Consider the following 136,825-nt stretch of genomic DNA (forward strand, 5'->3'; position numbering starts at 1 on the left):
GGGTTGGATGGGGTGGTGGGGGGCAGTCAAGGGACAGAGAGAAGGGCAGATGGATGGGGCAGGGATCCGGGGGTGGGGGGTGGGGGGCTGTCAGGGAACAGTGGGGGTTGGATGGGGCAGGAGTCCCGGGGGGGCTGTCTGGGGGCGAGACATGGGGGAGGGGGGTTTGGATGGGGGTGGGGGCCAGGCCACGCCTGCCTGTTTCGGGAGGCACAGCCTCCCCTAACTGGCCCTCCATACAGTTTCTGAAATCCGATGCCACCCTCAGGCCAAAAAGCTTGCCCGCCCCTGCTCTACAGAGTTGGTTGCATTTCAGAGATCAGTAAGGTGAGGGTTTTTTGTTGGTTGGTTTGTACATAGTTTGTAAAGTACTCTGGAAACACTTGAGATATTAATGTTCTAGTAATACCTCGACAATTGTGCTTCCGTCTTAATTCTTTACTACTTAATTTAGGGGGGGGAAAGCAACCATCCACTGCAGTAAGCCCAGGCTGAATACAAAACTAGGACCAATGTCCAACAAATAGCTCTTCTTGTCACTTTATCAAACTGATACAAGTGCTTTCCAGTTAGGAAGAGATTGTGTCAAACTTTTTAGAAATCTGAAATGAGATATTACTGCTGTTCTGATGGGATCTTTTCCACCATTTTAGTGATGATCTGGGATGATCTGAAAAAGAAGACAGTTATTGAAATAGAATTTTCAACAGAAGTCAAAGCAGTTAAATTGCGAAGAGATAGGTAGGTATAAGTAAAAATTTATCATGTGCAAGGCGTTATTTGTCTGTTATGTGTAAAGGTGTTTTTGAGATATTCTCAGTTTATGAAAGGAAATTCTTTAAAGCATATGTCTGCAACTAGAAATCTATTTAAAATGGGGCTTTTGGACAAGCTTTTAAAAGGGTGAGTGGATCAGAGTTCAAGTAGATTGGTGTATAGCTTACCACTGAAACTTTCTGCTTTGCCAGGTACAGAAGAGTGTTACAGGGGTTCCTGTTGGTCTGTAGCAGGAACCCCTGCTTGAATTTGTGAACAGCTGGCACCTATCTGCTTTCTGTCTTGTTAATTAACCTTCAGCCATGACAAAGTGGTTTTTCAGGAACTGCAGTTCCTGTTGGTTGGGAGGGTAAAAGTGTAAGAATCAAATTAAAGTATGTTGAAGGCCTTGTACAATTGAAATAATTATGCATTAGTAGTTCTGTGTGTATCTCTCTGTCACCTTTCCCTGCTCTTGATTGAAAAGACATAAGTGCTTCCCTTTTTATCTGTTTCAGAATTGTGGTAGTTTTGGACTCGATGATTAAAGTTTTCACATTCACACACAATCCCCACCAGTTGCATGTCTTTGAAACCTGCTACAACCCTAAAGGTTAGTAGTGTACTTAAAATGGGGGAAGGTAGGTGTTGTGTTTTTTTTTTTTTTTTTTTGCACATAACTATTTACTAATGATCAAGGATAGTTCCTACTAAAGCTCACATCATGGAACAGGCCACCCAAATACCAAGAGAACCTGTTCCAATATGGAAATAATCCCCTCCCGACTGCACAGTCCCAGTTGTCACCTACCACCCCACAGTGGAACCCATATGGGTATCATTAAGCACTTACAAACCATACTCGATGGGGACCACAATCTGAAATAAATACCCCTCCCTCTTCTGGCCTTCAAACAGCCCCCCAACTTCTTCAAGCTCCTCAACAGCAAGCTCCTCACAGACCAGGACACGCCAACTCAAAGCAGCACCAGACCCTGCCAGAACAAGACACACAACCTGCAGACAAATCTCCTCCACCGTTATGATAATCAATGCCCCCCTACCCCCTCCCCCAAAAAACCACCTTTCAAGATCCATGGGTCCTACACACTCCTATCCCAACAAGTGGTGTACCTCATCCAGTGCTCTAAATGCCCAAGAACAACTATGTGGATGAAACGAGACAATCACTGTGCTCAAATGAACTTGCACAGAAAAATAAGACACCCTATCACTTGGGTTTTTTTTTTTTTCTCCTCCACAAAGTGATTCCTCTATCTGACCTCTCAATCTTCATCCTCAAAGAAAATCTGCACAACACCTTCAAAAGATGACCCTGGGTGCTTAAATTCATATGCTAGACATTTAAAAATCCTGGATTGCCTAGAGCTACTGAATTTATGGCTTATTACAACAATCTATAACCCACTACAACCCTCCAGCCTTCCCCCCCACCCCCACCCCCCCATCCTTTCCGCCCTATGGCTGGGAAGGTGTTAATGGGCCACTTAACACACACATTAATCTAAGAGACCATTCAAGGTGAACTAATTACACTAAAGCAGGGGTTCTCAGGACAAATTATTTGGTGGCCTCAGAGTGCAGCCACCAACTCTTGCTAGTGGCCGCTTTAACACTTTTTTCCTACAATACTTAACTAGCTTTAGGAAAAACAAATATGCACACATACACGTCCTAATCATTGTAATTTATTTATTGCTAGCTTGTAAGTCTTTTTTGAAAAGTGATATTAACAAACATACACGTATCACTTTTCACGGCAGATTTACTCAGCCCTGGCAAGTTTGAGGACAAATTAAGCCCTGGATGGGGGGAGGGGGGGTTGGAGGAGGCAGTGTGGGCCAGGGAGGCAGCGGTGAGCCAGAGCCTGAAGCTCCGTGGCCAGAGGACAGAGCCCGAAGCCTGGGGCCTCCCACCATGCAGCCAGAGCCCAGGGCTGGAGCCTGAAGCCCCGCAGCTACTGCCTGCTACCCCACCACCCCAGGACTGAAGCCCAAAGCCTGAGTCCCACTGCCCCTCGGAAGGTAGGGAACTCACTAGCTGCTCCTCCAGTGTTGTGCCCCACCTGTCTTCGGAGGGGGGCAGGGCCCAACCCCTGTTGGTGGCCCCAGCAATCAAGACCAAGGCAGTGTATCCAGGTGCACCAGGGAGGGGGAGGGGCCAGTCATCCCGTGGGGGCCCCCCCCCACCCCTATAACCGTTGAGGAGGCCATGGCCACAAGAAAAGCCCCTGGTGGTCACATATGGCCAATGGCCGCATTTGAGAAATGCTGCACTAAACAATCTCTTCCACCTTGGATTTAGCTGTGATACTCTGAGTACATTTCCCAGACCTGAAGAAGAGCTCTAAAACACTTATCTCTCACCAAGAGAAGTTGGTTCAATAAAATATATTACCTCACCCTCCTTGTCTCTACTAAGAAGACTGCACTTAATTATCAGTCCTTTCAGTCTTTATAACACTGGTATTGTCTGTAATAGTCTCTCTCCACATACTCCTCACTGTCTTGGAGAACTAAGTGCTCTTAAATCACTGCTGAGCTTTTCAGATTAAGTATCCAAGTGTGGTGCATGCTACAGAAATTCTACTTGGATCAGGGTCTCATTAAACTAGGCAGTGTGTGTGTGTACACATGTGCGTGTGTACGGAGGCATAGCCCTGTCCAAAAGTACTTAAAATCTATGCTACCATTAATAAGCTCAGATAGGGATTTTCAAAAGGCTGCCATGGCTGCTAATAATGTCACTGGCATTTCTGGGTCAGACTTGGAGGTGATGTGTGCATGGTGGTGTAATTTGCACATAAATTAAATTTGTGCAAAGGCCAAGGAGCCAGAAGGTCTAATTTAGAGAATCTCCTATTTTAACTTGATCCTTGTTACACCTTCCTCTTTTTTTTTTTTCTCCCCCCCCCCCCCTGCCCCCAGAATGCACTTCTGCCCCACTGGTGTGACTTGCACCAACTTACCACTTAGACTTAACGGGCCAAATTCAGAAGAGACATGTAAACACCATTTCAGTAAATAGGTACTAGCTTGAAGTCTGAGGGGGCCAGAAGAAGATGGGGCATCTTAGTCTGGCTTTGGATTTTTTATTTATTGGCTTTCTGAGTTAATACGTAGTTGAAACTAATTTTGCCCCTCCAACTTCAATTTTATTCTAAAAATATATTTTTTTTTGTTTTTTTTGTTTTGTGTTGTTTTTTAAATTTTGGCAAGGTGATATTTTCTTCAGACTTCTATAGGCTTTGGTCCACCTTACGGTAGCTAGTACATCAAACCTGTAAAGCTACTTGCTGAAAATGTCCAGATTCTTAGACCTAGCATGGGCTGTCCTGGTTGTACTGTAGGATGAACTGCAGTCCCAGAGATCACTCTGTTAATTTGCAATGCTCCTTTTCTAACCCTCTGCCCCCCGCCCATTCGTTTGTACATGCACTGCACTTACTGCTGGATTATATTTGGAGATACTAGAAGCTTGTTTAACCTTATGTCTTCACTTTTTGTAGTAAACTTCAAAACTGTATTTCTAAATTTAAGATGTGACATTAGGATTTCCTTTTGTTAAAATTATTGTAGTGTATTGTAAGAACTAGTGTGTGGGATGTGGTTTATTTTCAAAGCCTTTAAAAAAAAATTGCTCCTTTTTTTTTGTCTATTTTGTTTTTAGGTCTCTGTGTCCTTTGTCCAAATAGTAATAATTCCCTTCTTGCATTCCCTGGAACACATACTGGGCATGTGCAGATAGTGGATCTGGCTAATACAGAAAAGCCTCCTGTAGACATACCAGCTCATGAAGGAGTCTTGAGCTGTATAGCTTTAAACCTGCAGGGAACAAGAATTGCAACAGCATCAGAAAAAGTAAGCAAATAATCAAATGTTCTGTTATCAGTGGCTATATTTATGAATACACTATATGGTCCTAATATTAATGGCACAAATGCTTTGTTACACTGCAACTACTGGAAAACTAAGTCTTAAGGAACCTAGTGCGCACAGAATTTTTCCCATTGATCTTTACTGCTCCCTCAGCAAAACTGGATACTTCCCTAGAGATCTGGCATGACTCTCTAGCAGCTCTCAGCTGAGACATTACTCCATTCAGTAACCCAATGGACTTATTCAAATTGAGTCCAGGTATCTTGAGCCAAGAACAGGCTTTGTTTACTAGACTGGACTCATGGGCGGCAGGTGAACCACAGGCTTGGGGAGGCTATCCCACCGCCCGACCCCTTCCCCCACTGGAGCCCAGGGGACTCCACCCTCCAGAGCGCCCGGCGGGCAGACAGCGCAGAGTCCCTGGCTGCAGGCCAGCCCCCAGTACCTCCAGCCCTCCCAAAAGTGGGAGAGGCTGGGGCCCCCTACCTGAGGTGGAGGCAAAAGCAGCCCCCTGCCCATGTCCTAGGCCCCCCCGTCCAGGGCAGCTGGAGGGACCCAGGCTCCCCCCAGCTGCCCACGCAGCTCTTCCCAACCTGGCTCGGCCCAGGGTGGGCCGCAGAGCTGCAGCCCGGCCCTGATAAGAGCTGGGCAGCTGTGGGAGCCACGGTGGACCCTCCACTTGCCCACAGTGCGGGGGGCCCAAGCAGCCCCCGACCCATGTCCCTGCTTCCTGGGCAGGTGGAGGGTCTGCAGCTCCTCACAGCTGCCTGCAAGGCTCTTACCGTGGCCGGGCTGCGGCTCTGAGGCCCCTGGATCTCCCCCGTCCAGAGTTGAGTCAGAGAGCCGTGTGGGCAGCTGTGGGGAGCCACCATGGAGTCACAGACCTTCCTCCTGCCCTGGGTGGCTGGGGAGCCCTGGTGGCGGGGACACGGGCTAGGGGCTGCTCTCAGTCCCCCCCACTCTGGACAGATGGAGGGCTGCTGCGGTTCCCCACAGCTGCCTGGGCTCCCTGGCTGGGCTCCACCATGGGAAGGAAGAGCTGCAGCAGAGCACAGTGGGAAGCAGGAGGTGGTCTGGGGGTGGAGTGTGGGCAGGGCCGTGAAGGCAGTTGGGGTAGGCTTAGCCTTCCCCTGCGTTTGATACCTGCCACCCATGACTGGAGTCTTAATTTGCTTCTAAGGAATCCATGGAGTTACTGAAAGACAACATCCTTGAGCCTAAATTTTCAGAAAATTGTCATCTTCCACTATCCCTGACTGTTTTGTACATGGACATACAAATGTGTAACTGGTCAAACTATTAACTAAAAAGCTCACTTCTGGAAGGGAGGGCATTCTACAAGTCTGTCAGGTGCTATACTAGCTAGTCTACTATCTAGGCTTCAGTTCAGCTTGAACTTGATTTTTAGCTTCAGATCCAGGAACATATTTGATCACTATGTTGGAGAATTGTTTTCCAAGCTTTATATATTCCTAGAAAATATTTTGTTGCTCTACCAGACCCTTTTGAACTGCATAATTTAGAAGTTACTACTATATGGATACCAATGGATTTTCATTTTTGGCATGATGCCAGGATCTCTGCTCTTGAGGACCGTCATTTCATTGTAAAACCTTTTTAACTTCTAGGACTGGAGGACTGTAAACCTGTTTGGCCATCCTGTTTTAATATAAGTATCACAATCAGAATAACTTTACTAGATAACAACTAATCACTTCTTTTACATAATTTTTGGATGTAGGTTTCCAAAACCACCCAAGTGACTCAGAACCGTTGTCACTGAAAGTAGGATTTGTACTCCTAAATCAGTTTAAGCTTCAAAAGCTCTCTAAAGTCAGCCAGTACATGAGGAGCATGGAAGCAGATTTCCACTGGACACTTTTCATGCTGCTATGTCAAGGGATGTCTCTTTCAGAAGATGGTCGTGTATCGCTCTAACTTTGCAGGGACAACACTTTTTCAAAAACAGGAGCCTAGAGCCACAGTGAGGCATCTCAGGGATGAGATTTAAAAAAAAAAAAAAAGTTGAATTCACTGTTCCAGATTCACTTAAACACTCAAATCTCACCTGTGAGCTCCTAAATACAGACCTAGAATCCTAACCTTAAGCTTCTTCTGTTTTTGAATACTTTGGCTGCACATTTCCTGTCATATCTCTGCCTTTGATCCCATTTGTGGATTGTGCTGCTGTTTACCTATATCTCCTCTACCGTTTTGAAGAGCAGAGTGGAAAGAATGCAAGGCAGAGTGCTTCACAAGAGGCCCCATGTATATGGAGACACCTGGAAGACTAAATACAGTCTGAACTCCACTTTAGAGAAACTGGAGGAATGAAAAGCCAAATCCTAGCTATACTCTTTGCTACCTTTCCTCCTATCCTTCAACTGAAATAAGCTCTCAAGCCACTGTCTTTTTAGAATCTTGGCTGTATTAATATACATTCCAGTAGCGCCAAATGCTAAAAAAAACTGACAGTCTTTCCTAAATTAAGATTAAACTTTTAAAAATTATTAAAAATCCAATCCTGTCCCTAAAGGGAAGGAGAATGACAGAGATGAAAAGCCAGAAGGACAAAGAGTGAGATGAAAGTTAGTGATTGAATGTAGACCGGGGAGACTACTGTTCTCCTCCAGGCTGACAGCATAGCTCCTGATAACTTTAAGTGGTTAATCCATATGTGTAAACTGAGGTAAGAGCATGCGTAAGGGACCGTCAATAATGATCGATGAGGTAGGCAACCATTTCAAACTACACTGCTTATTGAATGTTCTATAAGCATTGTCTAATAGTTGGTATTACTTACAAAGTTAAATTAACTTGATAAAAGGAGGCTACCCTTTACTGATGTGGGCTATGAGAAATAAATGCATGCAGTAATTTTGGCTGTAACTCCCATTTTCAAGGGACCGTATTTTGTACTAGACTTCCCTCAGATTAAAGTGGTACAGTACTTCAAAACAAAGTAACTAGCACTATTTATTCTCTTTTAAAAGCAGTCTTATTGTACATGTTTGAATTGGTCTTCTATTTAAGACTAAATACATGTTTACATAGAATCATAGGACTGGAAGGGATCTCGAGAGGTCATCTAGTCCAGTCCCCTGCACTCTTGACAGGACTGAATATTATCTAGACCATCCCTGACAGGTGTTTGTCTTACCTGCTCTTAAAAATCTCCAATGATGGAGATTTCACCAGCTCCCTCGGCAATTTAGTTCAGTGCTTAATCACCCTGACAGTAAGATTTTCCTTATGTCCATCCTAAATCACCCTTGCTGCAATTTAAGCCCATTGCTTCTTGTCCTATCCTCAGTGGATAAAGAGAACAATTTTTCTCCCTCTTACTTGTAACAACCTTTTATGTACTTGAAAACTGTTATCATGTCCCCCCTGTCTTCTCTTCTTCAGACTAGACAAACCCAATATTTTCAATCTTCCCTCATAGGTCATGTTTTCTAGACCTTTAATCATTTTTGTTGCTCTTCTCTGGACTTTCTCCAATTTGAGCACATCTTTCCTGAAACGTGGTGCCTAGAACTGGACATGTACTCCAGTTGAGGCCTAATCAGCACAGAGTAGAGTGGAAGAATTTTTTTTCTCATGTCTTGCTTACAACATTCCTGCTAATACAGGATGATGGTGGTGTGTTTTGTGTTTTTTTTTTTTTTTTTTTTTTTTTTTTTTTTGTATAACAGTGTTACACTGACTCATATTTAGCTTGTGATCCACATGACCCCCACATCCCTTTCTGTAGTTCTCCTTCCTAGGCAGTCATTTCCCATTTTGTATGTGTGCAACTGATTGTTCCTTCCTAAATGGAGTACTTTGCGCTTGTCCTTAATGAATTTCATTCTATTTCCTTCAGACCATTTCTACAGTTTGTCCAGATCATTTTGAATTTTAATCCTATCCTCCAAAGCACTTGCAACCCCTTCCAACTTGGTATTATCCACAAAACTTTAAGTGTACTCTCTATGCCATTATCTAAATCACTGATGATGATATTGAAAAGCACCAGATCCACAACTGATCCCTGTAGGACCCCACTTGATATGCCCTTCCAGCTTGACTGTGAACCATTGGTAACTACTCTCTGGGAACAGTTTTCCAACTAGATATGCACCCACCTTATAGTAGCTCCATCTAGGTTGTATTTTCCTAGTTTATAAGGTCATGTGAGACAGTATCAAAAGCTTTACTAAATTCAAAATATAGCACATCTACTGCTTTTCCCACCCATCCATAAGGCTTGTTACACTGTCAAAGAAAGCTATGAGGTTGGTTTGACATGAATGTGGTATTCTGAGGGAGTGCAGTTTGACTTTCTTATTGGGTCTCTTGAATGGCTTGGTTTACTGAAATGGGACAATGCTTTGTAATGGGGATTGCCTGATGCCAGGTGGTGAGAGAAATATTCGCTTGGAGAAGAGTATTTAGGGAATCCGTCCAGAAGATTCCAACACAATAAACTAAACTTGTGGATTTTCCTGCTTTATGCTGTCTGGTCTTGGTTTAATTGAGAAATATGCAGAGTAGTGACTGAGGAGGATGATTTCTAAATGTGAGAAATGGATGATTGGAATGTTTGCCCAGTTTATTGGAAATCTGTTCCAATAAACCAATATCAAGACTCCAGTAACATTTCAGAATGTTACAACTGGTCATCTGTACATTACTAAATAGTTTTGCTGACATTGGTTAAACAAGGCACCATGCCATAAAATAGACCCGTGGTGTGAACAAAAGACTCCAGTACTTTCAAATCTTAAGCATGACCTTTAATGAGGGATCCTCCTGGTTCATAATGGGATAAAAGTAATCCACACACAAGTCAATTAGGATTTGATATTCTTAGCAAGATACTAGTGTTTCAGGATTGTTGGATTGCATGGGATGCGCTTGCAATACTTTATTAATACAGGATAGTTAAAAACTTCTTCCTCCTTTACTAATAAAGTGTTTCATTATTTTTCCAGGGGACTCTCATAAGAATATTTGATACTTCATCAGGGCATTTAATCCAGGAGTTACGAAGAGGTTCCCAAGCAGCTAATATCTACTGGTAAGCTTAAATTTTTTTTCTCCCTTCTGAATGTACTTTCTCCATCTTTTGATGTGTCTGGTATCTTTTTGTGCTGAGATTACACACAGCACCACAGGGAAGATTTTTCAAAGGCACAAGGTGTCTAGCCTAACTACATTTTGTTCCTTTTTAAATTCAGGTTGTGTGCAGGCCTAATCAGTGTTTGTGAAGTGCTAAGTGTTTCCTTTTCTAACTCTAGGTTAAATGCAATACATACACACTTTACAAATCAAGCTACTATGGTATATGAAGGCTAATAAAAATCTGTTGCAATTATTTGTGTCTACAGCATTAACTTCAATCAGGATGCTTCCCTAATTTGTGTATCAAGTGACCATGGCACGGTGCATATTTTTGCTGCAGAAGACCCCAAAAGGAACAAGCAGTCTAGGTAGGCTTTCATCCATTCTCTAGCCTATTGGTTTGAGATCGTTTGGGGTTTTAATGGTCAGTATTAAACACATGCTAGCAAGACTGTTTCTCCCTCTCTCCCTCCCCCAAGTTGTTTAAGAATGAAGCTTTTTTTCCCCCATAGAAGCATTTAATGAGGCAAAAACTCAATTCACTGACATTGAAGATTAATCATTGCTATGTTGCATGAATAAAAGAGGAAGATAAGAAACCCAAGATATCTATGTATTGTATGCTTTTATACTGCCACCTAACAAACACAAATATGTGAGTGCCTCCCAAAGCATCTATATAGCACTAGTGGAGTCCCTAGTGGACCTCATGGTGTTTCTGATATTCCTTTTTATGGGACACAGACTCCGCTGGGGGTATAGGTCTTTATTTGGATCTGTACCATAACAATCAACGAAGTGGCATCAGAATAATTGTGGTGGATCTTTTATGTACATTTTTTTTCTCTTTCCAGTTTGGCCTCAGCCAGCTTCCTCCCCAAATACTTCAGTTCCAAATGGAGCTTTTCCAAATTCCAGGTTCCCTCAGGCTCTCCATGCATTTGTGCCTTTGGAACAGAGCCAAATGCTGTCATAGGTAAGTTATCTGAACTTCCCCCAAGGGTTCTGTTTGAAACGCAAGCCCTGGCAAGCTCTTCCACAAGTGACTAGCTTTTTAATCTATCTAATACTGTAAAGGATGACTGGCTAAGACACTGGAGCCTGTCAGTCTGAGGGAGGGATCACAGTAACAACTTTGACAGTGCTGTCTGGAAAAGTGAGCAAGCAAACCTTCATCGTGGGCCAGGCCCTCAGGCTCGCATAGGATCTGTGCCAATGAGAACTAGGACAGGGGTGGACAAACTTTTTGGCCTGAGGGTCACATCTGGGTATAGAAATTGTATAGCAGGCCATGGATGCTCACAAAATTGGGGTTGGGGTGCAGGCTCTGGGGTTGGGCCAGAAATGAGGAGTTCAGGAGGGGGCTCTAGGCTGGGACAACAGCGTTGGAGGGTAGAAGGGGGATCAGGGCTGGGGCACGGAGGGGTAGCTAAGTGGTGCCCAAAGCCTGCACCCCTGACCTCAAGCAGCTCTTGGAAGCAGCAACATGTCCACCCTCTGGCTCCTGTGTGGAGGCATGGCCAGGGGCCTCTGCTGTACATGCCCTGTCGGCAAGTGCTGCCCCTGCAGCTCCCGTTGGCCATGGTTCCTGGCCAATGGGAGCTGTGGGGGCAGTGTGTGGAAGCCCCCTGGCTGCCCCTACATGTAGGAGACTGGGGGGACATGCTGCTGCTTCTGGGAGTCACACGGAGTAGCCCTTTCCCCTGCTCCCCAGCTGAAGCACCAGAGTGGGGCAAGCCCCAGACCCTGGTGCCTATAGGGAGCTTGAGGGCTGGATTAAAATAGCTGGTGGGCTGTCGTTTGCCCACCTCTGAAGTAGGGTGTGTGACCAATAATGTGGGCTTTGAGCAAACAGCAAAAGATTCCTTGCACTGATTGCTGTTTAGGACAAACATCTTATAGACAGTAACTTTCTCCAGGCTGCCAGCCAAACTAATGCTGAACAAGGTGTGTCTTATTGGGTTGAGAACAGCGAGTTTCCAAAAAGGTGCACTCGGAAGTAATGTGCTAGAGCTACTAGTGCTTTATAGGCTGTAAAACAAGTCTTTTTTGTTTTGTTTCAGCAATATGTGCAGATGGTAGCTACTACAAATTCTTATTCAACCAAAAAGGGGAATGCTCAAGGGATGTCTATGCTCAGTTTCTAGAAATGACTGATGACAAGCTTTGACTAAATTGAGGAAGAAAGTGTTTTGGTCAAAGTACTGCCTTGGTTATTCTGCTTCTTTAGAAGGACTGGGTACGTATGTCCAATACTGATCAAGATGTGTAACAGACCTCATTGAGAAGCTTGGCCCATCGTGAGCAGAACAAGCGCTGATGTAGAGGACTTCTGCCTATGTTAAACTCGTATGCTGTTTTTTTCAGTATCAGAAAAAAATTGGGTTTCTGTCAAATCTTCAAGAAGTGGCTTTCAACAGCTTGTGCCTACAGGGTCTCTTTTTAGTTAAACTGTGAAATTAGAGTGCAGATGAGTGCCTGCCACATGTCTGAGGTGTTTTGTACAAACTTCAGGCAAGGATGTGAACATTTTATTTCAGGCATCATATGGCATCATATTACATCACTTACACTGAACCTCGCTGTGGGGGCAGGAAATAACTGTAAATACTAGGTAACTAGAATAGTTATACCAGCAGCTTGCCTTAGAACAGGAGGGATTTATTTCCCCTTTCACACACCTTAACATGCAGAAGGAAAGAGAGGACACAGGTAGCTATAATAAACCCAATCTGAACTGCACTTGCCCTCTGGCCTGGAGTGTGTTGCAGTTGTCTTGTGGCCATAGATTGTCAGTCCTGTACACACTGACACTCTTGGTTAAGTTGAATTAACTATCAGCACTAATGTAATTTTCAGTGGTGCCAAACTGTATATATTAGAGACACAGGCACATTTAGGTACTGCTGATGTGGTTAACCACTACTCAGCACATGAAGTAAATTGCATAGGATACTGTGGCAAACTAAGTTCATGTTTGAAGGGGAGGCTGCTGCTTCTATAATGAAACACATCCATTCCAACTAAAAATTTTAAGTTGGTATTTTAGAAGCAATCCAATGCATCTGTTAAACCAACTCTCTGGGCTTCAACCAGAAGACTTTACAGGCCACTTAACACATAGTTTAAAGTAGGTGATGTGAAGTACACCTTGTGATGACTCTAAATCTGCAAAGCATTTTTGAAGTGTTTGCATACTGAATGGTATTTGCCTAGGTGCAGTTAGGTCAAATCAAACAGCTATCACCCGACTTGCATCCATTTCTCTCCCCCCCCCGCCCCCGTTGATTTTTTTTTTTTTGGAAATAGGGCATATGCCATTTTCTTGAAAAACATGAAATAGAACATACGTTCTCAATTCCTAGCACTAATTAGCTGAGGCATATTCATACAGTGCCTCAGCTTTAACTTCACAAATGCTTCAAAGTTGAAGTCCTAGTTCACTCTTAAGATTATTTAGCTGAAAATTATCTAAATTTGGCAAGTTTTTTTAGTATCTGGTAATAAAATGGACCAAGGACTAGCTTTTATGCAGATTGTGTGGTCAAGTTTTGCATGTTGCTTTTACATGTATTTAATCATTTGGGTTGCACACTTATTTGTAATGTTTCTTTTAAATAAATGACTAATTTTGCTGTATTCATTTAAGGTAAGCACTGGATTAACTTTTTTTTTTAACACACACACGCTGTTTGAGTTCAGAAAAACTTATGCAGATTAATAGCATGTTAGGCAGCAGTTTTATACTATCCATCCCAAAGTCAAGAATGGCTAAGGTCCCTTTTAATAAAAGGTCTAGGGCTAAAAAATGGTTAACTTTTTGGCTAAGTTTCAGGTCTTACACAAACTCAAGTACTTCATATTAAAACAAAACTGAGGAATAGGCTCTAATGTTCTCTCCTCATAGGATTGTTGAGGCTTATCTGGCCCTCTGAGGGCAATATATTAGTGCCCCCATGGATGAGTAAAGTATGACCCTGAGCAGGACTCTGGGAGTAAGGGTGAAGGAGCTAGGGATACAGGTGGTGGTCTCTTCAGTCCTTCTGGGCAAAGGTAAGAGCCCATGCAGAAACAGATGCATCATGGAGGTGAATGTCTAGGTGTGAGGGTGGCTTTGGCTTCCTTGACCAAGGGATGCTGTTCCAGAAAGGAGGACTGCTAAGCAGAGATGGGGTCCACCTTTCAAAGAGGGGGAAGAGCATATTTGGATACAGACTGGCTAACCAAGCGAGGGGGGCCTTAAGTTAGGGGTGAGGGCAGGAGATAACTGTGGTCTTAAGTTAAAAATATGCAGACCTGGAAGAAGGGTCAGAATCATAGCAGGGATAAGAGAGACTGTAGGGTAGAATGGGGAGGGGGGAATCAAATCAGTATCTTAGGCAAGAAGTATGGGGAAGAAGCAAGAACTTGAAATGCTAGTTAATAAACATAACTATTTACAGTTGGCATCAGACTTGGTGTGATAATATACATGATTGGCATATTGGTAGAAAAGGGTACAGCTTGCTCAGGAAGGCTAGGCAGGGAAAAAAGGTGTTGCTTTATAGATCAAAAGATGTATACACTTGAACTTGCAGAAAGTCTCTGGATAAGGTAAAAAGGATAAAAAAACAAGGGTGATGTCACGGTAGGGGTCTACTACAGACCATCTAACCAAGAAGAGGTGGATGAGGCTTTTTTTAAATAAATAATAATCATCCAAAGCACAGGACTTGGTCATGATGGGAGATTTCAACTACCTGGACATCTGTTGGGAAAACAACACAGTAGGGCACAGATTATCCAACAAGTTCTTGAAATGTAGTGGGGAGAAAGCTACTAGAGGAGAGGCTGTTCTAGATTTGATTTGGACAAATAGGGAGGAACTGGTTGAGAATTTGAAAGTGATCATGAAATGACAGAATTCATGATTCCAAGGAATGATAAGAGGGAAAACTGCACACAATGAATTTCAAAAAGGCTTAACAAATGCAGGGAGTTGATAGGTAAGATCCCATTGGAAATAAGTCTAAGGGGAAAAACTTTCAAGAGCGTTGACAGTTTTCAGAGAGACATAAGGGCATGCTATCACACTGCATAGGAAAGATAGGAAGTATGGCAGACCACTTTGGTTTAGCTAGGAGATTTTCAATGATCTGAAACTCAAAGCCCTATAAAAAGTGGGAACTAGATCAAATTACAAAGGATGACTATAAACTATATATATATATATAGGGATAAAATTAGGATGGCAAAGGCATGAAATGAGATTAAACTAGCTAGAGAAAAAAGTGCTTTTTGTTTCAGTTCTCACCAAAAAGTTTAGTAGCAATTGGACATCTAACTTAGGCCTTGGCTACACTTGTGAGTTACAAGCACTGTAACTCACTCCCTGTCCACACTGGCAAGGCATTTGCAGCGCTGCATGTACTCCACCTCCCCGAGAGGAATAATGAGTATTGCGCTGCCGCGCCAGTGTGGCCACCCAATGCGCTGTGAATGGCCTCCAGAATTATTCAGCAGTATCCCACAATGCCTGTTCTAGCCACTGGTCATCAGTTCAAACTCTACTGCCCTGGCCTCAGGTAACCAACCATGTGACCCACCCTTTACATTCCCCAGGAATTTTAAAAATCCCCTTCCTGTTTGCTCAGCCCGGCATGGCATGCTATCAGTGAATCTTTCCGGGTGACCATGCCGCCACGCACCAAGCGAGCCCCAGCATGGAGCAAAGGCGAGTTGCTGGACCTCATCAGTGTTTGGGGGGGAAGGAAGCTGTACAGTCTCAGCTGCACTCCAGCCATAGAAGTTACAATACCTTCAGGAAGGTATCAAAGGACATGATGGAAAGGGGCCATGACCGGGACTCCCTGCAGTGCAGGATTAAAGTGAAGGAGCTGCGAAGTGCCTACAGCAAAGTTCCCCCCACAACGCAAACGGCTGCTCGGATGCTCCCCCCACGACTTGCCGATTCTACAAAGAGCTGGATGCGATACTTGGGGTTAACCCCACCTCCACTCCAAGCACCACCATGGACACTTCAGAGCCTGTGGGGTGGGGAGGAAAACAGGAGTGATGGTGGTGGGCTGGATAGGAGATACCCCAGAATCCCTGGAGCCATGCAGCCAGGAGCTCTTGAGCCAGGAGGAAGGTAGCCAGTTGCAGTGGCCTGTACTTAGTGGAGAACAAACAGAAGAGCAGGTTCCTGGTAAGTGGTGTTTTTTTTTTTGGGGATTTTTTCAGTGCAGGCTCTTTGGGAGAGGAGGGTTAGGCATGCATACCTAGATGCAGAATAGGGCATTGATGTGGTTTATCACATCGCGGTAATCTCCTCAAATGTCTCATCCAGAATGTGTGCAATGCGCTTGCACAGGTTTATCGGGAGAGCCACCATGGTCCTTGTCCCAGCTAGGCTAATGTGTCCACGCCACTGTGCTGCGAGGGGTGGGAGGACCATTGCTGTACATGGGCCAGGGTGGAAGCCACATTGCAGTAGAAGACCCTCTCTTGCTTCCCAGGTCACCCTCAGCAGCGAGATACTGTCCAAGATGAACTCCTGTGGAAAATGTTGGGACACTGTTCAGTGTAGGTAGCCCCTGAAGCTGGTGGCTCTCCCCAAGGCACAGAAACCCAGAGGACAATGCAGCCCTGAAACAATCAGTCCCCCTTATCATTTTGAGGCTCCCGTGGGATGTATGTGGTCTGTTTCGGACAGGAAAATTATGCTGTTGTGTAGACCCTGTGTGTTTTCTACTCAAGTGCAGGGGGAATCATTACTCTGGCTGGTATAAACAATGCTGCCTGTTAAATGTTGCATTGTGTCTATACAGCTGCATCAACCTTGAGACCTCAGCTGTCCCTCTTATCGACTGCTCAGAGACTGCAAAGACTTAGGAAGAGACCGTGAAAAAGCAAAGACGACATGCTGCAAGAAGTGATATGGCAATCTATTAAAGAGAATGAGAAAGCACAGAACTGGAGGGAGGGAGAAAGCAAGCAGGATTTGCCGGGAAAATGCAGCGCACCGGCAGCAAAGCACCGATCGGCCCATAAGCATCCTGAGCGCTAAGTAGATGCAATCCAGGAGCTCGTAGCCATGCAGAAAGAGGAGCAGTACCCCAAACGCCACCCCCCCCTTACAGCCCTTGTCCCAAAACTCTTTCCGTTGTGCCCCACTGTCACCTCCAACCCACTTTCCCCAACTTCCATGTTCTTCATGCCACCCGCTGCCTCCAACACCAGTATCTTCACCACCCAGCCCTGAAAACCATGACCCTTACCCTCTGCACTCAATCCCTCTCACCATGCAAAATAGCTATCCTGAAGTGCAGCACTCACTACACACCACACCAGACAGGACATACGTGAATCTGTGATTGTACCATTCCCCACTCCACTCCCTTGTTTCTTTTCAATAAATGGATTTTTGGCTTTGAAAACATTCTTTATTATTGCATAAAGTAAAAGACTCCTTAGCCCAGGAAATAAACAGGTACTGCAAGTCTGCTTCGCAAACACTGATTCCTAAAGATTGGAACTACTGCACTTCACTCCCGTGCAGGGCACCAGATATCACTGCTGGTTTTCAGCCTCAAATTGCTCCTTCAAGGCATCCCTAATCCTTGCAGCCCCACGCTGGGCCCCTGTAATAGCCCTGCTCTCTGGCTATGCAAATTCAGCCTTCAGGTGTTGAACCTCAGAGGTCCATGTCTGAGTGAAGCTTTCACCCTTCCCTATGGAGGGCACAGCACGTGGATATAACCGCAGGGATGCTGTTTTTGGCCAAGTCCAGCTTCCCATACAGAGATTGCCAGCGGGCCTTTAAACAGTCAAAGGCACACTCCACAGTCATTTGGCACTGGCTCAGCCTGTAGTTGAACCGTTCCTTGCTGCTGTCAAGGCTCCCTGTGTAGGATTTCATGAGCCACAGCATTAACGGGTAAGCGGGATCTCCAAAGATCACAATGGGCATTTCAACTTCCCCTATCATGATCTTCTCCTTTGGGAAAAAAGTCCCGGCCTGCATCTTCCTGAACAGCCAAGTGTTCCAAAGATGCGTGCGTCATGCACCTTTCCGGGCCAGCCTGTGTTAACGTCAATGAAATGCCCACGGTGATCCACAAGCGCCTGGAGAACCATAGAGAAATACCCCTTCCGATTAATGTACTCGGATCCTAGATGGGGTTGTGCCAGCACAGAAATGTGCGTCCCATCTATTGCCCCTCCACAGTTAGGGAACCCCATTTGTGCAAAGCCATCCGCTATTTCCTGCACGTTACCCAGAGTCATGGTTCTTCTGAGTAGGATGCGATTAATGGCCTTGCAAACTTGCATCAACACGATTCCAACGGTCGACTTTCCCACTCCAAACTGGTTTGCGACCGACCAGTAGCTGTCTGGAGTTGCCAGCTTCCAGATTGCAATAGCCACCTGCTTCTCCACTGGCAGGGCAGCTCTCAATCCCGTGTCCTTGCGCCGCAGGGTGGGGGCGAGCTCCTCACAGTCCCATGAAAGTGGCTTTTCTCATCCAAAAGTTCTGCAGCCACTGCTCGTCATCCCAGACTTCCAGGACGATGTGATCCCACCACTTACTGCTTGTTTCCCGAGCGCAAAAGCGGCGTTCCACGGTGCTGAGCATGTCCGTGAATGCCACAAGCAATTTCGTGTTGTACGCGTTACGCGGCTCAATAGCATCGTCGGACTCCTCACTCTCACTGTCACTTTGGATCTTAAGGAATAGTTCAATAGCCAAACGTGACGTGCTGGCGAGATAAGTCAGCATACGCCTCAGCAGTTCAGGTCCATTTCCCGCAGACAGATCGCGCTGCACAGAAACCGTTGAAAGATGGCGCCAAAGGTGGACGGAAACAAAGGGATTTCTTGGATGCGAAGTGATGCATCATGGGGCGTTGGGACAGGACCCAGAATGCCCCGCACCTACGCCCCCTTCCCACAACCCACGGCGCCAGAATGGGAAGAGGTGCTCTGTGGGATAGCTGCCCATAATGCACCGCTCCCAATAGTGCTGCAATTGCTGCAAATGTGGCCACGACAGTGGGCTGGGCAGCTGTCAGTGTGGACAGACTGCAGCGCTTTCCCTACTCAGCTGCACAAAGTCAGGTTTAACTCACAGCGCTGTACATCTGCAAGTGTAGCCAAGGCCTTAGTGAATGTTAGTGAAAATGAAGTTGGGTCAGAGGCTAAAATAGGAGTTAAAAATTACTCAGACAAGTTAGATGTCTTCAAGTTATCAGGGCTTGATGAAATACATCCAAGAATACTCAAAGCTGACTGAGGAGATTATCTTTGAAGAGTCATGGAAGGGAAAAGGGCAAATATAGTGCCGTTTATCAAAAAGGGAATAAGGACAACCCCAGAGAATTACAGACCAGGCAGCATAAATTCAGTACCTGGAGAGACAATGGAGCAAATAATTTAAGCAATCAATTTGCAAATACTGTACTTAGAAGGTGATAAGTAACAGTCAGCATGGATTTGTCAAGAAGAAATCATTTCAAACCACCTGAATAGCTTTCTTTGACAAAGTAACAAGCCTTGTGGATGGGGGGAAGCAGATGATGTGGTATATCTTGACTTTAGTAATAGGGGCCAGTATATGAAGTAATCAAGTATCCAACAAACTCACACCTTTCCATTACCAGTTAATAAGTCTACTCAATACAGGTTAAAAATCCAAGGTTTAAATTTAAGATTTTGAAGGGTTTGAGGTTACTTTACCATAACTAATAGATCTAAATAGCATTTAATCTTTAAAAGATGGTAGAGCATGTTGTCTTAGTTAAAAGTAGCTATACTCCTGGTGAAATTGTGCGCCAAATAATTAAAAATTCTGCATATTTTATTTGTCCAAACAACAATATAATCACACCAGTTTCAATTATTTTGGTCATTTATTTCAAGATACCTGTCAGCAAGTATATCTGTAACAGACAACAGAAAAGATTCAGGAAATGTTTTTTGACAAATAGATTCCTTACTTGGCATATTAATACAGAACTCTGAGTAATTCATTTAAACTACAATACAGAACCATATTTCCCACACCCCTCAGAAGCAGTGCAAAGGCTTGGGGGGAGTCAGGGGTAACAGAGGAGCTGAGGGAGAGGGAAGTAAATTGCTGGGAAGGAGACTGGGGGTATGGCTACACTTGCAGCTGTACAGCACTGAATATTAAAACTGTCTTCGTACAGCTGAGTAGGAAAAGCACTGCAGTCTGTCCACACTGTCAGCTGCCAATGCACTATCGTGGCCACATTTGCAGGAGCATTGGAAGTGGTGCATTATGGGCAGCTATCCCAGCATTCAAGTGGCTGCAATGTGCTTTTCAAAAGGGGGGTGGTGGGGTGGAGTGTGACAGGGAGTGTGGGGGGAGAGAGAGAGGATTTTTGGAGTGCTGACACTGTCAGCACCCTGCCTCGCAAGTTCTGACCCCCCTCCCTCCTCCACCCCTCTCTCACTCACTGAAAGCAAACAGCAGCTTTTTGTTTTTTTTCTCTCACAGACCAGATAAGCAGCCGCTCCCTGAAGCATGCAGCCTCTCTCTTCAAGCTGTGAGCGTTCCAAAGGGAGCCCAAAGCAAACAGTAGCTGTGTTTGGTTTTTTGATAAACAGCTCCCAGAGCATCCGCAGTTCACAACAAAACAAAGAGAGGAATCACAACAAAACAAGGAGAGGAACCTTCACTTAAAAGGATTATGGGGAGTTTCCAGAGGTCAATCACTGCGTAATAAGGTTACTCCCTGTTTACACATCTCAGCCACCCCGCACCAGCTGTTAATCCTCTCGGGGAGGTGGAGTACCTGCAGCGCTGTAGCCACAGAGATACAGCGCTGTAAGTGCCTTGCCAGTGTGAATGGGGATGAGTTACAGTGCCGTGGGCAGCTTTATTGCGCTGTAACTCTCAAGTGTAGCCAAGGCCTAGGTGTGAACTTGGAAGGTTGTTGAGTAATGGGGAGAGAGAAAAGAGAGTATGGAATAGTTTTTTTTTTTTTTTTTTGAAGTGCAGGGAGGGATTGTTAGGGAGCTTCCCCCATGCAGACCCTGGTTGACCCCTCACCTCTCCCATTCAGTCAGGCACATCTGCCTCTGTCCCAATGTGTTCCTGTACCCCCATGTGCCTTTGCAGCCCAACTTGTCCCCCTCCACACACAGACACCCCATCCCCATATCTCTGTGCCTCCACCCAGGCACTCTCCCGTGCCTGTGTCCCTGTACTCCCTCCCCATCCCCATGTGTCTGTGCCCCCACCCAGCCACTACCCTGTCCGTGTCATCTGTGCCCCTACCCGGCCACTCCCTGTCCCTCTGTAACTCTGCACCTCCCTCCCCCATCACCATGTGGACCTGCCCCTCCCTCCCCCACTCTGGCCCTGTACCTCCACTCCCATTCAGCCTCTGCCCAACTCTGTCCTTCCCCACTAGCCCATATGAGCCCCTGTCTCCTGACCTGGCCTAACAGGCACTGTGAAGAAGTCAGGCTCTCTCTTCCTGCACTACTGGCCAGGAGCTGCAGCTTTGTTGTCCCCACAGCACCCTCTAGTGGGCAAATGGTGGAACCGCAGCAGTTCTGGGAGCTGCTGCTGTTCTTGCACCACAGCGCCCTCTGGTGGGGAAAAAGGCAGAATTACAGCAACATTTCAGCAGAAGCTTTTTTCTGTGCAAAAAAATAAATCTATGGGCTCACTAATTATGCACACACACACAGTAGCACAGAATTATCCCAGGGGTATAGCTAGCTCATGAAGCCGATATTAATAGATTGTAGATAAAGAGGGCCTTCTTGACTTAATGAGGAGCTTATGTATTGGTTGTCATGGTGTTGGCAAGACCTACAGCTGTTAATCTATTGCTGATCAAAAGCACATGTATACTCTTAATCCAGAAGACATGGCATACCCATTACAATTTCAGAGAACAGGAAATGCTCTGATACCATCTTGACTTTGGACATAGCGATTACCAGCACCTCTTCCTTTTGTGTGCAATCCTAACATCTACAAGACAGTCCAAAATCCTGAAAAGAAAAATTATGTTAGCCAGTACAATAAATGCAACAACAGGGCATTCCTAATTCAATTTCTTCCGTGAAATTTCTACACATTTGCTATCAGCAAAAATTACACCATAAAAGGATCATTAAGAATTAAATTTTCTTCAGAGTGGGGTACTCATTTCCAATAGGTCTCCTTTCAAAATGAGAAGGTAACAAGGTTTCCCACACTATTCAACTATGATGCTAGGAATACTGTTGTTTTTTATACAGTTTCAGCACAAGAATGAAAGGAAATAAATATTGTCCTTGCACTTCCCATCAACAAACAAACCAGGGGAGATCATACTAATCTGATTTACATTTTAGAAATAAATTTTAAATTATAGCAACTTATATTAAGGCCTAGACTTACTGTAATCTATTGAAATCTAAATTAAAGAAAGCCAAACTGCTGGATGACACTGGCGAACACCTGGAATCAGGTTGCTGAAGCACTAATCTGGTTTTTGATAGCAGTATCATCTTCTGCAGGTTGAGAGAGAATGTTTTCATTTCAGTTCAATGACTAGTTCATTCAAAACTAAGAAAGCAGCATAAGTTAAAGCAGCAGGAAAGCTCATTTTTTTCTTCCAATCTATGAATAAAAATGAGATATGAGGATAAAAACTACAAGTCCTATAGTATTAAAAGGACATGACGAACAGAAACAAATCAGTTCAACTCACTCACTACACAGAAATTCAAAAGATGTTTTGATAACCCCGTTTCCCCTTTTATGTCCAGCACATTTAAGGTAGGTTTATTTAACTAATAAAAAACAATTTGAAGTTGCTGTTTATGTGCATTTTTGATTGAATTCCAACTTCCATCCACTTGCAGACTGACACAAATTACAAGTAAAAAATTAATCCAGTAAATAAATGCATCATTCACCATTTTGGAACAATAAAAAAGCTGAATAAATGTATGTTAAGCTATATAACGGCTTACATAAATTTGTATAAATATGCTTTACCTTCTTGGTGACCAAATTAGTACCAAATTTAGTGTGAAGGCTCTGTTTAGTTGCAAATCCACGTTTAATGGTTAACATCCAATGAGAATCAACATTTCTTTAGAAAAATAACTAAAGTACAAAACTGATATTTAAATCAAGATTTCCAACTTTCTGATTTTAATCAGGATTAAAATTGGTGATTTAAATCACTTCACTCTGGAACAAACAAAAACAAGGAAAATTGAAAAAACTCCCATTCCTGTTCTCTCTTCTGTCTAGTTATCTAAACTGGAAAGTGGATTTACTCACCCAAGCACTTTCACAGATATCCTTGTGGTTAGCATAGGCTGCTGTAGCTAAATCAGTAAAATCAAGAATAGTGTAATATAATAGTAAACTGTTGTGCATTTATGCAAAGTGGCAAACAGACAAAAATCTGTGTGAAGGCTCAACGTTCAGATAACTTCACTTACTAGAAAAAATGAGTGTTTTGTCCCACTGTACCAACAGTCCTTTCTGGTTGTATTGGGCTCTGAATATGGCTTTGCAGCACCATACAATAGATGAGAGCTGGCATCATATGGCCAGCACGAGGAGAGGCCTGAGAATATTCTTGTTCAAGGACTAAAAGAGGATCCTATCTCCTGAGGGCTTGGGTTAAAGTCTTGCTGTCTGGAGTGAGTGCCAGTGGAGTGGTGGGGTTTTAGAGACATTGCCATGAAGAGTCACATCACACAGGGAAGTCAGGGTAAGAGCAAGACACACACTAGCACTGGGTGCTAGTGAACACTTTAATCTTCCAGCAAAGTTATAGCCAATTGTAAACAAGCTCTAAGTAAGGCAGAAGTTATAAAATGCTTTGGTCAAATCCCATTTAGAGTACTACAAGCTGGGTCGCTTATATTAGACTCTTTCACAGCCTTTTTTCATAAAAGCAGGGTTAAAAAGGAGAGATGGACACTGGAAGGAATCCAAGGGAAGGTAGGTAGTGTAATACAGTACATCACAGTCATAGAGGCAATTGGATCAGAGACCAATCAATATTAGAGGGAGGCCAAACCCCCACATTTATGGCACATTTGGGGAAGTTTTTGGTCAGTCAAAGCAAAAGCAAGGTGGCTGTAAGATTCTATTCTGACTCAGTAAGGTCATCAGTACCATATCAAGAGAAGCACAGTTGTAAATACAGAATCTCACCAAACCTGTCTTACCACATGCATCATTGTATCATCTAGGTGCTTTCTACCACCAAATGCGTTTGACATTAAGGCGAGTATAATAGATTATTTTTAAACTGAACTGTTCCTTTGGTAGTTTAATATGACATTGTCAATTCATTTAGGTTTGAATTTTAAGTAGTTAAATACTGTACTTCATCTGTGGAAGAGGTTATGCATTTTTTACCTGAGTATTTTTAAAGATTGCTTGGAATCCCATACATTAAAAGAAAAATATATCCCACGGAGTTCATGCACAGGATTTATCTCCTTTAATGAAGGCAACTTCCTGTGAAACTCCATGTGGCTCAAAATGGTTTCAATCGAAATCTGTTACAAATTTCCATTTGCAGAACCTTCAGGGTATAAAAGAGATAGGGACAAATCTGTTCCATACTAGTAGGATCAGGAACAGTTTGCCAGCACAGCCTTTTTCTGCTTAAACATTCAGGACCAAGTCACCACTTGCTCTGCTATTAGCAGCTATATTGGCATTGCCAGTATAAACTGTCAAGCAGCAGACCTAAGTGAACACTTCATAAACACACTTGGGAGTAACTGTTAGACTAACTTAGTGACATTTTTTGAATAATTTAACAATTTATTAAAAAGATTTCACTCATTCACTCATTTCTAGTTGTGAACAGACTCACTTCTGAATATAAACCAAGTTCTAATCAGTAGGTTTATATCCACCTACTGCCTTGATTTTAAATTAAATCTACATGGCTGTGTATGAAGTGTCCAATAACAAAAAACAGATTACTATCAAGGGATGCTTATTCTCAATTTTTTTAAAATTCCCATTAACACTCTGAATATCATTCTGGAGTTTTACATCATAGATTTTTTAAAAATGCCTCTTATAAACTCAGCTAGTGTACAGTATTTTTCATAATTTTTAATATGTATTATCTGCATTAACATTGTAACAGCTCCATTTTGTGGATTAACATGATACTCAGTACAGATTTCTCAATTTGGTCTTCAGGTAAATAGAGTTTCCTAAAGCTGCCTAAATATAAGCCGTTTCAGTCCATCATGAAAATACAGATTTTTCTTTTTTGAAATGGAAAACAAATACTTATATAAATAATTGCATGATAACAACAGAGAGTAACAAACTGGAATTCAAAGTTTAAGCCCACTCTCCAGCCTTCACTCACCTCACCGTATGAAGGAACAAGACATTATGTGAATTAAAGACTGAACAGCAGCCTAAACTTTTAGTTTAATTTGGAAATGTAAGGTGGAATCTATTACCACAATTAAAGTGAATAATTACCAATACATTTTAAACTGTTCAACTGCAGAACACACACTTTAAAAAAAAAAAACTTTTATTATAATAATATGGTAGCCACTGTTAGAAAACCACAACAGCTACTCTTAATGGAGACCCCAGAGGGTCAGTGTATGACATCAAAAGTTTTATGGATAAACTGGTCAGATTAATTTCTACAGATGGGTGTTTAAGCTTAAAAATACTGAATATACCTCTGACAAGATAATTTTTACTCTCTTTTTAAAAGGACTTGTGATAAAGAATTTTATCTTTTCTAAATGAAGAACAGTCTGTTATCTTAAACATACACAATATTAAGCGAGACTCTTGTTTTACTTTAGACTGGAAAAATATGCCAGGGACAGTCAAAGTCAACACAAAGTAACAAACAGCAAAAGGTAGCAATAAAGAGAAACAGGTAAGTGCAGCTCTGGTCAAATTCATAGCAGTTCTTTACGTCAGTTAACGGCTCATTTACATTGTAATTTCTAATCAGTTACATGCAAGCCCGAAGAAGCATTTGATCACTACACATGGTAATAAAATTTGATTAAATTTATCAGGCAACTGCTAAAATATGAAAATTTGCAGATGTAATAAAGTAGCTTTATCTGAACTTTAACAGGACAGACAAAAGTAAATCATTCCATTGGTTAAAAAAAACCCTACATTCAGTTTTTTACGAAACAAAATTTCACATGAAAAGTATTGTGTGATTCCAAAGTTTCCAGAGTAGAAATGGAGTGATTTGAAATGTCAAAGACCCCATTATTTTGCAAAGAAATGAAAATACACCTCAAAAATTTCTAATTCCACATGTGAACAACAAAATACTGCATATCTACCAACAACTGCATTGGGTAGGTCATTATGAAAGGCTAGCTGCCAAGATGTAGGAAATGGCTCCTTGCCTCTGTTCCCTTTAAGGAATATACAATCGTTTGAAACCAGTTCACACTAAGCGCTTATCATGCTGCCGTTACACTGAGATACTCAGTCCTTAAAATAATCCAATAAAGATTTTATAAAGCTGCAGACCTCCCCAACACTGGATTTCTCCTCAGTGTACACAGAGTTAGTTTCAGTAGGGGGTGGGGAGGAGCAGGGTCACAGCCTCTGGAACAAGATGTTTTGCAGTTTGATTTTTTTTAAATTACTGAGTTTTAAGGCCACCTGTGTTGTTTTTTCAGTGCTGAAAGTTGAAGTCTGATCACAGGGCCCCTTTCCCCACTGCGTGAGAACATGTTCCAATGTTTTAGGTGTTATATTTAAGTGTCTCCTTTTGGCACCATGGAGTTGATTTTTTTTTTTTCAAAAAAAGAAAAAAAAAAAAGAAAAAGAAAACTCCACTAAGTTTCTAGTTCTGGCTGCCTTGATCGCTCACTGCAACAGATGGGGTGTCCACATTAACAGCTAACACTATGCTTTCTCCATCCTCTGTTTTGATACGTTTAAGTTCTTGTTGTTCTGACTGGTCTCCATTCTGGCGTTTTGTTGGAAGAGATGCTGATGCGGATGCATGGGTTGCTAACATATGCAAAGGACTTGCAGCAGCTGTAAGAAAGATAATGAAAAACTTCAGATTCCAAATTAATTTTGAAATAGATAATACAAGAGTCAAACTAGCATTGTTGTTAAACATTATGAACATTATGAATTCCTTTATTATTTGTTTGACAGCAGCGCATTAGAGGCCTCAATCTGGATTCAGGGCACATTCTTCTAGTCACTGTACAAACATTAGAATCCCTGCCCTTGAAGCATTTACCATTTAAATAGTCAAGAAAAAGGGTGGGAGAAAGGAAATATCTTCATTCTGTGGCCAGGAAACTAAGGCATAGAGAGATTAAGTGACTTAACCCAGCATCACACATGGAGTCTCTGGCACAGCTGGGAAGTGCTCTCAGATCTAGTTACTTTCTTTGGCAACAAGGGACTAGCATACTATGCTGAAGTTATATTTTAAACCTTCACTCTGCACTCCATTTGCAGATTTCCCCAATATACTGATGTAAGCCAGATGAACAGAATCTGGAATTTCCAGAAAAATATTTACAAAACCAAAACCAAACCACAAAACTCACTGTTCTGAGATCAGGGTTTGAATGGTGTACAAATAATGCAATGCTGACCACACACTGAACAAGAAGGATAAAACCAACTATTGAGTGGCTGTTCATTCAGTGAACACTGAATGAGGCAGAGGTCCTGTAGAAAAAGTAGTATGTGATCATGTAATTAAAGACCGTATCATAATGCATATGGGGGCTAAATTAAGGTTGCATGGGGGCAGTTTCTGTATGCAATAGTGTAATGTATACAGCAAATAAAACACTGATGCACTGTAGAACAAAACCTTTCATCATATTGCTTAATTCCTTTTTGAAAGCAGGCTCTTATACATAGCAAAGTTCCACAGTCCTGTATAGCTAAATTAGGGGGTAGCTGATTAAGTGCATTGCTACAGTTTAGCAGACTGAACAGTTAATGCTACGTAAAAGAAATGTAGCAAAGTATTCTGCACCATACTGAATAAGTGAAATGTGTATCTGGTGCTTTTTTTTTTTTTTTAAATGTTTTTCCTCTCAAAGTATTTTAGTTCAATTTTTAGATTTAAAGGACCAGATTTGTTGACCTGGCTGAGCTGTGCTCAGCGAAGTATCATGGGAAGATGGGGAAGACAGCTTTAAGTCACCTTTACTTCTCCCAAATCCTGAGGCCACCTTTGGTTCACAACATAAGTTACTGTGGTCTGAAAGCTGCGTAGCTGATATCTGACTGTTCGTGCCCCAAAGTTATTTTGGTGGAGATTTTGCTCTGTTGCATGATGTATGTGTCCTGAGTAGGGCCTGCTGAAGACTGGGGATTCTATAAGTGGCTGAACTGTTGCTGTGTAGAGTGTTTGACTAATCCAGCGTTTCCCAAGTTTTAATGTTTAGGTTGGTGGTGGGTGTACTTGAGAAACCCCTAATTGTTACACATTATATTGTATTTCTTGTTGGAATATATGAATAAAAGGGATAGAAGAGAGACCCAGCTGTCCTAAGAGCAGTATATAAACCTCATCTGAAATCATGTGGCCAGAGAGGATCCAAGGTCCTAAGAAGCTCTCTCCCAAAGCAGTTGTCCTCTACTTGTCAGCATTTAGGAAAAAATCACAGGTCCTAGTAGTACTGTATAACATCCACTGCAAATACTACTAAAATACTATTATGTTAGACAATGAAATATCCGAGGACTTGGAAATGATAGGTGAGAACTTTGAATTTAGCAAGGACACCATCAGGCTACATACAGGAGCTTCCTTTCTGCACTCTCACAGCTCTAGTGAAAATATAATTTCAGTTAGGGGGGAATAAATGTGACTGAAAAGTGTACAAACCACTCTAATTTTATAGACACAATACACCTCTGACCTTTGTAAATATGTCTTGCAGAAAAAGGATGACATTATAAAGATGACAAAATGTAAATTTTTAGAAAACAGTTCATATTCTTCTTTGGTGTTTACACTACAACAATCAATGAACACAATGGCCAGGAATGGGGGCAATGTACAACAAAAAAAATTTCTTAGATTCTTAATCCTATTTTTGGCCAAAGGGCAATGTTTTCTGCAGCAGAAAAATCCAGCTCCCAACCAGAATAAATTAATGGGCAAAGGAAATAAATTTCAGCATCACCTTGAAAAGGAAGCTAGACAATATATGCAGCACCATGTTTTGTAAAATCAATTCCTGTATATAGCAACTGAATCACCAGCATCTGGAATATCAGCATCAGTATTTTAGTCAAGATCAATTTAACATCCTTCAACACTGTAATTTAAATTAACAAAAGACTGTTCAAAGACTGATTTTGCTTTTACCCATTCAGAAAAGACATTAATGGTTGTAATGGAAAATGAAAATTAAACAGGGATGAGTGTCTATCGGAAATTTGGTTTGGAGACTAGAAAAGGTTTCATTAACACTTTATTAAAAAGAATTAAAAGCTACTTGTTCATTCCAACAATAGAAACATGCATTTCTGATAGATACTCTGATTTTAAACTTGATTAACTCCTAATCTGATCTCTGAATAGCTAGCAAGGAAGATAGATACTTCAGATGGAAAAAAAGAAAAAGAAAAAAAAGAGACCACTGTCATTACATAAAAAGCGGTTTTAAAACCCAGATGTTTAAAAAGTCTGAGCCTTACTTTAAAGATTCTACAGTTTCTACATGAAAAAGCTCCTAGGGAGAAAGTAATGTATTCTAAACACAAGCAACAGTAGGCAACTTCAGTCACCTGCATATAAGCCTGTTTAGAGAAGTAATCCCTTGATTCCATAAATACTTGCTTCTTGGAACAACTAGCTTTAGCACACACAAGAGGAAAGGTGACTTTGGATTTGGGGTAAAATTTTCAAAAACTCCTAGGATTTAAGAACTTAATTTCAAAAACATTTTCAAAAGCAAAAATGAAGGGAAAACTGAAGTGTCACAATGACAAAATTTAGGACACTCAAAAAAAAGACTAAACTTCAGATGGACCTATCAAAGCCAGGCAAATAGACACCATGATAGTAGTTCAATTGCAATTTGGAAATATGCAAAGTAGTACACACTGGACAGAATAATTTAAACTAATAAACATTACAGCATTCTATTTTAACTGAAACCACTCATAAAAAGGACCTAGCTTTCAATAAAATACCTGCTCATATCGAGAATACTATCATGCCATTATATAAAATGATGTTACATTCTCATCTTGAATACTGCTTTTAGTTCTGGTCATCCCATCTCAGAAAAATTTAGCAGATACAGAAGGGACACAAAGATGATCTGCTATGACAGAGAAATGGAAAGGTTCCTATACAAGACACTGAAAAGATTAGGACTGCTTAACTGAGGAGACAAATAAGAGGGGGCATATAGTAAATTGTTCAGAAAAAATAAAGAAGATGGTCCAAATTATTACCATAATTCAAAAGGATACATCCAATTAAACGAAATGTCAAACAAAAATTTAAACTGGTAACAGGAAATGTTTTGTTTTGTTTAGAAAATAAAGGTATTAACTTGTGCAAACTACTAGCCAGAAGACAAGGCAGCATTCAAAAAATGACAGCCATATGGACATGACCATCGAGTTACAGTTAATAAGAGAAAATCTATGAGATATAAGCCCCCCATGCTTCTGGGCATAAGCAAATACTTGGGTTAAGAACACAACTTCCCTTTTGAGTAGTTACTCCAGAACTGTCCATTAAAGGGGATTATTGCAGCTTTATCTGAAGCACCTGGTACAGGCCACTGTCAAAAATAAAGATGCTGACAATAAATGGATCACCCGTCTGTTCCAGAATGGCAAATTCAGGGTGGAGTGATTAAAGTTAAGGCAATTTTAAATTATTTAAATCAAAGATTAAATCAGGCTGAAGCTTTGTAAAACTAATTGAAAATGTGTGCTATGGCAATTTTAGATTTAGATTTATAATGAATTATAAATTAAGTGGTTTTTGTTTTTAAATGCCTTAACTGAAAGGGGTCTATTTGAATTTTATAAAACTGCTGTGGGGAAAAAAAAAAAAGAAAAGAAAAAGAAATATTGAAAATTAAGGTTCTGATTCTGCAAATACTGTACATTCACATCTAATTTTACTCACATGAACTGTCCCACTGACTTCAAAGGAACTACTCATGTACTTACCTTTAAGCATGCATCTAAATGGTTATAGCATCAGGGACTAAAATTGTATTTTTATTGAAAACTTCTCCTAGTGACATAAAATCTTTGTCATTTCAAAACAAAATGGTTTCAGTGATAACAATGAAAAGTCACTCAGATTTTCAATAATAATAATAAAGTTATCGCAAACTTTTTTTTGTATACAAAGGCCAATATTTTTAAGAATAGAAGCCTAAAATTAGGTTCCGAAATACAAAGCCAGGCACCCAAGAATGGCATTTTCAAGAACTTTTAACTGACTTCAAACTGCAAACCTTGATGGAGGAATATAGCTTTGTTGAAGCATTCCAGGTATCTTGACTCATGGAAGCTCATTATGTTGGAAGGAGTTGTTGTCTGACAACCCCAATAGCCTGTGCTATCTTTGCATTTTATGTTTGCGTTTGTGTTCTTCTCATAGTAAGGATATTCACAAAAGCCTGGACTTGACTTTTCCAAGCATACATGAACAAGTTAAGTAGGAAAATTTCTTAGAAAGAAGTTCCTATGTAAAATCTGAACTTCCAGGAACAATTAGGAAACTTAATTAAAGAAACAAGTACGTATAAACTGAGAAGAAAGCAAAGAATTGGCAACCATGTAGATTGATCTTCTTTAAATAATCAACTGTAGATTTTTTTTAAATCATAATTTTTTAGTTTACCTTGGGCATATTTATTTCAAAGGGAAATTGTCAAAACAAATAGGCATGAAATTAGATTTATCAGCAAACCAAACCAAAAGCTGTATTTGATATGAATGTACGTTTGTCCTGCCATCCAATCAGACTGCCTACTCAAAAATTGAGACGTCAGAGAGTATTAAGACAGGCAAGAAGCTTTAAAAGAATCCTTCAGAATTCTTGTAAATTTTAATATTTTTTATTCTTCACAAGCTTTGGGGAAAAGTGGAGCAGAAGAATGACCTAAAAAGCTGACCCACAAAGAAGCCTTGCACCCAGTTTGTTCTTGACCACCCAGAGGACTGGCTGTCCATTTCAGTCCTATTGCAGCCCTTTCCCTGGTTGCTAAAGAACTAAAAAAAAAAAATTTAAAGTCATTTTTAGGTTGGGTTTAATTTGGGAGTTGTAATCCCTGACAGTGCCCCTTTAAGAATTCCAGAGATTAACTTCCCATTCTGGTAACAACCAGTGAAAGGAAACACCAAATGTCTGTCTGTCTGTCTGTCACACACACACACACACACACACACACACACACAAAAAGGCTGCAGCTTGCAAACTGAAACTGCATGTGCAACTCTAGTTGCTTTCAGTGTGAGTACAAATGAGATTTTACAATGGACATTCTGAGAAATTGAGCAAATCTGCTCATTCTGAAGGCAGTTCCTACACTGGAAACGTTTGTGGCTATAGGCAATATTGATCAAAAGCTTACCAGTGTTGCCCTGTCCTTGTATCGCTGTGGTGATAGGTACTATGTGCGTTCCATTCTGCGTTACAGTTTTTATTGGTAGCTGGTGTTGACCTAGAGGTGCCTGTTGCACTATAGTAACTGTCTGTAAGGGCGTGGTCTGAGATGTCTGAATGATACGACTAGCAGCTCCTATTGTAGCATGGCTAATAGCAGGTATAGGTTCCACTTTAACTGGAAAACAACAAAAGTTATTTAATATGTTATGTTAAGACAAGATGGCTTAAAACAGAACATGACAAAAAGTGATTTAGTTGCTTTATCCCTCCAATGAACATAATTAATCTGACTAATAACCTCAAAGCATCTGAAAAAGCATGGAATAAAAATTCTATTTTAACTAGGGCTGTCGATTAATCACAGTTAACTCCCGTGATTAACTCGAAAAGCTTAATTGTAATTTTAAAAAATTGCAGTTAATTGCAGTTTTAACCGCACTGTTAAACAATAGAATACTAATCAAAATTTATTAAATACAAAAAGTGTACACTGCTCACTTTCTATTATTTTTGATTACAAATATTTGCACTGTAAAAATGATAAACAAAAGAAATAGTATTTTTCAATTCACCTTATACAAGTACTGTAGTGCAATCTCTTTATCATGAAAATGCAACTTACAAATGTAGATTTGTTGTTTGTTACATAACTGCATTCAAAACAAAACCATGTAAAACTTTAGAGCCTGCAAGTCCACTCAGTCCTACTTCTTATTCAGCCAATAGCTCAGAGAAACAAGTTTGTTTACATTTATGGGAGATAATGCGGCCTGCTTATTATTTACAATGTCACCTGAAAGTGAGACCAGGCATTCACATGGCACTTTTGTAGCCAGCACTGCATGGTATTCATGTGTCAGATATGCTAAACATCTGTATGTCCCTTCATGCTTCGGCCACCATTCCAGAGGACATGCTTCCATGCTGATGATGCTGAACCCCTTGGGGGAGAATTGCATGTCTCCTGCTCTTTTATACCCACATTCTGCCATATATTTCATGTTATAGCAGTCTCAATTGATTACCCAGCACATGTTGTTCATTTTAAAACACTTTCACTACAGATTTGACAAAACCCAAAGAAGGTACCAATGTGAGATTTTTAAAGATAGCTACAGCACTGGACCCAAGATTTAAGAATCTGACGTGCCTTCCAAAATCTGATAGTGATGAGGTGTGGAACATGCTTTCAGAAGAGTTAAAAGAGCAACACTCTGATGCAGAAACTACAGAACCCGAACCACTAAAAGAGAAAATCAACCTTCTGCTAGTGGCATCTGAGTTAGATAATGAAAATGAACATGCATCGGTCTGCACCGTTTTGGGTCGTTATTGAGCAGAACCCATCATCAGCATGGATGCATGTCCTCTGCAATGGTGGTTGAAGCATGAAGGGGACATATGAATCTTCAGTGCGTCTGGCACATAAATATTTTGCAACACTGACTACAACAGTGCCATTTCTTACTTTCAGGTGACATTGTAAACAAGAAGCAGGCAACATTATCTCCTGAAAATATAAACAAACTTGTTTGAGCAATTGGCTGAACAAGAAGTAGGACTGAGTGGACTTGTAGGCTCTAAAGTTTTACATTGCTTTATTTTTGAGTGCAGTTATTTATTTGCACATAATTCTACATTTGTAAGTTCAACTTTCATGTTATAGAAACTGCACTACAGTACTTGTATTAGGTGAATTGAAAATTACTATGTCTTGTTTTTTTACACTGCAAATATTTGTAATAAAAAATAATATAAAGTGAGCGCTGTACACTTTGTATTCTGTGTTATAACTGAAATCAATATATTTGAATATGTAGAAAATATCCAAAACTATTTAAATAAATGGCATTCTATTATTGTTTACAATTGCGATTAATCGTGCAATTAATTTTTTTAATCGCTTAACTGCCCTTAGTTTAAAAAAAAAAATTTCACTTGCACCTATGAAGTGATTTTTTAAAGGCAAATAAGGCATTAAAAGGTAAATAAGACACATATTTATATAAGACTTACTGAACTAAGCCAATTCTCACCTTTTACTTCCTTGTGATCTCCATTCTCTTGAGGTTCTACCTTGGGCTGGGTTACCATTGCAGCTTGTGTAACCACTGCCTGTCCAGCTACCGTGTAAGTGTTTGCTGGTGCTAATCCAGTCACATTTGTGACTGACACAGCTGGTATCTGATGAACAACATGAACTGTCTGAACTACAGGCTGCTGGGATGTTGATGTTGTCACAGGAGTTGCAACAGTGTAGGTGACGGGTTTAATAGTTTGTGGTAGCTGCCGTTGTACAGTAATTAAAACAGGTTGGCTAGATAGAGGTGATCCTATCAAAAAAGGCAAAGATAAATTACACTGAAAGTTTGAATCATGTATATGTTTTTTTGTTAATCATCCTCTTAAACACAATGAACACTGAAGCCTTGTAAAAGCAACAACCCTCACTACTCCCTTTCCCTGGTTGCTACAAGAGCTAAAACATGAAAAATAAAGACTCTTATTGCACCTTACAATTACACCTTACAATTTTAGCATGTAGAGTTGGAATGATCGGACTGCTGTTCCTGACTCCATGCATCTTGTCACAAGACCTACACAGGCCTTCACTGTATCATAAGGGATATCATTAGGAAACTTGATAGCTAGAATACAAATAAAACTACCAATACAACACAGGTAAATATGGGGGAGTAGGGAGGATAAATCAATACAAAAGAAACATCCCACCATTCAACTCCTTAGCCCTTCCCAATTCTGGTTCTCTTCCCTTCTGCTTTGGGGGTAAGGGCAAAATGGCTACAAATGTGTACTGTAAATAAGTGAGAGATTTATTTATTTAGTATAGCAACCCTTGATCCAGGAAATCACTTTGGTTTTCACCAACCATTCTTAATGGAGCTTTTTATCCAAATTCATGTTCTGCACATGGAGAATCTGTGCTGCACAAAAAGATATAATCGTTTTCCAGAAGAGATGTCACTGATATGCCACTGTTTTCCTAACTGAGATAGAAGTACAGTCTCTGCTTACCAGCAAAGCAAGCATCTATCTGTGCTGGAATGAACTTACATAAATACCAGGAAGGAAATGTATCGACCGTATTAGCCATTTTCAGGAAATATTTCACACACCGAGTTTATGCACTTCTCCATGCTTTGCCTTAAAAGTTAATTATCTATCTGAAAACATTCACTGATTTCTTAATTTAGGTGTGAATTCCACCAAGACTGTTTCAGGCAACATATTTTACAAATTTTCCCTCATCACCCCACACCAAAAAAATATTTTAAAAATGCTCACCTGGGGCACTCTGTGCAAATCGTGCTTCTTGTATTACTGCTAATTTTGGCTGGATAGCACTAGGCTCAGGTTCCATTGGGACTGGAGATCCTTCCCTTGACAAACTCTCTGGGGTCTGTACGCCACTGGAGTGGGCAGATAACACTCCAGAATGATTAGGAGAAGCTGGGGCACTTCTGTATTTTAAGAAAATGAAAGCGGCAGCTGGTATGTTTTAAGTAATTGTGAAAGATGAGTGACCTTGCTTCTAAAAAAAATTGTAATATATCTACTTTCCACAAGGGGGAACCCTTTGCCTTCTACCAAACAAGTACCCACCAAATCCATGATTTTGATTCTGCATAAAGCCTCTGTTATAACCAAGGGGAGAATTCAAAGGCAGGCTTTGGCTAAGGTTAATGTAATAGAAACATGTGGACATTTTCTGATGGAGTGTTTTCAAGCAATCCATGCAACAGAACAAATGTTTTTTCTAGGGGGGCAGAATAATGAGTGGCTCTATCTAAGGGTAAGTCAAAGGAAGCCAGCAGCAGCAGAAAGGGGACACAATCATTACATAGCTAGTAATTAAGTCTGTATATTTCACCATTAAGAATACTAGTAAAACATTATCAAACGAAACACAATTTTTAAAGGCATGGGAGGGATAAAGTTAGCAATTAAAATTGTAATTGTGTAACACTAAAGTACAGAAAGCCCTTCATATATTAACAAGCTAACAATTACTTAAGTAAACTGAGCCAGTACATTAGCACTAAAAAAAGCAATAGAAAACAAACCTCGTGCATGAGGACAATCTTTTACTGGTGTTTTAAATTAAATAACTAAACTTGTGATTTTAGTACTGTATACAAAACTATCTAGTTTGTACGAGCCTGAAGGTTAAAAACAGCCATTGTTTTTGGTTCTATTATAGAATTATAATTCAGTCTTACCGTACCAACATATTACTATTTAAAGTACTGTTCTCTCTTACTTCCAGCAGGAAATTTAACATTTAAGGTAAACTTCTGAAAATTAAATGTCTTTTTGTTCATCTGTTTTTCCTTACCTAGAAGAGAGTGGTCCCAGAGGGGTTCTAAAGCAAGGTACTCCCCTAGGCCGCCTTTTCCTAAAAGCCTGCTCTATTAATTTGCTTTCAGAGGCAGGGTCTATCCTCCAGAATGAGCCTTTGCCTGGTTCTTCCTGGGAACGTGGTACTTTGATGAAATAACGATTCAGAGAGAGATTGTGGCGTATTGAATTCTATGGAACATAAAAAAATATGTAGAATTCATATATATTTTTACTAAAAAGTCAGAATGTGGCCTAGTGCAGTGGTCTGTAGTACGGGAGACTCAGGGTTCAGGTCTCCAGTTCCTTAGGGTAGCAGGTCCCTGGTAGTGCTATAAAGGCAGCATACTAAGCCTGGGGAAGGGAGCCTTGGCATTGCTCAAACCTCTCCCAGCAATTAAAGAACAATGCTAACAAGCTCCTAAGGGAATCTCATTTCAATCCTCTCGCAAGAAGGACAGTAGTCACAACGCATGGTTTCCAAAGTTGTGTGGACATAAAGCAGTGGATAAAAAGAAGAATTAGTAGTACCTGAAATACCATACCTTCCTCCACTGCTCAACTGAAAGTCAAAACTGTTCCCACTGGGCTGCTAAAACATGCTATATTCACTGATTCTGGTGCTGAATTTGTACAATAATACTCTATCATTATTTCATAGTAAGGAAAGGAAAGGTTTTATTGGAGAAATTTCAGATACAGCTAGATACTTGGGAGTTCACCTTTCCTTACCAGAAGCCACACAAAAGGAGGAGGATTCTCTTGGCAACTTCAGTTCCCAGTTATTCTTCCCCAAAACAGGGAAAGATACCAATCACCTGACAGTCTCAACAGAGGCCAAGGATTCAGTGGGCCTAGGAAAACTCTGAATGGCAATAGGTCCAAATGCAGTTCTCTAGGGTGATCATCATACCATGCTGTGGTCTGCATATTACCATATGCCCAATATGCAGTGGCATGAAGACTAAAATCTGTTGCCACTTCATAGAGGACTTGGATGGACATGTATGAAGGTACTGGTGTTCTGATGAAAGGGGAAAAATCTATCGTTGACTTTATATGCATCATATACATACATACATACACACACACACACACACACCACACTGAGACCTTTCAGAATTTGATAACTCAGGTGGAGGGAAACAAATACAACCATTCAAGTTTGTACTAACTTTAACTGTCCAGTTCTGATCCACTGAATGTTAGCACTGAAATATCTGGGGAAAATTTTCATAACATTCCAAATCAACACTCTTCAAAATCCTCAAAATTTAATCCAATCCTAGTCACAGGTCAGCCTCAGATGCGATTCATGACCTTGGCAGCAGGCTTAGAGAATTTAGGGCAATGTTACCCTCGTACAGTTTCTTCAATGCAATCTGATGCTAACAAAAGCTGTTTCCCCTGCCAGTGACAAACAGAACTAGCAGGTGGTGTGAAGAATATAAGTTTATCAGTTGTATTTGTGTCTCCATCTGCTAGAAGAGAAGATTAAATCCAACTTTTCTAGATTGGAGGAAAAATACACGACAGAATGAGTCCAACATGATGGATCTTCAAAAAAAGTTCTAAGATATACATGAATATATCTATAGCCTCATTAGGTATTGAAACAATTATCTAAAACATAGCCTGAAGCATATAGGTTAGTTACCAAAATTGTCATCTACTGCCTGAAGCCAGAGGCTAAGAGTATTGTTCACAAATGAGGTAAGTTACCTACCATTATGGCAATATTTTACATGACTACTGACCAAAACAGCCACTCCCCAAAACAGCCACTCTGCTTTATTATATTTTCCTATTGTTGTTACGCATTAGTGTAACTCTTACTGAATTCTCTGAAACATAAGGGGTGTGCGGTGCCTGCCATTTTGTTTTTGCAAAGTATTATGCATCTAAACATTCAGTGATCTAACACCTAATTTTAAAACTAGAGGCCATAATGCACATCTGTATCAACCAACTAGAGTCTATGGAAAACAAGAGTACAATACACATAAATATAGATGTACTTTAGACAAAATCCTGAAATATATTTTATACAAGGCGTGCAAAAATATTTTAAACCCCAATTACTATTATTAGAAAAGAACTGACCATATAAATACACACACACACACACACACACAAATAATACTATATTATGTTTGTGAAAGAGGAGGAAAAAAACATACATAGCGTGAACAATTTACTAGACACCTTCTAGCCAGAGCAAGAGCTGAGAAGTGTGAGGCTCCCTGCCAACCAAGTCCCTATTGAGAAACCCATAAACCTGGTATCCTCAAGCTCCTGGGATTGAAAAGGGTACTGGGATTCCTACCAGGGTGATCCATCTTTTATATAACCCTCTTGCTAGTAGGTGATCAAATCTGAAACCCCTGTCCGCCCTACTGCTGGGAAGGTGGAAGCATTCTACTTGTTGTGAATGTGAAAAGTAACTCTTTGCCACTACCCCTCCTCAGCTTGCATTGGTTGTACCTTCCCTGAAAATAACTCTGGTATCTGCCTCTGTTGCAGATAACTTTTCTAAGCAACAGAAGCAGTGAAATTGACATTACATAACTGACATGGTGATTTTAAAGGCATGCACTGGGTTCTGAAGAGCAGCAGAGAAACTGATCAGTCCTGCTAATTGCTCTCTGCTGTCCCTTGGTAAAACTAAAAGCAGCAGCAGAGGCACTGTAATTGTATATCTGTGTACTGGGGAAAAAACAGTGCATTGGTTTATATTCAATTGGTTATCCTGGTAAATGTTCTGGTTAGAAATTTGTTTATTTAAAAGCTTAAAATTTTGCAGAAATAGATGGATTAGCCTTCCACACTCAGCAGTGATAGAGTCTCATCAGCAGTTAAGTGGGCAAATGGAACTTTCTAGTCACCTGTGTGAGCACAAATCAAAAATGAGGTAGTCAACACTGCAAGATAAAGCAAGATATGTACACCTGTAGCTAAGGAGCTGTAAGGTCAAGACCATAGCTTTCAACAAGCTTGTATTCCGAGATTTTGGGATCTTATTTTGGCTTGTTGAGGTAACACAAGCATGTTAACGCAAGCAGAAATTCTAATAAAATATTAATTCTTTTATAGCAAAAACACACACAAATCCATTTCTACCTATGTTTATATTTTTCTCCAATAGAAGTCCTGTAAATTCCCCTATTGGAACTCTAGGGAATACTAAGGCTAGAGAATGATGCTGCCATAGTACACCTAAGCTCCTGCCAACCTAGAGATTTTAAGATTAGAAATCCATTACATATGAATTTATGACCCATTCAGTCCACCAAAAATCTACTGAAGGGCTGTCATGGTCACTTAATATAACCAGTATAAATAAAACAAGTTGACTTGGATTATTTACTATCATTCATTTATCATACTAATAGTCGTTTTTATTCATGACTTTTAAAAGAAATACTAGAAATGAAATTTACCTGCCAGCCCTTGTCTGCTGTTCTGTAGTATGGATAGTTTTTAGTTATGTGCGTATAAATTCCATTTAGTGTAAGCTGCTTATCAGGTGCCATTGTAATTGCTTGTACTATTAGTTGTGCATAGGAATAAGGTGGTTTTGAGTCATCCTATAAAAAAATAAAAGAACCCTTAAAATATTTGCCTCCATAAACTTTACAGTAGTATACCTCTTTTCTAAAATTACAAAATGCAATAATCAACTTCATTTTTTAACACTTCTGGATGACCTGAGGATTTAAAAAGGAAAAGCTAAAACCAAACTTACATCTTCCAATCAGGAGGATTTAAGATGACAGTAAAAATCAAAAGAAACTAATACAACATTTAACCAAGGACCATGAATCTAAATGTCTAAAAAACGATGAGCATGCAAGTACTAAAAGCCAGTACAGACATGAAACTCTTCAATGGAGATCTATATTTAAAAAAAAAAATCAAGATACAAGGCACACTGAACCACAAAGATCTCTGACTTCAATCTGTTTTCAATTTCTAAATGCCAAATCATGTTTAAGTTCATATACTTTGGATAACAAATTTGCAACATTGGTACATTGGGCTCAAGGCTTTATTTTTATTTATGGTTTTATTCTGTGCAACGTTTACCTTTGGGCTATCACCACCCGATGCTTCCTTGTCATTTTCTGACTGTGAATTGTCAGCCATTAAATGTAGGTCAGATGGTATTACACGACTCATTTTGTACCCTGAAGAGCCTGCACCACGCGGGCTAGATGGGCAGGAATTTGCAGCACTGTAGAATATAAAAAGAGGATCCTACTATTTTGTTATACAGTATATCACCACGTTATGTCTAATCAAATAGCTCTAGCTGTAGGAAAACTCACTAGTGTTCCCAGACTGTCATTAAGGGTCTGTCAGTATTTCCATTATAAATGCTTGGAAAATGGGATTTATAACTTGCTGTAAGAATCAAAATCACTCCAGGAAGAAACCTGTCAAATGAGGTTTCAGCCTCTCTCTTCAAAGAAAGAAGATTAACTGTTTTGTAGGCTATATTGTATTTATGTTAGCTTTGCTGACAATATGTACATTTTAGTTGGAGGTTCAATTTACTTATACAACCAAAAATTCTGGATACTCGTCTGAACCTCTGATCTGAAAGTTTTCAGAAAATAGGTCTACATGAGATTTCCACCACGTGCTTGTTCTTAGCTTAGTCAGAAACACTGATAATGTGTCTGGACAAAACAGCATGTTTGTGAAAATATAATAAAGTTACAAACTACAAGAAAGAGTTCTGGGTGATTCTCATTTAATCAAATATATACTTCAGGTAAATTGACTTAGAATTATATACAGACACTGAGCTGTATGAACACTATAAATCCTCATGTAACGTAATAATCGAATAGGCCAAAGACTGGGGAGATGACGACATAAGTGGAAAAGACACCAACAGAACAGTAGCCAAAGGTAAAATTTGATAATTGGCAGTTTGCTAAGGCTCATTAGTGTTGGGAAGGTACAAAATATTAAACTCTAAACTTTAAATGAATTTCTACCATATCTTTTGAAAGTTTATGTTTTTTTCCACCTTTTATAGTGCACCCGGAATCATAGCTGTATAAACAGCTATTCTTCCAGAATTCCCTTTTGTTCCTTTACAGTTGAGAAACAGTCAGTGAGCAATCATTTCTCTGCTTACATATTTTCATATAAACCAATAAGCCCCAAAAATGTTTACATAATGACAGGATTCAATTATGCCCTCAGCAGCATAAAAAAAAAAAAAAAAAAACAAAAAAAAACACACACACACACACATATATGAAAATAAAAGCAGGAATCTAAGAAGTCTGCCAGGTCCCCATCCACTAGCCTTGTTACAAATCAAAGATACTATTTTAGATTAATCAAAATACATAAAATTTAAAACTTTAAGGAAAACTAGAGTTAAGGGATACCATCTGGACTGACGGGACAAAGAGTTGTATCTGCCAAAATTTGCTTTGCAAGCAGACAGGAACATCTTGCTGTCTCTCTCTGCAGTGCCTGCCATGTTCTTGCATGTAGACAGAGTAACATACAAAAACACTGTTCTTGAAGAGAAACTTCTTATCTCCACAATTCCAACATTTGAAGTTAACTGTTAGTGGACTGTCCAACAGGGAAGATGGAATGTTGTTAATGTTGTGTGGAACAGGCCTTGTTTTGAGGGTTAAGAGTCAGAGGATCAGCACTTTTTAAAAAGTGTTCGTCACTGCTGTGCTATGTAAGTTTTGCGCATATCAACTGACAGTATCCCTTTACTTAGCTCACTGTACCATGTATTTACATAGCAACACATATGGTATAATCAAAGCAAGTTTACAAATCCTTCACACAACTTGGTGAATTAAAGAAGAAAATGTCAAGCTAGTCAAATAGACTCAGAACTGCTGTGATTTTTAATGGTATAGTTTAATAGTTGTTTAGTAGCCTTGGGAGATAACTGCAACAGCTGAGATAATGCAAAAAGCAATGGTGAAATACTTCTTGAAATATTTATGAATGCAGTCATTTCTTGGGGAAGATAAATTTTTCCTGGTTTAAATAAAAAATCCAAGACTGCTATACTATCAAATAACTTTTTCCAAATGCACAATTTGCAAACACCATCACAAAACTGGAATCAAGATCTCTGCTCTTGTTGAGTATCAACAGATTTACCTCTGAATTTAAACTTCATAACAGGATCCAAATGTAAAGATCAACAGAATTAGACACACTAGCTTTATATTCCTTGAATCAAGCAGATCTGCTAGAATCTGCGAGGAAAAGGTGGAATTTTCAAAAATATTTAAGTGACTTTGGTGCTTCTGAAAATTCTATTCAAAATGCTTTTATAATAGTTTGCAAGAAGAGCAATTAAACCTTTCGTTTAGTTGAACTTCAACCCAACAAACAAGTCAAATGATGGCTGCGAGTCTCTAATCAACACAGCTAAACTGACAGACCCAAATTAACCGCACCTACCAAAACATTTTTCAACACTATACTTCTCCTGATGCTATATTGAAATACTATAAATAAGAAACTTAGTTTACTGACTGTAGTCACTAGTCAGTAAGAGACTTTTTTTAATCCTTAGCTTTCAAAGTAAGCATTGCCAAACTACTAAAACATATTTTTCTGCTGACAAACTTACTGAGGATACTGGATTTTAGTCAGCGGCTTAAGAATAGCACTAACAACGGAAATAAAAATAGAAACTACATTAAAGTGTTGTCACAGGTATAATGAAGACCAAAGGCAAGAAAATTGTAAGTTAAGATTGATGCTTAACTCTTAAACTCACTCTAGTGTGTCCAAACATTTCAGCCACTGGGAAATGTGGGCTCATTCACTGCTCTAACCGTCCTAGAATACTAGGAACAAAAGGATGCATTCAGAGTACAGCCCTAACACAATTTTATTGCTTTTGTCAATTTAAAGTCAGACTTTAATGACAGTAACAGATTTGGATATTTATGTGAATAGGTAGCCACTGAAAAAACACAATGCTATAATTTTACTCCAAGTCTCATCTGAGGCTGCTCTGAGCTCCAATGTAAGCATTATTACATAAGGAAAGCAACATCAAATGAACTACATCTCTGTACTGATTCTGTAACCATATATTACCCTACATGCAATTTTGCAAGTTTTAAATACCTGATAGTTCCTGTGGGAGACGGGAGAGGGCTGATCAGGTGCGCCATGTTGTCTGGAATGTTTATTGTTAAGGGAGAGATCTGGGGTTGCACAGGTTTCACTGGAGACTCTGGGGACTCCTGTTTTTCTCTCTTTTCATTGGACAGAGCTGTGAATGTTATCTTGATGTTTGTGCTCGGAAACCTGAAAGTACATCTGAAAAATAAAAACAAATATATATGCAACTTGTTTACAGGTAATACACAACAGACTTTTTTGCGCAACTCACAAGCAATACTTAACCCTGATTAAAGTAATAAACGTGTATCTTGGGTAATGATTTGCCATTATCTTCATTTTACACACAGGCATAGAGATATAGTAAACACTAGAAAGTAAATTTTAGACTTCAGAATACAAATAGAATTGTATTAAGAATATAAATTATTTTAACGCTGTAGCTCTCTCTAGATTTTCTGTAGTCCATCTTGAGATGAACTGGAAATATACTCCAAATGGGGTATTATTTTGAAAACATCTGAACAATGACATCAGAAGGAATGGGTTTTGTGCATTAACTTGCAAATTGTTTTTTATAGTATCCCTGACAATCAGTATTGCCACAGAAAAATCTCAAACCTCAGTTCAAGTATACTGAACTGTCATTAACTACTTAAGAGAGCTAACAAGTCCTCCAACATCCATTCATCCGTAGCATTTTGTTCACTATGGCCCTGATCCTGCAAACACTTATGAAGTTACTTAATTTTACTCTGAGTAGTCCTATTGTGAAACTACTCAGAGAAGTAAAGTTAAGCAGGTGCATAAGCGTTTGTAGGATTAGGGTTTATGTAATTTCACTAGTACACCTCTACCCCGATATAATGCGACCCGATATAACATGAATTCGGACATAATGCGGTAAAACAGCGCTCCGGGGGGAGGGAGCGGGAGGGGGCTGCGCACTCCGGTGGATCAAAGCAAGTTCGATATAACGCAGTTTCACCTATAACGCGGTAAGATTTTTTGGCTCCCGAGGACAGCGTTACATAGGGGTAGAGGTATATTAGTTAAAAGCAATTTTTGTTCTTTTTCTCCTAAAGTACTTTATTTACTATGCATACAGCAAAGCTAATGGTGCTTAACTGTAAAAGCAATAGGTACTACAGAAATGAACAGTCATGGCAAATGTAGCTTTAATTTAGATTCAGAAAAATAGACTGTTTAAAACAGATTTAACACAAAAAATAGTCACTTATAAACAAAAAAGTTAAACCATATGTCTGTATGTTTGCTTTAACTGTTAACTGTTTTAAATTTGATAAAATCCAGTTATATAAATATGCAAAAATGTTAATTTTTTGTATATATTCATTAAAACCCATCTTTAATGAACTTTTAAAACATTTCCTTCCCCCCTCCTTCATTAGGCAAGCACCACAGCATATAGAAATTAACCCAATTAAACAGGAGAATAGGCTATTTATAGTTTAACTGTACACAAACAGATTGAGCATTCCTAAATTTAATTCTGTTACTAACCATGGCACCAACAAAAACCATTTCAGATAATTTTACCTTTTGCTCATGATCAGAAATAATCTAATAAATGTTAGATGTAGTGCTGCCGTCTCCTTCCTGGAAATCTATCAGATATGCACAGGACTGAACTCATGTTAGATATGCAAAGGACCCAATGTATGGCCATATTTACATGCCCCTCACTGAGAGGCTTTGCCGATGACAATCTACAAACAAACTTTAGAAACCATATTGTGAAGTGATCCTTTTACACAGATCTACAGTAGAACCTCAGAGTTATGAACACCTCAGAAATGGAGGTTGTGTGTAACTCTGAAATGTTCATAACTCTGAACAAAATGTTATGGTTGTTCTTTAAAAAGTTTACAACTGAACACTGACTTAATATAGCTTTGAAACTTTACTAGGCAGAAGAAAAATGCTGCTTTCCCTTTATTTTTTTAGTAGTTTACTTTTAACATAATACTATACTATGTTTGCGTTTTTTTAAATCTCTGCTGCTGCCTGATTGTGTACTTCCAGTTCTAAATGAGGTGTGCGGTTGATCGGTCAGTTCATAACTGAGGTTCTACTAGTTTTATTAAGAAAGGAAACAAAGCTGCTTTGGAACAGGTGCAAGCAGCATTTGTTCCAAGTGTCACTATAACTTTGACACAACATTTAATGATAGATGCATCTAATGCAAACATAGACATTCACTGCTAGTGGCCATGGATCATGTTTTCCTATGTTACATGCTTAAAGAGTAAGAGGGGGGGAAATGAGACTGTGACCTTCCTTTCAATCTCATTTCATAAGGACCATGTCTGAGTTTAATAGACAACTTGATTCTGAAGCATGCTTGATGTACTAAATTGGGAACAGAATCTATGCCAAAACACTGCACATGGGTTGCAGCAGGAAAGTGAAATGGACTAGACTCTCCCTCCTTCACTATGCAATCCTACTTAATTGTTTTTAAACTAACAGCCACAATGAAGGACTGTAGCTGAGAAATGTAGAAAAACTTGAGTAAACAGTAATGAAGACATTACTGCTACACCATAAAGCTGGAATTCCTTCCTCTTTCTATAGAAAATAAAAATCTTTCTTCCATCATTTGTCTTTTCCTTAAATATCTGATAGAAGGAATAAAGTTTGTTTTGCTGGTCAAAGCCAATGTTATCCCAACCAACATTTCTCTCAACAATGACATCATCACTCTTCAAGAGCACACAAGTAGAAAGCAAGCAAAGGCATCCATTTTGTCAGCACAGAAGAACAAGCCAGAATGTTTACTTTAAGTAAACATTAACAACAGAAATTGAGTAGCAATATTGTATGTTTGAGACCTAAATATTTAGACTTTTGTGGGATAGACTTTTCTACATATTTTATGTAACTATTTTCCAGATTCAAGTGTATTTACTCCTCAGTCTCAATGACTGAATACCTTGTAGAGAAGACTCATTTCAACTGAAGAGCAATACAGAAGCAGCTGTACATAACTTCAAGTGCTGATTCAGTGGTCAGACTGGTTATTGCATAGTAAAGGATACCATCTACTAGTAAGCAGGCAATGCTTCAAAATGCTGCTGCGCTTTTACTGGGGGGTGGGAGAGAGGCTTCATAACCTAAACTGAAGTACAGGCAAATCCAAAGCCACAAAATGTGAATTCCAGGTCAACTTCAGCACAAACCCCTCTTCCTACATATCTATCTACACTCCACTAAAAATTCTCCAGTCTTGTGTTGCCATTCTATCTTCTGATCACTTCTTGCCCCCTGGCCATCATACACAAAGATATGGAACAGCTTCTCCCCTGCCAAGTCCAAGGCCCTGACTCCAAAAACATTACGGCTCTCAAGTGTTGGTCAAGTGTGAGAAGATAGGAGCTTTGGGTAATCAAAGCTCTGTACTGGATATTAAGCTCTGTGCCAAGCTTAACATCACTTGTTACAAGCTAGGTACTATATTTATACTGTGGGACCATTACCAACACACTTTTCAACATTTCAAATGCTGGGCTCTGAAAGGATGGTGTTATAAGGAGGATATAATACGCTTCCAGCTAAATTTCTAATCTAGTTAAACATGTGAACACCTAAATATTTGCATTTCATCTTACTGTACCACTGAAACCTTCCTGCTCTCTCACACATGGAAAGGTATTGCAGTTCACAATGAGAAATCAAATGGGTACATTTGGGATTGATCAAAAACACTTAAAATATTTTCAGATATTTTCAAACCACCCATAACAAGGTGAAAAGTTTGTGTCATATTTCTAAGTGGTGAAAATAAATATTTCCAAAAGCGACATAACAACATGGTTTTACCAGCTCCAAAATTTGTAACTGATAGCATCCACTTTTAGGTCATTTAAAAAAAGAAGAATGAATCAGAACAACTGTACTTGTGTTGTATTTATTATTTACACAGCTCCAAATGGAGGACAGGTCCCTGTCCTAAAGCCCTTATCATCTAAGCAGAAAACATACCGAGGACAGACTAGAGGGTGGGAGTAAGATGCAGCACACAATTTTTTTATTCTAAACAAATAAATCCAGAATGCACTGAGGGAAACTGGGGAGGCAGAGGGGTAGAGAAAAAAAGTGAATCCACAGATTGACTGTTTCCAATCACTCCTTAGGAGCAAGGACTGTCATTTACTATCTGTTTATATAGCACCTAGCAAAATGGGACTGGGCAGGCATTACTGCAATGTAAATGTTAAATAAATAAAAATAATTTCATAAGCTGCTAGATAATGGTCTCATTAGAGGAGCAAATGTGTACAGTATGGTTGTACTTGTCACATCCACATTTAAAGCATTCCCTCTTGGCTTTACCAGCTCTGTCCATACTGGAGGGAGAGGGGGGCAGAATTATTCACTGTAAGTCCTCTTCTCTGAATTTATCACCTGACTGGATTCCCAGTCCTGTCTCAGCACCCAAGCATGAAACAGGCTAGAACGCCTAGCTCTCACTGATGTGTCCTTTTGAGGCACCAGTATTTCAAGTCCTATTGTCAGACCCAGTGCTTCAATATCCCCTAGAACAGTGGTTCTCAACCAGGGGTAAGCGTACCCCTGGGGGTATGAAGAAGTCTTCCAGGGGGTACCTTAACTCATCTAGATATTTGCCTAGTTTTACAACAGGCTACACATAAAGCACTAGTGAAGTCATTATAAACTAAAATTTCATACAGACAAATGAGAAAGTAAGCAATTTGTCAGTAATAGTTTGCCATGACACTTTTGTATTTTTATGTCCGATTTTGTAAGCAAGTCATTTTTAAGTGAGGTGAAACTTGGGGTACACAAGACAAATCAGACTCCTGAAAGGGGTACAGTAGTCTGGAAAGTCATTGGATAAGAGGGAAGATCCTTTCATGGATTGAGAACTGGTTAAAAGACAGGGAACAAAGGGTAGGAATAAATGGTAAATTTTCAGAATGGAGAGGGGTAACTAGTGGTGTTCTCTAAGGGTCAGTCCTAGGACCAATCCTATTCAACTTATTCATAAATGATCTGAAGAAAGGGGTAAACAGTGAAGTGGCAAAGTTTGCAGATGATACTAAACTGCTCAAGATAGTTAAGACCAAAGCAGACTGTGAAGAACTTCAAAAATCTTACAAAACTAAGTGATTGGGCAACAAAATGGCAAATGAAATTTAATGTGGAAAAATGTAAAGTAATGCACATTGGAAAAAATAACCCCAACTATACATACAATATGATGGGGGCTAATTTAGCTACATCTAATCAGGAAAGAGATCTTGGGAATCATCGTGGATAGTTCTCTGAAGACATCCACGCAGTGTGCAACAGCAGTCAAAAAAGCAAATAGGATGTTAGGAATCATTAAAAAAGGGACAGAGTAAGATGGAGAATATCTTATTGCCCTTATATAAATCCATAGTAAGCCCACATCTTGAATATTGCATACAGATGTGGTCTCATCTCAAAAAAGATATACTGGCATTAGAAAAGGTTCAGAGAAGGGCAACTAAAATGATTAGGGGTTTGGAACGGGTAGCATATGAGGAGAGATTAAAGAGGCTAGGACTTTTCAGCTTGGAAAAGAGGAGACTAAGGGGGGATATAATAGAGGTATATAAAATCATGAGTGGTGTGGAGAAAGTGAAAAAGGAAAAGTTATTTACTTGTTCCCATAATATAAGAACTAGGGGCCACCAAATGAAATTAATGGGCAGGTTTAAAACAAATAAAAGGAAGTTCTTCTTCACACAGCGCACAATCAACCTGTGGAACTCCTTGCCTGAAGAGGTTGTGAAGATTAGGAGTATAACAGGGTTTAAAAGAGAACTAGATAAATTCATTGAGGTTAAGTCCATTAATGGCTATTAACCAGGATGGGTAAGGAATGGTGTCCCTAGTCTCTGTTTGTCAGAGGGTGGAGATGGATGGCAGGAGAGAGATCGCTTGATCATTATCTGTTAGGTTCACTCCTCTGGGACACCTGGCATTGGTCACTGTTGGTAGACAGGATACTGGGCTGGATGGACCTTTGGTCTGACCCAGTACGGCCATTCTTATGTAAAGGTTGAGAACCACTGCCCTAGAACATTCAGTTTGAAGCTGTCTTGTAGTGATAAAGACATGGTTTGGCAACACCATTTGCCCCTACAGAACAAGTCAATTCCTTCTATCAGCATCTCCATTTTTCAAATGGAAGTATATTATAAGGACTTAGCACTGATAACACTACGAATCATCCTGGTTTCAAAATCTTCAAGGGAGATTCCTTTTAGAAGACGTTGTAAAACTTTCACTAAAAAAAAAAATCTGGAAAATGGGTAGGAACAATAAAGGGATAAGGAATGGGAGTGACAAGGATCCTCTATCTTCCCCATTGTACTTTATTTCAAATAGAAATGAAAATAAACAACAAGAATCTTGGGTCACTCTGTAGGTTTTCACTTAGGATTTCTTTGATTGCAAAGTAATCACCAATAATAATGTGATCCACAGTCTCTCTTCCTCCCCTTCTATGATTGTTGAACTGACCAAGAGAGAAAGAGAGAGATCAAAATAAAACCATCCTTCCCCTGGAGTGTCATTTACATTATAAAAAGGATCCCCTTTTCTTTTGGTTTCAGGATGGCTTCTCAATAACTTAGACTTTCTTCCCCAGTTTTGATTCCTCTCCTCTTTTACACAATTTTCTTTTACCTTGTCTACTCTTCACTGTACCAGAAAACCACCATGATCTTCACTGAAGATTGTTCAGCCTACAAGGAAGCATGACCCTTCAAAGGCGCATTGTATATAGACAGCACTTCCATCACAGGCTGACAATGTTGTGTGATATACATAGCTGGGGGAGGGTGTGCCTGGAGATGGGGCAGTTGCTATTAAGATGTTCCAGTGCATGTTTGCCCACTTCAAGACCTGAACTGTTGTTCATTTATATTTTACATAAAGCAACTCAACAGTTTTATCCAAAACAGTTCTAGCAAGTTTGTAATGTTACACAGCATTTTATTTCTTCCCTATTACTACAGCAATATTTAAACTGTTAAGTGAAAAGCTTTGCTACCAAATTTATGATCAAGGTATAGAATTGGCTGCCATCCAGTCTTATTTAACATTACAAATTTAGGAAGATAGGATTTTAAAACATTTGTAAGTTGTTTAGATATTTAATTCATCATGAAAATAGTATATATGAAGAGCCACAATTGAGTCTTTTCTCCTTTTGCTGCTTCATTGATTATTAGTTTGCTAGGAAAAGGCAGACAGAAAACATATTACATAATAAACAAAATACCCCTCCCCTATTTAAATTTTCAGTTTGGTACAGTGAATATACTGTTCAGTTATCACCTAAATTAGACCTGTAAGAGTAGAAGGGCTGTTCGGATTCAAAGAGCTGTGCTCAGTTTGCTTCAAACTCCAAAGCAAAGCATAGAAACCACTAAGGGCTTGTCTATACTTATGCGCTAGTTTGGCGGCAGGCAATCGAACTTCTGGGTTCGATTTATCGCGTCTTGTCTGGATGCGATAAATCAAACCCAGAAGTGCTCCCCGTCGACTCCGGTAATCCTGCTCAGCGCGAGGAGTACGCGGAGTCGACGGGGGAGCCTGCCTGCCACGTCTGGACCGCGGTAAGTTCGAACTAAGGTACGTCGACTTCAGCTACGTTATTCACGTAGCTGAAGTTGCGAACCTTAGTTCGAACTGGGGGGTTAGTGTAGACCAGGCCTAAGAAATCCCAGAGATGGGGTAAAGCACTGCATTTTTAGATACTTAAAAGTGATAGACTTGTTACTCCTCAAGTTGACAAACATTTATCCCCCAGTGAGAAAGGGAGTCTGTTCCTTCACTTATCCTTACCACCAGTGCCATCCCACACCTCCAACAGAAGTAGGTATAAAACATAATATACTATCAGCTAAATTTTGTACCATGAAACTTCAGGTTCATGGGCACTTTGCTTGGCAATATGCAAACTGAACGATTCACTCCCAGAACATTTTGTAACATCAGCGTAAACAAGTTGGGACTATGTTTAAGAGAATTCCAAATTGACACATTTTGCAAGTCACACACCAATCAACTCAAACAGACTTCAAGAGCAGAGTTGTTCTTTTTAATTCGGCCCTCAATGGAACCAACATAAATGAAATGTATGAAAAACAGGAACTAAGATACTATGCTTTGTTTTAGAGTTAAATTTACAAGATATTCTTAGCAAGATTTTACATTCTAGTATTGTTCCTTAGTTTACAAATTCAGCATTGCTTAAAGTATTTCTGCTTAATATGATTCATATGAAACATGCAGAAACCATTAACTAAGTCACAAATACAGTCAGTCTTCAGAATAATGTGATCTTCTCTGGACACTAAAAATTATTTGTAAAAAGCAAAGATAGTTTTTAAAAGTTTTGATTTAATAATGTAATGACTTCTATAAAACTGTTAGGGTAAACTTTAACACTAACTCCAAAGCAGCTCCCAATTTAAACTATAGGTAGATATGTAAATCCATCTAGACCGTTCCATAAAATTAATTCAAACAATCCCCATTACTGTTTTAGATTTTTATCTCAAATTCCTCAGCATTAAATGTTTTTATTATGTTAATAACTGAAATGCAAGCTATTCAAAAGGTTTAAATATATTTAAAGAAAACAAATAATTGTTCAGAGATTCTCGTAAAAATTCCTTCTAAGAATATCCAAATAAGACAATCACTAACAGTGTAAGAAATGCTATAATGGAGACTTACAGGGGGAAAGAGTACTCTTTTCTTGGAATAAAAAAGGGAATGACATTGAATCTTCGCCCTAAATGAGGAGGTTTTGGTGTATTTTTTTAACCTGCTTTTTAATCAGTACCATTTATACCCATGTTTCCCCACTAGAAATTCCAGCTTTAGGGATTTTGTGACTAAGTTGTAAAAATTCACGTATGGTGTGAAGAGAGAGTGTGAATTTTTTCATAAGATTTCACAAAATTTGTTTACTAAATATTACAAGTCAAACGCAAGAGTACTGAAACATGAAGATTTCAAACACTAACAGCTTTTTAAAAAGGAAGTTTTCATGCCTCTTCTATTTGCTCTAGGCCACACCCTTTGTTGGCAATGTAAAAAACTACTCAAGCAGGAGAGCAGTGTTGCTTCCTATAAACAGGAAGACAAATTTTGGATCAGGGTATGGGGGTGGGGTTTTTAGTATGTGTGTTTTGTTTTAAAAAAACCCTGATTTGGGTAATTTGCCACCAGTTTCCACTTCAATTAAGTTTGGCCATTTACTGATTATGACTCATTTTTCTAAATGAAATCATCAAGAGCAGCTGCACGTTAAGTAGGGGCAACTAGCTGTTAGGGGAAATGGGGAGAAAGCATGTCCTCATGAAAAAAGAAGAACAGGAGTACTTGTGGCACCTTAGAGACTAACAAATTTATTAGAGCATAAGCTTTCGTGGACTACATCCGAAGAAGTGGGCTGTAGTCCACGAAAGCTTATGCTCTAATAAATTTGTTAGTCTCTAAGGTGCCACAAGTACTCCTGTTCTTCTTTTTGCGGATACAGACTAACACGGCTGTAACTCTGAAACATGTCCTCATGGATTCTTCTCTCAACTACCTCCACATGCTAACATGCCTTAGTGCACTGGTTTTCAAACTTCTTTTCTGGTGACCCAGCTGAAGAAAACTGTTGATGCCCGCGACCCAATGGAGCTGGGGATGTGCGGTATGGGGTGTGGGAGGGGCTCAGAACTGGTGCAGAGGGTTGGGGTGTGGGTGGGGCCAGGAATGAGGGGTTCAGGATGTGGGAGGGGGGCTCTGGGCTGGGGTGCAGGAGGGGGATCAAGGCTCTGGGGTGGGGCTGGGGATGAGGCGTTTGGGGTGCAGGAGGGGCTCAGGGCTGGGGAAGGGGGTTAGGGTACAGAAGGGGGTCAGGGCTCTGGGGTGCAGGCGGGGCTCCAGGTTTGAGGGGGGCTCAGGGCTGGGGGTAGGAGTACGGGAGGGGGTCAGAGCTCTGGGCTGGGGGTGCAGGCTCTGGGGTGAGGCCAGGGATGAGGGGTTTGGGATACAGGAAGGGGCTCTGGGTTTGAGGGGGGCTCAGGGCTGGGGCAAGGGATTGGGGCATGGGGCTGGAGTGCGGGCTTACCTCCGGCAGCTCCCGGTCAGCGGTGCAGCCACAGTGCAAAGGCAGGCTTCCCACCTGTCCTGGTACTGCAGACCGCGCTGTGCCCCAGAAGCAGCCAGCAGCAGGTTCAGCTCCCAGTCAGTGGCGCAACCAGGGTGGAGAGGCAGGCTTCCTGCCTGTCCTGGTGCTGCGGACCACGCTGCGCCTTGGAAGCGGCCAGCAGCAGGTCTGACTCCTAGGTGGAGGTCCACGCAGCTCTCACCCACAGGCACTGCCCCCCCAGCTCCCATTGGCCAGTTTCCAGCCAACGGGAGTGCGGAGCCAGTGCTCGGGCAGTGCGTGGAGCCTGGTCCTTCCCGCCCCTGCGCCTAGGAACCGAACCTGCTGATGGCTGCTTCTGGGGCGCAGCACGGTGTCAGAACAGGTAGGAACTAGCCGGGCAGCACCACCAACAGGACTTTTAATGGCCCGGTCGGCGGTGCTGACCAGAACCGCTGCAATCCAGTGCCTTACATTCCGCGACCCAGTACTGGGTCGCGACCCACAGTTTGTAAACCACTGCCTTAGTGAAACTTCCTTACAAGTTTCCATTATCTCTACTTCTTAATTGGCGAAGGTCTGAAAGTTGCAAAGTATATTCTCCCACCAATATCAGAGCATCAATGCCTCTGCAACAATCAGCTTCAAGATAGTTTGGGGGGCAAGACGTCAGGACTATTAAATTTACAGGTAGCTCTTTTTTGCATGAGGAACATTTTTCCACTTAAACATTTAAGTATTTTAGCATATGCTGTTATTGTTCACATGCTCTAACAACTATGAAAAAAACTACCACAGTGTCAGATTTGTGATGCAAAAACTTGCATGTAAATTAGGGTTCAGCACAAAAGGGGTGTCCCACTATGTCAAGATTATACTCCAGTTGCATATTTTCCTAATCTGGTCAACATAATTTTGCAGAATCTCAAGGGCAGGCACAGAAATGTGCCAGTAAAACCATACGCTACCACACTGGAGATTCAAAGTACAATCTTGCAGCTTGAGTGGGGAAGTGAGCACCTTGAAAGTCTGTAGAGATCTCAATACCACTTCTGAAATGGCTACTGACTACTTCCAGAAGGATCTGGAACTAGCTCTCTCTTCTGCCAGAGAAACAGGATGTCACTATGACACAAAGATATTGAGGGTGGCTGAGGAAGAGGAAAAAAATAAATATTCACAAACACGTTTACCTTTATCAGCTAATGCATACTTGGGAATGAATAAATTTCAAACATGAACATAGGTATTTAACATCTTTCTCTTTCAAAGGATAATTAAACCACAAACAATATATAGTGGCATCCCACATTTTCAGCCAGCACCATAATTCTTCTATTGCAGTCAGACATTTAATGCTCTTCGAGTATCAGCCATACAAAAACTGGCATTCATCAGTTGCAAGTAATACTGATGCTAGTCTACATTCTTGGAAGTGTGCTTTGCTGAATTAGAAATACATATACTGAAACTACAAATTCCCACCACAAGATCGTCTGATTCTGAAAAATGTTAAAGCCACCAAGGGGGTGGGGAAAGAAACAACCCTAAAGAAACCTAATACAGTAGCCCTGCACAGGCTGCAAGGAATAGTGAAAGAAACTGGCCTGCAGGCAGGAATGTAGGCAGCAGTTACTGTAGAAACCAAGCTCTTCACTGCTTTTCTCTAAGCAAAAGAAAGAGACAAAAGAGCTGGAAAACAGCGATCGATGGGAAGCAGCTTATAAAGCTGCTTGTCACATCTGCTGCAGCAAAACCAGACACTAATTCATTAAAACTGCTCATGTAATGCCTCTGGAATTTGAGGCTCCCCAGTCTGTGAATACAAAAGAAACTCCGCCTATGGAAATACTGCATTTTCAAGTATTTAGCATCTCTGTATACAAAAGCAGTGTGCAGTCTGGTTGTGTGGTCTCCATCAGTAAATTTCATCCTAAACTGATAAAGTTTAATTCATTTCTTTCAAAAGATACTTAATATGCCTGTACCAGACTTACAAATGGCTATTTCAGCACCTTACAAGTCATACATCACTGCACTATACCATAGCTTCTAATTAAAAACAAAAAAGTAAAATCAATTCCTATTTCTTCCTTTCATACAGTTGCATTTTAGAATGATTCTCCTATTACCACCAAATATTTAAGCCTACATTTTCAACTGTTCTGAAACACTTTTACTAAAAATAACACATTTTATAAAAAAGCTAAAGGAAGTAGACACTATATAAAATAACGGTACTATATTCCTTTACTATTGTGCGGGCCAGCCACAGATATCCAGTTCAGCATTTCCCCCCTTCAGCATATCACGGGGGTACTGCTTGGCTGCAAAGGAACATGTGGAAACACCGCACTCTAACAATATAATCATTCACTTCTAAGTAAACTGTCAGCACCAGATTTGCCTGCAAAACCCTATTAAAACCAACAAATACTTTAAAACAGAGTACTTTAGTGTTGTAGTATCCCTTACAATAAAAACAGAAGGGGGAAGTAGAGAAAGAGTGCTGTCATGAAATGTTGAGATGTGTGCATAATTATAAAAGGCATCTATGACTCACAGGTTAGAACAAAGGGGTATATGTATTACCTTACCAGATACCCATATTCTATCACAAGTTATGCCAAAATCCTCTGATCATTAAAACAGCTACCTGCAGAGGCAAGTCTGCATATATGGGACTTTACTTCTGAATCAAGAGAATGAGGTCTACTTAACACTAGGGGTTTGTCTACATTATACCCGCTACAGCGGCACACCTATGGCGCTGCATCCGTGTTGTTGTAGCACCATAGCATGTAAACAGCCGCAACAGCAACATAAGTATTTTTTCCATCACTGTATTTAATCCACCCCCAAGAGAGGCAGTAGCTAGGTCAACAGCTGGTCAACCTAATGATGTCTAATTTTTTATACTCCTCAGTGACACAGCTAGGTCAACCTAAGTTTTATGTATAGGCCAGGTCTAAGCTTCTGAGAAGCCCAGTCTCTCTATCCTTGGTAATACTGTCCATTACCTCATCTGTTAATTCATGATTACTGCAGCCCACTGAAAAAGTGAGCCAGAGGCTACAAGTACACCTCTACCCCGATATAACGCTGTCCTCAGGTGCCAAAAAAATCTTACCATGTTATAGGTGAAACCGTGTTATATCGAACTTGCTTTGATCCACCGGAGTGCGCAGCCCTGCCACCCCTCCCCGGAGCACTGCTTTACCATGTTATATCTGAATTCGTGTTATATCGGGGTAGAGGTGTAGTATTTCATATTTATCCCAACTTCAAGAAGACAAATGTTACAGAATTTTGTCAGACTCCTCTCCCAGCTGCATCCCTGTTAGGTCTACTCCACAACTGGCCATGCAGTGCAGCTTGAAGTGCTAAAGGACATCCATGGTTTTAGCTGTGCTCTGAGCTTTATGTTTTTAACATAACTGTACTGCTAATGGATGTGTTTAGATCAGTGGTTCTCAACTCGCAGGCCGCTTGCAGCCCAATTAGCCCACGTAACATCCCCAGGGACATACAAGCAGTATATATATTGTGTGGGTGCAGATGACATAACACAGAGCTGCATATGTGGCCAACAATGGGTAAACAGGTTGAGAACCACTGGTATAGATCCAAGTACAATGTATGGATTCTCACTCAGGAAACATGCCTCAAGAGAGGTCCTGAGAAGATACAACCGTAAGGATGCGTAGTCACAGTTCATAATTACAGTATGAATGACAGGCAACAGAAAAGTACAATATGGGAAAGATTAATGAAGAGGAAATGTATAGTAATCATATTACTAAATCTAACAAGACATTCATGTTATTGGAAATCTTTTTTGCACAGAAAGAATAAATACTACAGACATAGATCCTTGCATCAAGTATTCTGAAGAGCTTTCATTATCCTCATTTTACAAATGACGACACAGACATGGAGAGGTTAAGTAACTTGCCAAGAGTCAATGGGAGAGTCAAAAACAGAACCCAGTTTTCTGATGCTAACTTAAAACTTATCATTTAGAAACCAATTCTTAGAGCTCTTAGTTTAATTCTTTTATTCTAATTATACCCACGAGCTCATGAAACAGAGAGGCCCTTTGCGGCCTGTGACCCTTTGTTCTAAGCTTTTCATCTTCACATACCCATCTTCTCTCTAAGACGACAAAGTAAAGTTGTTAGAATCCAGGACCAGATATCATGTCAGGTTAATTTAAAAAACATATTGTAAGAATGTTCTACTTTATGTGACTGCTCTAACCATATGCTTGGAAAAGTTATGAGAAACTTATGCCTTGATTTCAGGAAGTCCAAGCTTCTAGAAGTGACCAATTGTGAAAAGAAGTCTTCACCCTTGTTTACAGGTTCTACGCTCAATGCTGAACAACAGAGTCTAGTTACTTTAAGACATTTTGAGAATCCTGCTTTCTTGGTCAAAGCAAATGTGAAGATGTTAATGACATGCTGTCACATCACTAAAGACGAAATAACACACCCAAAAATACCTGGGCCAGTCTAAGCACCCGCCAATAGCAGAAATCAGATTAAGAATAACATGTATAATCAAACTAAATTAAAGAGAAAAAACGAAATATATTTTTGATCTACAACCATATACTTCTACATACACACATGCTACCTTCTGTGTCACATCTGTGATGTAATAAAAACAAACATTCATTTACATTTCTATACCACCTCCTACCAGAGGATCTCAAAGCACTACAAGAATCAGCATAATGAATTAAGCCACACAACACACATGTAAGGTGGGTATTAACCCCACATTTCAGCTACAGGGAAGAGGCACAGAGCGGTTAGTGACTTGCCTGAAGTGTTATAAGTAGTATGCAGAAGCACTAAGAACTAGATTTTCCAACTCCTGGTCTTTGCTTTAACCCTATAATCATTCCCCTCCCTCCCAACCTCTCCCTGATGCCACTTTGAGGGGGAAAACTTATCTACAGTCCTGCTAGCTGAAAAATTCCTTTAAATCAGGTTAAAGAATTTCTAATGTACAAACTGACTGCACAAGAGCAGTAGAGTGTCTCAAAGCAGTTAAAAGTCATTAGATTGTAGACAGCAAGGTGAAAAAAAAATCTTGAAGTAAGTCAGAAGTTTGTAAGACCTGCACTTTCAAATCAATGGATTTATTTTCTTAGATTTGTTTCTGTGTTAGTAAACTACCTCTCCCACCAGTCCTTCCCAAAACCACAGCTGAGAGAATTTGTAGTCTCCTGCACTTCGCCCTCAGGCAAAGTGAGCATGATGGCAAAGCTACGTATCAGGTGCATGCATTCTCTTTAGGATCTGTATATACTCTGTGTTGTGGGGCTGTAGATGTTCATGTACAGCAGTTACATAGACATCTCACTACTTACGCATCTATTGGAGCTTACACAACAAATTTCTGGGAAATTGGGGAGATGACTACACGCTGAATTTGCTACTGTTTCTGCCTCTCTGAAAGAACTTCACTGCTGTAAAAAGGATGAACTAGGAATAGGAGAAATTTGTCTGGACAATGAGAGAAAGCTAACATCAGGAATGCGTTCTCAAAATATAAAAGTAAAAGTAAAAATTCAGGGCATCAGATTAAGACACAGCCATCAAACAACCTACTGCTTAAAACAGCTTTGATATTAAATTAAAATGACTAAAGAAACAGAACTTGCTTCTGTCAGGGGCAGCTAGCAATAAAGGAAAGGCTCATCAGCATTTAAAAACATCTAAAAAATTCAAGCTGACAGTATCTCTAAAAATGGAACCTTCTCCAAGACAACAAAATTAAAGTTAGTATCTCTAAGACTAGCTGATATTTTTTTTAAAAATGCAGTTATATCCTTAAAAGTAAATATATAAAATATTAGGGGGGTAGTATTACTCTTAACACAGAGATTGTTGGGCATGTAACTGAGATCCTAACCACTTGGAAGTATTAAAAATCCCAGAACACCTTTCACAAGTCCAGTCATGTTAGACTCTTGTGTCACGGCTAAATTGTAATTAAAGTATTTACATTCTGCTACCTACATTCCCCCATATCTTTTCAGCTAGCTAAGCAAGTGATACTTGGTGTGGGAAGAAGTGAGTGATATGAAACTAGAACAGCTTCAGATAGCCAAAAACAGAGCTCCTAGCTTGTCTTACACTGGAAGGTGGAGATTTAACACTGGGATTCATTTGTTGATAGTATCTTTAAATAAACTGTTGTTCAATTCCTGTCGCAAATGACTGAACACAATTCACCATTAACTGTGTTCTGCTTCAGAGGCAGATGCATTTCAGTAGGTGGGTAGCAAGGTATACAGTGTTCAGAGCGATCCTCCAGGATGAAAGGTTCTATATGAAATCATATTCAAAGATAATATTTAGTCCAGTCAGACATGATGAATCCCCAACAGACATTTTTGCTTTAAGTCATACATTTTGTGCTCTTTTAGGAGCAGTTTCTTTTGGTTTTATTGCAGGATTGCCTGCAAAAAAAAATTGATCCTGTGATTTAGCTTTGCTGATCCATTACATTCCCTTAAAAGCCAATGGAGAACAGCTTTCCACACTAGAAGCACTGAATTTCTACTGTCTCCCCTAAGGCATTTTGGAGGATCAGAAGAATCTCTGAATTTTAACCTGAAGGTGTGAGGATTTCCACTATTTTTAATCAATTTCCTTTAAATTCTTGTCCCTCTTTAGCAGATGCTAGACCTAATCCAAGATTGGAATTCCATTAAACCAGAGTTTAAAATTACAGGGTAAATGACAATTAGTCCTGTACTATTTAAAAGTTTCCACAACAGCAACTAACCCTGTAGCACAGAATCCCCCCTTCCCTTCTGAGGAAACCAAGTTGGTCTAGCTATTTAAGTTGGTAAAATACTTTGGGATCCTTTTAGACAAGAAACACTACAAAAATGCAAGATACAAAGTCTGCAGCAGGAAGGGCATCATAGCACCACTAGACCAAAAGGGAAAATTTTTGCTCACTTACTCCAACAATTAAGTTGCCTGAGGTGAGCAAAAATTTGCAAATCTGCTCTAAATGTATTAGAGCTTGCTATAAAAAAAACCCAGCAAAGTTTGCTCAGTCCAGCTTCCCCAGCATATCAACTGGACTTCATTTTTCACTGAATGGGATTGTCAAAATGACATGTAAACCACTTGTTATCTTGAATTCTCAAAGTTTTCATATATTGTGAAATATCTTTTTCCTAACCTTTCACAGCTGACACCTGATGGATTTTAACCTTTTAAGAAAAAACTGAAAATGTAATACCATTATTTAATTTTTTCCACGCACAAATACTGGATAATATAAAAGTAACAGTTCATATTACTTTGTAGTACAAACGGTGAAATCAAAAATAGATTTGCCTATTTTAAAAAAAAGTCACCATTCATATGTTCTTTTCAAAATTCAACCGCAGAATTTACCTTTATGTCAAAACAGAGGAGCATTAAAATGGAAGCATTTTAATTATACTTTTAAAAAGGTTTGTGCATATATTTCACTACCACTTAAACCAGAATTCCAGTCATTCTTTACAATATGCCCCACAACCACCGTATTAATATAGTGTCATCTTTACACTCAGACATGAAGATGGTCAATGTCTGAATATTTAGAAAGCTTGAATTAGGTTTCAGCCAGATGCCATGGAGATGAGAAAACTTACACCTTAGCAATAAAAACTTCAGTTACTTAAAGCTTCCTAATTTCCAAGCACCTGCTACTGTTCACTGATGACAAAAACTTTTTATCCTGAAGACATTCCAGGAAAACAAAAACGAACAAAACCCTTACAATTGCTAAAGTAGGTGCCATTGAAAACTAGATATTTACCACATTATTTATGGCAGTTCTGTTTAAGCATATCACAATACAGTGGCAAAGGTAAATGCTACCAACCAATAAGTATCCATTTTACCCAGCTTTCCTCATTTTTAAACTTATACTTCACAATGTATTTATACATTGAGATGATCTCAGTTAATATTGGTACCTGGAACAGTGAAAGACAATATACTATTTCTAGACTTTACAAGAACTAGTACCAATAGAAAGTGTGGGGGGGGGGGGGGGGAAGCTAGGGGGGAGAAGAGGAAGAAAATAAAAAAAAAATAATGGTATGTACATTTGTTGGGGGGCACTTGTGTGGCTTTATCCAGTATTACGCTATTCTCTATGACCATATATATCCTTTCCAGCATTTAGAGAAAGTGGTAAAGGTTTTGAAATCAAATGGGAGCTGAAAAGGAAGACTACAGACACATGGACTACTTAAAGACTAACTGTAAAGACAATTAACATCTGTAACAGTATGTAAAACTTCAAACTTTTCCCATATATAACAAACTTGCCATAAAACAAGAACTTATTTTTCATTATTTTCTATAGGAGTCAAAAAGTTTTAATTGATATTTTAAAACTAATTTTCCCTTCATTATCATCAGGAATCACAATCACTAAGCTTAGAACACTAATTAGCTCAGTTACAAAATTGTATTTTAAAGCTAATTTGCACTCTCATGAGATAATTCCAACAATTTTAGAAAAAAAGTCATTGACTTTCACCTTTATTTAAGGGTTAGGAAGGCAGTAAGGGAAGAGACCACCAGATGATGCAGAAGACTGGCAATATGATATGAAGCCCTTCAGCTTTAGATCACCTATTCAAATCTACCACAGTTTAGTAGTGACAAAAAATCCTTATCTACTAGCATTTTTGTTGGCCTATATGAAATCAGTTGTGTCAATCTAATTCTTAGTGGATCAGAATCCCCACTAGAAAGCTACCAAACAATTTCATAGAACGTCTCAGCAAAGAGCACAGACTTTCTGACTAACAAGGTTATTGCCGAATCTAAGTGTGAGAGGGGCCCCAGGCATAGCAGCACTTTGGAAGCTAAGGGAAATGCTACACTGCCTTGGAAAGGGCAGGATTGTACATCATGTTTGCTCCTTGTCTCACTCACCATTTTCTCATGGAATGGGATACAGACCCTGAAGGGAAGCTATTTCTCCCAAGACTGAACAGAGATTTCCTGATTTCAGAGCATCATCTTCAGATAGTTGCAGGACTGTGTGACTGTGGACTTTGACAACTCCTCACAGAAGCAGTATCATCACTTCACTGCCCCCCGCCTCCAGGCCAGGAATCAGGAGTTTGGTGACTGGGACTACGAACAAGATGCCTCCCCCTAAACAAGTGCAGTGGGCTTGTTAATTACTTCCCAACTGGTAAGCCACAGAACTGCAATACTTAAACGCACTGCCACTCTAAAGTATTATCTGAAACATCAAAGACTAGAGCTTCCTCACAGTCTTTTCTCATGAATACCTTTCATGCCATGTCTACACATCTTAGTGATTGATCTAGGTTTATCAAGCATCTCCGTCTCCCCACAATGAAGTTCCTTCCCCAAGCTGCCATGGCTATAGCAGCTTGTGTGTCTTTCACACAAGACCACGAAAGGAATTAAGGGTCTGATTCTCATTTATTTTAAGACTACTTTACAGCACTCTGGCAGTGTACAATGGTTAAATGTCATTTACATCAATTTTACACCCCCCTTATGCTGCCAGAGTGGGGGAAAGTAGCCTTAACGTAAATACTATCAGGCCCTCAAAGTTCAAGGTACCAACGGTTGCCATAAAGCACTACTGAAGACAGGCAGGGACTGTGGTAGTAGTAGTATGAAACAGGTGGCACTCTTGCTTTTGAAATGTGCTGCTGTTGGTTGTCCTCAGCAGCGATTCCCTAGTGTGTAGGCCACTTTCATTACAAAGTTCATTGCAAAAAGCTAAACAGTAGAGCCCTGAAAATCCGTGGATATCCACTTCATATCTGTGGACCATTTTTGCAGATAGTGGATTGGATGCAGATACAACCACGCAGTGCTCTGCTCACTGGCTGCGCCTGACCACTGTGTCTGGCTCAGGCAACCCGGGCGGAGCAGTTTGCTAGGGGCCAGCAGCTGGGGCTAGGCGACAGGTTTGAGTCAGGGCTGTCCAGCACCTGCTCGCTGCGCCGCTTCCTGTCCAGCAGCTCAGGCCCCTTGGGCAGTGCTAGCATCCCCACCATGGCCCGACCTGGCAGCACTGGCCGCGCTCCCAGACCCGGCCCACTGGCTCCTGAGTGATAGGGCCTGCCCCTGGCCATGGTGATTGGAATGGGCGGGGCCCCACCGCCCCACCCCACTATGATGCAATACGCACTGCTGCTTCTGTGTTACCGTTACTCGCAAGCCCTGGGAGCAGTATGTAATGAGACGTCCCTCCCCCACAACCACCTCCTCCGCGACACCCCTTCTCCTTGAGACCCAGCCACTGAGCTGCCCCTTACCCCCAGTCCTCACCCTCGTGCGGCCTCTTCCCTGCAAGACCCTGCCCCCCCCCACTTGCTCCCTTCTTCCCCTCCGTAGCTAGCCCTTGTGAGACTGTTTGCTGGTGCAGGTGTGGATGCAGATACAAATAAAAGACGGCTAGCAGATTGCGGGTCGATCTTAGCAGATGCAGATACACATTTTTGTATCTGCACAGGGCTCTACTAAACAGAGTCAAACAGCAAAGCTTAGAAAAGACAATAAGGGTGACTCTTTGCACTGGAAATGATTGGTGAACCTGAAGTTCAAAAGGATGACTGTACCACCTAAATATTTTTAAAATATGCTGCCAATTTCTGAATCACTTATGTTGTAAATGAAAAAAACAGAATTAAAAACATTTTATAAAAGTAATATAGTAAAGTACTTCAAGGAGACCCATTTTAATTATGATAAAATTCCATTCTCCTTTAGTGGTTAATAGTACGGATCCCCCTCAGTTATAAATATTTCCACTGCTTGAACCTTCCATCTATTTTCTCCTTTCATAATGTTACACAGATATCAGGGACTACTCTTGAAGTTTTAATATTTCTTCTCCTATGTAAGCAGCTAACTTATGTAAGAAGAGAAACCCATAAATTCCCTGTTAAAACAAACAAGAGGAAGAGAGTTTATGAACAGAACTATTAAAAACTTAAAGGAATGAACTACTGCAGCAACACATAATACTAGGAGCAAAAATGTATCTCCTTCAGAGTTTACCATACACAATTCAACGAGTAACATGCACTACCTTAGCTGACAGCAAAATTCAACAGAATTGTATGTATTACAGCAGTACCTGGAAGCCTCCATGTGCTAGGCACTGTATGGAGACAATGAGAGAGAGAGTCTTTACCCTGAAGAAGCTTACAACCTAAACAGGGAATACAAAGGATGGGAGAAAGAAAATATTCCTATTTCACAGACAAGGAACTGAGGTAGAGACATTAAATACTTTGCTGGAGGTCACATAGGAAGTATGTGGCAGCCCAAATGAGACATACATGTCACTCAGCAGATGAATATATACTAATTTTGTTTGGCTTGCCTGTTATTCCACAGTACCCCAAACAATGGCTTTGCGTGGCATGGATTCATTTGAGGGAGTTCTGTCAAATATTACGTGTGGCGGCAGTTAAACTAATTCCTACAACTGCTAGATTCGATTATATAAAATGGCTATTATAGTATCTATTGATCTCTGAGGCGACTGCCTGCATAGATCCAGGAAGGGTGCATGAGCTATGAACTTTTGAAGAGTAGTGATCTCTGGCTGGGCACACGCCCTCCCTTTGTCCTCATGCCCCCAAACAGGACAATATAAAAGGTGGCACAGACCAACCGTCAATCAGTTCTCTTCTAACACAGTACAACTCCAAAATACAGAAAGAGTGTGTGCAATATGGGTACAACCGATTTCTGCAGCAATCAACTTTGTTCTTCAATATACATAACCAATTCAATCTGAGGCTGCCAGCAAGGGTCCTTGCCAGTTGGTGCCAACAGTGATATGAACATATGCCCACTGCAAATAGACAGAGATCACCAACTAGCCACCAGATAGTAACTTTTGATCATTTGGGCCCGTTCTGGATTCAGAACCGATGGAAGGATCTATTACGAATTCCCCCACATGACGGTATTTGAGTTTCACTTCTCTGCAATTTTACACCTTTCTTGGGGGGGGGGGGCGCGCAGGGGGCTACCTTTCCTATATAGATGTTTGTGATGTTATTGTAGCTATGTTAGTCCCATAAGATCACAAGAATGGCCATACCGGGTCAGACTAATGGTCTATCTGGCCCAGTATCCTGTCTGCTGACAATGGCCAGTGTTAGATGCATCAGAGGGAATGAACAGAATAGGGCAATTACCAAGCGATCCATCCCCCCGTCATCCAGTCACAGTTTCACAGGCTGACTGTGAGTTGTATGAAGAAGTACTTCCTTTTGTTTTAAACCTGCTGCCTATTAATTTCATTAGGTGACCCCTGGTTCGTGTGATGTGTGAAGGGGTAAACAACATTTCCCTATTCGCATTCTCCACACCATTCATGATTTTATAGACCTCTTATCTCCCCCTTAGTCATCTCTTTCTAAACTGAACAGTCCCAATCTTTTCAACCTATCCTCATATGGAAGCTGTTCCATACCCCTAATCATTTTTGTTGCCCTTCTCTGTAGTTTTTCCAATTCTAATATCTTGAGATGGGCTGACTAGAACTGCACACAGTATTCAAGGTGTGGATGTACTCTGGATTTATACAGCGGCATTATGATATTTTCTATAATATCTATCCCTTTCCCAATGGTTCCTAACATTCTGTTGGCTTTTTTGACTGTTGCTCCACACTGAGCAAATGATTTCAGAGAACTATCTATGCTCTGGTACCAGGATACGAGAGAGATAAGGGTGAAGTAATATATTTTATTGGACCAACTTCTGCTGGTGGAGGAGACAAGCTTTCAAGCTTCACAGAGGTCCATTTAGCATGTCTTCAAGCTGGCTAGTCTAACAACTTATATTTCAGTACTATTATATTACTCATGCCATCATAGTATTTGAGAACCTCCCAAGTATTTAAAAATAAAAGCCACTCACAGGGAATAGACTTATTAGCCCCCAGTCTTTGCTCCTTATTAGCGCTCTTCAGTATAGCCCCAATCCTACAATTGTTCCTGTATAGTCAGGATCAGGGTCTAAATCTCCCTACAGGCTTACATACATTCTCCTCCGTAACACTTCCACAGAAAGTTTGAGCAGACAGCTCCTACAAAGACTAATAATAAGTAGGACAAAAGTGCATTAGTATTAACACATCCAATAGCCAATGGTTCCTTAATCAGAGCCCAGGGACCTCTAAGTTGAAATGCAATGTCACTGTAACAGCAGCAACCCAACCCCCAGGGTATTTACCTATATTTATCTGGAAATAATTAGCCCTGCACTACTCAATCTTCCAGTGTATGAAATCCAACTGGAACAAGAAGCTAAATCCAGTATCAGAACCAGACTAACAACAACTATTTAAAAAAAGTTTTAAATCTAATAGAACATCTCTGAAATAGGGTAGACTTAAAACGAATACTAGAAGAGTTTTCTACATTAGTTACACATCTGGAATCAGTCACAGTAAATATTACTTGTAGAACAGTTTATTATTAGAATTTTTTTTATTACATTAATTCCTCAAGAGCAGAGACTAAAGCAAATGATTTCAACAGTTATTCCTTCACTTCCATAACTGCAGTTTTTTGCTATACTTTAATAGTAACTTTAGAAATTCCAAAATGTACTACTACGTGCAATTGTCAATTTTGGTTAAACTGCCAAAGATGATCATGATGAAATACTTTCTTCCTTGATTTGCTCTCCTCAGCCTCCAATCTGTCCCTCAGCTTGATACCTTAAATAGTCAAACCACGTTCTCTCTCATCTCACTACTTTTCTTCTCTATTATACACACTTTTTAGATTGTAAGCACCTCAGGGCAGGGACTGGTTTTGTTTCATAAACCTCACGTACAATACAGCATATTGTGTATACCAACAACAGACCATCCTCTCTGTGTAGATAGGGTAGAACACTATCCCTCTTGGTCCCTGTCAAAGCTGCTCCTAAGAAGGCCAGAGGGATTGCTAGAGATAATGCTCCCATACTCAAACAAAACCACATTTTCTTTGATTATACTTTTACACTTCCCTTTGGGAGCTGAGTCAGCTGCATCAGCATGTGTGTTTTTGTGAGAAACAGACTTCTGCAACAACCATTATTTTTATAAAGGCTGATGTCTTGCTCCATGGAAAGCGAAGCAAACACTAACAGCAGTGATAGCTAGCATCAGCAGAGTATATAAGGAACAACTTCTACTAGTTCTTTCTTTAGAGGGTTTAAAGTACATCCATTTTGGCGGTAACTCAAGATAATATTTAATTCTCTCAAAAAAGATTCCTGGTTACTTATTACTGCCACTCAGTCCTCTCAAGATCAGCTTTATTTATAGTCCAGTAGTAAGCTGGGGCTAGTGATCACTTCCAGCCTCACCAATCTTCTAACCTCAGAAAAACAACACTGTTATAAGCAGGACTGTCCTACTGAGACAGAAACTAAACATACTCATGGACAAGGTGGTGTATATGAGGGTTGGGTTTGACTCTTCCTAGTGGCAGCAAAGACTAAAACCATTCCAAATTGTCTGAGATTGGGGCTAGTAATTCCAAAGGGTTTACTGGGAAAACTGGAGAGCTGTGTGTTAAAGGCACTGGAAAGGGAATTGGGGGAATCGGGGTTCTACCCTAATCTGGGCCAGTCTTCCTGTGTGATCTCAGGCAAGTCATTTAGCCTCTCACTACCTCAACTTCCCCATCAGAAAAGGGATAATAATAGTTCCCTACCTCATAGATAGTGAGGCCAAATTAATTAACATATGTGAAAAGATATTACAATGATCACAGATGAGCCTAAAACTGAGAAAACTCTACAAATATAAAGCAACAGAAAGTCCTGTGGCACCTTTAAGACTAACAGATGTATTGGAGCATAAGCTTTCATGGGTGAATGCCCACTTCGTTGCATGCCACAGGACTCTCTGTTGCTTTTTACAGATTCAGAGTAACACAGCTACCCCTCTGATACTCTACAAATATAATTATTCATCTTCTGTGATTCTGTCATCAGAGATCTAAAATACTCATGCCCATCTCCACCAGCTGATGCTCATTCTGTACAGACCCCACACCCAATCAAGCAAGGAAGGACTTCCTTGAAGTGGGAAGAGTACCTCGCTTGATCTAAAGAAACTGCCAGTTCCCAACCATAGAGGCAGAAAGCTTTAACAGGAGCTTATTACGGGACAGGATATAAAGAGGAAACCGTACTAGGCTGAGAAATGTAACCTCCCTCCATCATGTCCAAGGAAGGATTTGATAAAGGAAAGCCTGGAACCAACAGGGACAACCTGAAACTTCTGGGGAGGAGCTACACAGCCCAACATCGTGATGACTCAGAGAAAGTGGACTTTACTGAAGAATGAAGCCAGTCGGAGACTATTTGGAAGTAATTTTCCCTGCCTCTGGAAACAAAGGTGAGTGTCTGCCTGGGCCCTGATAAAAGCAGAGACTGTGTATTGGGAACTTGGTCCCTGTTCCTGAGAGTGAGGGATTGCATTTAAGGGGGCAGTTTTATTTTAGTTTCTTTAAGAACAGGTAACTGGTAAATCCTTTAATAAAGGCCCTATTTCATATTCCAAGCCAAGGCTAGTAAGTAATAGGATACAGCAAACATATTGGGTCACTGTTGCTGAAACTCTTAATGGAGTGTCTGAAGAGAGTCCTGCATTGCCACCAGACATACAGGGCCAGTACCATCTCTGTAGCGTATGGCTGGCTGAATCATGCCACCATCTAACTGCTATTCCAACCTGCAAAAATTCCTGTTGAGAAGAAAAAGGCTCATCCAGCAAGCATGCTTGATCAAAATATAGTTTCAATAACATTTAAATATGCTGTTTCCTGGAAGATAGCAACGTTATTACTGAAAAATTGGACATTCACAGCTTTCAATATGGAAACGGAGACAATTTGTCAAACCCAAACAGTTTTCTCTAAACATTTTGGGTTTGACAAATCAGCACTTTCTGACTAAACTGTTTCTTGACCAGCTCTATTCACTGCACACTTTGACACTGTGTTTGAATAATTCTGGGACATGCTGGGAATATGAATTGGTTGCATTTCTCAATCTTATGAACAGGCCAATACCAGCAACACTTTTTAAAAGCAGAAAGGTCTACACTTCAATTTTTAAGAGAACAAACAACTGAAGCTCTTCTGTGGTTTTTACCTACTGCATCTCTTTCCTGTATGTTGCCAATGTGCTTGTTATTTGATCATTTCAACTGACAAATGCACTGTGGTTTTCAGGTCCAAAATCTGTTTGTTGGGATTATCAATATCTAGAAACCTGAATGAATAACTACAACTGAAAAGTCTACCCTAAACTCAAAACTCATTTCTGCCTTCATTTCAAAACACATACTCATATTGAAATGGTAACTATTTTAAACCATAGTATTTACTCTTGATCTAGGTGATGTGGCTGCAAACTTGCTGTAAGGAAAAGGCAGTAAACTAGCACTCCATGACATCATTTTAAGTCAGACTGTATGACTGTGGGTTCCATAATTCAGGTCATTTTAATAAAAATTAGCTAAGATTATATTACAAACTCTTCAAGACCAATACTGTTTCTTTATATGTATTTGTACAGCATAGAACACAATCGGATCAACATTTTGCCTAGGGCCTCTTGAGAGCTTCCATAAAGTTATATTAATTTTATATATTTAAAAAAAGAAGCAGAAAAGGGAGATGGAAATGCTTGCACCATCAATCCTTTCTAGTTGAACAAAAAAGCATCCCGGGTCCATGCTTTTTGCAACCAGAATCTGCTGCAGTTGGTGACTGGCCCCAAGACAAAAAAAAAGAGGTGAATTGATGGCTGTGGAAGTTGGGAGATCATCCATGGGACAGTTTCACAGGATAGTGTCCCCCGATGGACCCAATCAGTCAGCCCAGAACATTCACACATCATAAGAGACAGATTGCTTCCTTCAAGAGGGCATTACTCTTGATGCACTTGGGGTATTTCATGCTGGCTACCAGTGCTCTGTGTACTTATGCTGACATGCTGTGGAGGCAGCAAACTGCATTTAGACAGATTTTTCCCAACTAATTTACATTAAACTCCTGCTGACTTTATTTGCCAGCTTGAAAGTCCAAAATCCTTTCATAGTGGCTATAGAAATGAAAGATGCTGGCTGATGCAATTTGAGCTCCCTCTAAACCAAAGATTTTTCCTAACTGCTTCATCCATTTTCCTGTCTGAAAGATCCTTGAGAGTGACACTACTCTCGCTCACAAGGCAGTGAAATGATGCAGTCGACCTTAGGGTCTGCTAACCAGGTGTCTTTCAAGGACAAATCCCACTATAAAGCTTCTAAAATTTCAAATCTGCTTCAGAAGTGGCAGTCTGATTCTACCATTTGCACAGAGGGGTGTGGAAGAGGAATTTTCTCTTATTTTTCTTCCCTTCCTCACCCATGTAGAAGATAAGCAGTGTCAATTCTTCCTGCATTTTTTTTATTTTTTGTCCTTCAAGTGGTCCTTAAGACCCAGTTATTCAAGACACCAAACAGGAATTCAGATGACAAAAAGATAGGCAAGCACATGTCATCTAGATCCAAACCACTTCAGCATCTTCAGGTATTTCCTGATGAAAGTCAATGGATGTGTGTGGCTCCTGCACCAACCAAGCAGAAATGGGTAAGGGGAGAATCCTAAAGGACTTCCAGAAGTTTTTTCCAGGTGGAGGACATGGATCCTTTCAGGAGGAAAGTAAGCAGGTGGCATAAACCTTATTCAGTTGCCTGCTCCATAAGCAGAAAGTCTCCCTTCTGTGATAAATGAGTGTTCTGAAATAGAAACCAGGGCCACCCACCTCCTTTGCATCCTACTTCCTCAACAACTCCTGTAGGTTGTCATTTTCCTCCAGTCTTCAGTATGCTCAAGCACTATCTGCACTGGGGACACAGGAGAGGTACAGGCCTTGGAGCATACCAAGATAACATGTTGCCATCATCTTGATGCAAAGCCTGCATTTGAGCTAGATCTGCAATGCTTTGGAGCACAAGGTACAAACAGGCCCTACAACAAAGGGCAGTCAGTGGTGGGGAGTTGCAATCAGGGTACCTGTGCCTTTTCTTCCAGTGATCTTCTCCATGTATTTAGATTTAGGCCAAGATGCAGGAAAATTCTCAGCCAAAGCCAGGAAGCAGCTGAGGAGCTGACTTTTGGGACAGACAAAGGAGGAACAGTCACAAAATGTTCTTCTGACTGAATGCCATAGGTAAGGAGGAACACACCCAGGATCTATGCTCCTTGCATTTCCTTTTTGAACTATTTTAATAGTTTAAACAAATATTTATAACCCCCATCACATTGAGAAGCTCTCCAAGTGCTCTCATGACTTTGCACTCTGTTTTTCTCTTGCATGGCCAACGTGCCTTCAGTGGCTACTCTATTTTCCCTTTTCCTTTGGTGCCTCTGCAGCCTATCAGCAGCATCTCCTTTCGTCTCACCACACTTGCCTTATGGGTGAACTTACCTGCTCTTATGGCTGCAGTTACCACCTTTATGACTGATGAGACTCCAGATCCTCCTCAATAATGATATTTCTTCAAATTAAATGCCAAAAACCAGAAGCCTCTTTACTCTCCTATAGGCTGACAACCGCACATGAGTCACTCAAGCTCTCATCATCTTCAACTTCTTCCCCCATCTTTACCTCTTATCAAATATTGCTACATCTCCCTCTTGAACATTTCCAAAAATCCACCATTTCCACTCCATCCCCAATGTAAAAATATTGGGCTATGTTTTTATCTTTATCATATAACTACAGTAACCTCCTCTCTCCCCTCTCCAATCCACACACACTAACCATGAGGCTAAAATCAACTTCCTTGTCTGATGCTTTTGTTATAATATTCCCACTTGCTCAAATTCCCCCGGCTGCTTATCAACTCATTCCAAATCAAGTTTAAACTCCTCATCCTTACATTCAGGCTCTGCATGAGGATGTTCACTCTGAGCTGTCCTTATTTCTCACTACTTCCCTTTTCATAGTCTGTGCTCTATTAACTCCTTCTGCCTCTTCCCTCTCACATGTGACTTTTTCCATACAGGCCTCTACACGTTAACACCTCCCGCCCCTTGTGTTCCAAGCTTCCTAGATCTCCTCCTCCAAGCACTTCCTACAAAAATCACTATTGCTTCATCCTTCACCATTCCTACACCCAAACACATTAACTTTTATTTACAAAATTAAAAGAAATGTAACACCTGGAACCAACATATTTGTGCAAGTCCAAATTATCTGATTTGTGTGCCATATGCCTCTTTTGTCTGATTTATACTGAAAATTTATTGGGGCAAGAGTTTTATCCATAAAGCACCCCCATATTACCATATAAAATGACAAATTATGTTTCTCACTCATAGGCTTTATTTAGCACACCCATTTTTAGTTCTTTAAAAAAAAAAAAAAAAAAGCTGACTAAGTGCTTGTAGCTCCACAGCCATATAGGATTTTTAGCTTCAGCTTGGTACAGTAACATTTTATAACATTGTGATCCATAGCCTTAAAGTATCAAAATTCCAGGTCCACGTTTTTGCAGAAATATTTGTGCTTAAATAGCAATTTCACTTATTTTTTTTCGCGCTGTAGTAGTTTTGGATTCTTAATCCAATTACATATTCTAACATTTTAAATCAAATACTCTATTCCCGCTCTCAGACACACAAATATATTTTTCTTCTGACCTGAACAAGCACAGGAAGTGATTTATGATTCTGTAAACATTGGTATTCTAAATAAAAATGATTAGCATGTACATAGCAGTTTACATGCTCAAAGTACTGAACATTCACCCCCCTCTCCCCGAACACCCTTTTGTGGTAAGTCGTTATCCATATTTTACAGATGAGAGAAAAAGGACAAAAAGGTTAAACAAATTGCCCACTGTCGCAAACAAGAAGTCAGTAGCAGAGCTAGGATTAGAATTCCTAACCCTGTGCTCATACCTCCAGATCATAATGCCTTCTCTTTTTAATTTTCTTATTTACTTTTAGAAAATCCAAATTTAATTTACATTAAATGTGTAAAAAGAAATAACCTTCTCCAGTCTGTTCACGTAGTGACCTGACTTACTACTAGTATCAGGACTAACAGAAAGGTTTTGGCCTTACCAGCTATATTTCAGTTCAAGAATTTGCACAGGAGTTGATGTATTTTTATACTGTTAATAAGCAACTGATCTTTGACATTTATTGGTGTAAGCCAAATTACATGATTAAAAAAATGTATAAATTACCAAATTTGTTTAATTATTCATGAAGACATATCTAACCTTATTTCCCATCCCTCAAAGAAACCTAAACTGTGGAACAAACCATACTTGACAGTGCTTCTTTAAGAAGCTTATATACAATTTCCAGTATTGTAGCAAAAAGTACAAAATAGAAGCACATTTAAAAGCTGTGATACAAATAACACAAGCAAATGAGAAGAGTCTTAGAAGATCTTAACTGTTCGAGCTGAAGGAAATTTTTGAACCTGTCTACTACCTTGAAATGTGAGGTGCTACAAAAATCATTATTTCATGTACTTTGCTTTGGTGATCTGCTGGGGTTCCCAGAAATGTGAGGCACTGTGTTACCCCTCTCAGCCTCAGCAAGTGAGAGCTTTGGGGCAGCTAAGCAATGTGTCACCTTCCTGACACACCAGCTTGTCTGCCTTGCCAACAAACTCTTCAAGACTCTGCAAGTCCAAACCTTGCCTAGAAGATAACAATCAGTGAACTCCAATTCTCAAGTTCCTCAGAGACGCTTTTCTCTGTAGTGTTCAGCCCCTCCTTACTGTAGCACCCACTAAACCTTAACAAGTGTGCTGTTCCTTTAAAGAGACAGTACATAGATTATTAAGTGGAGTTGCCAAACCCTCCACTTAAATCAAAGCAGAGTTAGTTTATAGTAAAAGTAAAACAAGTTTGTTAACAAAAGGTCATAGGTTTAAGTGACATCAACTAAAAAAAATAAGGATAGAAATTATTACAAACAAAAGTAAAAATACACCTCTGAGTTTATGTCTACACTATCCCTTATGTCAGTCTAATGTAAGTCACTCAGGGGTGTGAATAAGCCATCCCCTGAGCTACGTAAGTTACAACTATTAAAGCGGCCATGTGGACAGCTCTGTCAGTGGGAGAGGTTCTCCCGCCAACTTAGCTACCACCGCTCATTGGGGATGGATTAATTAAGTCAACGGGCAAGCTCTCTTCTGTCAGCTTAGGGCGGTTAAATTAGAGAGCTTACAGCGGTGCAGTTGAAGCTATCTACTGTAGCCATAGCCTGAGACTAAATCAAAACTTAAACTCGAATCTTTTGTTCAAATAAGTTTTTTTCGTGACAATCCTTTCAGCATGGCCGGCCTGCTCTTTAGCCATAACCCCAACACACAGAGCTCAAAGTGTTTGGTTTATTTGACAACTCAGGTAAAGGGTAACTATAGGGTTCTTTCCCGTTCTTCTTCTAGTCCAGTAAACCTTTGAAATACATAAATTTCTCTCTCTTGCTGTGGTGTAGATACTATACTACCTTCGCCCCCACTTCTTAGCTTGATATCTTTGTTTACCTTATATGTAAATATACCTTCACTGTCTCTGCCTGATACCCACGCTGAGAAACAAATACACATTCCTTTGTCTAGGGCAGACTCGTCTTATGCACTGCTTGCCAAACACATTTGAAGGATTTAATTTCAGCACACATTTATGACTTTTTGTACGCAACCCATACATATATCATGCAATGATTTCCGAGACCAGCATATTACAGTTTGTACATGATACCTTATACGACACCTGTTAGACACAGATTGTGACAACAGTGTGTTAGGTATAGTGAGTATGTCAGGCCTTTCAAGAGTTGCTGACAGAATAGTGAACCACCAATGGGCCTGTGTCACACCCACCCATCAAAGCCATAAAACCCCAATCATTCCAAAACAGTAATGAAATTTCAACTAAGGAATATGACATTCATTTCCAATACCATCCAACAAGGAATAGTTGCAGAATTAACAAATTTACTCCCCCCCCCCCCCCCCAGCTATAACTAGGTTAAAAAACTCCTCAAAGGCAGATCACAGGAAACAACGGTCATTTCAACTCTGTATAGTCAAAATAAGCGAGGCAGTTGATAAAGCCATCACCGTCTCAAAAACTCAGTCTGAACTTTCATGGGAGATGTCAGCTAGTTATTACTTAGTCCGCTATAAACTTATTAGATGTAGTAGAAGAGATGACCTCAGATTACTGCATGACCTAAAGGTTGAAGCTTTTTTCAAAATATAAGCCCTTTGATTTTCTAATATTTATACACTTTTAGACAAGAAAGTTAGGATTAGGATTTCTTGAAGACATTCTTGTATTTTTCAATAAATGTAGCAGAGGCACAAGACAACTGGATTTCATACTTTGACTGGTTTAGTACTGGTATTGATATGAAGAAAAAATATTTGTATTGTGCACTACACAATTACCACTTCCCAGAAGTAAAAGACAGATCCCTACAATGTGATATTACTTCACAGGAGAGGACAATTTTCTAAAATTCAACCTTGATTCAGGCTTAAAACTTACATGGCATGTCCTAATTACTTTGACATCTTTGGGTTGTGATATATTATGTACAAATGTTGATAATTGGCCAAAACTATTCTCCTGATGAAGCATAACAGCCCAACAATACAATATTACTCCATTTTGGAAGGGAGAGTGGAAGATACCACGGTGCTTATTTTCCCTATTTTCATCTTAAATTCCCCATATTAATCTTAGTAGCAAAAGAAATAGAATGCAAAACAGTTTGTTACTCTGCTCCCCTCCCTCCAAAAACAAAACAACCCCACCACATTATGGTTTAATTTCAAGAGACAAATTGTAGGAAATCATCATGTTTACTATATACATGTATTACACCATGTATGCAATTGTGAAGTAGGGATTTCAAAAGCGTTCTTGTATTTCTACAGTATGTTGGTCAATTCTGAAAGGCAATAGGTATTTTTCAGGCTTTATAAAACGGATATAAGATGTTTTCAATTTGTCTTGTAACATTTACTGCTTCTAAAGCAAAAAAAAAAATCTCTTCTTTCACATGATTACAATTGTAATAGTGTGACAGAAAAACTACCAATTCTTGAATGTATTTCCTGGTTTCTACTAATTCATGTAACAATACAGAGAATATATTTCCTCTTATAGTTAACTCAGGTGTATGGTCATTAGTAAGCTTACTAAAAAAAGGCAGTAAAACTCTCCTATGTGAAATCATTTTACAGAGAGATACTGAGGGCAGATATACGGCACCATAAACAGGTTTACATATACAGAAAATATAGCATCATATTAGTCTGACTGCATACTGCACTCCATACCAACAGATTAGTATCTGAATATTTATATTACTGTAAAACTTTAAACATTGATACTCAAATTGATAATCTCAGTGTAGAATTGTGAAATTTTGTCTTTTGCATATTGACAAAAGACAACTGCTACATAAAATACTTTATATAAATATCACATTCATTTTTGTAGTCTCATTTCAAAGAGCACGTGTTTTATCTTTATTCACAACACATTCTTTTGCACCTTAATCTGTTAATGATCAATGCTGTGTGGCTTCACTGTGCTTGATGTTTGAGATTCTACTTCTGCTACCCACAAGTTTAAAGTAGCCACAAACTCCAATTAAATATATTCCCAATTAACATTAGTCATTTTTGTCAATAGACAGCACGTTACCCATTCTAGACCATAAACTAAAAAATTCTGAAGTCTGATTCATAGGCTGCAGCCAAAACCCACACTTTTCTTAATATTATGCTTAAAATTATTAAACAAATAAGTTACTTTAGTGGTCATCTGTATGAAATTCTCAGCCACCCCATCAAGCCCCCAGATGCACCTCAACAATATTTCAACTTTGTGTCCCTTTCAAAAAATTTTATCTAGGGCAGTGGTATCAAAAACCCTGTCCATGTGTCAAATACAGCTTGCTTGAGGTATTTATCTAGTTGCTGTGACACTCAGATTTTTCAAAACATGAGCTTTTTGTAAAAAAATAAAAGTATCCACTTCTTATATTCATCAAGCCTTTAAAACATGAACTGAACATATGCCAAGAAAACTAGAAGAATTGTCTTTCTGAATCTGCAGACTCTGGGCAACAGCTCCAGGAGAGCGAGGTTACCCTCCCATCCATCTCAATTGTTAACTCAATCCTGGTGACACTTTTCACATCGCATGTGTGCAATTATGAACCTAATTTATACAATAAGTGGACTTGTGCACATAAATCAAGCAATTGCATTCACTAGTGTCCAAATAAACAAAGGGCACTGAAATAGTGTTGGTTTTGGAGTGCCTCATTTTTCCCCCCTAAAAAACTGATGCTGAACACAACAGTAACTTCACTAAGTAAAAGTTCAGGTAGTGTACAGAGCCTTGTTCTTTGTACAGAACCTCTTAGTTTTAATAACTGGGAGAGATGCTGTAATTTAATTGCACTAATAGAGCTCTAACTTTGTAGACCTGGACAACATACCATAACTAAAAGTGTAACTTAATCCTCTCCACAGAATAAGTGAGACTCTGGCATATAAATATTTAACATTTGTAATTTTCAGAGTGGTGCGAGTTTGTGTGTGTGTGGGGGGGGGTTCTATTTCACAGTTGCAAGAGGAGACCCTGAGTTACGTGGTGTGCTGAATATCTGTACTTCTCCAGTGAGTTGGAAGTATTATATGTCTTGCTACATTATATTCATACTACTATTTTGCAAATTAAATGGTATTTTTTATTAATTCATTTTTAGGATGCCAAAACCCATCAGTAATCCTTGATATATAAGTCTGTGGTTTAATCAAAATACCCCAGTACCAGAGGTGGTGTATTAGGACACTTAAGGCCAAAGTTTCAGGTACCTTCAAGCACTCAAGTGTGCATTACTGCCTTTCCAAAAAATAATTCCTAACTACTGATAGCAATATGAAAAAAATATTATAAAAACTTAATAGCATTGTTACCAACTGCTTCTACTCCCAGCAAAAAAGATACTTTTCATTCTTCAAATGCACTGCTGAAATTCTGTAATGTACTTTGAGATCCTATTGACCAGCTGATGAAGGACTGAACTGGTGGCTCCTTCAAAACTGTGATTTGTAAACTCTTACAAATACAACCACTGATTTTACTTCCTTAAGACATGCTATAAGCAGCTATTACATCACACTTACTTTCAATGTCCTAGATGTGCCGTAGTAGTCCTCATCAGATAAAACAAAAATTTGTACTGCACTATGGTGAAATCTACCCTTGTCAGGTGGAAGAGGTTTACTGTTATAGGTTTACCGTCTATTTCTGGTCAACGTGAGAGAAATATATGTAATACACACTGTACTTTAAAATTCAATTCTCCAATTTCATTACTATTTATTGTCCCAATCTGGTTTCCAATGAACCCAGTGGGAGTTCTGACACAGACTTCAACTGGAGCCAATTCAGAAACTGTATTTAATAAAAAATGTCAAACTGTGGGTCTTTCAAAGGTAATTACAACAGGTTTTACTTAAAGCTATGCAAACTCAAGTAGTTTAACTGGTTTCTGAACACTTTATGTCATGCTTCAGAATGCTCAGATTGAGCAAAGCGCTATTTATTGTTGAGTGTAAAGTTGCTACTAATTTTTTCCCCCATTTTGTTCATCTAGCAAAGTGACATGCAGTCTGTGTATATGCAAATCTGTTAGGCCTAGGAACAAAAACCACATTGCTCCCACTAATAGTGCCTCCTGACTGAAAAGACATTTACATTATGATTGAAAGTTTCAGAGAAGTGTAATCAAAACAAAGTTACAGTGACTAAGACAGTCAACTAATCAACAGTAATTAAACATTACATGGTGTTCATCTTTGTACCAATCTTTATTATTGAAACAAATATGCCACTTTGTTTATCAAACTGTCAAAGCTTCCCTTTTCCCAGATTCTTAAGGTTTGTATTCTGCAGGAGATTGACAAATTTTATTTCAGTTCCCCACTTCCAGGAACAGGTAGGACTATAACATTAAAATTTTAATTATATCATGTTCAAATATTAATTGTACTGAAGTCAGAGGCCATGAACCTTGTAATTGTAGATGCTTAACAAGAACAGTGACAAAAATTAGACATTTCAATTATTTTTTCAAGAGTAAATGCGTTTGTGGTATTTAGTTTTTGTCTTAAGCGTCATTGTTTGCATTACCGCTGAAAAATTGGGAAAGGTTTTCTTTCATCATTACTAATTGTGCCCTTTACCATTAGGACACCAATTTCCCTGGTCTTCTACTGGAATTTGAAACTAGCCTGGATTTTTGTTTACTTCCTTATTACTGCACCAGCACTTAAACTGCTCTGGGAATAAGGTTGCTGAGTTAAGTACTGCAATTGGTTGCACACACACATGTTCAGATCCTACAAAAACAGTGGCCATTAACAGCAAAAACAACAAACAAAAAAACCCCACACGTATATTCAGAAGATTATCCCATAGCACCCGAAAGCTTAATTCCAGAAGACATTCATATTCAAGTGTAACAGTTTAAATACAGGTAAACTTCCAGGCCTTAACTACTGGAATACCACCTTGGTGTAAAAGTTTACAGCAGTATTTTTTATCTTTATGAAATGAATATCATACATCTACAAATACTCTTCATAACAATTAAAATTTAGGATTAGTCTCCAGCCTCTTAATTAGGTTGAGAAATATTTAAAAATTGAAATGAAGGAGGGGACAAGCAGGTTTCAGATTTGCTTAAGCATATTTGCCACTGGACAATCTTTAAAACTATAATTTTATCACAAGCCAGGCATACTGCTGGCAATTTACTACTGTATTTTTTTTTAAGTCTGAGTAATCACCTTGGCCATAGGTGGAAAGATATGAAACTTTATCACTCACTTTTAATTTTAAAATATATTTTAATTTCAAATACATAACTTGCTAATTAATATATTTAGCTCACCTGGACTCAAAGTAATTTTATTTTTATTTAATCTTTGCAGATAACGTTCAATGTGTCAATTTAAATCCATAGTGAAATTCAAGGACATGGCTTCAGTGAATAACATTAGTCATCAACATTTCATAGTAATTACTTGGTATAAGCAACTGATGTCTGCTTTAGATCTGCCTAAGCACTGCTGCAAAAGACCTGCTAAACTTAGAAAGGTACGACTACGCTATACATTTTTTTAAGGCTTAACTTTCACAAAAGTGGGCTTTTAAATATTTCAGAAATGATACAGATCATAAGCCATTCAACAGTATTTAGCAGAAAGTAGATCTCATTCAACAGCCTACTGGTGACATTATCAATTTTGCCTGCTCTTACAGTTTTAAAAGTTATCCTCACATCTCTCAAAGAAATCATAATCTATTTAGGCCACATCTACACTACCCGCCGGATCGGCGGGTAGTAATCGATCTATCGGGGATCGATTTATCGCGTCGCATCTAGACGCGATAAATCGATCCCCAAATCTACATCAGCACTCCACCTCAGCAGGAGAAGTAATCGGCATCGACGGCGGAGCCGCGGCGGTCGACTTGCTGCCGTGAGGATGGCCAGGTAAGTCGAACTAAGACACTTCGACTTCAGTTACGCGAATAACGTAGCTGAAGTTGCGTATCTTAGATCAATCCCCCCCTAGCATAGACCAGTCCTTAGTGTAAAATGTTGTTCTACAATTTCTGATAATGGCTGCAAGCGTACTACCCTGTTTACAAGGCTCAACTTAAGGACATTCTGTAACCAGGAAATATTACTTTAACCAACTTACAAAGCTTAAAAGTTAATGTTAAAAGTATGCAGTCCAAATAATCGTGCAATCATTTGATGCAATCAATTTCAAACAAATATTAATTTACTTAACTCCACCTATGCTCACAAGACAATTTAACCTTATGTAAAAATTTCCCTTTGTTCACTAAGCAAAATGTTGTGATGCGTGTAAAATTACCCTGAACAGAAGTTAATTCTTATGGGGGCAGAAAATGTTATGTGGCAAAATTACAGACTTAAAAGGATTAAAGCAAAATACAATTCAAGACCCACACTGATAAGGTAACAGGAGAAGCACACAGTAAATGTAATGTGTTTTGCTTCTTATGACCTTAGGTATTTAGTGGAAATTTGCTACCAGATTAAGTTGCTCAAATTAATTTTAAGTCTGTTTGCTGTACATCATATACAAATTTAAAGACCTGTTTAAAATTAAATACATAGTTTTTTTAAAAATAGTGCATTCTTGCTCCTGTATTTAACAAATATCCTTAGATAAAAATACTTTAAAATATTTAAAAGACAGTTATAAAAGGAAGAAAAATAGATTAGCCATATGACAGACATGGTTATTACAATAGGGGGGAAAAAAAAAGGCAAAAATAGAAGTTACAGTTGTTAGAGGTCAAACAAGTCATCCAACTGTATTTATGGATTATACAGCACTACACACTAACAAACCCTTTCAGAATTATAGCATTTCCTAGAAAGCACAGGTTTAAGATAGTATGATTTTTATAGGTGAACTGCTTAAACGACATAAAAATGTTAAATAGCTAAGCCACACTCTCAGTCTCCAAAATAAAGTTAAAAACCTCCGCGGTAACAAGATTCTGTCAGTGACAGCATGCTTTCTATGAAACACACCCCTAAAACATTTCACAACTACTCTTCCAGAAATAATGAAAAACAACCTTTTCATATATTTTAGTGAAGATACTCTATGTTTTTGAAATATTTTGGATGCACAGACTGTGACCAATGCCTCACTTTTCACACAACTCCTCAAAGGATGGAATATATATTTGTAGTTCAATGCACCCTTAAAAATACCAGGCCTAACACACTTCACCAGAAAAATATTCTGCAGAAAAAGATTAATATTTGCTAAAAGTGAAGGAATATATTGTTGTTTGCAAACTTTCTCTTCATTGTTAAATTACCTAAAAAACTACATGTTAAATTTCTAAGTGTATTAATATTTTAGACATAACTCAATTTAGCTAACCATAAATATAAAACTAGTCTTAAACTACACAGAAGATGCAGAAAATACTACAAAAACTTATTAAAACAGGACAAATGGTACCACAAAATTTGCTTAGCGCTGATCTGAAATCCCAGATACGTGGATAAACACGTAACTGAGTTCTCCTTTGCAACACACAAACAATACGCAAGAGTGTATTCGATTCTGTTTACCAACAGTAATAGCTCCAAGCAGTGGTGCAGGCTGATTTATACCCACAAGGTACTATTACTGCACACTGTTATGTGCCAGAGAAGGCAGAGGGAGAAGGATTATCCCTCGCCAAAACACAGCCCCAATGCTCCTGTGATTTTATGTTTGCCACCTGTATCTTACAGGCCAACCCAAAGGAAGATGAATGTTGGTGGAATGGATACAGCTCTGGGGCACCCCGCATGCTGGACAAGGAAGCAAAGACCCACCGCGAAGCCAGTTTACAGGGATGGCTGCAGCGAGCACTGGCTGGGTGCTCTGGGGGACGTACGGATGGGATTCATGATGCGTGTCCCCGGCACCGAGAGGACTCCCTGCCTGTCATGCACCATGTGCCAGCAAAATGGAAACGGGGCAGCCGGCGTGCGGAGGCAGCACCACCCGCCCTCCAGCAGGGGGTCCCCGGGGAGGCTGGGGGACGGCTCGCTCCCCGGGGCGGCCAGGCCAGAGGATGTCGGGCTGCAGCCGTCCCGCTCCCCCGTACTCACACTCGGGGCAGCTGCAGCGGGGGCGCCCCCCGCCTCTGGAACACGCCGTCCACGAAGACCCCGTTCTTGCCGAGACAGCGCAGGTAGAAGTCCCCTCCGCCGCCTCCTCCCGCCCCGCCACCGGTGGCGGTGGCGTCCCCCTGAGGCAGCGGCGGCCCGTCCGCCCCGGCCGGTGGCGGCGGGGGGGCAGCGGTGAAGATCTCCAGGTGGCGCCGGGAGATGAAGCTGGAGTGGCCCATGCTCACGTCCACCGAGCCCTGCGACGAGTTGCGGCCGATGGTCACCGAGCGCTTCTTCATCAGGTACTCGAACTCGCGGCCCTCCAGCCGGGCCACGGCCGCCGCCGCCGCCGCCATCTTAGCGAGCGAGCGAACGGGCCGCCCTCCCTGCGCCCCTCCGCCCGCACCGGCGCCGCAGCCGCCGCCAGACACTGAGCAGGGAAGGGGACGCCGCTCAACCCAACCTGACGCAGTCCGCCGCCCGCTGATGGACAGCCAGGCAGGGCCAATGCATGGCCCGCACGCCCATGCGGCTATGCCGCGACAACCAATGGCGAGAGGCGCTGGGGCCAGCGTAGCTCAACAAGTTAGCGTGTTAGCCCCAAGAACAAGGCACACACCCGGAGGCCGGGAAAATGCGGAGCGGAGCGCATGGGAGGAGCGGGAGCGGCTCAGCGAGGCGCCTCCACTGCCAGCTCCAGCCACACTGAAAGCAAAGGCGAAGTGCTCTCTAGGGAAGGCAAGGGCCAGCCTTAGCCCAGGCTGCTGCAAGGACAAGGGAGACACAAGTAGGCCAGTCCCGAGCCGCCCAAGGGCGAGACGAAACAGTTCAGCTAACAGCCCCTCGCCCCAGCAAGAAGAGGGCACTATGCCCGCTGCTCTCCTCCCCCCAAACCTTTCTCTTTAAGGCAACGGGACAAGTGCTTCAGCCCCAGAGTGACAACTCTCACTGGATGCCCATGAGGCGTGGGGATACGCTAGCCTGTGCTTTAAAGGGGACTGCTGTCACCTGCAGGGACGCCATGCTTTACACACACCAGGACACTTCCAAAGGGATGATGATGTATTTCTCCCAGCCAACAGCCTGGGTTGAACCCCAGTCTGATGCTGGGGAAGCGGGAGGAGTTGCCCAGTCCCACACAACCCCAGGGGGTTGACTAAGGCTACACCATCATTAAGCAGCCATTCCCTGTCCTTTAGTACACAACAGCAGCCCATCCAGAAGAAATACTATCATCAGTTTTTGAGCCCTTGTTACCCCCTTCCCTGGCTGCTTTCAGAAACAGGATGTTCCTTTTCACCATCAAGCACTAGTAAAAGGAAATAAAACAACAAGAATAGAAATACTTAAGCTATGTTTACTGTAGGTTCTATTTGAGAAATAATGTGTTGCCTACAGCTCCTAGGCTGTAAAGATGGCCAAGTGCTCTATCAGCACAAATGAGTTTTTGTCCCAAGGAAAAAAAATAAGGTTCTCTCTCCCTGCAAAAGGTATACAATGTTAGCTAAATTAGTTTAGGTACTGATTTAGTTCATGGGTACAACCCGCTGGTGGATACTGAAACCAATTTAAGAGTGTCCACATAAGTCACTTGCACTACTTTTAGTAAGTTTCTAAACTAATGTAGTTAAATCTGTATAAATTTTAGATGTAAACAAGACCCAATTATTCCAATTTTACAGACAGGCACTAAAGCACAGAGGCCAGTGCCTTGCTTGACCTTGCAAAGACTGGATGAGTTAAGACTCCTGTGCGCCAAGGTAATGATTCAAGCACAAGACTGCTCCCACCCTCCAGTCAGGCTGCTACCAAAAACTACTTAAATTAAATCAGGCTTTTCAATTTCTGAAGACAATCTATCTTGTATTGTACAATACATACACCACCATGAGCAGAAAGCCTGTCTTTACCATATGATGTGAGGTGATACCAGCTGCACCTCCCATATCTCCCAACAGTTGAAGGGCAGGATGGATCAGAAGAGGCCTAACAATATGACTGTCAGAGACATTCTGCAGCCTCCTCCCTCAACACACTAGAGATTTTGCTCTGTTGATTCCAGAGGAAGCTAAGTAGGGTGTGAAAGAGACTAACTTTCCCACATGCATCCTCACACTCAGGCCATGGTTTTGCCTGTAGTCTGTCTCATAAAGGAGTTCGTAAATTTTTTTAAAAATTTACGGAGGGCTCTGCTGTATCTTTAGGTATGTCAGAAGGATGCAAGTTTCTCCTACATATGTTACCACCATCTCTTTCCCATCTATATTTACAATGCAGATATCAGATGAACCATGACATTCGCTAAGGATTGTTCATGGTTTTAATGCATTAGACCTGAAGTATAACAATATGAAAATATTAAGAAAGGCCCTCGCTAATTGCACTCAATACTTTGCCTTCAAAAGAACAACACCTGTGTACTTAAAGTCTGAATTGGGACTTTTGTGTATAGCACAGCTATACATTTCTTAGTTTCTATAATTAGCAGCGTGATGTTGCACACTGATGATGAAGCCTATTTATATTTATACGTAGATATAATCCCCATAAATACTTCAACAGAAAAAGTCCTCAAGAGATGACTGTTAGATGACTCCAGTAGATATTGATGAAATAGTGGCTAACAAGTCATTTTATTTCCAAACCAAATGTCAAGGTGTTTAGAGACATAGGTATGCTTCTCTACAGAACTTAAAATACATTTGGAAATGTATTTTTTCATGTCCTAACCAAAACACAATTCACTTATTAAAAGGCATAACAGATATCTAGTCCAAAATATGAAGACTTGAACTAAAGTTTTTTTTAAGTTTAAATTAACAGGTATTTAACTGTAAAAGTGGATACTAAGAATATATATTAACTAACATGCTTAAAAAAAACCACATTGCATACTATGTGCAAAGTAATATCAAGCCAATGTTCTGTGATCTTAGGATCAAATTCACTGCTGGTGTAAGTAGGTGCTACACTTTTCAAGCTAATGGAGTTGCCTGCTTACACCAGCAGTGAATGAGTTCATTAGACACTCACATATTTGTTACTCTGTGATCTTCAGAGAGATATGTGCATTACCAGTTCCAAATAAAAAAAAAAGTCAGACATACAGTAATATATTGCAGTGGGTAATGGCTAAGCTCTTTTGATTAATCTTGCACATATTTTGGGATTTAGGGACAGATTTTCTCCTACGTGAAGATATGCTAAGTACAGACAGAGCAGGGGCTTCAAGGAGGCAGTTATGACTCCTGATTCTCAACCTGTCCCACCACTGGCTCGGATGTAAATTAGAGCAGCCTAGGGGATGCTCTAGTTTACAATAGCTGGCTATGGTCCTTAAGGTAATACCAGCTGAGAGTTGCCATAAAGGAGCTCCACCTCCTCCTCACCACACTACCTACACTCAGGGATGGAGGGAAGAGGAAGGTTGGAATAGGAGCCAGGTAAATTCCCAACTGGCCAGCTGCAGCCAGTTCACTTTGCATTGCTCTTATACCTGCACTTATCATCTATTTATGCTAGTTTAATAGCGGATAGCATTCACAAATTAAAACTGTTGAGAAAAAACATTAAAAAGCAGTTAGTATTCACATGGTGGGAAAACATGAAATATACAAACTGAATTCATTTTTTTCCCTTTGCATAAAGACTGTACAGAAAAATTATTTAAATAGCAACAACTAAATTAGACTATAGATTACTAAATGCAATAATAAATTATCTTTTGAAATGTCCTGTAACCAGTATGCTACTCTGCAAAAGATTATACACAACATTCAGGAGTAAGTCATGTAATGATGTATTGGTAACAGCTATTTTAATGAGGCGACAGGAGGAATTTTTCTGCCAGTACTTTCCTCATTGAGGAAAAAATTCATCCCCCTTCTCTGTAGGGAAAGAGGGACCCATGACAACGGGACTCCCATTTGTGGTTCTGCATTCTGTTCCACAAATGGGACAGAGAGGCTGGACACAGTGGAGCCATACCCTCTGCACAGAGCTCAGCAGTTCTGTGCTTAGCCTCCGTACAGATGGGGCCAAAAGATTCATCACTGCATATATCCTCTTGTTTGGAGGTGGGGGGCTACATAAGGGACCACAAATTATTCCATAGCAGCTTCACAGCCTTGGGGGGGGGGGGGGAAAGAGAGATTCATCTGCCCCATGCCCATCCTGACTATTTAGACCAGGATCTGGGCTGTAGATATGTAGAATCTAATCTTTTGAGGGGACTGAGCATGTGTGACTCCCACTGAAGGCAACTGGAGTTGTGGGTGCATAGCACCTCACTGGCTTGGGCCTGATTTGCTAAACAGCTGAATGTAGTCTAATCCACTCTGACATATTATAGCAGCACCTGTTAGCATCACTGTAATTAAGGGTCTGTCAGCAATTCTGTTGAAGAGCCCTATTTTCAGTGTTTATCACTCAACCTTAAAATGAACCAACTGATACTTGGTATATAAGGTCTCATCCAAAAAAACACACACACTATCCATTTTTAAATTAAAATAATTCTGATTTTTTTTTCAGGATCTTGTTTTATACTCAACACACAATGGGTATGATTTACAATATATCTTCATAGACAGTTGGTATTATCTATAATACTCCAAGCCTGTATTACTAAGACAGGGAAAAATAATTTAAAGAAAAGTTAGAGGATTTCTCTCATGCATTCTTACTGTATGCACATGCCCTATTTATGGATAAAGTATCATTTTCTAGAAATACATATTTCCACTAACATGACAAAATGGATTATAGAGCAGCCCAATTGATCTGTGCATTAAGAGTCCCTAAAAGTACACATTGGCAACTGAAGTTAACAGTTTCAGAGTAGCAGCCGTGTTAGTCTGTATCCGCAAAAAGAAGAACAGGAGGACTTGTGGCACCTTAGAGACCCAAACCATAATGATCTATCAATAATCCCTGTGTTACAGAAGTCTCTCATATAATTCCACTGAGATTGTTTTTATTCACAAAAAATGTTGACATATAAACCCACATAAGTAACATTATGGATCCAATTCAATACAACAAAATATTTCAAATTCAGAAGTTCCACTCTATCCTTAAATTATACTATTTCACATAGTTCTCATTTTACAAATATAAAAACATTCACACTGGCCTCATGTAGAATGCGGGTAAGATGAAGAGAAACTTGATGATCCTTAAATTGTCAAGAGCTCTCTTTCCTTAAATTATGTGAGTTTTTCCCTGAGGAGCACACACATTTTCTCTGTTTATCATCTTGCAAGGCCATTGTAAGGAGTAGTAATAGCTCCCCAAAACAGGCCCCAGTCCTGCTGAGATTTATGGATACGTTTAATTTTAACCATGCAAGTGATCCCATTGACTAATGGAACTACTCTCATGCTTAATTGTTTAAGTCTTTGCAGGACTGAGGCCATAGTCTAATGGTTTGCTTTGCAAATGGCAGATTATTTTGGTGAAAGGCAAGATTTTTAAAGTTAAAATTATGGGTGTAATTCTAAACAAATCTATAAAAAAATCCAACGGGGTGAGGTCTGGTGTGGAAATCTCTCCTTTAATAGAAAAAATTGCCATGTGTACACTTAAATATCTATAAGTTGTTGCAATGACTTGAAATCCAGCAAAATAAAAAAATGTCATCCCAGAATAGTTATTTTTATTTTCAATAAATTAATTGTATACAACTTTTGAAAAACAGCACTTTCTCTCTGAAGGCAGGAATTTTAGCCTTCACAATATAGATTTTAACTATCTTTAAAAACAGTACAAAAATCTTCATCAAAAGGTGTGATAATTTTTAGGCCATTTTAAAAGTAATTTAAAAGCCACAAATAAACACGCCTCCCTCCTCTAGTTTGCTTGTACACTCAGTTTTGATTTGTTTTTGGTTCTTTTTGGCAGGGAAGGGTTTTTAAACCAGACCCTCTAATCTGCATCATGCTTCTGTACTAATCTACTTGGTGCTGAAACGACAACATAGGTGGAAAAAATCTAAAATAAATTCCAAAAATATACGTCATTAGTTATTAAAATACCAGATCAAAACAAATCAGCTGTCTTTGATATGTAAATGCTAATTATCATCACTAAACATTTAAAGCTAAGTATTATATGGTACTGCTGAGAATAAGGACAAGTCAGATTTTCTCTGCGGTAGTTTATAACCCTAGGTTAGCTCCAGTCCAGCAAACTGAGAAATCCATGCCAGTTATTTTATCCAACACAAATGTCTGCAGTTGGTTTACAAACCATGTTACCCAGCATGCTCTAGGTCCCAAGCTGCTTATGGAGGTTGCAACGTGCAGAGCAATAATCTCTGATTAACCAAAACCATGTAGCATGGGAACAGCGAATAAAATGTATGGAGATGTCTGCTTCATCAGTAGGGTACAAGCTAAACCCCTGCCCCTTCAAACTGCATTTTACGCCACCCTGCTGGGAGAAATATGCAAGCTTTGAAACTGCAGAGAGACATGTGCTTTCTAGATGACATCATCAGCAATGTCTGGGCAGTGACCTAGGCAGTGTGTGTTTGTAAACAGTGAGAAGGGCCCTGGGGGTGGAGCAGGCAGAACAATCACCACCTGAGCATACACCAGCCAATTATGTCCATGAAACACTGCCTGCAGTTGCCCAAGAGACTGTTTCAGAGGCAATAGGTAGTATGTGTTTTTAGAGATTACAACAGTTTCTAATGAAAGAAACCATGTGATGCAGCAGAGCCAAGGGCAGCTCAAAAGGACACTGTCAACTTGAAATCTAGTTAATTTTTTTTTTTAAATAAGTTAAGTTGTTTCAGGTGCTATACCAGCCCCAAGTTCCTATGCCAATTTTTGTAGTTTTACAATCCCATTTCCCTGTTTTTGAAAATATTTCCTCTCCATTGTTGCAGTGTGAAAGACCCACACAAAAAGGGAGAAATTATTATGCAAATAAGACAGTGAAACTAATGCCAACCAAAATGTAATCAAACGCAAAAGCAAAGTTAGCTAAAAAATAGGGGGGGGGGGGAATGGTCTTCTCATTTCTAAATTGTTACAAGAAACAGAAGGTTAACACAATCAGACGGAAGTATGATTTTTAAATATGCAACATCCCCCACCCATAGAGAGTAATAACTGTGTTTAAAAAGACCTACAGATCCACATAGGCACTCAAAGGTACCCAACAATAGGGTTTTTTAAAACAATGCATAGGATTATTATGTTTTAATTGGAAATTGTAACCCCACTGTTCATTACTTTTGTAGTTCAACCTAGTATGGGATTTAAAATAATGTTTGCCAAATAAAGTGGCAATAGGATAAATTTTTCAATGTTCTGTTTTATTGTTGCTATTTTAACAATTCATTAAATATGGGGATAGATTGTTCAAAGGCATTTTTAATCTGGTATTTCTTCCACTTCTACACCGCAAAAATGTTAATTTTGCCCCATAAAACAAGTCTTAATATCACAGAAGCAAAACACACACTGATTGCAGCACTGCCTGTATTTAGTATTTATCATCGTGGTTAAGGTTGGATGCTTATCACAACCATTGACAAAAGTGAAGTTCAGTGTTTTTGTTCATATGCTAGTCTTGTTCACACCAATCAGCTTGCTATTGAGCAAAACTTTTCCATTATTTTGTAACCATATTTGGCCATTTACAATAATTTGGTGTTTTGCTAATTAGATAAATTTAATAATTATTATTGACACCTATGGATAAGCAGTTACTAAAATATTATGCCATAACTTTCTTTAAACTGAAATTATGACTTTTGCATTTTTTCTGTAAGAATTAACCAGCCTTAATCATACTGTATTGTGAAAGCGCTTCAAGGAAACATCATATATTGAGACTTATTAAACAACTATTTTAAAATGTTTAGGCACTCTTTAGAATAATTTCTACATATCCTCAAATCAGTAGACTTGAGTAACATGGCAGGATGCACTATGAGAATTAAGAGTGGTTAGTCTTTCTGTATTAAACCCTTGATAGGATCTTCCCCCATTGTAACAGTAACCACTGGAGTAAATGGGTGCTGACCCGGCCATGTGACAGGGGTTTTAACCTCTCATAACTCTGACCCATGTCAGGTAATAAAGTTTCAGTCTCTTATCAGCACAGCCTTATTACATGGGTCAGATGTAAATTAAACCTTGTCAAAAAATGGAGTAAATGAAGCATACATCACTCAATCTGTAAGGGACCCTGACCGAATTGAAGAAAGTAGAAATAGCGGTTGTAGGTTATACCAGTATAATTATATCAGTTTTAAACAATAGTGTCATAGATCAACAAGCCCTAGTGTAGATGTAGTTATATTAGTATAAAGGTGCCTTATACCAGTGAAATTATTCCCCTTCCCACATGGGAAAAGCAATAACTTTAAAGCATCTTTATACCAATAAAACTGCCTTCACAGGGGAGTTTTATATCACTTTAGACTATACCAGTATATTAGTTAAAACAGTATAACTTCTTAGCATAGACATGCCCCAGTTTTCTTGGAAGCTAATGGTGTTAAAGAGAAACTAGATAGGGTGAACCCCTCTACAACTGCTGTAAGTGGAAGGCCTTGAGGCATCTGAGATCTATAATACTTTTCTGTGGGAGCATGAAGGAACTACAAGACAGCTTGATAAAGTCATTCAAATATTTGAAGAATACTCTGATCGATGCAAGAATATCACTGGGAAAGACATATTTTCAAAACCAACTCCCAGGTGAGTCAGTTGACCATTACAGGCCTATATAGTAAAGCTAAGTCATGGGAATTTGACTTGTCAACACACGGACTAGTTGGAGACTGGTTTTACCAATTATTTTTTGGTAAAACCAGTAACCAGACCAAAGAAAGGTTTTGATGAAAATGGACTGGATTTTGCAAAGGACAGTGCATATTGGTAGGACTAATGAAACCTGTACTTCCCTCATGACAGGGTATTAGATGCACTCCAATTATTTCACTTATTTTGATTAAAAATACATACCAAGGCGTTAAAGACAGCATAAAAGAGTAAACAAGCAGCAGGAACCAGATTTGTTTGCAATAAACAGAGGAAATCATGACACAAAAGTGTCCAAACAGGGGTGCTGAGTAATATATGCAACAAAAACAATCAGTTCACAAACGTGTGTTGCTCTCAGCACAAAGGCAAATACAAAAGCAAAATACATTTAATGAACATACAGTTGGAGTGCAAATTTCTGATAACACAGCAACAGGAGTTGTTTATTGAGTAACTTAATATTTTTATAAAGTAAGGTTCCCCAAAGATTGGTTTGTGAAATCAGAAATAAAATGAATGGCAAGTGAATTTAAAAAGAATGGAGTTAAGTGCAACATATACATAGCAATCATATATAAAAAGATTATCTAATGCCAATATTAGAATTTTTAAAAAGCCTAACTTTTTTCATATGGCAGGTACAAAAATGATCCCAAGTGATAACACCACACCAGTATGTCTGTTTAAGGATGGCTATCACTCTGGGAGTTTAAAATAGTTCAACAGGAAGTTCCATATGTGCTTGAGTTGGACAGCATTCTACAAATGCAGACGAGCAAATGTGTGTATAGCTTATGTACGCAGCAGGATGCAAAACATGTTCTCAGATTATGTGATGAAGTGTTTAATGTACTGGGATGCATTAAGGATATAAAACATTACACTGATAGAGGTCCCAATGTGCTGCCTATAATACATGCACCACATAAAGTCCCTGCAGCACCAAGTAATAGAAGATAAAAACCTGAACATAACCAGATAGTAAAATTAAATGTTATTGAGCAGATTCAGACAACATGGACCCCGTAATAAAAAGCCAAATTAAGTGATCTGGAAGTAGAGTGAGTAATGAGGTAGCAAAATTTGCAGATGACAAAGTTATTCAGGTTAGTCAGGACCAAAGAGGACTGTGAACAGGGCCGGCTCCAGGCACCACCAAAACAAGCAGGTGCTTGGGGCGCCACATTTCTAGGGGCAGCATTCTGGCGCCGGCCATCACAGGTGCTGACTCCGGGGCATGGGGAAAAAGTGCCCCCGCCACCCCAGCTCGCCTCCGCCTACTCCCCTGAGCGCACCGCCGCCACTCCGCTTCTCCCCCCTCCTCCCACACTTGCTGCGTGCGAAACAGCTGTTTTGCGCAGCAAGTTTGGGAGGGAGGAGAAGCAGGGCGGCGGTGGTGGAGCGGAGGCGAGCTCAAGAGGGGAGTGGTTCCTCTACCACCCGTTACTTCCTGTGCCCCCCCCCAGCTCACCTCCGCTCCGCCTGCTCCCCTGAATGCGCCGCTGCTCCGCTTCTCCCCCCTCCCTCGCCTGAGAGGGAGGGGGGAGAAGTGGAGCAGCGGCACACCCGGGGGAGCAGGCAGAGCAGAGGTGAGCTAGGGCGGGAGGTCGCGGGGGCTCCCAGGAAGCAAGGTGGGGGGGAGAATGCAGCACGCCCGGGGGAGGAGGCAGGGCTGGGGATTTGGGGAAGGGGTTCAGAAGGGGTGGAGTTGGGGCAGGGGTAGGGGAGCACGAAAAAAAATGGGGGGCGGACAACATTTTTTTTTGCTTGGGGCAGCAAAAATCCTAGAGCCGGCCCTGACTGTGAAGAACTTCAGAGAGACCTAAACAAGTTAGGTGAATGGGCACCATGATGGCAAATGAAATTCAATGTCAATAAATACAAAGTAATGCATATTGGAGGGAACTATTCATACACCATATAGAGTTCTAGATTGACTGTATCAACTCTAGACAGAGACCTGGGCATCACTGTAGGTAGCTCAATTAAAAAAAAAAGTTTTCAACAGATGCGCATTGAGCAAACAAGATGCTAGTATACATAAGAATCGCAATTGTGAATAATACAAAGAATATTATAATGCCTTTATGTAAAATCAATGGTGCAGACTCTTCTTTAATACCATGTGCAGAACTGGTCACCCCAGTTCAAAAAGGATATTGCAGAACTAAAGGGATGTCAAGGAAGAGCACAAGAATTATCAAAGGCATGAGAAAGCTTCATGAAGAGATTGAAAAGATTGGGATTGTTTGCCTAAGAAAGGAAATTAGTAAGAGGGCACGACACAAATATATAAAATAATGAATGGCATGGAGAAGGTAGATCTGGAGCGCTTTTTTTTTTCTCCCTGTCTCATAGCTCAGGAACAAGGAGACATTCAATTAAATTAAAAAGTGGGAAATTAAAAACCAATTAAAGGAAATACTTTTTCACACAACATTGACTAATCATTGCCACAGGAAGTTGTTTAGGCCAAGAATTAAAGACTCAAGAAAGGACTTGATAGTTATGTGGATATCAAGAATTACTGGTGTTATAATTAAATGACAAGAAATTCTACGAGATATCTTAAACCCTGTACTTCAGGGCTTAAGCCAGTCTCTAGACTGTAAGCTCTTTGGGGCAGGGACTGTCATTTTCTGTATTTGTATGGTGCCTAGCATAATGGGGTCATGGTTCATGACTAGGGCTCCTAGATACTACAGCAATTACAAATATACAGTAACTATTAGAGTCCCGGATGAGTGCTTTTCAGGAGGTGAGGAAAGAGAAATTATCCCATATCTGTCTATTGCAAATTCTTATCCCTTCCTCTGACGCATCTGGTACTGACCACTCTCAGAGACAGGATAATGGTCTAGATGGACGTTGGGTCTGGTCCAGTATGACAATTATGTTCCTATAATGATTCAAAACCTCTGAATAAGGCCAAACGGTGCTATTTCATGGGAACAATTGAAGAAAGATCATGTCTAAAAGTTCAGAATTCATGACAAGGGTTATGACAAGTCCAATTAGATAGAAAATGTGCAAAACTCTGCATCTTCAACCTTTTTTTTTGGAAGGTATGCGTTTAAGAAACTTTCATTTGGGATTGAATGCACCTGTGGTACACCAAAGCTACATGTCCCAGATTTATAAAGATCTGGACAGGGTAAACATACTGATGATGTGATTTGGGGAGAAAATAAGAACACAGTACAAGACTACAGAATGATCAGGAGCAAGCCATAGGAAAAATCTTAACAAAATCAAAAGGAACACATGCCAAATTGGTTTGAATGAGATTAGTTATGCAGGAAACACATATACTCAGTGACAAAGGATTTCAACCAGACCCAGAAAGGTAGAGAAAATTGGACAACTGTAAAGACTTCAAAATGCAGGAGCCTTTCAGTGTTTCATGGGCACATTAACATACCTAGTTTGTCACAATTAAGTACTCCACTCAGAATTCTGTTTGAGGACAATAAACAGTGGCACTGGGATAATCAGCAAGAGAAAAAAATTGGAAATTAAGAACGGTCACAGAAGCACCAGTGCTGAAATATTTTATAAGCATACTATGACAAAAATGTCGTACAATTTACCCCCATTGCAAATGGGGAAGAATGTTAAATTCCAAAACAGAAAGCAGGCAATATACCATTTCTATCATATTCACCAAGGTCACATGACCCTAAAAGTCTCATGAGAAAAACAGAGAACACCCAAACAAAAACAAGTATGGCAGTGGTTCTCAACCTGGGGTCCCGTAGGGGGCCTCGAGCAGGTTTCAGGGGGGTCTCCAAGCAGGCCCAGCATTAGACTCACTGGGGCCCAGGGCAGAGAGCTGAGCCCCACCACATGGGGCTGAAGCCCAGTTCCTGAGCCCTGCCACCCAGGGCTGAAGCTGAAGCCTGACCAATGTAGCTTCATGGAGGCCCCTGTGGCGTGGGGCCCCAGGCAATTGCCCTGCTTGCTACCCCCTAATGCTGGTCCTGGCTTTTATATGCAGAAAATCAGTTATTGTGGCACAGGTGGGCTGTGGAGTTTTTATTGCATGTTGGCGGGGCCTCAGAAAGAAAAGGCTGAGAACCTCTGATCTAGAACACTACTGGCAGAGCTCCTGCTCTACCAGATGTAAGAACCACCAACCACTAAAACACCAGGAGCAGCAAAGAGAAGCTCCAAGTATCAGATCAATCTCAGCAATCAAAGAGGCCACTGCAGAAGGAACTGTTTTAAAAACAAGAAATGCCTGTGTGTTCAGAATGCCACTGATGTTCAAAGATAACAAATACTGACAGATGTCCAATAAAAAGCAGAATAATCCTGTCATCTTGCAGGAGTTCAAGTATTCTTGCCTGGCCTTCATCCTACCCACCTGCATTTGTGTATTGTGTTAATTAAATTAGTCTGTTATTTTTAGCTGGTATTATTGTATTTACATTTGATTTTCAGAAAGGAGAGAAGATGCAACAGAAGCTGCTGGAGTCAGTAGATACTGACCCTGTCATGATTGCAGCCAACAAATAAAGGTAAGCAAGCAAATGTTTCACACATTTATTACACCTAGCATGTTCTGAAACAGTCCCCTGAGAACAGAAACTGCCCTTCTGGATCAAGATTAAGTTGAACAGAAGAAAAACATAGAACAATTAACTTAAGTTTGATTTTTAAAGGTGCTTCACTTTTTTAATAAATTGTCATTTAATTAAATAACCTTGCTACATGTAGTTTCCCAATAACATACATATATGTTAGAAGAAAAGTGCCCATTTTGCCAAGCACTACAATCTGAGTTCACATAATGAAAAATCCTCCTCACTGTGTGTAATCTGTGGCAAGTAAAGGTGGAGTGGAAACCTTAATTTAAAAAGGTACTCGACTCTTAGAAATGCAATAGCAGAAAAGATAGCTGCAATGTATACAAGCTTCTTAGTTATGTTTGTACATTTGTTGTTTGCTATGGGCTTGTTGGCTAATGTCAAAAGATATCTGTGCAAATCCTGAGCTGAAATCTTGCTACTAAAAAACTTACAGTTTTCCATTTGAGAATATAGTATCACAATTATAGCAACCGAGGTAATTAAGCTGGGTGAAACAGAAACTAACCTTTTCTGACTCAAGAAATAAGAAACTTTGAAGAAACAAAAATGAAGGTGATGTGCTATCTGCAGAATCTAAAATACTGTTTTTTCTGTTCCAAGCGCAGAAACTCAAAATCTAAAAAAGTCAGTTTTCACTACCAGCATTTTTAAATACAAACATTTCTGCAACACACTTCTCACCATCAGAACACTTTCTGGAACAAGATGGCACTGAACACCACAAAATCTACACCAACGATTCACCACAAAAGGAAATCAGTGCAGTTCATGAAGCACAGGTGTGATTTTTTATGCTAATACATACTACCAAGATGGTGGGGTGCTGCATTTTATACTAGCTGAATCTTCCAAGTGGTCTTCTAACATAGCCCAAGGTAGAGCACATTGCAGTAATGCTCTCAAATGGCTCTATGACTGTGTAGTTTCCCCCATAATGCTGACTAGATCTCTTGGTAGCAGTTGTGTTAGGATTTTGAAAGCTTTTGTCGTTCAACATTTAAATGCTTAGAAATCGTCAAAATAGTGTATGCAGAACAACACTGCATGTACTGACAGTCATGTCACCAACTGCAAGATTTCTGTATACTAATGGAACAGACTAGCAGACCCTGTCTACTAACAATAGGCTCCCACAGATATTAATCTCGGCACTATCACTCTTTAATATTTGTATCAGCAATATGCCATTGACCCAGACTTTTGGACAGCGGATGATCTCACATTCACCATTCAAGTGAGCACTTTTACCCAAGCAGAATGAATCACAGAAGCTCTGAAAACACTGGAGGAGTATTATTGATTATGGAGACTGACCAAACCTTCAAAAAAACAACTGTCTCCGCATTCCATCTGAGCAACCCTCATGCAAAGAAGCACCTAAATGTCACTTTCTGCTACATGAAATTTAGGCACGAGGATTTCCTGAAATACCTTGGAGTGGTTCTGGATCATAGCCTCACATACAACATCTGACAAAGACCACTGTCAAAATAAAGCCTAAGGATAATAAAATCCACAAATTAGCTGGGACCAATAGGGGAGCAGATGCTCACACCTTGCAGACAGCCATCTTGGCACTTGTCTTCTCAGTAGCTGAATACTGCGCACTAGTGTGGATAAAGTACATATGAAACTTGTCAACATGCAATTGTTCACTGCCTTGGGAATTGTCACAGGAGTGCTGAAGTCAACACCAACAGTCTCACTTCATTGCATATATCTCACCATCATCCCTCCAAAGAGGAGCAGCAATAATACAGCACTATGACAATGCAATAAACAAACCCAGATTTTCCCATTTATGAAGATCTCTAAACTTCCCCTCCCCTCCCGCCCACCTGACAATGCTGTCTTAGGTCCAGGAACCCTGTCTGAGTAGCAGCCAAAGCTCTTAAAACTTGGGACTGTCATCAAAAGACAACTGGCTGAGGCTGTGAGAAGACAGCAGGATCAAGAACAGATAATGGATATTACAGACCAACAACTTGGCTTCACTGTGCCATCTAAGATATGGATCAAAGTGAACCATGTCAGAACCTCGCACAGGTGTTGCAATTATCTACTATACAACTAGAAGAAGGACAAACCAATATGTGAATGTGGAGAAGATATCCAAACTATGGACCACCTAGTCAACTGCTGTCCTCCAAGATCCTTCTCTGGAAGGACAACCTTGGTTCACATCATGTCACTACAAGCCACAGAGTGGATGACAAACTTGAATGTCAATCTTTTATGTTGCTTTTCAAGTTGCCACATGAAAGAAAAGAATAAATTACTTTCCATCCTGCTTTTATATTGGTTTAACAATCAGATCAAGAAATACATGGTTGAATCTTGTCCAGTTCTCAGCTAGGATCTTGGTTGTGGCAGAGAGTTTTAAAGGTGGGAAAGCTAATGGTCAAAATAGGGATCCCTAGGTATTGAGATCTTGTATCAACAGAAAGCAGAGTACTTCCTGGGAAAATACTTTCTCAGATTTCAGAGTAGCAGCCGTGTTAGTCTGTATCCGCAAAAAGAAGAACGGGAGTACTTGTGGCACCTTAGAGACTAACAAATTTATTAGAGCATAAGCTTTCGTGGACTACAGCCGGGCTGTAGTCCACGAAAGCTTATGCTCTAATAAATTTGTTAGTCTCTAAGGTGCCACAAGTACTCCTGTNAATGCATGGCACCTTGGGGTAAGCCACTCAGTTGCCTCTGCCATTACTTTACTAACAGTCAGCTTTCCAACCCCAAACTGTAGATGCTCAAGCCCAGGGTTCCCTAACACGAGTCAACCAACTGGAGTCCCACTAACCTTGAGCTTACAATGCAGTGTAGACATGTCCATAGTGAGGTGTTAAGATCATACCTTGTGAAACACAAAGATGATGGACTTAAAATGCCTCTGAGAAAGTAAAAAGAAGAACAGGAGTACTTGTGGCACCTTAGAGACTAACAAATTTATTAGAGCATAAGCTTTCGTGGACTACAGCCCATCCGAAGAAGTGGGCTGTAGTCCACGAAAGCTTATGCTCTAATAAATTTGTTAGTCTCTAAGGTGCCACAAGTACTCCTGTTCTTCTTTTTACTTTCTCAGAGGCATTTTAAGTCCATCATCTTTGTGTTTCACAAGGTATGATCTTAACACCTCACTATGGACATGTCTACACTGCATTGTAAGCTCAAGGTTAGTGGGACTCCAGTTGGTTGACTCGTGTTAGGGAACCCTGGGCTTGAGCATCTACAGTTTGGGGTTGGAAAGCTGACTGTTAGTAAAGTAATGGCAGAGGCAACTGAGTGGCTTACCCCAAGGTGCCATGCATTAAAGATATTCCAGAGGTAATTGCTGGCTTTGGGAGAATGGGGTTTCCTACTTGTGCTGGGGCCATTAATCTGACTCATGTGCCCATAGTTTACCCTCCTCAAGGAGCACGAGTACCTAAACTGCAAGGGTACTCATTAGTTATGCAGGCACTAGTAGACTATAGAGGCAGATTTCCGAACGTCAGCGTTGTCTGTACTGGAAAAGTTTGTGATGCCAGAGTTTCTCGCCACTTGAGAGTCTGCATTCATGGCCACACTGGGACATTATTCCCACCAAATGACATTGACAGAAATAATGTTGCTTTCCCCATTGCTATTCTGGAGGACCCCGCATACTCCCTTTTGCCTTGGCATTTGAAACCATTTCAGAGACCCTGACAAAAGAAGGTTTAATTACACGCTCAGCATGTGTAGAATGGTTGTTGAATGTGCTTTCGGCAGATTAAAATCACATTGGAGGTGTCTACAATCTCATTTGGATGCCAGTGTCATCAACGATGTCAATTACTGTGGCTTGCTGTGCTCTTCACAGCCTTTGCGAAGCCTGAGGTGAGCTATTTCCCCCTGACTGGACCTCTGATAGCAAGGGGATACTGGATCAGTACCCTCAACCAGAAAGTACAGGTACCACTGTGGGAGCTGGTTGCACCGGGCAGCAGAAGTCACAGATGCTCTGTGTTCTCATATTATGAACTTGCATGGCCCAAAGGAAGAGGAGGAATAGTACCTTTAGGAATGTGCTTGTGAGGAAAAAGTGGCCTATTAATTATTTTGAGGGTGGGCAACGCTTGGGAGGGGTGTAGGCTTGATTCACATGCAATGTAAGTCTGAATGACATGATGAGTAATGAACTTGGCTGTGGGGGGAGACCAGAATGGGTGTACAGCCAGTTTATTGAAATGTGAATTGATGTACCTTACCTAAATAAAAGAAGCATTGGTAAGCAAACCTATCAATTGCTCCTGAACATATTTTAGCTTTACTATCTCAAGCCATAATTCTATGATGCGATGCAATGCAATGCAATATCAATAAACGTTCTCGAAAATATAACATGCTTTATTTGTAAACATGTTCTAAAATAGTAAAACACACAGCGTTGGGCAGGCCAGCTGCCATTCCAAAACCACACACCCAAAAGGGCAGGAAATAGTTAATACATGACATAATCCCCCTATCACTACATGTTCCCTGGCCCAACATTCTCCTGTCCCTTCTTTACACATTTCCCCCTCACTTGGTAGTGGTGGGGGTGGGGGTGGAGGGGGGGGAAGATTTCCACCAGACGGGTTGAAGGTGGCAGCGGTGGTGGAGGTTTCCTCCAGAGGGGGGATTGATGAAGGAAGGCTGCACAGGGTTTAGTTGTCCTGCCCAGCCACTCACGAGTCCTGAATGCATAGGCCACCCGACAGAATTATCTAAGTTACTGCTGGACTAAGGGTATGTTGCAGGAACATCATGCCATGGAGTTGGAGAGGCAGCTGGAGATAATACTCTTTAGCCAGTATGGACAGGAGTTGCTGAAACAGTTCTCTGTTGAGCATTGTCCTCCTCTCTCAGCTACCATTCCTATGCCAGGCACTGCTTTGCAAGTGCCTGCTCCCTAGTTGAAACCTGTCCTCCACCTGGACAGCAAACCTCAGCCTGTCCTCCTGCCTGTCAACATGCCATTGTTCCAGTCTTTTGTCACTCTTCTTCTGGTACTGGACTCGCTGGTCTGTCCGCTCAAGAACAACACCACTTCCTTTTGGAATGTAAAGGTACGTTGAGCCAGAGATCGAGTTCCTGAAAAAGAGCAGGCGGTACATAGGTTGAGGGTCCTGAAGTAGGACAAGAAATAGGGGGCAATTGTCTAAGCTAGAGCACAGAATTAATTTTTGTGGAATCTCAAGGACAAAATGTAATATTTCTAAAGTGAACTAACACATAATGTGAAGGGGATGCTTCAGTCCTCAGACTGTCTCTGGATACAGCCTTGTTAATCGCAATCACAGAAGTGCAGAAACAACGGTAAGTTTAAAATTATAACCCTTTTTTGTGTTTCATAAAATTTTCTTAATTTCCATGGGGGGCCAGAAGGCTGGTGTATATAGTGCCCTTGCTGCAAAAGGCTTTTTCTGTCATTTCAGGCCTTCCATATTGTGAAAGACAACTGTTCTTGTTGTACCCTGTTGGCAGAGGGAGATGTTACTCCAAGCACCTGGAGGGAAACCTGCAGTGTATGCAGCTGAAGTATTCAAATGTATAGTGACCAAACAGCAAATCTGTTGTTGGAGTGGACTAGTCAGCTATACAAGGGGGGGCCTAGAAAATACACCTTTCCCTGCAATGTGATTGACTATCTGGAGTCCTGCTTCACAAAAAGTTTGCAGCTTTCAGCAGCCAAGATTGGGACATAAGCCATGAGGGAATTAATATGATGCTGTGTTAGCTCACATATGGCTTACTCTGTTATTGCTGCACGCGAACATTCTGAAATTTGCAGCTTTCCTCCACCCCGCACCCAGCATAGTTCTGGGGGAAAACTGGCAGCCCACTCATACTTTGGAGAAATGATTTTGTGACCCACATACTGCATGGATTACCTCTAGCTGAAATGGACTAAATTTGGAAATAGAATACTGTTTCCCAAATACAACACATTCAGTTCACTGTTTAAAGGCTGCTCCATGGACCCCGGAGGAGTGATTACAGAGTGGCAAATTTATTACTGAAAGGCAAACATGAATGACCCTAGCAAACATCTGTGACTTAACAGTTAAAATAACAGCTGTTTATGAAGTTTGAAATTCCAAGTTGTCATTTTGAACTCCACGTAGGGGTGGGAGTGGAGACACCAAGGGGTGGGAGTGGAGACACTGTGATACAATCTGCCATTGGTGGCTGCACACTGCTAGCCGGGGCTTATCATTTTTGCATTGCTTCTTACAGCAGAAATCCCTCCCAGTACTGTAATAATAAACTGTACGTTTCAGTCATACACTTACCGGGCTCTGGGGTGGCTTCTTTCTCCACCAAGTTTTCTATAGATTCGGCAAAGGGCTGTTCTTTGAGGGTGGGGGGAATCAAACAGTTCTTCTAAGTAGGGACCAAGAATTTGCTGTCGATCCTGATCCACAGCCTGCTCTCGGGATGATTTCATTAAAAGAGTCACTTCATGCTCCTTACTGGGAGCCTAATGCTGGCTCCCATCAGTCTCCATGCTGGATTCAGTGACCAAGAGGGCACCATCCTGACTGACAAGATCTTCATGAAATATGGTTGGCTCTGTGTTGGGCACAGTGCCCAGAACCTTGTCAAAGTCATCATAAAGTGGGCATGTTGTTGAACAATTGCCCAAGGTGTGGTTCTTGTCCCTGGTCTTCTGCTACTCGCTCTTCAGCCTCTTAATGCGCTCCCTGCATTGATCACCTGTCCAGACAATGTGCAGATCTGCTAGTATGTGTGGTCATTTTTGGTGCTTTTGCTGAAGTCCACAGTTTTACTTGCTTTACATCAGAAATTCACCAAAATTTGGCTGTGCTCCCATGACCATGAAGCAGCTCACTTTGAAAAAAGCTTGATTGGCTTACTTTCCATTGCAAACCCAGGAGGTTCTCTAATACTGTGCTTTCAGTTTGGTGATCAGAAGAGAATGGGTTAGCACAGGGGTAGGGAACCTATGGCACGCATGCCGAAGGCAGCACGCGAGCTGATTTTCAGTGGCATTCACACTGCCCAGGTCCTGGCCACCGATCCGGGGGGGGGCTCTGCATTTTAATTTAATTTTAAATGAAGCTTCTTAAACATTTTAAAACCCTTATTTTCTTTACATGCAACAATAGTTTAGTTATATATTATAGACTTATAGAAAGAGACCTTCTAAAAACGTTAAAATGTATTACTGGCATGTGAAACCTTAAATTAGAGTGAATAAATGAAGACTTGGCACACCACTTCTGAAAGGTTGCCGACCCCTGGGTTAACAATTAGCTGAGTTGCTGCCATTCACCAAGGGGTGTGGCTTCAATTTTCAATACAGTGGATTGCAGATTGTTGAGACTAAGAGAGGACTTAAGGAAATTGTCCCATGGAATTGTGGTACTTCTGGCAGACTCCCAGGACCTGAGTAAAGCGGGGCTGTATCTACACTGCAAATCAAAAGGGCTGGGACCCTGGATCTCAGCTTGACTTGTGCTTGGACCCTCCAGCCCTGCAGGGTCCTGGGACCCGGGTCTGAGCCCTGGGACCCTGGGTTAGCACAATTGCAGTGCAGATGCAAAGGGGAGTTAGGCTTGAGCCCGAGCCCAAGCTCAAGCAGGGGCTTACGTTGCAGTGTAGACATGTCATATAAGGTCTTGTGCATGCTCCTTCTCTTTCATTCATGCTCTGTTTTGATTAAACAAAAAGCAAAGAGATACAAATCATAAGAGCATGCTTACCATAGTTTTACCCAGGACTCATTTTTGGGCTACTTTTACACATTCCATTTTTGCTTTAGGATTTTCACAACTTTTTATTTTTCTGAAGCTTAGACATACATATCATGTTCCATATGTTGTATATCTATTATACACAAAATATTAGAAGCCCATCAGTGTCGACAGACCCAAAAATCTAATATTAAAAAAAAAAATCACCCCCCAAAATTCTCCATTTTTAGATACTAATTTCTCTTATAAGAAAGACAGACTATTACTCCAAACCAGGAGCTGCAATAACTTCTCCTGAACCAGGGCTTTAATAAGCAACACAAACAAGACTCAATATGTACCAGGATCACAGATACATGCTACACCATTTATCACTTATCACTGCTGGCTCCATGATTCAGAGCCAGCAGGGGTCTGAAGTTGGTAAGAATCTTACATTCAGACATTTGGAAAGCAGGATTTTAGTCAGTTTCAGTTCCCTTCTGGTTCACAGGAAAGGAGCTGACGCTGCTGTAACCTTTTTTTTTTTTTTTTTTTTTTTTAATGTTTTTACAATGCAAGGAAGATATTTTAGAACAAAATGTGTCATTTCTAAAGGGGGGAGGTTGAATTTTGGAAATCGTCCTACCGCTTTAAATAATAAATATCTAATTGACATTCCAATCTTAAAAGGGGATCTGGAAAGCTGAAATTAAAGTTGACTTAAACCCTAAAACATCCACTGAATTGCACCACTAACCAGGCTTTTTTTTTTTTCGGGGGAGGGTGTGAGGAGAGAAAGGGTCATTTAGCACAAAGTGTTCATTAACTTAAGTTCTTTCCAAGAGCTCTGACTTCCAAATTTAATCAAGACACTAAAATAAACAGTTCATTAACTTAATTGATACCAGAGATCCTGTGCAATTCATGATGCAGAACGATCTAAAGTGTCTTTAATAAATTAGTAATTGCCAAAGGATTTCAAGAGGCAGAAATAAAGGAATTACAAAAAAATTAGCTAAGATATTTCTTTGCTGAATGCCCTATGCAACCTGGTTAATACAAGCTGTCAGCATTTCATCTGTTACTCATAATGCTCAGAAAAAGGCAGCATTATTCCTTTTATTTCCTGAAGTTTGTCATTTTAAAATCGGATCCTTAATAGTACTAAGTTTCTACTACTGTTTTTAATTGGTCACTGAAAGTTAGCCCATGTATTTGTCTAAAGCAGCGGTTCTCAAACCGTAGGCCGTGACCCTGTTTTAATGGGGGTCGCCAGGGCTGGCGTTAGACTTGCCGGGACCAAAGCCAAAGCCTGAGCCCCACTGCCCAGAGCTAAAGCCGAAGCTCTTGAGCGTTGGCCCCCCACGCCCATGGCGGCGGACTCAAGTGGGCTCAAGCTTTGGTCCCCGCTCCTGGGGTCATGTAGTAATGTTTGTCAGAAGGGGGTCCTGGTGCAATGGAGTTTGAGAACCCCTGTGCCTAAGCTACCGCTCCTTCCAATTGTTTTTGTAAATGACTGAAGTGTTTGGCGTTAACTATCTTAGACTGGAATAACGAAGGGGTTTTTTTATTACAAAAAAAGCATTATCTAGACAATATTAAATAGTCATAATTTAAAATCTTACCTTAAGACAATAGCTTGCATAATTACAGAGCATATGCTACATGTAGTAGAAGCTTATAGAAATACTGTGCACATATGCAATAATATTTAAGATCAGAAGAGTGTACCCTGGAATTTTCTGAATGTCTATTTCCACAGAACCGAAAAACCCAAGGAACTATATCAAATGACAAGATAAAAAAATCCTAAACTGGAGTTATGGTTTAAAAAGAAAAGTAACAAAATTAAGAGGAAAACAATTTGGAGAGCACTATTGAACTAAAAAAAATGTGTAATGTCAAGAAGCAACAAGTTAAGGTTCAATTATAAGAAGTTTGAAAATCTGGAAATGCACAGCTGGAGTCATCCAAACCACCTTTGCTCTATCCCCTATGACCAGCACTCTAGGCCCCTGCCATTTGTGGCACATGCAAGTTTGATATATGTATCTCAGTTTGACAAATCCTGAGAGTCTTATACCTCAGGGGATTGGTCCTAGTCAATCTTGAAAGTGTAACTAAGGATTTTAAGAAGTTTGCCAACTCTGGATATCTTAAATCTAAACTGTTTTAAGACTCTCCCTGGAATTTTTATTAAGACTCAAGCTTGTGGTTTTTGTAGATGTATCTTAAATAGAAGTACATGAGCCTCACATATAGCATCTGTGATACACCAGATTGTCACCATCTAATACGCTGAATGCTTTGATAGGTCAGTTGTACTTATTTTCAGTCTTGTAAGAAGAGCACACAGAATTTCCTGTGGACATCTTAAATCCAGTGTATTTTCAACTACAGACTACTGTATAAATAGCCTGAAAGATTAGTTATACGGATTACAGCACCACCCACTATGTACTAAGTGCTTTCTACACATATCTGAAGAGAAGTCCCTGTTCTGAAAAGCTTACATGTTGCTGCTACTGCAGCTATCTTGAACTAAGCAATACTTCATAGTTCACAAGCAACAAGTAATTAGCCAAGCTACTCATGTACAAGATTAAAGCTGAATACTTCCACAGTTGTCATAAACTATTAAAGTGTCAATACAATATCAAAAGGTTCAGGATGTGGCAAGATAATGATCCAACTTTTTCATTTGGAATTGGTTATGCCCATGGATAAGGCATTCATATGGATTTCAATAGGCAGGATTTTTAGCTCTTCCAGCATAATCTGTGGATATATTAATATTTTAGTGGGTTAATTAAGGACCATTTGGTGTGATATATTCTGCCTACATTATCAAAGCTTATTTTTGTGGATTTATAGTTCCTACTATTAGCATTGCAGCTGTCTGATGTTCAGGCATAAAGTTACATGCAGCGTTACACACATTTTTAGAATACATGCATGCACCCAGCACAGACAATACATACATCGGATCTACGCACATATTTTGTAGCTTGCATCAGATCCATGTACGTTTATTAATGTATAATGCTTGCATTATATGTGCCAGATAAGAACTCCACCAAAATCAAGCTGGACTCCCTCACCCTTTAAATAAAGGCTCACCTGTGGCATTAAGCCATAGCCTTGTGTTGGCACAGCATTGTAAAGCGTTCTCCGAGACCTCTGTGGGTGTATTAGAGGGAGCGAAATCTATGACACCCCACTAAGCGGTGTGTCACACTCTTATCTTTCCCTCCCTCCCCTCTCCCATTAAGGCTGGACAGCAAAGCTAGCAGGCATGGATGGGGGCAAAGCCATGATCTTCCCTACTCCTCCCCCTTTTTTGAGGGGGAGCTTGCCCTAGGCAGAAGTCACTTAGCAATAGCACCTGCACACCCACATGCATGGGAGCTGCAACTCTATCCTACCCATGCAGGAAGTGCAAGGGGGAAGAAGTAACTTATGCTTCCAACCACACTGCACAGCTGCATAAGGGGCAATCTACAATCTAGCCCCAAAAGAGTTAGAGCCTCCAGCCACCCAAAAATTAGTCATAAGTGCTTCTCCCTTTTTGAAATTCTCTCTGATAGTCTAATGACTTTGAGCTGTAAAGGGGCAAAGTAAAGAAATTTCACGTAGTCAGAACACCCATGTTTCAAAAATGCCTTGGCCAGTTTCTCCTTAAACTACCTAGAAAGAGTTTTGTCCTGGCAGAGGATCCTGCATGCAAGTTTCCACTTATTGTGGTTAGAATGTGATGAAATAATGTAAGGAGAAATCAACCTTCACTATATCATTAATATTTCCATATCCATATAAATATGGAGATATTATAACAAGGTATGCAATCCCATGCTCTGTGAGCTCCTACACAGTTTTCACAGTGATATAAATGTGGAATAATCAATGCACCAAATATACTTAAAAACAAAATAAGATGTCTCAACAGCAGACATTGTATTCAACCCCAACCAACACAGCCCATGCTCTTCCTAAATGCCTGGGAAATTAAGGCCCTTGCAGTATATCTGAAAATTCATAAAACACTTGTTACATATACTTGTGCAGACAGTTTGTTGTGCACATGCAAAAAAAGTATTTAAATTCAGTATTTTTTTATACCTGCACAATGCAGACATCCAAACATGTTTATTTTAAGTTGGGAAAATAAAAGAAAACTACTCCTATGCTGACAAGTTATGTCTTTTTTTAAACTTTGTTACAGTAGTGGTGAAAAGGACAAAGAGAAAAGAATATAGTAAAGCAAGATGAGTGCACATGCTGCATCCTATTCTTTGTAAAACCATTCCAGCTTTCCAAAATAAAAGAAATTGGAGTGTGTTTATACACAAATAAACAAGCCTATTGTTTCATTGACTATTGCACATAAAGCAATACTAAAACAGCTGCATTTCACATATTAATAACTGATTTAGTTCCATATATGAAATACAACAACTTCAGAGGACAAGTGAATTTTCCATAATACTTTTTGGTCAAAGATTTAGTAACATTGGTAGAGAAAGCATTTCTATATAAACATTTGAGCCTTGTTACTAAAGAACCAGCATCACCACAAACTCCAAAATTCTTTCGCAAACATTTTGATGACATATCACATGTAGAGCAGTTTTTAAATTTTACATCCAAGTTATTACTCTTATTCAATATAAAGTAAATTACATTTGAAAATAAATGAAATGAGAACTGCTTAGATCCACCAGCTACTTTCACTCCTAGAAGTTGCCTAGTCTATTTCTCAACACCCCAGGTGAATTCCACCCATATGTCCACTCACCATAGACTCTGGGTATCATGGTGGTGAGGGAGAACTGGAGTTCTGTTAAGGAATGGAGGGGATGGGAGAGCAGTTTCTGGAACAGGGAGAGGAAGTAGAATTAGAAAGTAGCTGTGGGTTAGGACAAGCCACAAAAATATTCAGATTGCAGTTCCTCTTCTACTTCATCTCCCACCCCACCAAACTGAAACCCCACTGCCCTCACAGAATGATCCCCCATACAGTCCTCTCCTTCCTTGACCCTCACACACAACTGCTTCTCCTCTCATGCCATCAATCATAGCCCCCCCGTCCAAAACTTCCTACTATGCCAACTCGCCACTATTCCCAACACCAATCACCCCCTGCCCAGCCCCTTTAAAAAAAACAGCCTTTTCCTCCTCTCTATTCCCTGCTTAACATTAACTTTTACTTAATTCCTGCATGCAAAAAAAGCTTTTTAGAATTTAAGAGCTCACTGTGATTAAGTAAACTGGTTTATTGCACAGCTGCAGTGCTGTCTCTAACCACCAGTTCTCCTCCATGCAGTCCATGGACGAACTTTGCAAGGAAATTTATTTTAAAGTGTTGTTATATCCAGCCATTCATAACAAAAATCCTGAAGGGCCTATCAAGCATACATTTAGAACATGAAAATCATTGACCAAGATTTTCAAAAGTGACTAGCGATTTTCTGTGCTCAACTTGACACACTTTAAAGGGGCTCTTTTAAGGTATCTTGAGCTGGGTACACAAAAAAATCAAAGCGAAGAAAATCACTAGTAACCTTTGGAAAATCTTGGCTTCCACTTCTACAATAATCATGGTTAGAGCTCAGTCTTATTTACTGAATACTTTGTACTAATGTGCCTTTCTTCTAAGGTTCAAAACACACTTGAACCTCACAATTCCTCTATAGTAGGTATTCTTCCCATTGCATCGATGAAGAAATGGAGGCACAGAAAGAAAACTGACTTCCACAAAAATCACCCAGCAAGTCTATGGAAGAGCTGAAACTAGAACCAAAGACTTCTATATCTCTATTATATATCCTAAGTAATGTGCGTGACTAGTTTTCCCTTGTTGATTTATGACTGCATGATAAATCCTGAATATAGGCATTTATAATAGAAACAGAATTGTTAATGTCTCACAAAAAATGGATGTTCATTCTATATAAAAAACAGTTTTGATTAACTACCCTATTTTCTTTATTCTTTACTGTATAAAGGAATACGCCTGCATTTCTCCAAGGTATATCTGCTCCCACTGCTTATTCCTCAGAAGAACTACAATGTAGACATCCAAACATGTTTATTTTAAAGTTGGGAAAATAAAAGAAAACTACTCCCATTCTATACAGACATCAGTTGTGATGTTACAGGGCTGATCATTCCACACTTTAAATAAAGGACAAGAGCTATTAAGAAGAAAACTGTTCTCATGAAGTTTTACAATAATTAACCAAAAAAGAAAATCTCATAAAATACAGGACAGATTATCAGAATTATTTCTAAACTAATCATATTTGAAGTATTCCATTTCATATCAACAGATTTTATGGTTTTAAACAAGAAAAAAATTATTTGCCAAAGCAAACAGGAGAAAGAACACAACTACCAAATTTAGTAGTTATGAAATTCTGTATTTTTGTACCCAAATTCCCATGTAAATGAGTGGTAAGTGTACCTGCATTTATAAGGAGGTTTCCAAATGTATCCCAGTTTAAATACAGCTAGAACACTTACATTTAAAAGATTCAGTAGCTCTTTCTGAATTCCAGTAAAGGAAATAGAAGACCTATGGCTACACAGAAAGCAACTGCAACAGTAATGCTGCATTCAAAAAACCAACACTCTATAGCAAACCATTTTTTTCCTGTTTAAAATCATACTGGTGGTGGCTATGCCCTGTAGCTAAATAACTGTTCATATGAAATGGAACACTTCAAATGTGTTTAGTTTAGAAAAAATTCTGATGATCTATCCTGTGAAAGGGTGGAAGTTTTATCCATTTCTTAGGTACTTCAACTGTAAACTAATACCTAAGAAATGGATGAAACTTCCACCCTTTCACGAGTTCTCTGTAGTCATATATCTACATTTAATGTTCCTGGAAGGCTAGTTACATATTGGCTCAAATGGCCATTTGACCATGAATCTTTTCTACTTAATATACTGGTAGCACAACAGCAGAACTAACTTTTACAGCCAGATAAGATTTTTTTTTCCCTCGTACTTAAACATGTACTCTAGTTTACTGTTCTACTTGATGCATTGGGCCAAACCACTGTCCAGTATTCTACCCTCCAAAACCTGCTACTTAAAAGTATTCAACTATGTATGAACTTCTAGAGATAATCACAGTATATTGTAACAGTCCAGAAGAAAATATGAAGCAATATCTACTCTTTCCTTCAACTCCAAGTGCATATTCTACAATAGAAATTTAAGAAAAATTGACCAGTAAGGTGAGGTAAAGTGTATGGACCATACTATATTCAGATATTATCCATCAGCCAAACAGCCATTATTTTGCTTAACTTGACACTGAAGATTTAATGTGTATGTGATTTTCAGTCTATTTCCATAATAAGTTTAACAGTATAAATATTTAAATTATGTATTTATAATGCATAAGGTCTGGAAAGAGCGGATGGTAGTTCAGTGCTCAGCCACCACATGGGGACAGAGTTCCCTGACAAAATTCTCTTTACAGTTATGTGCACTAGGGTGACCTTGTATGTTTTGCTTCAGGGTGTGATGGACCACACTGAGCATTGAATCCTTTGTCTATGATGCCATTTACAAAGTTGAAGACTAAACCTTTCTTTAAGCTCTTTCATCATTGAAGTGACTGCCACCAGTAAAGATGCCATTTTTTCTAGGCCAGACTAAGTCAGCAATTAGGCTTGCATTACTGAACATCAGGCAGCCAGGGACAAAATTTTGAACAAACAGAGAGAAAGATATAATACAAAGTGCTAAAACATTCCTTCTCAATAGAAAGTTTCCAACAAATACCACCCCTTCTGTTTTATTTCAACAAGTTGGTGGCCCATGTAACGTTAGACAATAGTTATTTTATATTATTCAATAAGACACAGAATTTCCTCAGTGTTACCGTACTTCAAAGCCAGCAAAAGAAGAGTTAAAGAAAAAGGGGTAGCATTTGCTTTGTAACAACAGCTGAACTAACGTGCCTTTTAAAAATAGCATATTTTGTGTAATGGTCTAGTTGGAAGAGTTTGTCTCTAAGGGCTTGATCCTGGTCTCATTCAAGTCAATGGAAAAGCTCTGATTGACTTGAAGGATACAGGATCAACACCTAAATCCCCATGAGTGTGTTAGATGGAAGACTATAGGACTTCATTCTCTTTGGCCAATTAGGCTCACAGTTTTATCCAAGCCATTTTATACGCACATATTGAACATACACACATACCTAGTTCACTATTGCTAGATGAAAACTTTCCAGGATTATTCATATTTAGTAACTACACACAAACTCTCAATTATATACAGAATCAATACTACTCTATTGAGCTTTAATAATTATTGTGATGTTTGATGCTGATATGGCCTTTGTAACTGAAACATATAATCAAAGATTCAAAAAGCACTATTTTGGTTTTAATAAAATGAAAACTAATACATGAGTGATCAAAATAATTAACACACTGAAATTTATCAAAGTAAGTATTTGCACATGCATGTCATCACTAGCTATCAAAACTCATCATTCAGTGCATAGCCTCTCTGCAGAAAATCCAGGCATGTATTGAACCTGCTCCATAAGAAGAGGACTTTTGGGGGGAAAATTACAGGAAAGAAAACATGAACATCAGATGGTATCACCGCTTCTAAAATGTCATTTGAACATTGTCACCACATATTTGTGTGTGAATAAAATGTTCAAAGGTTATAGAAAGTAAGCCATCATTCACAAGCTGATCAGAAATTATTCTGCTAGTATTGGTGTAGTTTGCTGTTTCTCTTTCCCATTAAAGAGCCATGTCTGACCCTGATGCAGTTTTCATTATGGACTTCCATAATGAAATAGTACACTCCACACTCTTTATTAATGTTAACATACCACAATGAAGTTTCAGTTAATGAATTTTAATTTGTTGCTTGACAATTAACATGGAATTTTATACTACAACTTACAATAAGTTCTCCATAATAAATAACATCCTCACAGCAAAACCAGAAGGGATCAAAAATGTCTCAGCACCATTATGTAAACGCTTGATATTCTTCTTGTTGGCCAGCCTGAAAAGTAATGTGACAATGATCATTAAGGTGCTTTTTTTGTGACCTTCAGAAACCTAAATAACAAATATGGTTTCATTTTTACTGAAGTTACATTAATACAAGTACTTGTCAGTGGAATTTTACATAAATTATTTGTTTCCAATTATTTTTGGATTATGTTAACCTATTTACATTGGTAATGACTCATTTGCATTTTTGCATGTGCAATACATACTTTTTGCCATACTGGTATTCTACACTTTCACAATATTTCTTCTCGCTATGGTTCAATACAATTTAACATATATTGTTACAATTAAAATAACTCAATGACTGTTGTATTTTACACTAAAATACCCCCATCTTATTTTTCTAAGGACAAAAACAGTTACACATTCACTTAAAAATTATAGTAATAAAACAGTGATAGAAGATAAAATTTACAAACATTTTCCAAGGCAAAAATATTAATAAAATAGCCTGAAGAAAAGGAAGCTGAATACATCAGGGCTCATTTTACTTCAAGTCGTAATTTCTGTGTTTGATACCGACTACACTTCAGCTGAAAGTGTGCTAGCAAAAACTGCCAGGGCTTGAAAAATAACCCACTTGCCAGTGGTGAGCAGGAAACTCTCCCTGGTGACCTGGGCATCTTATCAGTTTTCTCCATAATTTAAGCCTTTAAAAAAAAAAAAAAAGTTTCTAGCCTTTATAGCTGCAAAGATATCCCTCCATATCTGAACCAGTGCTATGCTGTCTTACTGAATCTATCCAAAACGATTAGAGGTGTGAACTGACTTCAGTTCAAATCCTAGCTCTGCACTCAGTCAGAGTAGCCAGGTCCAATATTGGGAATTTCTCTAGGGCTGACAGTCATTCTTTTCCTTCATATTCCCAAAGCCACCGTACAGCAGCAGAAATACCATGTGGATGTTTGTACAGCCACAAAATAGCCTCCTCCACATCATTTGCTATAGTGTGTGAGTGGAAGTGACGCACTGTTAACTAGATCCACCAGCACCTTATCCAAATACCCACTGTTCCAAGAGGTGCTCATTTCTCATACAGGCTCCCCAAAATCCTGTCCCATCCCCCGCAAGGTTGAACTACAGTGTTTCCGCTAGTGGATCTTATTTACTTTGAGGATTCTCAGAAATTCTCCCACCATCACTCCAGACTGGTTACACTGCTCTACAGCCAAAATGCTTCTGAAATAAATGTAGTCAAACTTTACTAATTCTGGGTCACTGAGAACGAAAATGATGCTTAAAATTGTTGATTGGCTCTAGTTTTCAAGATATGCTATTGGGTCAGTATATACGACCCTTGACTTGGGAACAGCGGAGGATAAGTGAGTTATAAAGGGAAGGGATCTCAACTTAAACCAGAAATGACTAAAATACATCTTTGACTGGATCTATGAATAAATCTATGACTGGGTTTGGACAGTACTTGCTTTTTAGGCAAAACAATGAATGGTGCAATCTGAAGCTGGTATTGCGTCATACATGATATGCATTGCATCATGTTATTCCTAGAAGTCATGGACGATGCAATCATAACGAAGCTTACATCACTCTGCTGAACAAATTGCCCTATATCAGCTCTAGAAATCATACAGTGTCGTGCTCTCTTATTTGTCAGTGTTTGATTTTGCAAAGGGACACATTTCTGTTTAGCCAAAGTGAGCAGAGATGCCTCGTACTTGTGTGAACAGTGCAGATAACTTCTGCTATGTTTGTGGTGAAGTGACTTTTACATCACAAAAGCGCAGTATAACCACTATGGTTAAGAAAGCCTATCACCTTTATTTTGGCTGCAAAATTGGAGATCAGGACAAGAGGTGGGCCCCACACATATGCTGCAACACTTGTGCAACAAATCTTTGCCAGCGGTTGAACAGGAAAAGGAAATCTATGCCTTTTGCAGTGCCAATGATTTGGAGAGAGCCAACAGATCATACCAGCAATTGTTACTTCTGCGTGGTGCCTCCAGTTGGCAAAGGTGTGTCAAAGAAGAAAAAGTGGACTGTGCATTATCCAAACACTCCATCAGCTATATGCCCAGTACCCCATGGAGAAGGGCTGCCGGTTCCTGATGCATTAGAATCATTCTCACTTGAGTCAGACGAGGAAGAGGATGAAACTTCTGGTCCTGAACCATCAATGTCACAGGACCCACATTTTCTCCCATCCTCCTCCTCTGAGCCACACCTCATAACACAAGGTGAACTGAATGACCTTGTCAGGGATTTGGAACTACCCAAGAGTAAGGCAGAGCTGTTGGGCTCCAGACTACAGCAGTGGAATCTCCTGGCAGCTGATGGTAGGGTTTCCATGTTCCGTGATCGTCAAAAGGATCTTGTCCCATTCTTCTTCATGGAAGGTGATCTTGTAGCCTGCAACAACATCGATGGTTGAGGTGCAGCCCTCAACATCGTTCACAATCCAGATGAGTGGAGACTGTTCATTGAGTCATCGAAGATGAGTCTTAAAGCTGTTTTACTGCATAATGGCAATGTTTTGCCATCAATTCCAGTTGGTCATGCAGTCCATATGAAGGAAACCTATGACAACATGAAACAACTTTTGAGGTGCATAAACTATGACCAACATCAGTGGCAGCTTTGTGGCGATTTGAAGGTTGTTGCTCTCTTACTTGGTCTGCAGACTGGATACACAAAGTACTGCTGTTTTCTCTGCGAATGGGATAGTCGTGCAAGAGATTCCCACTACATCAAGAAAGATTGGCCACTCCGACAGTCATTGGAGCCTGGGAGGAAAAGTGTTCAGCATCCACCACTTGTTGAATCGAGGAAGATTTTGTTACCACCCTTACACATCAAGCTGAGTCTGATGAAGAACTTTGTCAAGGCCATTGACAAAACACAAGCAGCTTTCAAGTACTTCCGTGGAAAATTTCCAAGGTTAAGTCAAGCTAAGATAAAGGAAGGTGTCTTTGTTGGTCCTCAGATTCATGAACTTCTTCGAGATGATGCATTTGACCATGCACTGCGTGGCAAGGAAAAGACGGCATGGAAAGCCTTCCAGTTAGTGGCAATAAATTTTCTCGGAAACAACAAGGCAGACAACTACAGGTTGTTGGTGGAAAACCTCCTCAAGGCTTACAAAAGCCTTGGTTGCAACATGTCACTAAAGGTACATTTTTTGCACTCTCATCTAGATTTTTTTCCACCGAACTGCGGAGCAGTGAGTGACGAGCATGGCGAGCGATTTCACCAGGACATTGCAACAATGGAGAAACGCTATCAGGGCAAATGGAGCCCATCAATGCTTGCAGACTATTGCTGGACAGTGACAAGAGATGCTCCATTTAATGAATACAAGAGACAAGCACCGAGTAGACACTGAATAGGACTAAACTATGTACAGAATAGTTTTTTGCCTTTTGTTTCATAATAAATTTTATTTATATAACCGTTTTGCTGATTTTTAAAGTGTTACATAAACAGGACAGGTGAAATATTATCATGTAAAGCAACCATAAACACATGAAAAGACCCAGGTTTACAATTTATGATTAAAACTCTACTATCTACATAAAATGTAAAAACTTAAATATCTTAGAAACAGTAGCCAGTTGTTTTAATTGTCATATTTGAATTCAGCACATCAAAATACATAATAAATAGCACATTTTATCTCTGAAGCAGACGACTTCGCAAAAAACTGTAGACCAGTGCATTTTTAATCACATCATTGAACACTGCCCAGAGAAGGATGGGAGAATTTCAGAAAATCCTCAGTGTAGGCAGAGCCAAAAAGAGTCCTCTATAGCTGCAGAGTAGGGTGTAATATGTCCCTAAGAGTGATAGGAACCATTTCCATTCATCTCAACAGAGTATTGATTCTAAAGATTTTAACCTCATGAAGGTGGAATAATAGAACTGGAACTTCAAGGAAGCTGCAATGCACCCCCCTCCCCACACACCGTTGGAGACTAAGTCTCCAGCTTAGTAGGCTACTGGCTGGTTTGCCAAGATCTGACCTTTGTTTAAACATGGTGGTGGTCACCATATTTCACTGAACAAGTTGGACAGAAATTTCCCGGTCCTCCAAAACAAACAAAAAAAAGCCAAACTACTTGGGGAAGGAGGGTTCTATAGAGAGAGTGGTTTCTCAGAAAAAAAAAAAAAATCCACAACTGTCAGGGAAATTGTCTAGGAATAGCCATTTAAATAGTTGTTGCCAGAACCACTTCAGCATGGACAGGATTAACTGGACCCAGAAACATAGCTTAGTATTAGTATGTTACTCTGTGAGCAGTACTAATGAGCACCACCAATTTATCTCACAGATATGCTTTTACCCAAACCAATAACTATGACACTGGTGGGAACAGGATTACTGAACAAACTGATTGTTAATTTGTAGTATTGCTCAGGCAAAAAAAAAAATCTGTATAACATGAGGACAAAAGGTATTTGGTCTGGATATATACAGCCACCTAACATTATGTTCCAGGATTAAGTCCCTGGAAAAAAAACCAGCCCTTTTATCTCAGGAGGGCCATCTTCTTCCTCTCCTCTTTGAGAGGATATGGTAAATAGGAAGAATAAATGGCTTCTTAAAACTTACTGGGATAGCCCTATACTCAATGTAATTGAACTATAAAGATGGATTTGAAAGCAACCAATGTGGTCACATGGCTGGCATTCCAAAATGTTAAGATTGAGAATGATCAGAGGATACATGCTTGAAAAGAACCAGCAACCGAGGGGAAAGTGTTCAACTACTTCCCTTCAGCTGCAGCACTGTAATACATTATTGCTCAAAGCGGCCTTTCAGACACTGGAACCTCTTCCTCCCTATTCCTGCTTTAACTTTTCTCAGCCTCCAGTAGCAGAAGCCTTGCTACCATTAATAACCAACAGCTACTTTGCTTGACAAGCACTTTTAAACCCAAATGTTCCACTCCCTCACACAGTGTCCTTCCTCCAAAATAGTCCCCCAATTACTCAGACCCCATCCCAAAGGCTAAAATTAAGTCGGATGGATGGGATTCCAAAAGCAAGACAGAAAAATAAAATAATTAAAGTTGCTGAGAAGGCCTATGAGCTGCAGAGCTACCCCCCCGGGATCTCTGAAAGATAGTGTTCAAATAGTTTGCTTCCAAAATTAACTAATTAGAGTGCTTGGAAAACAAATTGCTGTAATACTGTTAAATAAACTATTATGGTGTAGTTAAGCACCCACAATGAGAACTCACTATATGGATACTGCTTTACATTAATGTTACCCCACACTCATACTTGCATATAATGAAAATATATCCTACATATTCAAAGGCTGACAGGAAACTCAACAGGGCATTACACTCCCAGAGAAGCAGGAAATACTTGCCTGCCTACCCACCCTTCACTAGGAAGTACATTCTCAGACCTTTAAAACCAGGGAAAAGATTGCCAGTGCCAATATTCTTTGTCCATTAAAATATCCATCATCACGTTTTTCAAAAGGTGAACAGAATTCTCCTCTATGAGGCTGACAGAGAAACATCTTAATAGCTCTCATATCCATCTAAGATATCACTGCTTTATTGGTTAGGAGGCTAGCCTCAGACTTGGGAGATCTAGGTTCAGTCCCTTGTTCTACCATAGATGTACTGTGTTTCTCTGGGCAACTCACTTGGTCTCCCCGTGCCTCAGTTTTACGCATCTGTAATATAGGATAACAGTACTGCCCACCTCACAGGCAAGTTGTGAGGAAGCATATATTAAAGATTGTGAGGCGATCAGATACTAAAATAATGAGAGGTATATATGTACCTAAGATATAAAGATAGTATTTTTCTACAAAAAACATCCATGGTCAGCCATTCAAGTGATCCAATTAAATAAATATTCTTAGGTAGTTTGTAATTACCTAAAATACTACTTGTTCCATAAATGAGAGACTTCACCTAACTTTCCTAGTTCTTAAACATAGCTAACATTTCTTTGCTTTGAGCATGCATGTGCCTAGTGACCTGGCCTGTTTATTAACAATCATTTGTCCAGCATTTTCCATTTCAAAGCACTGGAGTAATATTAATTCATATATTAATCTTTATATAGATGAAGATTATAAGATTGTTCCAAAGTACTGTATAGCTACCTAATACTAGGCTATGAGGAAATTTTAACGATGATCAACCAATTTGTACAATATTTCTGACATACTAAAAGGCCATAAAACAAGTATTCCATAGAAAGTTTCACTTACCCATGATATATCAGTCTCACAAAGTCAATCTTAGATCCTTGCTGCTTTCTAAAGCAAACTGAAGTTCTGTTGTCAGAATAAGATGCCAACTTGAATGTACTTGAATTTATCCACTTCACTGATTTTGCAATTCACTCAGTTTTTCCAAACATTCTTCTGAATCACAAGAGGACTCTCTTCCAGAAATTCCAGTTAGTTTATCTGTCAAAATCAAAGTAGGAAAAGTTACAAAAGTTACAAAAAAGAATAGTGGAAATTAAGATTCATGCAAACACATGCTTCATGCCTTACGTACTTCACCATATTAGCGAGGGGTTTGGACACACCATGCAATGCCATTGTAATGTCCTAGGCTCTCAGAGTCCCCTGCACACATTAAAAATATATTTTTAAAGAAAGTTAGGTAACTAAAATATGGACCAAATTAAAGTATTCAGTAACGCTGTTGTGGATAATTGAAACCTAAAGAAAGAGTAATGGACAAGCATACCTATTTGAGGCTCCTTTGATCTCAACTGTGAATGCCTCAGTTACTGTTGGTATTGCAGTAAAAGAAATCAGTAGAGTCGACTGATGGTGTGGTTGCCTCGAAGAACACAGCACTATTTTAGATAGGTTAACATGTCACTTTGTATGTAATATCATTCCAAAACAGGCAACAATGAAACATTTGTCTTTTGAGCAAATTTAACTGCACACACAATAATTGCATTAGTCTGCAGGCTGCATTCTGCTACAAGTATCAAAATTTACTCACAATTTCACTGTAAAATACCTGAGACACTATATTTTCTTGTTATGTCAGAGAGCTTTACATACAATTATGGAAGGCAGCAAACAGAGATGCAGGTTTGCTGTGTGTGCCCCTTGAGGTTTTCAACTTTCCCACAACGTACTTCAGGTTTTCCCCTCATCTGGACCATCCAAAAACATTCAATTTGTTTTTAAATAAGAGATAAGAGCATGAATGGTATGGGTTTCTAATAAGCAAAATTAAAAGTGATAATAAACTGATGCAAAATAATATATTCAGATATAAAACATGCAAAAGTAAGAGTGTCACTAACGTGTCATCAGTCTCAGTTGAACAGTCATCAGGCAAATCCCTCTCTTCTTTCACAGTTATGATTCTTACATCTTCGGGTCCAGAACAAGTAGATTCTTTAGACAACTGGTCATCATTGTCATACCTGTAGCACAGAAATATGCATATTAATTAATATTGCTTACTTCTACATTTATTCTCTTCAAGCATTCTGAAGGTATGTATTTAACTTTGAAATATCATTAAAATTCTATAGATATCATTAAAAGTTCTAAAATCTATAGATAATGGGAAGTCCAGCACCTCTTTTGTGCACATTCTGAGGTTTCCAATTTTATTAAAATGGGCTGCCAATTTTTCTGTACATAAACTCTCTTAACTGTAATTTAAAAGACTTTCCTGTGATCTTTTAAGCACAAATTAAATTTTGTTTATACTAATCATGTAAAAATAGAGAATGTTACTAACGTTCCATCCGCTGCTATTAAAGAAGTGTCATCTGGCAACTCTCTTTCCCCTTTCACTGTAATTCTTCTCACATCTTCAGGCAGGGAACATATTGATGCTTTTGACAATGGGTCATAGTTGTCATATCTGTATTACAAAAATATATTCGGTATTAAATTAAATTTGAGAATAGTCTTTGGTTCATTTAATTGTAATAAGATGTGGTGATATTTTACTTACAAATCTAGTAAAAATCCTGCAACTTCTGCATCATTTCTGAAATCCAATTTTTCCTTAAGTGTCAACCATCTATCAATATGATTTCCCACATAGATTCTTGTTTTCCCTCTTCTTCTATCGAGACTTTGCTTCCTCTTTTTCTTTTCCAAGCAGGACAGTACAGGGGGTCTACCACATCTCTTTGCCGGTAATGACATTGTAAGCTTACAAATAAGGAGAAATAATAGTAAAAATGCAGTTCATGGCAATTATGCAGATGTCAGTGTTCTAAGTCATCGCTGTAAACGCTGATTTCAAACACTGCAATATTTACACACATACACAGGACCAAATATACCAATTAAATCATCTTACACACAGTTCAGGCTCAACGAGAACCGAGGTTCTCGTGGAGCCTGACCAGAGAGCTGCCTAGCACCTTTATCTCCTATTGACTTTAAACATGGATTCAGCACCTCTCTGAGGAGCACATACATAATTGAACATAGATCACAATATACACCGTAAGATCAACTAACATCCATGCACGCATACACGTAGTAGCTCATTTCAAAAAAATTGCTTTCTTGTATATCTCCCCCATCTATGAAAAAAAAATCAACTGCTACATTTCTTTAGCCCCTGTGTATTCGGCACCCTCCACTCCCCTTTGGTTTGCCTTCTCTCCCTTCTCGTGGCTCTCCTTACTGCTGCAGCTTCCCCCTGCTCGGAGCAACTCCTAACCTCCACTTTCCCCCTCGTCTGCCCAATTTTGCAGCTCTTCTTCCCATGGTGCGGCTCGCTCCCTCGCGGGATGCAGGCGCCTCGCACGGGCGCCGTCCTTAGCCTCGTCCGTCGCTCCCACAGCGAGGGCAGGAAGCTTCAGGGCTTCACTCGGGAGCGGAGGGAGCTGAGCGCCCACCCCCTGCGGTGCGGCTCAGCCCGGGCAGTGCCAGCGGGACGGGGACGGGCCCGTGCGGGAAGCGTTGTGTCCCGGGGCTCCCCTCGCCCCGCTCCACCCTCACGCCCTCCTCCCGCTCCCGCAGCCCCGGAATCCCATCACCGCTCCCCTTCCGAGCACCTGGCGGGGCAGGGTCCCGTCTCCCAGCCGCGCCCCTCCCCGTGGGGCCGCTCGCTCGCTTCCCAGCGGGGAGTCACGGCGTCGGAGCCGCCGCCGGCAGCAGCAACAGCAGGTGCGCGCGGCCCAGAGCGACGAGGTCGCGCGCGCGACCCGCCGAACCGAGATAAACACGGGACACGTGACCGCCCGGTCCTGGCGCAGGCTGATGACGCACGTTTTGGGTGGGGAGGGGGAAGAGCCCCGCCGCGCGGACCGTCTCGCCTTTCGGGCGAGCAGCAGCCCCTGACCAAGGGGTCCTACGGGCCGGGCAGCCCGCGGAGAAGCGCTGCGGACAGAGCGATAGGAAATGTAAACTGAAGTACCCCGCATCACTGTATCTCCCCAGCCAGGCTAGTGCCATTCATCCACCTGCTCGCCCACGCCGCAGCGTTTGTCACACTGTTCAATGCCATTGGCTAGCAGCAGTGACTGGAAAAAAGGTCACAAAGGAACTCACCAGACACTTTGGCTGTTCCTCTTGGTTACTAGGCTCTGTAGAAGAGGGTAAACGCGTTCCCGATATAAGCACACATCAGATTCATAAAACCCAGAGTCCACAACACTATTTTGTGATAAAAAGTTCTAACTTAGCAGTGCCACTGGCTAATAAGGTGCCAACCCTACCATCTAAATTATGAGCAAGTGTGGTCATTTTTGTTGAAAAATTAATACATTTCACTGCTGGTTCCAAAATAAAACTTAAGTGGTTAACTTAATTAAAAGTTAGAGATATTATTCTTTTATTTATATTCAGTATAAGTTTTACCTAATATCTTGTATGTGGATAGGAAACAAGTCCATTCTGTATAACATGCCTCTTGCAATCAATATTATTGCTACTGATACTGCAGTAGTACCTACAGCCCAAATAGGGATCCAGGCCCCATTGTGCTAGCACTGCACAGACACACAACAAAAAGGTGGCTGTTGCCCTGAAAAGTAAGCCATTATATGTTTGCTTTCTTCTATTACTTAAGGGCTAAATGAGCGAAGCTGCATTTTTGGTGCTGAACTTCTGTAAACATGGTTATCTGTATGTACACACATACTTTTCAAGCACTGTCTTTGGATCACATCATCTACAAGAACTTAATTCGGTCTTACGCCAGAAGAGTTCTCACACTGTACTCTAAATGTTAAATATTCAGACTTATTTGATGTACGTTAAGAGATAAGCATGGCTGTCTGCAAGGGAAATTGGGAAGTGCCAATTCATAATGAAAACAGTGACTACTCACAACCTTATTAATTAGGTTAAACCTAAAACAAGAATGAAAACAAATCACAGGGTAGGAGCTTCTCAGTTGGGTGACTGATGGCAAGTCTGATCTATTCAAAGCCAGAATTAGTGACCAAAGTTGACATGGAACTGATAAACCAGAATTAAAAGGTTAGAATTGGGTTCTTAGAAGTCCAACAGATCAATTAACAAAAAAAAAAAAAAAAAACCCTGAATCGTTTAAGAAGTTAGAGCTCACCTACCCTTCACAGCCTGTCCTGAAGAACAATACTGTTTCTTAAATCTGCTATTAAAAACTAAGAGATACGTACAATAGATGATCAAATGGGTATGAAATAGGCAAATACTTGCTACAAAGGCTCTGAAAACAACAAGACTGTAGTTACAAGGTTATCATTCAAACAAGTAAAGACTGAATAGTGGAAGCTGCTTAGATTTAAAGGAAGTCCTCAAGAATGCTAAATATTCATATCCCAAGATGCCAGCCCCAGGAACCAGAAGAGAAATTAAAACATTGAGACAATATAATTTTAATATTCCTTTAATAAGAATATTTAGTAAATACTTTACAAACAATATAAAATACACTGCTCTTCAAAGTACCAATTTATACTATGCACAAAGGAAATACCTTCTGTATTAAATAATTTTACCTTTCTGAAAGGTCAGATTCAGAGCCAATAGGAGAATCTTCACCTGAATACCAGGCAACCTCGTTGTATGAATGCTGACTTATCTGTTAAAAGGGAAATATTCAAATTAATCACATTAGAAAAAAATCAGAAATAGACAATTCAGGAATAATAATTTTGAATAGAAAACTCATATTTAAAAGGTAGGCCTATGTTCTTGGAATACATTACTGTATATCCAGGAGACTGGACACGATGCAATTACACTAATTTCTTAGGCTCTCTAGTGTCCCGTGCACGTATTAAAAGTACATTTTTAGAAAGATCACTAAAGTATGTAACAACTTAATTATCAATTCTTATGGATTACTGAACCTAAAGAAAGAAATGGACAATCATACCTACTGGAGCTTTTCTTGGTCTCTACTGTCAAGATGTGACTAGGTTTGGTGGAAGTGCAGTAAGAGATCAACCAAGTCGACTGGCAAAATGATATTGTTACCTCCATGAGCACCATAGTATTTTAGACTGATGTTATAACATTTTAAAAGAATAATTAAAAGTGGACACAAATGGATACAAATTAAATGCAAGATGAGCAAAATGAACTGCACACAGCAATACCACTGGTCTGCACAACGTTTGCTGGATTGACTATCCAACATTCACTCAATCTCAAAACTAGAGGACTTGACTGCAACAGAATGTGGCCCTAAATACATTGAAAATATTTTCAATAGGGACTTCATGAACTAGCAGAACCACATATGCTTTAAAACTGATAGTTATCTTAAGGGATTGTAGAGTTCTCCATTGCAGTGCACACATTCAGTGTCATCACACACACTTAAAAAGACATCATCAGTACAGGACAGAATGTTAGTAAGTGGTGTCTGGCCATTCCATCTCTTTCACAGTTACCTTATATATCTGGTTATAACTGTCACATGTATGTTAAAAGACTATGGCTGTTAAAGAAAAAGTTTCACACTCATTTCTGTAGGTGCCCCTGAACAAATACATTTAATGTGTTTGTTTAAGCAAGCTTCACATTTAATATGGAATGAATTGTGTAGGCCAGCAAAATTGCTCTGTGCACCTTTAAATTGTTGCTGATCTTAAAATGACCGAAGTCCTTCCCTCCCTCCCACCCGATCTCTCCAAAACATATTTCTGAAGTCAAGAAAAAGAGGTGCAGAGAACATTTCAGTTTGTAATAGCCAATGTTAAAGGACCAACATCAGATTCAAAATAATATTTTTAAAGATACCAAGTTTCTTCATCTGTGTTACTGAGAACCACTTACATTACTAAAACTTGAAGATTTAAAAGACCACATTATTTTTAAATGTTATTTATGCAGTTTATTTTGTGTAGTTCACTCAGCATACCCAACCAAATAGATTAGCTAGTTTGAATTTCCAGCTCTTGTGTCCTTGTGCAAAGCTTCAGTGTCTGGGTTGCAAACACAGCAAGGTACTGTTTCAATTAAAACAGTTGTTTGGACTTAAATCTTCCCAGTCTATTTATTCACTTTTATTAATATTGATTTTACAACTTTTTGTTGTGTGTGCATGTCATGTATCCTTACATTTTGTCACTGAAATAACTGAGTCAAGCCCTTTAAAATACTTAGTGTGTGTATACACACATGCCACCTCTATATGCGTACATTATAAATACAGCAGCAGCTGCCATTCAGAATTGGATTTACAAGGCCAACAGCTCTGAATGGTTTACAGCAGCAACCACTCTATGCACAGCACTGGTGGGAAGGCAAGAGTTTGGATGCTCACTTCTCCTCACCCCAGAGACAGAGGAATCCAACTGAGCACAATAGATGCAGCAACATTCCCCCCCAACTATGGCCCACACCAACAGCCATCCAGGGAGGAATTTCAAAAGACAATATTGGCTAACAACAGCAGCTACTCCAATAGGAGTACTTCACTGTACCTGCACTCTTCTAAATCCACTCTGTCCTTCCGATGTCAATATCACACTAAAAATCCCAGAACTCAACACAACTGACTCTTCATTGTTACCTGTCTTAAATCTGTTAATCATTAATAGATTTTGCTTTGCTTTGCTTCATAGCTCTGCTGCACAAAGTATCCCTGTCAACCTCCTGATCCTTAACTTCCTGTGTGTATAAATGCAAATACAGAATGGAAATATCAAGGCATCTAACTCTAAAAATCTATGTAGCCAATTAACCTTACTTTAGTAACCCTCATCCTGCTTTCCCTCCCAGTCCCTAACATTTTTGCTCTCACTTGTTAGATCTGTCTAATTGTCACAAACTAAGCTCCTTGAAGCAAGGAGAGTGACTTCTTTCTTTTGTGAAAGGTCTAGCATGCTTTCAGGAATAAATACATATATACTTGTTTATATATAACTGAAAATTTAATTATGTTTAATCCATTCATTTTAAACTTTTGAAATAAGCAGCATCATTTGCATTGTCCTGACTGTTGTGTTCTGCATTGCTGCATGAGAGAAACTTAGTTTTAATTTTTAAACCAACGTTTTACTATACAGACCAGAAATAATAGGGCATACTGTGAGGAGGGAACACATTCAATGATTGCAGGCTCCATAGCACCTCACATGATTCTATTTTAATCATTTTGGCTAAATGAGAAGCAGCACTAATGTGCTCATTGACTTAAAGGATAGCAGTGTTGATGTGGGACCTCAAGGATATGACAGAAAGAGAAAATATGCAATTTCTCATGATTTCACTGACTCTGGACCAGGAAAGAAGTCTACTTTTGAGTATGTAACAAGTTTTAAAAGACACAACAAAGCATCTCTGGAAACATTGAGTGAAAAGATTATATACAATTGCTTCAGGTTCTTTCCAGTTTGATTTCACCATAGCTGCTTTTTGACATGAGCCATATAAAAGCTGTTGCACTATTGGCTGGAAATTTTCAGCTAATAAAGCAAACTCCATGTGGATTACTAGGGAAGTCAGATTTCAATTTCAATTTAAATTGGAGAAGTAAAATGCATTTCTAACAGAGAAAAAATATTTAATATAAAACCCAGTCTCCAGTGGTTTAAGGAAGCAACACCATGCAATAAAACAGAGAAATAAAATTAGCTACTTCTTGCTTTCGATAAATTGCAAGGTACCAGACTGAAAAACAATGGTCTTGTGAGAATCCAAGAAGAGCAGGTGTCTCAATATTCAAGTTAACTCTTGTTTCCTTTTTAGAACATTGATTATAACTATATAACTAGGAGATAATGAAACCTTGCCCTTTCAGTTATTTTGGATACCAGCAAATATTTTAAAAATATTTTTACTTTATCGAAAATTTTAAAAGGTAGGGAAAAAAATGTATCACTAACTTTTCATGACTCTGTACTGAAGAGGAGTCATCCTGCAAATGCCTCTCTTCTTTCACGGTTCTGATTCCCCTACTTTGTGGTAAAGAACAGGCTGATTCTGCAGTCAGTCGGTCCTCACTGTCACATCTATATTACAGAAGGTTTGATATTAGTAAAATATTTAAGAAAGCTTAAAGTTAGTTTTATAATTGTTGTCTTTGAAAGTCCCATGGCTTGAAGGATTTCCTCACAACGCCTACTCAACCATTAACTCAAGCTGCTAGGTCAGGTGAGATACTCGGGTTGCCAAATGCCCTGCCAAAATCATGCATATTTTATGTCTATTAACCCATCTTCAAGCCACCCAATGAAATACATGATCATTACCCCATCCCACTCACCAACCTATGCTCTGCTTCTCTGCTGCTGCCTCTGCTCCTCTCCTGGAAATACGGATAGCCTTTGGCCTCCCAGATCCTGCTTTCCTTGTGGGCCCTCTGCTACTCACGCCGTCCCCTTCTCTTAAAGTAGAGGCAGTTCAGAGACTGTTCTGCACCCTGCTCTCCCCATCTCTAGTTCTATGAAAACAGCAGTGGCTCAGAGTGCACTCTACTCCCTCATTCCCCCACCCCAGCATATGGAAAAAACATCACTGGCTTTAACTACTCCTCTTCTTGTCTCTCCCTCACATCCTGAAAGAGAAATAGTGGCACTTGCTCCCAGCCTCTCCGTCTCTGATAGAGCCAACAGCACCATGGGCTCAATTCCACCCATTCATTCAGGCAGATGTTTTACATTAAACAGAGTTTTTAAAGCCCTGGAGAATAAAACACAATATTTAAGAAATGGACTCTGACAGGCAGATCAATGGATTTGGTGCGGACACCATCAGAAAAGGGACACCTTTTAAAAGAACAAGTTCTCCTTATTAGGATACTCCAGAGCATAAAATGCCATAAATCTGATATGAGACAATAAAGCAAAATTAACTTAAGAGAAGGCTAGAAGACTTGTATTCTACATCTTATCTTTATGAGTATCAATTGCATAAAATAAAGTAGTATCACTAACATTCCAACAGCTGAAGAGGAGTCATGTAAATCTCTTTCTTCTTTCGCAGTTACGATTCTCATATCTTCAGGTAAGGAGACTACTGCTTCTTTAGGTAATGGATCATCATTGTCATAGCTACAAGAATTAAAAGGACAGTAGTTATATTCAAATAGCACCCAAAACACGGTAGACACTGCACAGCCATCAGATCACAGTCCACATCCCAAGATCTTACTGTCTGAAAACATAAAGATGCAGGGTGGAGGTAAAAAAATACAATCAAGCAAGCAGAGTGGTCAGAGTGATGACTATCACATGTCTAAGGTGAGGTAATATCTTTTGTTGGACCAACTTCTATTGGTGAGAGATGCAAGCTTTTGAGTCACACAGAGAGCTCTGTGTGGCTTGAACGCTTGCCTCTCTCACCAATAGAAGTTAGTCCAATAAAAGATATTATCTCACCCACTTGCTCTCTCAAGTATCCTGACACTCACACAGCTACAACTACACTGCATACATGTCTAATCAGCTCCTTTAAAAAAATAAGAAAAACAAGCTACCTCCAACTATCTTTCTACTTAGTCATGGTTAATTCCTTACTTTTACTTCCTCCCCTTCACCATCTGTCCCTGTTCAGCCTTCCATTCAACAAAAGCCATCCTTCTCCACCCCTCTTCTTCACAGACTCTGCTGAGTGCAACCAGATCCCCAGCATAAAGAGATAAAAGCAAAAAAAAAAAAGAAAAAAAAAGAACTAGCCAATCATGAGATGCCTTACTTTAGATAACTGTGGTTCTTTGAGATATGTTGTCCACATGGATTCCACTCTTGGCACACATGGACTGCATGCATGTAAGATCCGATTCTTTGGCCAGCCATGTCTATTTGGGCTATGTCTGCACCCTAGATGCCCTCATACCCCACCCACTCAAGGGCCCAACCATCCCTCAGTTTCTTTGCCAATACCGAATTCCAGAGGAGCAGGACTTTGTGGTAGCAGGGAAGGAGGGTGGATCATGGAATCTATGTGGACAACCTCTTGAAGTTAGTGTAAGGTAAGTAACTTCTTTCTTGTTCAAGTGACTGAACAAGATTCCACTATTTATGACTAACTAGCTTCTCTTTGCTTGGAGACGTGTAGGAGTCCAACTTAAACAATGACTGCAGAACAGCACTACCAAAGCAAGGGTACAATCCGGAAGCCTCTACCAAAGAGAAGCATCCTGTAAAAGTGTGGGTCGAGCAACATGTAGCTGCCCTAGAAGATTTCAGAAATAAAGATGATCTTCAAGCATGCATTAGAGGCTGCCTAAGCTCTGGTGCAATGAGCTCTAACATGGCTGGGTGTAATGGAACTAATCTGCCTAAATCATAACATGTCCTTATACAGCTGGAGACCCACTTAGATAATTTCTAAGAAGATATTTAACCTGATATTTCAGTCACCTTTTCAAAGGCCCCTAACAGTTGAGGTATGTTTCTGAATGGTTTTGTCCTGACAATACACACAGTTAACTTAAAAAGCAACAAAGAGTCCTGTGGTACCTTAAAGACTAACAGATGTATTGGAGCATAAGCTTTCGTGGGTGAATGCCCACTTCATCAGACGCATGTAATTAACTTACTACATCAAGTGTGTGAAGTTTAGTTTCCCTTGGGGCTGAGTGAGGCTTGCAAAAGAAAATTGGGAGATGAATGAATTGTTTTACATGGAATTCCAAAACAAATTTAAGTAGGAACATGGGATGAGGCCTGAGATTGATTCTGTCCTTATAAAACACTATATAAGGTGGATCTGCCATGAGGGCCTGAATCTCTCCAACCCTGTGAGCTGATGATATAACAGCCACTAAAAAGGCAGACTTTATAGATAAATGGTAGAGGGAACAGGTTACTAAGGCCTCAAAGCAGGGAACTCACCAACCCTGCCAATATTATACTGAGGTCCCAAGAGGGATGGGGAAAAAAACATGAGTAAAGCCCTGAAGGAACCTTACCACTGTGTTGCTGCTAGACAGACCTTTATGGTACTGACAGGAAGCCCAGATTGTTTCAGGACTAATAAACAATCCAATATTGCTGAGCAATTCTAAGGACAGAAAGCTGGTGCTGAGAGGCTCAAAAAGCAAACCTCTCCCACTAGGTTTTTTAAGTTAGTCTAGCTGAGGCTTTTCGGCTTTGGAGCACAATGTTCTGAACTTCAGCTGAACAGATTCTTTTGGTGGGTTTCTACCATCCGGATGCAGGGTTTGACCATTGGTCTGAAAAACTAAGGAAGATAGGGGTGCCCTTAAGTATTTAATTAAAAAGGTTTTCTTGTGCCAATTGGCAAAAGACTAACTCTAACTATATAATAAAATAATTAACTATCCTAAAAATACACACACACTATACTAGTGCAGTGGGCAGAGATGCAAGTGGAAACTGCAGGGGTTCAGTCTTTTGCGACATGGGCAGTAAGAAGGAACTGAGGGCTAGTTGGACTCACTCTGCCCTTTATATCCTTAGTGAGGAGGCACAAGGACATCTAGTGAGTTGGTACAGCCTCAACAGACACTGCTAGCCAAAAGAATATGATATTGTGTACCTGGGCATATGCACAGCAAGAATGGAATCCATGTGTACAATAACTCAAAGAAGAATCCTAATTTTCAACATGGCACAAGGTTAACCGTTGAGTACAGCAAGGACTAGTGTTTGTTAGTGATCTGGAAAAAAGGCAGTGAGTAATGACATGGCTGAATTTACAGATGAGAGAACATTACTTGGGTTAGTGAAGACTAAAGACTATTCAAACCTGCAAAGAGACCTAATCAAGTTAGTTGAATAAGCAACACAATGGCAGACAGAATTCAGTGTTGACAAATGCAAAATAATGTCCATTGGAGGGAATAATTTAGAACTCAGTGTATTTAAACTTATCTGCTAGCTCAAGAAAAAAAACTGTGCATCAGTATGGACACCTCAATGGAGGCCTGTTGCGCAGCAGCAGTCAGAAAAGGACAATTATTAGGATGCATAAGAAATAAGATGGAGAATAATTAAAATTATATATAGCTATTAAGTAATGGTACAATCTTACCTAGAATACTCTGTTTAGTTCTGGTCATCCCAGGGCAAAAAGTTGTAGTAGAAATAAAGAGGGGATTCAGAGATGGACAACAAGAATTACAGCCATGGACTATCTTCATAAGAGGACACTAAAAAGACACACACCTTAGAAAGGAGGTAAATAAGGAAGAGATGCAGTAAAGGTGTACGAACTAATGAACAGTTCTGAGAAAGTAGATCAGGCACTGCTACTCACCCTCTCATTTTACAAAAACAAGGGGTCGCTCCCTGAAACTGAAAGGTGACAAATACAGAATCGATTAAAATTTAACACAACACACTATTTGCCTATCAAACTTGATGACAAAAGATATAATTGAGGCCAGAAATATAACAAGATTCAAAAAGAGAATTTTATATATTTAACCTGATATATCTATAGATATAATATCTAGAGGTATACGGAAAATTTTAAAAATAAAATCAAGAGTTCTGGAAAGCTTCAGGGCATAAGTCAACCTCTGGGGAGTTAAGAAGACAATCTACCTGGAGTAAAACTATTCCATAACTGGGACTGCAGGGCTTTTTGGAACCTTCCTCTAATGTAGCTGATACTGACCACTACTAAACTATATAGACAGCTGGTCTCCTCCAATATGGTCATTCCCAGATTCCAAAATGGTACTATGATGGAGTTTGATTTTGAGGGGAACATCAAAGGCAAAGCCCTCCTGGATTCTCCTGCCCCCATCCTGGGAACCTTCTACCACTTCTATCTAATATGCAAAATAATAATCATAATACAAAAAAAAAAAAAGTAATTAGTTTCATATTCATGCAAGTGAGGTACTATTTTACTTACAGATCCAGCAAAAATCCTGCAAGGTCTGTGTCACTTTTGAAATCCAGTTTTTCCCTTAAGGTCAGCCATCGGCCAATTTGATTCCCCAAGTATATCCTTGTGTACACCACCGTTTTATCAATAATTTGTCTCCTGGTTTTCTTTTCTGAAGAAGTTAATATTGTGGGTCTTGCGCATCTTTTTCTCAGCATTGTTGGCTTTTAAATATTAAAGAGAAAGAAAGTCAGCAAAAGTAACAATCATAATTAATACACCATGCTTAGTGCTTACATAGTGCTTCACATGTTCAAAATAAAGACCTTAACTAATCACTTCACAAATTCTTTGCAATATTAAATCTTGTACTCCCGACCAAAAGCTCCAAATTAAGTGTTTAGCATTAATACGTTGAACAGTTAGATTTTTACAGTTCTGCTTTAGCAACATACTGTCTTGCTAGAGCATGAATCAGGCTCATCAATTTATTTCATATTTAATTATAAAGAATGATTTTACAAACAATAGCAGACCCTATGCCAATGTTGCTAGAGCTAGGCCAAGATTTGGTAATTGTTCACAGAAAAGTTTATACAAAAAACTTTTGGTTTTCAACCTACTGATTGTTGCCCAAAGTGTTTGGTAATAAAAAATACAAATAATAATAATAATAATAATAATAAATAATAACAACAACAATATAAAAATACAATACATAATTCAAGATTGTTGTCACACATTACTGATTCCAACTGACAATTTGTGGACACTGAGATTACTTGTTTTGTTCAAGAGTAATGAACAAAATCCTGTTTCAGAATGTTGGCAAACAAAATGAATAGATACAGAGACATAGAATCATAGAACTGGAAGGGACCTCGAGAGGTCATCTAGTTCAGTCCCCTACACTCATGGCAGGACTAAGTATTATCATTCTAGACCATTCCTGAGAGGTGTTTGTCTAACCTGCTCTTAAAAATCTCCAATGATGGAGATTCCACAACCTCCCTAGGCAATTTATTCCTGTGCTTAACCACCCTGACAGTTGGGAAGTTTTTCCTAATGTCCAACCTAAACCTCCTGTGCTGCAATTTAAGCCCATTGCTTCTTGTCCTATCTTCAGAGGTTAAGAAGAACAATTTTTCTCCCTCCCTCCTTGTAACAACCTTTTATGTACTTGAAAACTGTACAGAAGCTGAGGGAACTGGGGTTATTTAGTCTGCAGAAGAGACGAGTGAGGGGGGATTTGCTAGCAGCCTTCAACTACCTGAAGGGGGGTTCCAAAGAGGATGCAGCTAGCTTGTTCTCAGTGATGGCAGATGACAGAACAAGAAGCAATGGTCTCAAGTTGCAGTGGGGGAGGTCTAGTCTGGATATTAGGAAACACTATTTCACTAGGAGGGGGTGAAGCACCTAGGGAGGTGCTGGAATCTCCATCCTTAGAGGTTTTTAAGGCCCGGCTTGACAAAGCCCTGGTGTTGGTCCTGCTTTGAGCAGGGGATTGGACTAAATGACCTCCTGAGGTCTCTTCCAACTATAATATTCTATGTCCCCTCTAAGTCTTCTTTTCTCCAGACTAAACAAACCCAATTTTTTCAATCTTGCCTCATAGGTCATGTTTTCTAGACCTTCAATCATTTTTGTTGCTCTTCTCGGACTTTCTCCAATTTGTCCACATCTCTCCTGAAATGTGGTGCCCAGACTGGACACAATACTTCAGTTGAGCCCTAAACAGTGCAGAGTAGAGCAGAGCAGAAGAATTACTTTGTGTGTCTTGCTTACAACACTCCTGCTAATATATCCCAGAATGACATTTGCTTTTTTTGCAACAGTGTTACACTGTTGACTCACATTTAGTTTGTGGTCCACTATAACCCACAGATCCCTTTCCGCACTACTCCTTCCTAGGCAGTCATATCCCGTTTTATATGTGTGCAACTGATTGTTCCTTCCTAAGTGGAGTACTTCGCATTTGTCCTTATTGAATTTCATCAGACCATTCCTCCAGTTTGTCCAGATCATTTTGAATTATAATCCTATCTTCCAAAGCACTTGCAACCCCTCCCAGCTTGGTATCATCCACAAACTTTATAAGTGTACTCTATGCCATTATCTAAATCACTGATGAAGATATTGAACAGAACCAGACCCCAAACTAATCCCTGCGGGACCCCACTCGCTATGCCCTTCCAGCATGACTGTGAACCACTGATAACTACTCTCTTGGAACTGTTTTCCAACCAGTTATGCATCCACCTTATAGTAGCTCCATCTAGGTTGCATTTTCCTGGTTTGTTTATGAGACAGTATCAAAAGATTTACTAAAGTCAAGATATGACACTACCGCTTGGCCCCTATCCACAAGGCTTGTTACCCTGTCAAAGAAAGCTATCAGGTTGGTTTGACATGATTTCTTCTTAACAAATCCATGCTGACTGTTACTTATCACCTTATTATCTTCTAGATGTTTGCAAATTGATTTCTGAGTTATTTGCTCCATTATCTTTCCGGATACAGAAGTTAAGCTGACTGGTCTACAATTTCCTGGGTTGTACTTATTTCCCTTTTTATAGATTGGCACTATATTTGCTCTTTTCCAGTCTTCTGGAATCTCTCCCATCTTCCTTGACTTTTCAAAGATAACCGCTAATGGCTCAGATATCTCCTCAGTCAGCTCCTTGTGTATTCTAGGATGCATTTCATCAGGCCCTGGTCACTAGAAGACATCTAACTTGTCTACGTAATTTTTAACTTGTTCTTTCCCTATTTTAGCCTATGATCCTACCTCAGTTTCACTGGCATTCACTATGTTAGACATCCAATCGCCACCAACCTTTTTTGGTGAAAACCGAAACAAAGTAGTCGTTAAGCACCTCTGTCATTTCCACATTTTCTGTTATTGTTTTTCCCCCCTCATTGAGTAAAGGGCCTACCCTGTCCTTTATCTTCCTCTTGTTTCAAATGTATTTGTAGAATGTTTTCTTGTTACCCTTTATGTCGCTAGCTAGTTTGATCTCGTTTTGTGCCTTGACCTTTCTAATTTTGTCCCTACATACTTATGTTATTTGTTTATATTTATCCTTTGTAATTTGAGCTAGTTTCCACTTTTTGTATGACTCTTTTTTGATTTTTAGATCATTGAAGATCTCCTGGGTAAGCCAGGATGGTCTCTTGCCATATTTTCTATCTTTCCTATGCAGTCGGATAGTTTGCTCTTGTGCCCTTAATAATGTCTCTCTGAAAAACTGCCAACTGTCTTCAATTGTTTTTTCCCTTAGACTTGCTTCCCATGGGATCTTACCCACCAACTCCCTGAGATCCAGGCGGTGCAGGTCTAAGAAAAAACAATAAAAAATTGACATTGGTAATAAACTACTCATTCATGTTGGAAATATGGCACAAGTAAAAGCTGAAGAAGAAAGCCTGGATCCCGTAGCACCCTTTTGCCGCCACGTACAGCGTTCCAATTTTAGTATATGTGCTGCCGAAGCAAGCACAGGGTGGAGCTTGGGCCCTAAGCTATAAATACCCCAGAGAAGACTGAGGCTTCCAAGTCAGGGCGAAAGAGGGAGGCAGGGGCGCTCCAGGGAGACGCATGTGGAGCGGAGTCCTAGATTTCC

The 136,825-nt window shown here is 40.0% G+C and overlaps 3 protein-coding genes across 9 annotated transcripts in view; 1 reads left to right on the forward strand and 2 right to left on the reverse strand.

Moving 5' to 3' along the window:
* The window catches only part of WDR45B (WD repeat domain 45B), a 31,543-nt gene extending 18,493 nt beyond the window's left edge, over positions 1-13,050 (forward strand). For all 4 annotated transcript variants that reach the window (XM_034790177.1, XM_034790179.1, XM_034790178.1 and 1 more), the window contains 7 exons: positions 654-741; positions 1,275-1,369; positions 4,447-4,637; positions 9,632-9,717; positions 10,028-10,129; positions 10,616-10,737; positions 11,825-13,050. In XM_034790177.1, the coding sequence (XP_034646068.1) occupies positions 654-741; positions 1,275-1,369; positions 4,447-4,637; positions 9,632-9,717; positions 10,028-10,129; positions 10,616-10,737; positions 11,825-11,931 (791 nt within the window). In that variant the 3' untranslated portion in view covers positions 11,932-13,050. The remainder of the gene's footprint in view (positions 1-653; positions 742-1,274; positions 1,370-4,446; positions 4,638-9,631; positions 9,718-10,027; positions 10,130-10,615; positions 10,738-11,824) is intronic.
* An 11,795-nt stretch (positions 13,051-24,845) lies between these two features.
* Positions 24,846-84,316, reverse strand: FOXK2 (forkhead box K2). 2 transcript variants are annotated; one of them, XM_034789906.1, is made up of 9 exons: positions 83,890-84,316; positions 43,895-44,089; positions 40,844-40,991; positions 40,198-40,344; positions 36,756-36,949; positions 35,705-35,880; positions 34,435-34,731; positions 32,364-32,573; positions 24,846-26,805 (listed from the first exon to the last, which is right to left on the reverse strand). In XM_034789906.1, exons 1-9 carry the CDS (start codon positions 84,243-84,245, stop codon positions 26,609-26,611), a joined length of 1,920 nt encoding a protein of 639 aa, XP_034645797.1. In that variant the 5' UTR covers positions 84,246-84,316; the 3' UTR covers positions 24,846-26,608. The 2 variants fall into 2 exon arrangements, with proteins under 2 accessions (XP_034645797.1, XP_034645798.1); XM_034789907.1 differs by lacking the exon at positions 83,890-84,316 and adding an exon at positions 58,138-58,211.
* Positions 84,317-101,605: 17,289 nt separating this feature from the next.
* On the reverse strand, positions 101,606-133,793 carry LOC117887364. 3 transcript variants are annotated; one of them, XM_034789908.1, is made up of 10 exons: positions 133,230-133,776; positions 132,624-132,661; positions 132,399-132,532; positions 129,335-129,451; positions 128,285-128,410; positions 124,946-125,028; positions 121,954-122,156; positions 121,735-121,860; positions 121,289-121,411; positions 101,606-102,358 (listed from the first exon to the last, which is right to left on the reverse strand). In XM_034789908.1, the coding sequence occupies exons 7-10, from the start codon at positions 122,148-122,150 to the stop codon at positions 102,130-102,132; spliced, it is 675 nt and encodes a 224-aa protein (XP_034645799.1). In that variant the 5' UTR covers positions 122,151-122,156; positions 124,946-125,028; positions 128,285-128,410; positions 129,335-129,451; positions 132,399-132,532; positions 132,624-132,661; positions 133,230-133,776; the 3' UTR covers positions 101,606-102,129. The 3 variants fall into 3 exon arrangements, 2 of the variants coding, with proteins under 2 accessions (XP_034645799.1, XP_034645800.1); XR_004648170.1 differs by lacking the exons at positions 101,606-102,358; positions 121,289-121,411; positions 121,735-121,860; ... (1 more) ...; positions 132,399-132,532; positions 132,624-132,661 and adding an exon at positions 128,669-128,784 and having other exon boundaries at positions 124,818-125,028; positions 133,230-133,793; XM_034789909.1 differs by lacking the exons at positions 101,606-102,358; positions 121,289-121,411; positions 121,735-121,860; ... (1 more) ...; positions 132,399-132,532; positions 132,624-132,661 and having other exon boundaries at positions 124,818-125,028; positions 133,230-133,771.
* Positions 133,794-136,825: the final 3,032 nt, after the last annotated feature.

Source organism: Trachemys scripta, chromosome 14 (genome assembly GCF_013100865.1).
Source record: "Trachemys scripta elegans isolate TJP31775 chromosome 14, CAS_Tse_1.0, whole genome shotgun sequence".
Classification (NCBI taxonomy): Eukaryota; Metazoa; Chordata; order Testudines; family Emydidae; genus Trachemys; species Trachemys scripta.

Coding starts and splice junctions, on each gene's coding strand:
- FOXK2 (XM_034789906.1), bottom strand. CDS start 84,245: ATGGCGGCGGCGGCGGCGGCCGTGGCCCGGCTGGAGGGCCGCGAGTTC. Junction 40,992..43,894: donor TCTCCCACAGGAACTATCAG/GTATTTAAAACT, acceptor TATATTCTACAG/TGCTGCAAATTCCTGCCCAT. Junction 34,732..35,704: donor ATTTGCACAGAGTGCCCCAG/GTGAGCATTTTT, acceptor CTTTTTTGATAG/GATCACCTCTATCTAGCCAA.
- LOC117887364 (XM_034789908.1), bottom strand. CDS start 122,150: ATGTCATTACCGGCAAAGAGATGTGGTAGACCCCCTGTACTGTCCTGC. Junction 121,861..121,953: donor GCAGGATTTTTACTAGATTT/GTAAGTAAAATA, acceptor TTTGTAATACAG/ATATGACAACTATGACCCAT. Junction 102,359..121,288: donor TCAACTGAGACTGATGACAC/GTTAGTGACACT, acceptor GCTCTTTTTCAG/GAACTCGATCTCTGGCTCAA.